We start from the raw sequence: 128,585 nt of genomic DNA, 5'->3' as shown, positions 1-128,585 counted from the left end.
CAGCAGGACGTATGCGGCGGTTACCTCGGGGGCCGCTCCTACAGTTCGTGCCGCTCCTGCTGGGCCGGCGCCTTTCCGCCTCATTACGAGGAAGCATGGGGTGAAGAGCTACGCCCACCCCAACATGACCATTGAGGCCTGCGTTAAGGCCATGGCCGAGGTTGTCGGCCCCTCGGCCATCGTCGCGGCCTCAAAAATGTACGGGAGGGCGGTGTTCTTCCTGAGGTCCGAGCGGGCGGTGTCCCTGGCCCTTAGTAAGGGGCTCACGGTGGGCGGGACCTTCCTGCCGGTGGACCCGCTGGAGGCCACCGCGCAGCGAGTCATTTTATCCAACGTCCCGCCTTTCCTGTCGGACGAGCTCCTCCTCCCCCACCTACGTCAACTGGGGGAGGTGAGGTCGGGGGTAACGCCGCTGCCGCTCGGACTCAGGGAGAACAGCCTCCGGCATGTTTACTCCTTCCGTCGCCAGGCATTCGTCAAGCTGGCACGGGAGGAGGTTACGGAGGGGGGCTTTAACGCCCTCCACGAGGGGACCCCTTACCGCGTCTTTTGGACGGCAGAGGGTGGGCGGTGCCATGCCTGTAAGGAGGTGGGGCACCTGAAGAGGAACTGCCCTGCCTCTCAGGCCGCCAAAACAGCTACGGCGGCCGGGGCTGGCGCCGCCACCGCTCCTCCCCCCAACCCCGCCCCCGCGTCGGGAGAGTCAACTGCGCGGGTGGAGGTTGGCGTCGAGGCCTCCGCCAGGGGGGAGGAGGGGAACCCTCGCCAGAGAAAGGCGCGGAGAAAGAGGAAGAATCTAGAGGCTGGTCCCCGGGACAGAGAAGATCTCAGTCAGCCCGAGGCCGTGACCGCGGCCAGTCAACATCTCGCGGTCGCGACAGAGCCCGGGCTGGCGGGTGAACAGGAGGGTGCGGAGGCGGGGGTCCCAGCAGACATGGAGTCCCCCCTCCCTCCGCGACCCTCCTGGAAGAAAAAGAGGCACCACTCCCCGGAAGCGAACGGGCTCCCTGCTAAGGGACGGCCCCCCGTGGAAGGGGAGTCGGTGCCGGTCGCGGATCCTGCGGCCCCGCCCGTGACATCCGAACAGCGGCGGGGGTCATCCACCTCTCGGGGGGAGGAGATCGTGCCCGTGCCTCCCGGGGGGGATGGAGAGACCCCGCCGATAGGGGGGGTCGCGGCTCCGCAGTTACCCGACACGACCCTGTTCACCGGGTCGGGCGTCCTGGGTGTCGGGGTGGGCGAGGCCGTTGCGGCCAAATTCGTCTGCCCCCGGCTCGACCTCTCCCAGGACCTGCTCGACCTGGTGGTGGGTTTTAATCAAAATATCTCACCGGCCGGGTCGGTCGGTGGCGACGTGGGTGGGGAGACCCCCTCCTCTCAGTCTCTGGGCTCGGAGCCGGGGGAGGTGGGAGAACTTGAGTACACGTTCTCCCCGGTTTCCCCGGGTTCCCCTTATATCCGGGTGCCGGTTTTTCACCGCTCGGAGGCTGGGGAGGGTCCCCGCCCGGCGCCGCCGTCTGACTCGGACCCCCCGGTGGAGCCCGGGGAGGACTCCTCTGCCGACGATCCTGGGGGTGGGATCGTGACAGAGGCGGGGCTGGCCGGCGCGGCCGTCTCGTTCTCCGCGCTTTGTGCGGGGAGCGGGTCGGCCGCGGGCGACGATGACCCGGAGGAGGACGGGGACTCGGTGGTGGGCACTGGGGAGGATTTGGAGTTCGCCGCCAGTGAGGTGGTGGACGCCCTCGTGCCCTGCACCGAGTCTCCCCTCATCCCCGTTGAGGAACTCCGGGATTTTGCGTCCGGTTGGAGCCGTCGTCGCGATGGCGTCCGGCTGGCCCTCGACCGTTGGTCGGAGCCGGCGCAGTTAATCCGCTCGGTCCTGGCCGCCGTCGCGTCCGTGGCCGCGGAAGGGGACGGCGGCGGGGTCGGGCTGCGTCGGCTCAGATCCCTCCTCACCGGGCTCTTGAGGGAGTGGCGGTCGACTAGCGGCCCCGCTCCCTCCGCGCATTAGGTTTAAGTAGGTTGCGCTGTGCTCTTGCCATGGAGATAACCATAGCCAGCCTCAACATCAACGGCGGCAGAGACGCCCGCCGTAGATTTGACAAGTTCTCGGTCCTTCGGGACGGGAAGTATGCGGTGTGCTTTCTGCAGGAAACCCACACCGTTCCGGGAGACGAGGCCACGTGGATCCTGGAATGGGGAGGGGGGGTCTACTTGAGTCACCTCGCCAGCGTTTCGAGCGGGGTGGCCATCTTGTTGGCCCCAACTTTTCAGCCGGAGATCTTGGGGGTCAAGGAGCCGGTGCCGGGCCGCTTGCTCCACGTAGCCCTTCGCCACGGGGACGTGCCGCTTCACCTGGTGAACGTGTACGCCCCCTGGTCCGAGGGCGAGCAAGTGAGCTTCTTTGAAGAAGTGTCTACTTACCTAAACTCCGTCGACGCCGGCGAGTGCATTATCCTCGGGGGGGATTTTAACCGTACCCTCGAGGCGAGGGACCGCTCCGGTCCCGCGCGTGCCCGAACGGCGACGGAGAAGTTGAGGGACCTGGTCGGGTCCTTCGACTTGGTGGACGTCTGGCGGAATCTCCATCCCGACTCCGGCCAGTTCACCTTTGTGAGGGCTGCAGGAGGGAGCACCAGAATCGACCGCCTGTACGTTTCGCGGGCGTACGCCTCCTGCGTCCCGTCGGCCTCCATCCGGCCGGTGTCGTGCTCGGACCACCACCTGGTGTGGATGGAGCTCGCTCTGCTCCGCGCCCGGTCGGGGTCCGCGTACTGGCACTTTAACAACCGGCTGCTGGAGGACGCGCGGTTCCGGGACTCGTTCCGTCTGTTCTGGAGCGACTGGAGAGGGAAGCGGGGAGGCTTCTCCTCCTTGAGGCTATGGTGGGACGTGGGCAAGGCTCACGTCTGCCTCTTCTGTCAAGAGTACGCGAGGGGGTCGACCAAGAGGCGGGAGTCCGAGGTCAGGCGGTTGGAGCAGGAGGTGCTTGGCCTGGAGTCCCGTCTCGGTCAGGCCGCCGAGGATCCGGCCCTGCGGCAGGTGTAATTAGAGAAGAAGGACGCTCTGAGGGACCTGCAACTGGTCGGGTCCCGAGGAGCGTACGTGAGGTCGCGGCTCCAGCTCCTGCGGGACCTGGACCGCGGCTCTCCCTTCTTCTACTCGCTGGAAAAGCGGCGGGGGGCTCGTAAGCAGCTCCTTACGCTGCTGGCCGACGACGGGTCCCTCGTCTCGGACCCGGAGGGAGTCAGGGCCCGGGCTCGATCTTTCTACGAGGCTCTGTTCTCTCCGGATCCGTCCAGCGAGGAGGCGCGCAGAGTTTTGTGGGAGGACTTGCCGAAGGTCGGCCCGGAGGACGCCGAGCGTCTGGACGCTCCGCTCAGTTTGGCGGAGCTGACCGGCGCCCTCCACCAGCTCTCCAGGGGCAAGTCCCCGGGGCTGGACGGGCTGACCGTGGAGTTCCTCAGGGCCTTCTGGGACGTCCTGGGGGGCGACTACGCGCGGGTCCTGGGGGAATGTCTGGCGACCGGGGAGATGCCCCTTTCGTGGCGCAGGGCGGTCGTGGTCCTGCTGCCTAAGAAGGGGGATCTCCGCAACCTTAAAAACTGGCGCCCGGTCTCCCTCCTCAGCACGGATTATAAGGTCTTTGCCAAGGCGATGTCTGCTCGCCTGGGCACCGTGCTGGCCCACATGATCCACCCCGACCAGTCCTACACGGTCCCGGGCCGGAAGATCCACGATAACATCCATCTGGTCCGGGACCTGATCCACCATTCCCAGAGGGCTGGTCTGTCGGTCGCCTTCCTTTCCTTAGATCAGGAGAAGGCGTTCGACAGGGTGGATCACGAGTATCTATTCGGGACTCTGCGCGCTTTCGGGTTCGGGTCGCATTTCGTCGCCCGGATCCGACTTCTGTACGCCGCCGCGGAGTGTCTGATTAAGGTTAACGGATCCTTGACGGCGCCCCTTCGCTTCGGGAGAGGAGTGCGTCAGGGGTGCCCCATGTCCGGCCAATTATACGCCGTCTGCGTGGAGCCTTTCCTGCGCCTCTTGCGCAAGAGGTTGTCGGGACTGGCTCTGCGCGAGCCGGACGTGGAGGTCGTCCTTTCGGCTTACGCCGACGACGTGCTCCTCGTGGTCACGGATCCCCTTGACTTGCGGAGGATGCGCGAGTGCCAAGAGGTCTACTCTGCGGCGTCTTCCGCAAGGATCAACTGGGAGAAATGTTCCGGACTCCTGGTGGGTCAGTGGCGGGTGGACTCCCTGCCGGAGGAGCTCAGGCCTTTCGCCTGGAGTACCACGCACCTCCGGTACCTGGGAGTCTACCTCGGCCCTGCCGAGGAAGCCTGGCCGGCGAACTGGGAAGAGCTGGAGGCCAAGGTCGCCGCTCGCCTGGCGCGCTGGACAGGACTGCTCCGAGTGTTATCCTACAGGGGTCGTGTGCTGGTCATAAACCAGCTGGTGGCCGCCATGTTGTGGTACCGGTTGGTCACTTTGACCCCCCCCCCTGAGTTTGTCGCCAAGATTCAGAAGAAGTTTGTCGACTTCTTCTGGGCCAGAGGGATACACTGGGTCGCTGCCGCGGTCCTGAGTCTCCCGCTTAGGGAGGGCGGTCAGGGGCTGGTGTGCGTCCGCACCCAGGTGGCAACTTTCCGCCTTCGGACGCTGCGGCGATACCTGTACGTTGAGCGTCCTCTTAGATGGCGTGCGCTGGCGACGTATTTTTTCCGCCAGCTGCACGGCCTGAACTACGACACGCAGCTCCTGTTCATCTCGCTGGTGGGCGGCCGCATGTCTTTGCAGGAGCTGCCTGTCTTTTACCAGGATCTGCTCAGGGTCTGGAACACGGTCGCCTCCGGTCGGAGCTCTCGCCCGTCAGGGGTAGCGGCCGTCCTGCAGGAGCCGCTGCTCGGGAATCCGTTCCTCCGCGATATCGGCTTCGGCCGCTCGCGGCTGTCGGTGCGGAGGGCCGTGGCCGGTCGGGTGACCAGAGTCAGGGACGTCCTGGATGGCGGTGGGTCGGGTTGGTTGGAGCCGTGGGCGCTCGCCGCACGGATGTCCTCGTGGCGTGCCGGGGACGCGGCCATCGCCATCCGGGCGTTGAAATCGGCGCTCGGCCCTGACTCCACTCGGGATGTGGAGGCGGCTCAGGCGTGCGGAGCCATCCCGTCCGACCTGACCCCCGTTCGGACGGAGTTCCTCCTCGGCGCCAAACCCCGGAACCTCCCTCGGGGGGCCGCGCCTCACAACTTGAGTCGTCTCTCGGAAATTCCCTCCGTGCCGTTTCACACCGCGCGGAGGGATTTCCTGTACGGGCTGCTCCTGCACACCATCCACTTCCTCGCCCTCGTCTCTCGGCCGGACACGCCCTGGCGTACCATCCTGCCGTCCGGCGGAGACGGGGGTCCCCATTGGGAGGCTCTCTATACAGGGGTCCTCCCGTGTTACTTTGGGGATCTGGGGTGGAGGGTGGCGCACGGAGCAGTCGCGTGCAACCGGCGGTTACGCCATTTCACGGACACCCAGGCCGCTTGTGATTTCTGCGGCCTGGAGGAGTCCGTGTTCCATCTGTACACTGGGTGTGCGAGACTGCAGCCCCTGTTCCATTATTTGAAGGGGCTGCTCCTCAAGTTCTGGCTGCATTTCAGTCCCACGCTCCTGATCTTTGGCCGCCCGGTGAGGAGGGGGGCGGGCAGGTCGGTGGACGTTCTCGTGGGCCTGCTCCTGGGCCTGTCCAAGGTGGCCATCCACAGGTCTAGGATGATCGTGGTCCGTGGGGGCCGTTGCTCGGCCTGTCTGCCTCTCTTCCGCGGAATGCTCCGCGCCCGGGTGGCCCTGGAGATGGAGCACGCGGTGTCTGCCGGTACGCTCGAGGCTTTCCGCGACCGGTGGGCACCGCAGGGGCTGGAGTGCATCCTGGACGTGGATAATAAAATTTTAATTTGAACACTTGGTTTTGGTTTATTTGGTTTTTAGTATTTAAGCACACCCCACACCCCCCCTTCTTATAAAAGGGGGGCCTAATACACAAAAAAACAAAAAAAAAGGAAAAAAAAAAAAAAAAAAAAAGTTCTGGAACTATTTTCTTCTGATCCAAGCTCTTGTATTTCTACGACTGGGACAGCCTGCATTGAAACCAGGAATGGACAGCACCAATGATGATTGACAATCCCTGATAGCCAATCAGGAATCTTCCATGAATCCAGGCACCAATTAACAAAGGACAGGGCTCTGGGGGAGAGATTGATATCCAGAGCCAATCAGAGCTTTGCAATACAGACCAGCAAGGCCTTGGAGGTGTTTGTGGCTGGACTGCCACTGAGTGGAGTGGAGAGCAGAGAGAGCAGAGAGAGCAGGCCCTTGCCTGGGTCCCTTGGGGAGAAGGAGAAGGAGAAAGAAGGAGAAACCACCATCAACAAGGAGGGAGGGAGAAGGAGAAAAAGAGCACCAACCAGTGGGAGGAAGAGGTGGTCGGTGCAGTGAGGTGTGTCGGCTGAAGGTAGGGGGAGGAAGAGGACTTCAGAGGACAGGGGTCCCCCCCAAGTGTCTGGCCCAGGACAGCTGGAGCTGCCTGGTTGAAGTTACTTTCCTTTTCAAATCTTTGGAGGACTGAGCCTGGGCAGCTCCAGCTGTCTCGGGGAAGACATCTCCTCCCCCTGCCCACTGGAAGACAGACAGAAGAAGATCCACCTTTTAAGGTGCAACCCCGCCCCTCTTCCACCCACTTCTGCAGCAGCCTACCCCTGCAGACTCCCTCCTTCCCATTCCACCATTAATCCCTCCCACCTTCTCTTGCTCTCCCGGATATTCTGGGGGAAAATAAAAGCAGCAAAGGGGCCCCTCTCCCAACCAAGCTCTGGGATTCGGGGAGAGAGGTTTCCTCAGGGCTTCTTTTAAAAAGGCCTAAATTCATCAGTAGGCCCGAGACTTGGGGTGGGTGTGGCTCTTTAGGTCATGGCTTCACCATCTTCGCCGGTGCCGGGACCCAGCAGGACGTATGCGGCGGTTACCTCGGGGGCCACTCCTACAGTTCGTGCCGCTCCTGCTGGGCCGGCGCCTTTCCGCCTCATTACGAGGAAGCATGGGGTGAAGAGCTACGCCCACCCCAACATGACCATTGAGGCCTGCGTAAAGGCCATGGCCGAGGTTGTCGGCCCCTCGGCCATCGTCGCGGCCTCAAAAATGTACGGGAGGGCGGTGTTCTTCCTGAGGTCCGAGCGGGCGGTGTCCCTGGCCCTTAGTAAGGGGCTCACGGTTGGCGGGACCTTCCTGCCGGTGGACCCGCTGGAGGCCACCGCGCAGCGAGTCATTTTATCCAACGTCCCGCCTTTCCTGTCGGACGAGCTCCTCCTCCCCCACCTACGTCAACTGGGGGAGGTGAGGTCGGGGGTAACGCCGCTGCCGCTCGGAATCAGGGAGAACAGCCTCCGGCATGTTTACTCCTTCCGTCGCCAGGCATTCGTCAAGCTGGCACGGGAGGAGGTTACGGAGGGGGGCTTTAACGCCCTCCACGAGGGGACCCCTTACCGCGTCTTTTGGACGGCAGAGGGTGGGCGGTGCCATGCCTGTAAGGAGGTGGGGCACCTGAAGAGGAACTGCCCTGCCTCTCAGGCCGCCAAAACAGCTACGGCGGCCGGGGCTGGCGCCGCCACCGCTCCTCCCCCCAACCCCGCGTCGGGAGAGTCAACTGCGCGGGTGGAGGTTGGCGTCGAGGCCTCCGCCAGGGGGGAGGAGGGGAACCCTCGCCAGAGAAAGGCGCGGAGAAAGAGGAAGAATCTAGAGGCTGGTCCCCGGGACAGAGAAGATCTCAGTCAGCCCGAGGCCGTGACCGCGGCCAGTCAACATCTCGCGGTCGCGACAGAGCCTGGGCTGGCGGGTGATCAGGAGGGAGCGGAGGCGGGGGTCCCAGCAGACATGGAGTCCCCCCTCCCTCCGCGACCCTCCTGGAAGAAAAAGAGGCACCACTCCCCGGAAGCGAACGGGCTCCCTGCTAAGGGACGGCCCCCCGTGGAAGGGGAGTCGGTGCCGGTCGCGGATCCTGCGGCCCCGCCCGTGACATCCGAACAGCGGCGGGGGTCATCCACCTCTCGGGGGGAGGAGATCGTGCCCGTGCCTCCCGGGGGGGATGGAGAGACCCCGCCGATAGGGGGGGTCGCGGCTCCGCAGTTACCCGACACTACCCTGTTCACCGGGTCGGGCGTCCTGGGTGTCGGGGTGGGCGAGGCCGTTGCGGCCAAATTCGTCTGCCCCCGGCTCGACCTCTCCCAGGACCTGCTCGACCTGGTGGTGGGTTTTAACCAGAATATCTCGCCGGCCGGGTCGGTCGGTGGCGACGTGGGTGGGGGACCCCCTCCTCTCAGTCTCTGGGCTCGGAGCCGGGGGAGGTGGGAGAACTGGAGTATACGTTCTCCCCGGTTTCCCCGGGTTCCCCTTATATCCGGGTGCCGGTCTTTCACCGCTCGGAGGCTGGGGAGGGTCCCCGGCCGGCGCCGCCCTCTGACCCGGAGCCCCCGGTAGAGCCCGGGGGGGACTCCTCTGCCGACGATCCGGGGGGTGGGATCGTGACAGAGGCGGGGCCGGCCGGCGCGGCCGTCTCGTTCTCCGCACCCTGTGCGGGGAGTGGGTCGGCCGCGAGCGACGATCATCCGGAGGAGGACGGGGACTCGGTGGTGGGCACTGGGGAGGATTTCGAGTTCGCCACCAGTGAGGTGGTGGACGCCCTCGTGCCCTGCACCGAGTCTCCCCTCATCCCCGTTGAGGAACTCCGGGATTTTGTGTCCGGTTGGAGCCGTCGTCGCGATGGCGTCCGGCTGGCCCTCGACCGTTGGTCGGAGCCGGCGCAGTTAATCCGCTCGGTCCGGGCCGCCGTCGCGTCCGTGGCCGCGGAGGAGGGCGGCGGCAGGGTCGGGCTGCGCCGGCTCAGATCCCTCCTCACCGGGCTCTTGAGGGAGTGGCGGTCGACTAGCGGCCCCGCTCCCTCCGCGCGTTAGGTTTAAGTAGGTTGCGCTGTGCTCTTGCCATGGAGATAACCATAGCCAGCCTCAACATCAACGGCGGCAGAGACGCCCGCCGTAGATTTGACAAGTTCTCGGTCCTTCGGGACGGGAAGTATGCGGTGTGCTTTCTGCAGGAAACCCACACCGTTCCGGGAGACGAGGCCCCGTGGATCCTGGAATGGGGAGGGGGGGTCTACTTGAGTCACCTCGCCAGCGTTTCGAGCGGGGTGGCCATCTTGTTGGCCCCGACTTTTCAGCCGGAGATCTTGGGGGTCAAGGAGCCGGTGCCGGGCCGCTTGCTCCACGTAGCCCTTCGCCACGGGGACGTGCCGCTTCACCTGGTGAACGTGTACGCCCCCTGGTCCGGAGCCGAGCAAGTGAGTTTCTTTGAAGAAGTGTCCACTTACCTGAACTCCGTCGAGTGCATTATCCTCGGGGAGGATTTTAACCGCACCCTCGAGGCGAGGGACCGCTCCGGTCCCGCGCGTTGCCGAACGGCGACGGGGAAGTTGAGGGACCTGGTCGGGTCCTTCGACTTGGTGGACGTCTGGCGGAATCTCCATCCCGACTCCGGCCAGTTCACCTTTGTGAGGGCTGCAGGAGGGAGCACCAGAATCGACCGCCTGTACGTTTCGCGGGCGTACGCCTCCTGCGTCCCGTCGGCCTCCATCCGGCCGGTGTCGTGCTCGGACCACCAACTGGTGTGGATGGAGCTCGCTCTGCTCCGCGCCCGGTCGGGGTCCGCGCACTGGCACTTTAACAACCGGCTGCTGGAGGACGCGCGGTTCCGGGACTCGTTCCGTCTGTTCTGGAGCGACTGGAGAGGGAAGCGGGGAGGCTTCTCCTCCTTGAGGCTATGGTGGGACGTGGGCAAGGCTCACGTCTGCCTCTTCTGTCAAGAGTACGCGAGGGGGTCGACCAAGAGGCGGGAGTCCGAGGTCAGGCGGTTGGAGCAGGAGGTGCTTGGCCTGGAGTCCCGTCTCGGTCAGGCCGCCGAGGATCCGGCCCTGCGGCAGGTGTAATTAGAGAAGAAGGACGCTCTGAGGGACCTGCAACTGGTCGGGTCCCGAGGAGCGTACGTGAGGTCGCGGCTCCAGCTCCTGCGGGACCTGGACCGCGGCTCTCCCTTCTTCTACTCGCTGGAAAAGCGGCGGGGGGCTCGTAAGCAGCTCCTTACGCTGCTGGCCGACGACGGGTCCCTCGTCTCGGACCCGGAGGGAGTCAGGGCCAGGGCTCGATCTTACTACGAGGCTCTGTTCTCTCCGGATCCGTCCAGCGAGGAGGCGCGCAGCGTTTTGTGGGAGGACCTGCCGAAGGTCGGCCCGGAGGACGCCGACAGTATGGACGCTCCGCTGAGTTTGGCGGAGCTGACCGGCGCCCTCCACCAGCTCTCCAGGGGCAAATCCCCGGGGCTGGATGGGCTGACCGTGGAGTTCCTCAGGGCCTTCTGGGACGTCCTGCGGGGCGACTACACGCGGGTCCTGGGGGAATGTCTGGCAACCGGGGAGATGCCCCTTTCGTGGCGCAGGGCGGTCATGGTCCTGCTGCCTAAGAAGGGGGATCTCCGCAACCTTAAAAACTGGCGCCCGGTCTCCCTCCTCAGCACGGATTATAAGGTCTTCGCCAGGGCGATGTCTGCTCGCCTGGGCACCGTGCTGGCCCACATGATCCACCCCGACCAGTCCTACACGGTCCCGGGCCGGAAGATCCAGGATAACATCCACCTGGTCCGGGACCTGATCCACCATTCCCAGAGGGCTGGTCTGTCGGTCGCCTTCCTTTCCTTAGATCAGGAGAAGGCGTTCGACAGGGTGGATCACGAGTATCTATTCGGGACTCTGCGCGCTTTCGGGTTCGGGTCGCATTTCGTCGCCCGGATCCGACTTCTGTACGCCGCCGCGGAGTGTCTGATTAAGGTTAACGGATCCTTGACGGCGCCCCTTCGCTTCGGGAGAGGAGTGCGTCAGGGGTGCCCCATGTTCGGCCAATTATACACCGTCTGCGTGGAGCCTTTCCTGCGCCTCTTGCGCAAGAGGTTGTCGGGACTGGATCTGCGCGAGCCGGACGTGGAGGTCGTCCTTTGGGCTTACGCCGACGACGTGCTCCTCGTGGTCACGGATCCCCTTGACTTGCGGAGGATGCGCGAGTGCCAAGAGGTCTACTCTGCCGCGTCTTCCGCAAGGATCAACTGGGAGAAATGTTCCGGACTCCTGGTGGGTCAGTGGCGGGTGGACTCCATGCCGGAGGAGCTCAGGGCTTTCGCCTGGAGTACCACGCACCTCCGGTACCTGGGAGTCTACCTCGGCCCTGCCGAGGAAGCCTGGCCGGCGAACTGGGTAGAGCTGGAGGCCAAAGTCACCGCTCGCCTGGCGCGCTGGACAGGACTGCTCCGAGTGTTATCCTACAGGGGTCGAGTGCTGGTCATAAACCAGCTGGTGGCCGCCATGTTGTGGTACCGGTTGGTCACTTTGACCCCCCCCCCTGATTTTGTCGCCAAGATTCAGAGGAAGTTCGTCGACTTCTGGGCCAAAGGGATGCACTGGGTCGCTGCCGCGGTCCTGAGTCTCCCGCTTAGGGAGGGCGGTCAGGGGCTGGTGTGCGTCCGCACCCAGGTGGCAACTTTCCGCCTTCGGATGCTGCAGCGATACCTGTACGCGGAGCGCCCTCTTAGATGGCGTGCGCTGGCGACGTATTTTTTCCGCCAGGTGCACGGCCTGAACTACGACACGCAGCTCCTGTTCGTCTCGCTGCTGGGCGGCCGCACGTCTTTGCAGGAGCTGCCTGTCTTGTACCAGGATCTGCTCAGGGTCTGGACCATGGTCGCCTCCAGCCGGAGCTCTCGCCCGTCGGGAGTAGCGGCCGTCCTGCAGGAGCCGCTGCTCGGGAATCCGTTCCTCCGCGATGTCGGCTTCAGCCGCTCGTGGCTGACGGAGCGGAGGGCTGTGGCCGGTCGGGTAACCAGAGTCAGGGACGTCCTGGATGGCGGGAGGTCGGGTTGGCTCGAGCCGTGGGCGCTCGCCGCTCGCATGTCCTCGTGGCGTGCCGGGGACGCGGCCGCCGCCATCCAGGCGTTGAAATCGGCGCTCGGCCCTGACTCCACTCGGGGTGTGGAGGCGGCTCAGGCGTGCGGAGCCATCCCGTCCGACCTGACCCCCGTTCGGACGGAATTCCTCCTCGGCGCCAAACCCCGGAACCTCCCTCGGAGGGCCGCGCCTCACAACTTGAGCCGTCTCTCGGAAATTCCCTCCGTGCCGTTTCACACCGCGCGGAGGGATTTCCTGTACGGGCTGCTCCTGCACACCATCCACTTCCTCGCCCTCGTCTCTCGCCCGGACACGCCCTGGCGTACCATCCTGCCGTCCGGCGGAGACGGGGGTCCCCAGTGGGAGGCTCTCTATACAGGGGTCCTCCCGTGTTACTTTGGGGATCTGGGGTGGAGGGTGTTGCACGGAGCAGTCCCGTGCAACAGGCGTTTACGCCATTTTACGGACACCCAGGCCGCTTGCATTTTCTGCGGCCTGGAGGAGTCCGTTTTTCATTTGTACACTGGGTGTGCGAGACTGCAGCCCCTGTTCCACTATTTGAAGGGGCTGCTCCTCAAGTTCTGGCTGCATTTCAGTCCCACGCTCCTGATCTTTGGCCGCCCGGTGAGGAGGGGGGCGGGCAGGTCGGTGGACGTTCTCGCGGGCCTGCTCCTGGGCCTGTCCAAGGTGGCCATCCACAGGTCTAGGATGATCGTGGTCCGTGGGGGCGGTCGCTCGGCCTGTCTGCCTCTATTCCGCGGAATGCTCCGCGCCCGGGTGGCCCTGGAGATGGAGCACGCGGTGTCTGCCGGTACGCTCGAGGCTTTCCGCGGCCGGTGGGCACCGCAGGGGCTGGAGTGCATCCTGGACGAGGAGAATAAAATTTTAATTTGAACACTTGGTTTTGGTTTATTTGGTTTTTAGTATTTAAGCACACCCCACACCCCCCCCTTCTTATAAAAGGGGGGCCTAATACACAAAAACAAAAAAAAAAGAGAAAACTTCCCAGTGAGAGGCCTGTGAGGAGAGTGCTAAAACAAAAAAAAAAGAAAAAAAAAAAATGTGGCAGCAGATTGCAGGTAATGTGATTCCTCAATTCTTGCTCCAATTTCACTGTGTCGTTTACTGCCCACTCTGAATTCATTCACGTCGGCTGAAACTCCAGCCACTGAGGAGATCCCTGAATGAAATCAGTGTATAAATTCTTGCCCACTGTTAAATATCACCCTGTGTGAAACAACTACTTTATATTGACCTGTTAATCTTAGCTTTATATTTAAAAAGAACTTTAACTTGTCACTGAGGGACTGCATCTTTCTTAAATGGGTCATTACTACTCTCTAACTCTGAGATTCAATTCTATTGACCTTGAACCTTTACCGACATTCCTCCAAACCAGTCTGTTCTTTTGTGCCTCAATTGATTTATCTTTTCCGTGCCTTCTCGTGGATATTCAGGCCTGTTGCCTCAACTTGTGGTCAATGAATGTTCAATGTGGAAGTTCCTGTTGAGACTTCTCTTGAAAAATGAAACAAGTGGAATAATAATTGGGATACAATGTATTAAAGGGGAACTCCACTTTTGGTTATTACTCCTGCCAATCCCCTTGATTCCACGGACACAGATGAGATTTAAGTGATGTTGTTTTGTGCTCCATATCAGGGTTAACTTGAAGCCCCTTAAGGTGAAAGCTCTATTCTACATGGGAAAGAATGCTCATCAATTCCGACAGTGCCAATCATTTCAGGGTTTCTGACTGCAGGCCTGAAGTCCCCTGTAATAGAAGGTGGACTGAGCAGAGGAACAGAGGCTGCTCGAGGCAACTTCAACCAATGGTGGAGCTGCTTCAATCATGTGTCATTGAGGAACAGCTGAAACCCCTCAAACTGCTGCTTAACAGGGCAGGAAAATGACCAGAAATAGCTTTTGTCCAATGAGACCAGCTCTTCATTCCTTAACCTGATGTCTTTCAGATGGCTGGAGATTTCCTGGTCTACACCACCCACCTGAACCACACCCCAAATGCTCATGGATCTGTCATTGTGAGAACGAATGGAGCCATCATTCCCATTGAGTGCCATTATTTTAGGTAAGAAACTTTACTCTGTGGCAAATAAGGTCTATAGCAGGTGCAGTTCTCTGAAGTTGTCCTGAAATTACTCTCCTGTCCTTCCAGGAAGGGCAATGTGAGCAGTGACCCTATCAAGCCCACCTGGATCCCATTCAGCTCGACCAAGTCTGGAGAAGGGCTTCTGTCATTCTCACTGCGTCTTATGAACGGTATGTGATGGGTGGATGGGGAGTGCTTTTCTGTGGTCTCCCACTCGGAGTTTCATCCACTGTCTCCAACCCTTGTCCTCTTGTACTTCAGATGACTGGCTTACAGAGCGCACCTCGACTGTCTACTACCTGGGTGACCTCATTCACATTGAGGCCTCTGTTTCAATGACCAACCACATGCCCTTGAAGCTCTACATTGACAGCTGTGCAGCTACATTGAGCCCAGACAAGGATTCCACCCCAAGATACAACATCATTGACTACCATGGGTAAGGAGCTCTCTGCTTTCTCCAGCTGGTTATGTCTCAATAGGTTCACTTTATTCACTTTGTCCCTTTTTTAATCTTTCTTCAGTTGCCTCCTGGACAGCAAAGCTGAGGACTCCTTTTCAACCTTTGTGTTGCCAAGAGGTGAACGTGAGCTGGACAAACTCCAGTTTGACCTGGATGCGTTCCGCTTCTTTGGAGATGACCGTTCCTTGGTAAGAGGAAGCCAAACATTGGGTTCCCCATGTTGGGAGGAGGTCACTAAATAACAACTTGTATTGAATGTGTCCCTCAGATTTTCATCACCTGTCACCTGAAAGTTGCTGCAGTGGATCAGAGAGATTCAATGAACAAAGCTTGTACTTTCCAGAATATGTAAGTTCCCTCTCTCGCTCAGGGATGTGTTGTATTAAAGGGTGATGGACAACCTGGTTGATAAACTGATTCTCTGGTTTAGCTGGACCCCATTAGAAGAATCTACCAATGATGTGTGTGCCTGTTGTCATCTGGGCAGCTGTAGTGCCACGAGGGAATTCCGACTTGATTCCAGAGGAAGGAGGGATCTTGCATCTGGACCTGGTAGGACATTGATCCCCTCTATGTTGGAGGTCACCCTTTACCCTCTCTAACTGGAATGTTTGATATTGCAGAGAGTGATGCTGAATTGAAGTGGGAGGGTGAAGCCTCACTTGGACCCCTGGTCATTCTGGATCCTGATGTGACAGAGCTGGCAACTGAGTCCCTTAATGAGGTTGAGCAAAGGATGCAGGAGAGGTCTCCGGGTGGTGAGTTGGTTGACTGCTAGTTTCCATTTTCTCCTCAGTATTTCCTTCACTAACCATTGGTTTCTTGTTGCTTTTTAGGTGTGGAGACTGAGGTGGTCCTGATCCTGGCCCTGACTGTGACCGCTGTCTCTCTGATCTCTGCTTCTTTGATCGCCTTGTTCCTGTACAGGAAACACAAGCAAACCCAATTCAACTAGTTATCAAATGACCAATAAAGCAGTGACTACTTGTATCTTCTAATGGCTGGTTGCTCATTTTTCATTATCTGGTTCCAATCAGCATGCAACGAGTGCTCAATTCTGTTAGTAACACTCCGCACTCCTCCACAGTTCCTCCTGTTAGTGAAATGGGTTTTAATGGGTCCATGTAAGTAGTGGCAGAATGGCTGGTAATAGTGTATCCAGGCCCTGTCCAGGGATGGCTGCAGCAATGGGTGAAAGCTTGCCAGGCCCTCATTGTGCAGGTCAATGAACTCTGAAGGGACAGTGGGACTGGCCTGAGGTACTGGTGCTGGCTGGTTGACGGCCCAATCATTCCCTTGGTGTCCCGTGGCCATTGATCGCTCGAATCCAAAACGGGCTCCAAACTCCAGTTAAACTTCCCCTTTTGGAGCTAATTGTCCAAACACCAATCGGATTGAAAGTCAGTGGACTTGGAACTCTCCTCCAAGATTGAATATCTCTGCCCCTGGTGTAAAGATTCTTGTTTAGTGGGGGTGGGGCTCCAGGTAGATTTCAAATGTTCAGTGTAATGGTTAATGTACACGGGGGGCAATGTTGTGCCCAGTGGGTACAGGCACAGTGAGAATGTGAGGGACGGGGAGCCCAGCGGTTGTGATTTAACTCTGTTGGATATGAATTTCACCTGTCATCTTGAGCACAGATTGAAGTTTCTTTATCCTCAGCTTCCCCTCACGACAGGCCCTCAGGATTGTATTGTAAGTCGTTAGTCCTATTTTCAAATTACATTGTTTATCATTCACTGTATTTGAGGGGTGGTCATTGGATCAGGAGTAGTCCATTTAGCCCCTCGAGCCTGGTCCACCATTCAATGAGATCATGGTTGATCTGTGACATAACTCCATATACCTGCCTTCGTCATATCCCTTACCTTGTTTTGCTCAACAAAATTTTAAGCTGAGGTAATAGATTTAACAATTGAGCTAGCATCAACTGCCCTTTGTGGAAGAGTGTTCCTAACTTCTCCCACTCTTTGCGTGTAGAAGTGTCTCATAACTTGACTCCTGAAAGTCCTGATTCTAATTTTTAGGTTCTGTCCCCTGGTCGCTAAACTGGCTGTGTTTTTATAACTTTACAGTGAATTGGGTCCAATCCATGTCTGGGACACCCTTGTGAAATCCTGAAATTTGTTCATAAAATGGTCTTCAGATTAATAAGAGAATGTTGAACTTTATTGAGCTGTGTTTTTCTTTTTGTTAAATCAGACATTCAGGGGGTCTATTAAACAGGATGGGAGCTGTTAGCAGTAAACACCCGCTTCAGACAACATTCTTTGGCAGGTGGAAACCACTTCTCCATTTAAATCAAATCATGGTAATATTTTACTTGAGCTATAATCACTGAAGTTTAGTGTTTAAACATAGCAGGAGATCCAGGCTTGTTCTGTTGAAGTAGAATAACAATGAGTTAGTGGGAACTTTTAATAATAGCAATTCATTTCTGCTCACTGTACACACTGAAGGTGATTTTTTTTTCCAGTGGAACCTGCAGTCAGACGGCCCCTCCTCACTTTCACTCTGAGCTTCCTCACACTATTGATAAATAGTATTCGGAAACTTTAAACTCAATAGATGACAATACATTCAAGTGTAGTGTAGGTCCATCCTACCCTCTTCTGACTGTTGTCTGATTTACATATAAGCATTTCAGGGAGACTTTACAAACTGGATATACTGACCAGGAGAACTACTGTGGGATATTTTTAAAATGTTGCAAAAAAAATACTATGTAGAAATGCTTCATGAATTCATTCTCAATGAAGCTTCGGATCTTACAGTACAGAAACAGGTGACTTTCCTCTCGCCTCTCATCCAATTTAATGTTCCTCTGTTCCAAGGTCCCGATACTATTATTCCCATTGAAAATAATTCATGGAGTTTGTGTCAACAACGCTTTCGGGCAGAACTCTACATTGTCCCCTCCCTCCCTGTCACGATATTTTTTTGAACCATAAACATGTATCTTTTGCCATGTTACATTTGACCCTAGGGGTTATAGAATCATCGAAATTTACAGCACAGAAGGAGGCTATTCGGCCCATTGTGTCTGTGCCAGCTGAAGAAGAGCTGTCCAGCCTAATCGCACTCTTGGTGTTGGTCCGCAGCCTTGTCGGTGACGGCACTTCAAGTGCACATCCAAGTACTTTTAAAAAGCGATGTGGGTTTCTGCCTCGACCACCCTTTCAGCCAGTAAGGTCCAAACCCACACCACCCTCTGGGTAAAAAAAATTATCCACAGATCCCCTCTAATCCTTCTACCAATTACTTGAAATATATGCCCCCTGGTTATTGGCCTCTCTGCTAAGGGAGAGAGGACCTCAATATCCTTTTTTTATTTGTTCATGGGATGTGGGCGTCGCTGGCCAGGGCAGCATTTATTGCCCATCCCCAATTGCCCTCATGAAGGTGGTGGTGAGCTGCCTTCTTGAAGTGATGCAGTCTGTGTGGCCCCCAATAATTTTATGCACCTCAATTAAATCCCCCCTCAGCCTCCTCTGTTCCAATGAAAACAACTCCAGCCGATCCAATCCTTCCTCACAGCTAAAATTCTCCAGTCCTGGAACATCCTTGTAAATCTCCTCTGGACCCTCTCTGGTCCAATCCCATCTTTCCTGTAATGTGGTGACCTGAACTGGACACGGGTTAAATTTATTAGTCCGCCTGTTCCCACAGGTCCCAGTCGAGTTTCTTCATTCCTTTCCTTGGTTCAATCCGTCATTCACCGATTGGGTTTATGACCGGTCACCACCTCCTGTGATTTCCCCAATTGGCTGCCCCTCTTCTCAGAGATTCTCTCGCTCCACAGACCACCTGCACTCTGTCGGTTCCACCAATCCGGGAAGCTTCACCTGTGATTGGATGAACTCGGTGACCCGGTCCCGTCATGGCGGCCGGATCTCCCACAATGCAGAGCGGCGGAGAAAAGGCCCCATCTGTGAGACAGGCCGCGCTGCACTCTGGGAGAATGTTCGCACATGCGCACATCACCCGCCGGATCAGCGGCCGCTTCCTGTTGTGTCGCGAGACAAACTTTCCGTTTTTTCGGTTGAGAACGAGCGGTTTTTATTGTGACGGAAACTGACGTCACTTTTCCTTTGAATCGCGCGGTTTGATTTAAATAAACGGCGCACATGCGCAGTGTGGCGCGTCCCTCTTAAAGGGCCCTGGACCGGCCGAGAGTCCCCGAGCCCGGGGACAGGATCGAGAGACGGGCAATGGGATTAGAGCGGAGGGCGGCCCCGGGGAGGGGGAACTTGCATTTCTCCAGCGCCTGTCACATCCTCAGGACGACCCAAAGCCTCGCAGCCAATGGGGAGCTTTGGAAATGAGGTCACTGTTGTAATGTGGGCAGCCATTTTGTGCACAGCAAGATCCCACAAACAGCAATGTGATAAATGACCAGATAATCTGTTTATAGGTGTTGGTTGAGGATTAAATATTGGCCAGGACACCGGAGAGAACTCCCCTGCTCTTCTTCGTTGCTGGAGGCGACGGGGCGGGGGGAGGGCGGGGGGCCGTTGCTGGGGGTGACGGGCGAGGCCTGTGAGCCGCTGCGGCCTTGGGCGGAGAATGGCGACACCCGCCGACTCCAGTCTCACCGCCGACTCCAGTCTTTCGAGTTCGAGGCACCGTTTAACAAAGAAGAGAAAACTTCCGCCAAAACCATGTGGATCCGCGCCTGGGCCCTGACCTTCTGCGGCTCTGCACACGCAGCCTTTGACTGCAGGCTCCTGACAGACATCAGGTATGGGCAGAGCAGCAATCAATAATCAATCACTCAACAAATCACAGCAATCAATCAATAACACCCAACTAATCAATAATCAATCACTAAACAAATCACAGCAATCAATCAATAACACCCAACTGATTCACAAGGATGGTACCAGAACTGAGAGGATCGAGTTATCAGGAAAGATTGAACAGGCCGGGGCTCTTGTCTCCAGAAAGGAGAAGGCTGAGGGGTGACCTGATCGAGGTCTTTTCAGATAATGAAAGGGTTTGATAGGGGAGACGTAGAGAAAATGTTTCTGCTTGTGGGGGAGACCAAAACAAGGGGTCATCAATATAAGATCGTCACTAATAAATGTAATTGGGAATTCGGGAGAAACCTCTTTCCCCAAAGAATTGTCAGAATGTGGAACGTGTTGCCATAAGGAGTAGTTGAGGCAAATAACATAGATGCATTTAAAGGGCAGCTAAAGAAACACATGAGGGAGAAAGGAACAGCAGGTTATGCTGATCGGGTTCGATGAAGAGGCTCGTGTGGAGCACAACCGCCGTCATAGACCAGTTGGGCCGAATGGCCTGTTTCTGTGCTGTACATTCCATGTAATTCTATGTAAATTAACGGCACACATGCGCAGTGTGACCGTCACGCAAACATGGCCGTCACGCGGTGGATGACGCCACAATCCTTTCTGTGGCATCATGGGTCCCGTGATTGGCGGATTCTCACCTGGGATTCAGGGTCAGAGGTTACAGACCGTCTCCATCCTCCACTCAGCGCTAAAGAGCCCAGTCGATGAACCCTGACTCAGGACCCTGACTCCGGAGATCGGCCCAAGGCCTCTTAAAGGGCCCTGCAGCGTCCTCGAATTTGAGAGATGGGAAATGGGATTAGAGGGAAGGGCGGCCCCGGATAGGGGGAGGGAGGATCTTGCATTTCTCCAGCGCCTTTCACATCCTCGTGTCCCAAATCTTCGCAGCCAATCGGGGGCTTTGGAAATAACGTCACTGTTGTAAAGTGGGCTACCATTTCTTGCACAACAAGATCCCACAAACAACAATGTGATAATGACCGGATAATCTGTTTTAGTGATGTTGGTTGAGGGATAAATATTGGCCAGGACACTGGGGAGAATTCCCCTGCATTTCTTCCAAATAGTGTCATGGGATCTTTTACAGCCACCTGAGAGGGCAAACGGGGCCTCGGTTTAATATTTCATCTGAAAAACGGCACCTCCGACAGTGTAGCACTCCCTCAGTACTGCACTGGAGTGTGAGCCTAGATTTTGTGCTCAGGTCTCTGGAGGGGAGCTTTAACCCACAACCTTTATGATTCTAGAGTTGAGAGAGTGCGACAAATGAGCCAAGGCCGACACCGAGTACTTCAGAAGGGTCGTTAATTCTTCCGTCCCGTAACATGATGTGACTTTCTTCCACAGGAGAATTCGTGCCTGAACTTCCAGGAGTTTTGAGGAAAACCGCACCGGATTTGAATCAATCTGTTGGAAAATACTTGAGGCCGACTGGAAATCTCTTTGGATGTTCACACGGCCGGGAGGCACCAAGACAATTCAATGAGACTGTGAAGGATGTCAAGTGAAATCAGGGACATGGCGAGCAACGGTGTGAAGGTAACTGGGGGATCCCCGGGGTAATGTCCAGTCTGTTCAGGTGGGCCGTTTAAAAGGAAATGGAAAAGTGCGGGGAGAAAGTTGTCTGGGGACCGGAAACAGAGGGTCCGGGTTAATGGGAGTTGCTGAGATTGGAGAATTGTAAACAATTTTACAACACCAAGTTATAGTCCAACGATTTTATTTTTAATTCCACAAGATTTCGGGGGCTTTCCCCTTCCTCAGGCGGTGTGGAAGTGATTGGAGAAGGGTTGGAAGTGGTTACCCCAGGGGTCAGTGCTGGGCCCACTTTTATTCTCCGTATTTATGGACTCTTTGGAATTACATAGAATTTACAGCACAGAAACAGGCCATTCGGCTCAACTGGTCTGTGCTGGTGTTTATGCTTCACACGAGCCTCCTCACACCTCTCTTCATCTATCCCTATCTGTATATCCTTCTGTTCCTTTCTCCCTCATGTACTTATCCAGCTTCCCCTTAAAAGCATCTATGCTATTTGCCTCAATTACTCCATGTGTTAGCAAGTTCCACATTCTAACCACTCTCTGGGTAAATAATTTCCTTTTGAATTCCTTACTGGATTTATTAGTGACTATTTTATTTTCATGGCCCCAAGTTCTGGTCTCCCCCACAAGTGGAAACTTCTTCTCCACCTCTACCCGATCAAACCCTTTCATAATCTTAAAAACCTCTATCAAGTCCCCCCCCTCCCCCAGCCTTCTCCTTTGTAGAGAAAAGAGCCCCAGTCTGTTCACTTTTTCCTGATAGGTTTAACCTCTCGGTTCTGGTATCATCCTAGTAAATCTTTTTTGCACCTTCTCCGGTGCCTCTGTATCATTTTTATATGAACCCAAGTGCCTTGTTTGCTTTTTTAATGCCTTATTAACCTGCTTTGCTACTTTTAATTATTTGTGTCCCTGTACCCCGAAATTCCTTTGCTCCTCTACCCCATTTAGACTCTTATTATCCAAGCAGTATGCGGCCTCCTTATTCTTCCGACCAAAATGTACCACCTCACACTTATCTACATTGAAATTCATTTGCCAATTACACGTCCATTTTGCAAATTTATTAATGGTTTCCTGTATTTTGTCGCAGTCCTCTTCAGTATTAACTGTACCTCCCAATTGGGTGTCGTCAGCAAATTTTGAAATTGTACTCCCGATTCCTGAGTCCAAATCATTTATGCAAATGGTGAACAACAGTGTTCCCAGCACCGATCCTTGTGGAACACCACTTCACACCTTTTACCAGTGTGAGTAACTACCTTTCATCCCTACTCTCTGTTTTCTGTTTTGTAGCCAGCTTGCTATCCATTCTGCTGCCTGTCCCCTGACTCCACAAGCTCTGACCTTGGTCATGAGTCCACATGCGATACCTTATCGAAGGCCTTTCAAGGTTTTCTTTTTCAGATATTTATTCACTTCCTTTTTAAATTCTGCTTCCCTCGGTGTTTCTGGTCGGACATTCCATTGTCCGAACAACCCTCTGCATCAAAAAGAAAACCAACCTCTCACTTCATTCTTTTGGTCTTAATTTGATGCCCTCCAGTTACCGACTCACAAACTGGTGGAAATAGATATCCCTCATTTACTTTATCAAAATCCCCTCATAATTTTGATCCCCACTCTCTGATCTTATTTAAACTTCTCTGCTCTCATGAAAAGTTATGTGAAGACTCTCATCCTTGGGATCATCTTAGTGAATCTCTTCTGCCCCTCTCCATGGCCGCGACATTCTTACTAAAGTAATGCACCAAAAACTGGACACAGTATTCTGACTGTGACCTAACCAATGATTTGTCCAGGTGTAGCATTAACTCTTTCCTTTTATACTCTATGCCCCTATTTATAAATCCTCTGATCCCATGGTTTTTTTTTGTAAAACAGCTTTATCAACTTGTCCTCCCACTTTTAAAGATTTGTGTATCTGAATCACTAAATCTCTCTGCTCCTCTACTCCTTTTACAGTTTTACAGTATAGTGTCTATTTCCTCTCCTTATTCTCCTCACCTCACATCTCTTCCCATTAAATTCTATCTCACATCTACCTGCCCAATCTTCTCACCTGTCTGCCTCCTCCTGAATTTGTTGACAATCATCTTCATGGTTAATCTCCCTCCTTATCTTTGTGGCAGCTGCAAATTTTGACATTGTGCCCCCTACACCCAGGTCCAGATCATTTCTATCCACAGATATTGAGAAAAGCAATGGTGCCAACACTGACCCCGGGGATCACCACGGTTTGAACCCTTCCAGTGCAAGAAACATCTGTTAACCACGACTCTCAATTTTCTGTCCTTTACCCATCCCCTCTCTCTCCCTCTCTCTCATTTCTCCTCTCCAACTTCTCATATTTCTATCCCTCAGTTCTCATACACAAACAGACTCTCTTCCCCTTTCCTCTCTTTCATACACACAGACTTTCTCTCCCTTGTCTCCCGTATCCTCTCTTTTCCTTTCTCACTCTTATATACACACACCATGGGGTCAATTTTAGGATGACCGATCGGGTGCGTTCGTGGCGGGGGGTTCCTAAAATTGGGGAATCCCGGAGCAGGTCCGGAGCCCGGCTCCAACCTGCCCCCTTCTAGTTTCCCCAATGACGCGAATCGGTGCGTGCGCAGCCCCCGCGTGCGGGCCTCCCACCGCCAATTAAAGCCGGCGGGATGACAGTTTAGATAGTTAGGGAGGTACTTGAGGTCGTTGACACACCTCATTGGGAAGAGATTTTAGCAGGGATGTGATTTTGGACTATCCTCAGCGTGTTTCCCATGCTGTGGGAAATACTCCCTGTTGTTGCAGATGTGTTTCAGTCAGCAGCCATTGAAAGATGCAGAGGATTCCTTGAGAGTTGGGGGGAATACCTCATTCATTGCAGCAGGGCACTCTGCCACCTCAGACAAAGTTTTGTCTGCCACACCGTTGTATCCACACTCATAATTATTACATCATACCCTAAACTCTGCTGTCCAAACACATTTGCCTACTTTGCGGACCCCCTCACACTCACAGCGTCAGGATGGTGGTGGGGGGTTCCATCGCTGCATTCATCACTCCATTGGAGGACGAGCAACATCACTAGCCTCGCCAGGCACGCCGTCCACCTCTGCCACATGGAGCTACACAACACAGTGCTGCGCAACAGGCACCTGCACAAAGTAGTCATGCAACTACACAGACACCCACTGTAGGGTGACCCAATGGGTGGCATCCAGGGTGTTTATGGAGAACCTGACGAAAGGGCCTGGTTGGACAAGCCAGTCAGGAATGGCCAAGATGTAGCAGTAGTGATGACAATATAATATGTAATGTGAGTTAATCAGAAATCAAATATAAGTAAAAACCATGACAAACCCTCAAACATCCTTGTGCATCCCTTTCATGCTCACGACACGTTTGCCTTATGCTTCCAACTACACATACATGATACATGCCCTGTAGCTGCAGCACAGGTAGTGGCAGGTGGGGCAAGACTGACCGTGAAAGAGATGCATGAGAGGGTGAGTATGAGACAGAGCCATGAGATTGTTTACGGATTGGGTTGAGTGGTAGTGGTGAGATAAATACTGGGGAAGTGAGGAAGTGCATGTAAGATGAGGATGAGGGTTCAGTGGGTGTGAGGAGTATTGTGATTGAGAAGTGTTGGCAGTGCAGAATGAGATGTGGGGTGGGGGCGGTGATTGGCAGACGGAGTGTAGGGGAATGAGTAAGAGTACTCACTTCGGCTGACCTGGTTAGGTCATTGAAGCGCCTCCTGCACTGTATGCGGGTGGGCGATATGTTGGTGGTGCTGGTCACCTCCTCTGCTACCTTGAGCTAGGCCTTCGTGGTGGCAGAGGCAGGCCACTTCCTCCCGTCCGCCGGGTGGAAGATCTCCCTCCTCCTCCTCACCCCATCCAGTAAGATCTGGAGTGAGGCATCGTTAAACCTGGGAGCAGCCTTCCCCCTGGGCCTATTTTCTGCGGCATCAGTCAGTGGAGGATTGCCCCTTTTAAATAGGGCTCCTCCAGCTGACAGCGTATGATGCGGGTCCGCAGTCCGCCCACTGTGCAGCTTTCCAGCATGAAACCCAGAAGCCAAGGTAATTGGCTTCAATTTACTTACGATCGCGTGCCAAACCCACATATTTCACTGGGCGGGTTACCCACGCGCCCAGTCGACCCCCCACTGCCAACCCTCCTCCCTCCTAATAGCGGGCCCCATATCTCCCTCCCACCCTACCTCTCAGACTGTCCCTCATCCACATCCAGACTCTCTGAGAGTCTGTCTCAAAGACTCACTCCCTCATACACAGACTCTCTGAGACTCACTCCCTCATACACAGACTCTCTGAGACTCACTATCTCACACTGTTGTACTCAGGTCCTCGGTCTCCTCCTTTATACACAGATTCTCTCTCCCATCTCTTGCACAGACACCTAGGGGGTTGATTTTAAACCCCAAGAATCGGCCGGTTGGGGACTGGTGGGAGTTGAAAATAGTTGTGTTTTTGGGTCGCCACCGCAAAATTTTCGGACTTTGCATCCCCAATGGGAAGCCTGTACTTTTACACGCTGACGCTCAACCCAGAAATAAAGCCGAGTTGCGGTCATGACCCAAAAAACTACTTTCAACTCCCACCCGCCCACAACCCACCCGTTCTTGGGGTTTAAAATCACCTCTTTCATACACCCTGACTTGTTGTCCCCTTCGCTCTGACACACAAGCTCTCTGTCCCTTCTTTCACTCATACACTCTCTCCCCTTCTCTCAGATTCTGCCTCCTCTTTTCTCTCTCACACACAGACTCTCTCCACCAATTCCATTATACACACAGACTCTCTCCACCAATTCCATTGTACACACAGACTCTCTCTCTCCACCAATTCCATTATACACACAGACTCTCTCTCCACCAATTCCATTATACACACAGACTCTCTCTCCACCAATTCCATTATACACACAGACTCTCTCTCCACCAATTCCATTATACACACAGACTCTCTCTCCACCAATTCCATTATACACACAGACTCTCTCTCCACCAATTCCATTATACACACAGACTCTCTCTCCACCAATTCCATTATACACACAGACTCTCTCTCCACCAATTCCATTATACACACAGACTCTCTCTCCACCAATTCCATTATACACACAGACTCTCCACCAATTCCATTATACACACAGACTCTCTCTCTCCACCAATTCCATTATACACACAGACTCTCTCTCTCCACCAATTCCATTATACACACAGACTCTCTCTCCACCAATTCCATTATACACACAGACTCTCTCTCCATCTTTTCTGTTATCTGTGCCCATCTCTCCCACAACCCCAGGACCCGATGGTTTCCATCCCAGTGTAGGTGAGGAAATTGTTGATGCTTCAAGATCTTCCAAAACTCTCTTGATTCAGGAATTGTTCCCTTGGATTGGAAAACTGCCAATATAACTCCATTGTTTAAGGGTAGGGGAAATAAACTAGGAAGTTACAGACCTATTAGTCCAACGTCAGTAGTGGGGAAGTTACTAGAATCTGTTGTTAGGGACAGAGTGACTGAGCATTTGAACAAATATGAGCTGATCGGAGAAAGCCAGCATGGATTTGTAAAGGGTAAGTCATGTTTAATGAACTGAGTTGAGTTTTTTGAAGAGGTAACAAAAGTGGTCGATAAAGGAGTATCTATTGATATTTAAATGGACTTCCAGAAGGCATTCGACAAGGTTCCACATAAGAGAAAGTTAACTAAAGTGAGAGCGCGTGGGATTGGTGGCAACTCATTGGCTTGGATCGGGAATTGGTCAGGAGGTAGGAAACAGAGTAGAGATAATGGGTATGTGCTCAAATTGTCAGGATGTGACTAGTGATGTCACACAGGGATCTGAACTGGGGCCTCAGCTTTTCATTGTATTTATAAATGACTTGGATGAAGGAATACAGAGCCGTATATCTAAGTTTGCTGACGGCACTAAGTTAGGTCGCACTAAATAGTGCAGATGGGAACAGAAAGTTGCAAAAGGACATTGATAGATTAAGTGAGTGGGAAAAACATTGGCAGATGGAATTCAACGTGGGAAAGTACAGGCTCATCAACTTTGACCCTAAGAAAGATAGATCAGAGTATTATCTAAATGGTGAGAAGCTAGGATCTGTGGATGGGCAGAGAGATATAGGGATCCAAGTGCGAAAATCAATAAAATTTAGTGGACAGGTATTAAAAATAATTTAAATGTTTGCCTTTATCTCAAGAGGGCTGGAATGCAAAGGGTTGGAAGTTATGTTATAGCTGTCGAGTGCCATGGTTAGACCCCATCTGGAGGACTGCATTCAGCTCTGGGCAGCGCACCTCAGGAAGGATGTATTGACCTTGGAGAGGGTGCAGCACAGATTCAGAATGATACCGGGTCTAAAAGGGTTAATATTGAGGACAGGTTATATAGATTAGGCCTGTATTCCCTTGAGTACAGAAGATTAAGGGGTGATCTAATTGAGGTGTTCACGATGATCAAAGGAGTTGATAGGGTAGATAGAGAGAAAGTATTTCCTCTGGTGGGGGGCGGGGCAGACGGGGAGTCCAGAACAAGGGGGCATAACCTTAAAATTAGAGGTAGGCCGTACAGGGCTGATGTCAGAAATGACTTCTTCACATCAAGGGCGGTGGAAATCTGGAACACTCTCCACCAAAAAGATGTTGAGATTGATAGATTTTTGTTCGGCAAAGGTATTAAAGGTTAGGGAACTAAGGCTGGTTGATGGAGTTAAGATACAGATCAGCTATGATCGAATTGAAAGGCTTGAGGGGCTGAATGGCCTACTCCTGTTACTATGTTCCATGTTTGAATCCCTCCAATCAGGTTTCCACTCCTGCCACAGCACTGAAACAGCCCTCAGCAAAGTCACAAATGACATCCTCTGTGACTGTGACCGTGGTGAACTATCCCTCCTCATCCTGCTCGACCTGTCTACAGCCTATGACACAGTTGGCCACACCATCCTCCTCCAATGCCTCTCTTCCGTTGTCCAGCTGGGTGGGACTGCCATCGTCTGGTTCCATACCTATCTATCCAGTCATAGCCAGGGAATCGCCTGCAATGGCTTCTCTTCCCGTTCTTGAACCGTTACCTCTGGAGTCCCCCAAGGATCTATCATTGGCCCCCTCCTGTTTCTCATCTTCATGCTGCCCATCGGTGACATCAACTGAAAACACAGTGTCAGATTCCCCATGTAGAACTGACGATGCCCAGCTGTTTCTCATTGAATCACAGAATCATACATTGGTTACAGCACAGAAGGAGGCTATTTGGCCCATCGAGCCCGTGCTGACTCTTTGTAAGAGCAATCCAGTTCGTCCCATTCTCCTGCTCTTTCCCCGCAGCCCTGCAAATTTTTCCCTTCAAGTATTTATCGAATTCCTTTTTTGAAAGCCACGATTGAAAGGGCTTCCAACACCCTTCCAGGCAGCGCATTCCAGGTCATAGCTGCTTAAGAAAGTTTTTCCTCATGTCGCCTTTGGTTCTTTTGCCAATCACCTTAAATCTGTGTCCTCTCTTCTGGACCCTTCCGCCATTGGGAATTGTTTCTCTTTATTTACTTTGTCGAAACCCTTCATGATTTTGAACACTTCTATCAAATCTCCTCTCCACCTTCTTTGTTCCAAGGAGAGCAAACCCAGCTTTTCCAGTCTATTGATGTAACTAAAGCCCCTCATCCCTGGAACCATTCAAGTAAATCTTCTCTGCACCCTCTCTAAGGCCTTTACAGCCTTCCTAAAGTTCAGTGGACAAAATGGGCTCGATTTTCGCACCCGTGATCGGGTGCATTTGTGGCGGGGGGGGGGGGGTGCTGCGGAAATCGGGGATTCCTGGGGCGGGTCTGGAGCCCGGCTCCAACCCACTTCCGGGTTCCCCAGTGACGCGCTGACATGCCCACGCAGCCCCCGCATGTGGGACTCCCGCCGGCAATTAAAGCCGGCGGGGTGCCATTTAAAGTACTTAAACAGGTACTTCAGGTCATTTACAGACCTGATTGACCTGATATTTTAGGAGGGATGGGATTTTGAAATTAACTGAGACTGTTTCCCGTACTGGGGGAAACACTCCCAGTTCAAATGGACGTGTTGCAGCCATCAGCCTGTGGCAGCTGCAAAGGTCCATTTGACAGGTGAGGGGGGAGACCCTCACTCATTGTAGGAGGCCACTCTGTCACTTTGGACAAAGTTTGGCCTCCACCACCCTCCTAACAATAAAATTCACCAACTTGCTCACTTACCCCGGTGTCCAGACACATTTACCGACCTTGCGGACCCCCTCAAATGTACATCTTCCAGCTGTGGGGCCGCCGTAGCTGCAGTCATGACCTCCTCGGAGGGCGAACAGCATCACCAGCCACGCCATCCACCTCTGACACGTGGAGCTCCACAACACAGTGCTGTGACACATCCACTTGCACAGCAGGAGGGAGGGCAACCGCAGAGAGAGATGCGTCGCAGAGAGCACTACCCTCGCCACGGGGTCCACAGACCGAGGCTCAGCTTCCTGGACCTCTCTGAGCAGCAGTGCACACGGAGGCTCAGAGTCACTCGACATCTGCAGCCTCCTTCATGCCGAGCTGCTCCCGGCTGGCCCGAGCACCATCTTCTTACCTGTCGCTGTCAAAGTCACCACTGCCCTCAACAACTTCTCCTCCGCATCTTTCCAGGGTGCCACCGGGGACATCGCCGACATCTCTCAGTCATCTGCACAAAAGAGCCCTGCAAATACACCTACACCCAATCTGCAGTGACACAATGGGTGGCATCAGTTGCGGGTCTTAGTGATCCTCAGGAAAGGGCATTATTGCACAAACCAGACAAGATTCGCAAAGACGTGGCAGTAATGGTGACAATATAATATAATATGTTATGTGAGTTGATCAGAAATTAAATATCGGTAAACACCATGACAAACCCTCAAACACCCTTGTGCTTCCCCTTCATGCTCACGACACGTTTGCCTTACGCTTCCTACTGCACATATGTGATGCATGCCCTGTGGCTGCAGCACAGGTAGTGGCAGGTTGAGTGAAGCTGACCGTGAAAGAGATGCACGAGAGGGTGAGTATGAGATAGAGCCATGATATTATATGAGGATTGGGTTGAGTGGTAGTGGCGGGATGAGTACTGGGAGGTGAGTAAGTGCAGGTAAGATGAGGATGAGGTTTGAGTGGGTGTGAGGGGTGATGTGACAGAGTAGTGTTGGCTGTGCAGAAGGAGATGTGGGGTGGGGGCGGTGATGTGGCAGACAGAGGGGAGGGGAATGAGTAAGTGTACTCACTTCGGCCGGCCTACTGAGGTCATTGGAGCGCCTCCTGCACTGTATGCAGGTGGGCGATATGTTGGTGGTGCTGGTGACCTCCTCTGCCACCTCGAGCCAGGCCTTCCTGGTGGCAGAAGCAGGCTGCTTCCTCCCGCCCGCCGTGGGGAAGATCTCTGTCCTCCCCCTCCTCCCCACCCCATCCATTGATACCTGGTGTGAAGCATCATTAAACTGGGAGCTGCCTTCCCCCTGGGCTGCTCCATTCTGTAATTTTTTCTATTTTCTGCAGCATCAGTCAGTGGAGGATTGCCCCTTTAAATAGAGCTCCTCCAGCTGACAGACCTTGCTGCGCATGCGCAGTCCGCCCGACGCGCAGCTTTGCAGTGGGAAACCTGTGAGCACAGGTAAGTGGCTCCAATTAGCCTGCGATTCCGTGCAGAGCACACTGATTTCACCGGGTGCGTTACCCACGCGCTCAGTCGACCCCCCGCTGAGAACCCGCCGCCCTCCTAATATCGAGCCCAATACTCCAGTTGTGGCCGAACCAGTGTTTCATAAAGGTTCAACTTAACTTTCTTGCTTTTGTGCTCTATGCCTCTATTTATATGTTAATGAGGAGTCCATGTTGGGCTGCTTGGACGCCATGAAACCCACCACCGTGAAACCGACAACTGGTGTTTACGCAGCGGGGTGGGGACACGTTCCCCATTACTTGATTTTTAAACCCCCCCCCCCAATCCCCAGACCCTCTTCCGCCGGTCGTGGGAGGGTGGGCGGGGGGTTTAATATCGAGGCCAATAGAACTGTATATCGGGCGGGGCCTGGAACGGGCGATAAAAACCAGACCGCTGGTTTTGAGCCACCGCTCAAGTAAAATCCTCCCCCCATGATGTTTATAATGAAGTAAAATCTAATAATTATAACCGTGTTCTGTTATAATTCAATGAAACAAAACTGGTCTCTGCTGCAACAGATGTTCGAGACACTTGTAAAACCTCCAAAAACCCGTCACATCTTCAGCAAAGGAGAGAAAAGGAGAAATAGTGAACCCCGCCTCTGACTAACGTCCCATCCTGTCTGACACTGTTCACTATCACACCGCCCCTCAACAATACAGCTTCACAGATGCTGCAGGCTGATCGGTGGAATGGAAGCTCATGGAATTGATGCAGATCTGAGGTTCTCTCAATCTTCTCTGAAGCAACAACTTCCAGCACCTTCTCCCAGCAATGCAGGTACCTGACCCACCTGTTCAGTCAATAGCTTTAATGTGACCAGGCTGTTATTTTAGTTTCACTGCGGTGCTCTGCGGACAGGAATGTCCCATTTTATTCTCACCTTTTGAACTCGTGCCAGTTTATCTCTGAGATTCTTGAGAGTTTCGGAGCGGCACCGAAGTCACAAAGGGCCACGGAGGTTCCAGGTAGGAAGCCTGTTCTCCTCAGAGTTTGCTGATCCGGGACACGGTCCTGACAGCGAAATATTAAGGATCGGAGGGCTCTCGTTTTAGGGAGGAGGGTGAGCGAGGATTGGAGCTGCGGGTTTGCCATCCAGTTACTCTGGCAGGAAACAGTGGGTGAGAGGCCCTAATGGGAGCTGCATTGGACGGGATTCCCTCAGGCTTAAATATTCAGACAACGCTCACTGACCGGCTCCTACAGGAAGAATGACCGCTCGGGCCAGCGACCAGAAACATCACCGATGTCAATAAAACAGTGTTCAGATCTGATTGAAGTGAGGGTAAAGGAGGGTTTTTTTGCGGGAGTAGGGGGGAGATATTTTAGGCACATCGTGGATTTTTCTATCCGCATATGTATTTGTTTTCTTTAGTGTGTGTCTATGGTAACTCAACCTGGCACTATATTTCGAGCAGTGCTAGCTCTCAGTGAGCCAAAGCATACTGTTGTCCTCCTGTAACCTTCCATGGCCTTTTCATTTCTGCACTCCCAGGATCAGTAGCACTAGCCTTTGGTGACTGATGTGAACCTTATCCTGTTCAACATCATGTTTTGAACGTTACTTATGTACAGAACCAGGAACCTGCCGCTATCGGTGGTTCACATAACTGTTGTGGTCTGCAGTGACTTCCTGATTTGACGACATGGTCATGGTCTAGAACAGAGGTTTCCTGAGCATCAGGAGAACAAAGGGAAGTTGCAACATCGTTACTGAGAAGGTTTTATTTTTTTCCTTACCAGCTGCTGATTATTTCACGACTGTTTCATTAAAATTCATATTTTGCAAATAAGAATTGATCAAAGATACTGTTACGGCCCTGGAAAGGGATGGTGTGTTTGAGGTTTCGAGGACAGAATCTATTTGGCGAGAGATAAGGAAAAACAGAGGAGTTGTTACACTGCTGGGTGTTTACTGTGGACCACCAAATAGTGGGAAGGAGATGGAGCAAATTTCAGATAGATGTTAACGCAATAGAGTAGTGACAATGGGGGAATTCAATTATCCGAACATAGACTCGGGAAGAAACAGTGTAAAGGGCAAAGAGGGGAAGGAATTCCTGAAATGTGTAAAAGATAACTTTCTTGTATGTTTCCAGTGCAATGAGGAAGGAAGCAGTGCTGGATCTAGTTCTGGGGAATAAAGTGGGGCAAGTGGAGCAAGTTTCAGTGGGAGAGCATTTGGGAAATTGTCATCACAATATTATTAGGTTTAGAGTAGCTGTGGAAAAGGACAAGGAAAAACGAATGGTGAAAATACTCAAGTGGAAGAGGGTGAATTTCAGTGAGTTGAAAATGGATCTGGCCCAGGTGGATTGGAAACAAAGATTGGCAGATAAAACAGTAAATGAGCAATGGGAAATCTTCAAAGGTGAGATAGTTCGGGTACAGAATGGATGCATTTCAATGAGGGGGGAAGGAAGGGCATCCAAAACCAGAGCTCCCTGGGTGACTAAAGAAATAGAAGTTAAAAGGAAACAGAAAAAGGAGGCTTATGATAAATGTCAGTTTCACAATACAGTAGAGAATGAAGCTGAATACAAAGAGAGCAGAGGAGAACTGGAAAAGGAAATAAGAGGGGCAAAGATAATATTTGAGGAAAGATTAGTGGGAAACAAACACATAAAGAGCAAATGTATAGTCAAAGGAAAGGTCGGGTTGATTAAGGACCAAAAATTAAATTGTCGTGTGGAGTCAGAGGGAATGACTGATGTTCTAAATAAATACTTTGCATCTGGATTCACCAAAGAAGAGGATGGTGCCAATGTTACAGTGAAGGAGGAGGGCTAGAAGAATTAGATCGGATAAAAATAGATAAAGAGGAGGTACTTAAAAGTTTGGCAGCGCCCAAGGTAGAAAAGTCACCCGGTCCGGATGGAATGCATCCTAGGTTGCTGAAGGAAGTAAGGGTGGAAATAGCAGAGGCTCTGGCCACAATCTGTCAATCCTTCTTGGATATGGGAATGGTACCAGAAAGACTGGAGGGTTGTAAATGTTACACCCCTTTTCAAAAAAGGGGAGAGAGGTAAACCCGCTAGCTACAGACCAGTCAGCCTAAAGTCCGTGGTGGTGAGACGTTTAGAGACAATAACCCGAGACAAAGTTAACTGTCACTTGGAAGAACATGGGTTACAGTTCCATTCGCAACCCTTCAGATAATGAAGCAGTCCGTGCCCGCATGCAACAAGACCTGGACAACATCTAGGATTGGGCTGATAAGTGGCAAGTAACATTCGCGCCAGACAAGTGCCAGGCAATGACCATCTCCAACAAGAAAGAGTCTAACCAACTCCTCTTGACATTCAACGGCATTACCATCGCCGAATCCCCCACCATCAACATCCTGGGGGTCACCATTGACCAGAAACTTAACTGGACCAGCCACATAAATAATGTGGTTACAACAGCAGGTCAGAGGCTGGGTATTCTGAGGCGAGTGACTCATTTCCTGACTCCCCAAAACCTTTCCACCATCTACAAGGCACAGGTCAGGGGTGTGATGGAATACTCTCCACTTGCCTGGATAAGTGCAGCTCCAACAACACTCAAGAAGCTCGACACCATCCAGGACAAAGCACCCAGCTTTATTGGCACCCCATCCACCACCCAAAACATTCACTCCCTTCACCACCGGCGCACCTTGGCTGCAGTGTGTAGCATCCACAGAATGCACTGCAGCAACTCGCCAAGGCTTCTTCGACAGCACCTCCCAAACCCGCGACCTCTACCACCTAGAAGGACAAGGGCAGCAGGCACATGGGAACAACACCACCTGCACGTTCCCTTCCAAGTCACACACCATCTCGACTTGGAAATATATCGCCGTTCCTTCATCGTCGCTGGGTCAAAATCCTGGAACTCGCTACCTAACAGCACTGTGGGAGAACCTTCACCACACGGACTACATCGGTTCAAGAAGGCGGCTCACCACCACCTTCTCAAGGGCAATTGGGGATGGGTAATAAATGCCAGCCTTGCCAGCGACGCCCACATCCCATGAACAAATAAAAAAATAATGACAGCCAACACGGATGTGTTAAAGGAAAATCGTGCCTGACTAACTTCATTGAATTCTTTGAGGAAATAACAGATATTTGATGAAGGTTGTGCAGTTGATGAGGTACATATGAACTTTGAAAAGGCATTTGATAAAGTGCCACATAATAGACTTGTTCGCAAAATTCAAGCCCGTGGGATTAAAGGGGCACTGGCAGCATGGATACAAAATTGGCCGAGAGACACAAGCAAAGAGCAATAGTGAACAATGTTTTTCAAACTGGAGGGCAGTCTATGATGTTCTCCCTCAGAGGTCAGTATTAGGACCACTGCTCTTTTGGTATACATAGAATCATAGAATGGTTACAGCATGGAAGGAGGCCATTTGGCCCGTCGAGTCCATGCTGGCTCTATGCAAGAGCAATCCAGCTAGTCCCACTCCCCTGCCCTATCACGGTAGCCTTGCAATTTTTTTCCCTTCAAGTACTTATCCAATCCCCTTTTGAAAGCCACGATTGAATCTGCCTCCACCGCCCCCTCAGGTAGTGCATTCCAGATCATAACCACTCACTGTGTAAAAAGTTTTTTCTCATGGTTCTCTTGCCATTAATGACCTGGACGGGTAAAGGGGGCATAATTTCAAAGTTTGCGGATGACACAAAACTTGGAAATGTAGCAAACAGTGAGGAGGATAGTAAGAGACTCAGGAGGACATAGACTGACCGGTGTAAGAGGCAGACACAAGGCAGATGAATTTGAACTCAGAGTAGTGTGAAGTGATGCATTTTGGAAGGAAAAAGGAGAGGCAGCATAAAGTAAATTTTAAAGGGTTTGCAGGAACAGAGAGACCTGGGGGTTCACTTCCACAAATCTTTGAAGGTGGCAGGACAAGTCGATAAGGCTGTTAACAAAGCATAAAAAATCCTTTGATTTATTAATAAAGGGAAAAGGTACAAAAACAAGGATGTTCTGGTAAACATTTATAAATCACTGGTTAGACCTCAGCTGGAGTATTGTGTCCAACTCTGGGCGCCACATTTCAGAAAGGATGTCACAGCCTTGGTGAGAGTGCAGAGAAGATTTACCCGAATGTTTACAGGGATGAGGGAATTCAGTTATGTCGAGAGGCTGGAGAAGCTGGGATTGTTCTCCTGAGAACACAGAAGGTTAAGGTGAGATTTAATAGAGGTGTTCAAAAGTTTTGGTAGGGTAGATAAGGAGAAACGGTTTCCATTGGCAGAAGGGAAGGTAACCAGAGGACACTGAAGATAATTGGCAAAAATAGTGCCAGTGGGGAATAAGGAGACATTTTTTTAATCAGTGAGATGTTATGATCTGGAATGCACTGCCTGAAAGGGTGGTGGAAGCAGATTCAATAGTATCTTTCAAAAGGGAATTGGATATATATTTAAAAGGGAAAAAATGCAGGGCTACAGGGAAAGAGCAGGAGAGTGGGACTAATTGGTAGCTCTTTCAGAGAACTGGCACAGGCAAAATGGGCTGAATGGCCTCCTTCTGTGCTGTATCATACTATGATTCTAAGAACAATAATGTTGCTACCCGCTTATCATCCAGTAAATGTACTGTCTGACGTGATACTGAAAAATATAGGTTACAGGGTGAACCACACAGGATAGAAAGGGAACGAGACAAATAATCAGGTGCCATAGACAGATGAAAAGGTTTACTAGATAGGGGAGAATGTGAACTGGACACGAGAAAAGCTCAACTGACAGGTGAGGAAGAGAAGTGAGTAGATGAAGGAAACAGATGAGAAGGCAAACTAGACAGGTGACACGGTGACCCAGACGGGTGAAACGGTGACCCAGACGGGTGAGACAATGAACAAGACAATTGAGAGATTAAATATTCAGGTGAGACGGTGACCTGGACAGGTAACATGGTGACCCAGGCAGGTGAGACATTAACGATTTAGGTGAGAGGGTGAACCAGACAAGTGAGAGATGATTGATTCAGGTGTGACGGTGAATGAGGCAGGGGATAGATTAATGATTCAGGTGATAAGGTGACCCAGATAGGTGAGAAGATGAAAGAGACCAGATAAACGTTAAACTAAACTAACCAGGTGCGAAGGTGAACGAAACATTTGATTTTGAGACCCACACATATGAGAAGGTGAATCATACACATGAGAAGAAAAACTTGGCCGGTGAGAAAGTGAGCTCGAAAAGTGGGAAAGTGAATCAGATGTAATAGATGTTGAACCAGATTAACTAAGAAGATGAACTTTGACTGGTGACTAGGTGAATTACACAGCTGAGACGGTGAACTAGACAATGCAGCAAGTGAACACGATGGTGATTGGAACATGCTCTTTCGGAGTGTTGCTTGGTGGATCGCACGTCTCCAACTCTCTCAGTCCTCAGCTCTCATCATGGCGGAGATGAGCCCTATATTCTGGGATCTGAGGTCAGCTGTAACGATCAAAGAGCCAGGTGCTTCTGAGACTTTTAGGCAACATTTCCAGGTCTTCGGACGACAGGCTGTGAGTATCCTGGATGTGCCGCGTGCCGTCAAGCCTGACCACATGCCCAAACTGCGACTAACGTCCTATGTCACACCACTGAATATAGTAGATGAAGCATTGACGCCACTGGTTCACTGTATATCAATGTTTGCCTGGTGTGCTTGCGAGACAGTTCAAGTCTCTGATGTATACAGGAGAATTGGAATGATGCAAGTTTAATACAAGCCAAGCTTTGTTGGAAGCGGAAGATCTGATGACCATATCTTCTTGTTCATGTCCATCACCTGGCGCATCAGAGTAATCCTGCATCGCATTTCTGGGGTGATTGAACATGACTCGTGGGAATTCCTTCACCCAATCCACAGTCTTAGCTGAAATCTTTAGATTAGGTCGATGCTGGAGAAAGTGGCTGAGTGACTGGATGTGAGTCTACCGGTTAACTTGTCAACCCAAGGGGCCAATTAGAAAGTCAACTGGATGAGTGAGAAGTTGAACAAGACAAGTAAGAAAGTGAACTAGCCAGGTAAGAAGGTGAACTAGACAAGAGATAAGATTGAATAGGCTGGTGAAATGATGAGCTAAGCAGGTGAGAATGTGAATTAACAGGTGAGTATGTGAACTGTTCAGGTGAGTAGATAAACCAGACAGTAAAAAGGTGAATTAGCAGGTGAGAAGGTGAAGAAGACGAGTGCGATGGTGAACAGGGCAGTTGGTCTACACGCGAGATAGTGAATTAGTAAAGTGAGAAGGTGAAACAGATGAGGGAGGAGGAGGCCTATACAAGTGAGAAGGTGAATTTGTAAGTCCGGAATCTGAACTGAACAGGTGATGAGGTGAATTTGATAGGTTGGCAGGAGAACGAGAAGGTGAGTTACTCATACAAGTGCGAATGTGAGATACACAGATGAGAAGATGGAAGTACACAAGAGAAAAGGTATGTGGGAAGGTGACATAGAGAAGTGAAAAGGTGAACTGGTTGGATGAAAAGGTGAGGCATAAATGTTCAGAAGGTGAACTAGACAAAAGTGAGTATGGACTTCACAGGTGAGAGGATGACCTGGACATCTCTGAAGGGCAACTAATACACGAGAGAAGGTGAGCTGGACATAAGCTGAACTGGGAAAGTGACAATGTTCCTTGGCGTGTGAAAAGCAGAACTGGATAAATGAGGTGGTGCAGTAGACAGATGTGAAGATAAGCCAGATGAGTGAGGATGTGATGTGCACAGCTGGGAAGATGAACCAGACAAGGGAGAGCGTGAACTTGGCAGTTGAGAAATTGCAATAGAAAGGTAATGGGTCAGAATTTACGGTCAGAATTTACTGTCAGAATAATGGTGAGGTTAATGACTCTCACTGTTGTTTATGTGCAAATCGCACAGCAACTGCAGGTGAGGGGCAGATGCTTGGATCAAAATCATAGAATGATACAGCACAGAAGAAGGCCATTCGGCCCATCATGCCTGTGCCGACTCTTTGAAAGAGCTGTCCAATTGGTCCCTCTCCCCTGCTCTTTCCCTATAGCGCTGCAAAATTTTCCCCTTCAAGTGTTTATCCAATTCCATTTTTTAAGTTACTATTGAAATTACTTCCACCACCTTTTCAGGCAGTGCATTCCAGATCATAAAAACTCGCTGCGTAAAAACATTTTTCCTCAACTCACCTCTGGCTCTTTTGCCAATTACTTTAAATCTGCGTCCTCTGGTTACCGACCCTTTGACCACTGGACACAGTTCCTCCTTCTTTACTCTATCAAAACACCTCATGATTTTGAACACCTCTATCAAATCTCCCCTTAACCTTCCCCGCTCTAAGGAGAACAATCCCAACTTCTCTTGGCAAACTCTTCCTTAACATATGGGGTGGCAGGGGATTAAAGAGTCCGCATCAGTGGATATTCCTTAGAATATTATTTTAGGAACAGTACCGAAAACAAATTGCTGATCCGACTGGAGAGCGACCCTCGAGTGTTAAACACGAAAATCCGGAAGTTGCTGTCCGAGATGCAGCACGAAACAACATCTCGCTGTCTGACTGTCAGTTACATTGAACAGCGTGAAGTTCCTGTATTTGTGTGGGTGATAGGAACTAAACTCACCACAGAAAGTTAGGGCTTGTCCATTTCAGTCTAAGTACCGATTTTAATGGTGTGATAAATCTTAATTACTGCCAATCTACCTCTCTGGCACTGAAAATTAACTTTTACCAGTGTGGAGTCTCATTCTTTCAGCTGTTAATTGTTGGAGATTTTTTTTTTAATTAAATTTTTGTTTTGCTTTTTTCTTTCTGTCTCTTTTTTTCTCTCTCTTAGTCCAATCTTTCATTTCCCTCTTTATTTCACTTTCTGTAACTGATTTGACATTGAATTCACTATTCTAACTTACATTTCCTGGTTCGGACTCTGCACTGTTCATTAACGATGCTTTAATCCGATTGATTAAGGAGATACACAGTTGCTTGTCCTGTTCACAGAGGTCCCACGTGCCCTGCAGAGGGCGCCGCGCTGTTTGGCTCTCTCACTTACAGCAACTTGCTGTACAAAAGCTCATGGAAACGGAACGGGCACAGGCAAGTCTAATGAACGATGGACGCCGTTTGTTCGCTGGCTACAGTGAATTGTGGCCCATTACGGTGAACTGGGAAGGGGAGAATGTGACCGAGGCACATGAGGATAAGCAGAGAGGACAGAAGGTGAACTACGCCGGGTGACGTGGGTTAAAATCACCCCTTTTCAACTTACGCCCGAGTGGCAAGTTGACAATGTACCCCAATATCTCGAAGTCTGGGGGGTCATTTTAAATTTCAGCGATGATGTAAAATGGGCGGGAGTATAATGGGCGGTGGATCTGATATCACCCGTTTTACACCATCGCTAAAAGTTAAAATTACCCCCTGGGCTTTTTCCAAACAGATCAAGCCCAGTATCCCCAGCATTCCCGAAAATCATAAACTCCTCACACCCAAATACTTCAACTGTCCTTCATCAAACACCGTCTCTCAATACGGGACAAAACATTTCCTGATTACCAAATCCATGGCCTTTAAATGATAAGTTCAGTGCTCACTTCCTCCTTCACACAAATAGTTTGTGATACGCGTCACCAACAAATTATTTCTGATGCTAATTATTTTAGTTGCTCTTGAAAGTTTCCTAAACTCCTTTGATTTAAATGATCAGCCCAGAGCCGTGTACGTTCCAGTATTTGTTGTATTTTTTCATTCGTCAAACCATTTCTAATTTTAGATACCAAGAAACCTGCCTCCTGGAAAGTGCTGGCAATAGTCCTTCTGGTCATCTGTTCTGCTCTAAAAGCAGCACTTGTTTCACAAATAATAACTGGTCAGTAAAATTAATTTTATTATTTTTCTCTTCATCACTCATTCCTAATTCATCCTGGTTCACACTGTTGGCCCAACGGGGGAGGAGGGATCATTAGAGCTGTCTCTATCCCATCAAAATAATCCCAGGAAATGTACAGCACAGGTTAGATACAGAGTAAAGCTCCCTCTACACTAACCCATCAAATATTCTCAGGGCAGGTACATTGCGGGTTAGATACAGAGTAAAGCTGTCTCTACACTGTCCCATCAAACACTTCTAGCTCAGCTGCAGCACGAATTACAGAGTAAAGCTCCCTCTACACTGCTCCATCAAACACTCCCAGGGCACTACACCACATGTTCGATCCAAACAGTTTCCCTGTGAAATGCGTCCCAGACTGATACACTTCAGATTTAATATGGAATAAATTTCCTCAACAATCGTTCCTTATCAGGTAGAGCACGGGTTAGATGCAGATTATCATCTTCATTACAGTGTCCTGTAAAGCAGGTTAGAAGCAATGTAAAGTCTCGAGATACAGTTTTTCCCCACAACATTTTCCAACTGTTGCTATCGTATTATTGAAGTCCACAAATGCCTCTCAATATTTGCAATGTTATATAATTTCAAAGGATTTCAGAAACAGTGAAGCTTTGGAGCAGAAATTGCTCGGAGCGGCGAACCAACAGCGCTCGCCGCTCCATAGATTTATACGAACCCTCTAACTTACCGCCGTCTTTTCTTCGGGCACTTCCTCGAATAGGAAGTGGAGAAGAGTCCAGCGTCAGTTCAAGCGAAGCTCCGACCCTGGGAGAAGCAAGAGGGTCGATCTCTCCCCTCGCCCTGTCAGATCACAGCACTTTTGTCAAGTCGCGTGACTCTCTCTGCAGACTTAGGAACTTAGGAACAGGAGTAGGCCATTCAGCCCCTCGTGCCTGCTCCGCCATTTGATAAGATCATGGTTGATCTGTGATCTCACTCCATATACCTGCCTTTGGCCCATACCCCTTAATACCTTTGGTTTCCAAAAAGCTATCTATCTCACATTTAAATTTAGCAATTGAGCTAGTATCAATTGCCGTTTGCGGAAGAGAGTTCCAAACTTCTACAACCCTTTGTGTGTAGAAATGTTTTCTAATCTCGCTCCTGAAAGGTCTGGCTCTAATTTTTAGACTGTGCCCCCTACTCCTAGAATCCCCAACCAGCGGAAATAGTTTCTCTCTATCCACCCTATCTGTTCCCCTTAATATCTTATAAACTTCGATCAGATCACCCCTTAACCTTCAAAACTCCAGAGAATACAACCCCAATTTGTGTAATCTCTCCTCGTAACTTAACCCTTGAAGTCCGGGTATCATTCTAGTAAACCTACGCTGCACTCCCTCCAAGGCCAATATGTCCTTCCGAAGGTGCGGTGCCCAGAACTGCTCACAGTACTCCAGGTGCGGTCTAACCAGGGTTTTGTATAGCTGCAGCATAACTTCTGCCCCCTTGTACTCTAGTCCTCAAGATATAAAGGCCAGCATTCCATTAGCCTTACTGATTATTTTCTGCACCTGTTCATGACACTTCAATGATCTATGTACCTGAACCCCTAAGTCCCTTTGGACATCCACTGTTTTTAACTTTTTACCATTTAGAAAGTACCCTGTTCAATCCTTTTTTGATCCAAAGTGGATGACCTCACATTTGTCTACATTGAATTCCATTTGCCACAGTTTTGCCCATTCACCTAATCTATCAATATCGCTTTGTAATTTTACGTTTTCATCTACACTGCTTACAATGCCACCAATCTTTGTGTCATCGGCAAACTTAGATATGATACTTTCTATGCCTTCATCTAAGTCGTTAATAAATATTGTGAATAATTGAGGCCCCAAGACAGATCCCTGCGGGACTCCACTCGTCACATCCTGCCAATGTGAGTACCTTCCAATTATCCCTACTCTCTGTCACCTTTCGCTCAGCCTAAGTCCGTACCTTTCCCTCGATTCCATGGGCTTCTATCTTAGCTAACAATCTCTTATGTGGGACCTTATCAAATGCCTTCTGGAAGTCCATATAAATAACATCCATTGACATTCCCCTGTCCACTACTTTAGTCACCTCTTCAAAAAATTCAATCAGGTTTGTCAGGCACGACCTACCTTTCACAAATCCATGCTGGCTCTCTCTGATTAACTGAAAATTCTCGAGGTGTTCAGTCATCCTATCCTTAATTATAGACTCCAGCATTTTCCCCACAACAGATGTTTGGCTAACTGGTCTATAATTCCCCGGTTTCTCTCTCTCTCCTTTCTTAAAAAGCGGAGTGACATGTGCAATTTTCCAATCTAGAGGGACAGTTCCTGAATCTAGAGAACTTTGAAAGATTGTAGTTAGGGCATCCGCAATGTGCTCACCTACTTCCTTTAAAACCCTGGGATGGAAACCATCTGGTCCTGGGGATTTGTCACTCTTTTGTGCTGTTATTTTCCTCATTACTGTTGCTTTACTTATGTTAATTTTATCGAGTCCCTGTCCCCGATTCAATATTAGTTTTCTTGGGATTTCCGGCATGCTATCCTCTTTTTCGACTGTAAATACTGACGTAAAGTAATTGTTCAACATGTCCGCCATTTCCCCATTGTCAATGACAATATCCCCACTTTTAGTTTTTAAGGGGCCAACACTGCTCCTGACCACCCTCTTTTTCCTAATATAACTACAAAAGCTCTTCGTATTGGTTTTGATATCCCTTGCGAGTTTCTTTTCATAACCCTTACTATCTGTTTTGTGACCCTTTGTTGATCTTTGTATCTTTCCCATTCGCCAGGATCTGTGCCATTTTTGCCTTTTTGTCTGCCCTTTCCTTATGTCTTATACTGTCCATGGCTGTTTTTTTTGGCAAGTAGAGTTCTTGCCCCTCAGGGGTATAAACTGATTCTGTATCACGTTAAATGTTTCTTTAAACATTTCCCACTGATCGTCAGTCGTTTTACCCATTAACAGATTTGCTGTTTACTGTGGACAGTCTCTGTCTCATCCCATTGAAGTCGGCCTTGCCCAAGTCTAGAATCTTAGCAGCTGATTCACTTTTTTCCCTTTCAAACACTACATTGAACTCGATCATGTTATGATCACTATTGGATAGATGTTCACGCACAGTTAAGCTGTTAACTGAATCTGGTTCATTACTCATTACTAAATCTAGTATGGCTTGCCCCCTTGTTGCCTCTAGGACATACTGCTGTCGAAAACTATCCTGGACTCACTCAAGAAATTCACTACCTTTCTGACAGTTGCTAGTCTGCTTTTCCCAATCAATGTGAATGTTAAAGTCCCCCATTAAGACCACTATGCCTTTCTTACACGCTTGTCTAATCTCTGCATTTATACAATCTAGCACTTCAGAGCTGCTGCCAGGGCTCCTATATACAACTCCCACTATAGTCTTAGATCCTTTCCTATTTCTCAGTTCAACCCATAAGGTCTCTGTTGGCTGCTTACCTCTCGTTATATCCCCCTTTATCATTGAAGTGATTTCATCTCCAGTCATTGAGGCTACTCCTCCCCCTCTTCCATTTTCCCTATCTCTCCTGTAGACCTTTTTACCCGGTATATTTAGATCCCAATCCTGACCATCCTGCAGCCATGTCTCAGTAATAGCTATCATGTCATACCCTCCAATTTGAATTTGAACCAGTAGTTCATTTAATTTATTCCTTATACTCCGTGCATTTGTATATAGAATTCTTAGTTGGGCTACACCCAAGCCTGACCTTCAGCTTTGATGCTGGGTTAATCACCTTACACCTTCTAGTTTTAATTTTATCTGTTGTGCCTAAAGTACACTTTCTTTCCGCTGCTCTACGCTTTTCCCCTTCACTTGTTCTTGAACAAATGTTTTTTAACTATTTGTATTATAAATTTCCCCTGGGTATTCCCCTCTCTTGCTGCTCTCAACTTTATTCCCTTCTGACTCCCCGCTCAGGTTCCCATCCCCCTGCCACTCTAGTTTAAACCTTCCCCAACAGCACTAGCAAACACCCCCGCGAGGACATTTGTCCCGGTCCTGCTCGGGTGTAACCCGTCCCGCTTGTACAGGTCCCATCTTCCCCAGAACCGGTCCCAATGTCCCAGGAATCTAAATCCCTCCCTCCTACACTATCCCTGCAGCCACGCATTCATCCTGTCTATTCTCCTGTTCCTATACTCACTAGCATGTGGCACTGGTAGTAATCCTGAGATCACTACCTTTGAAGTCCTGCTTTTTAATTTATCTCCTAACTCCTTAAATTCACCTTGCAGGACCTTATCCCTTTTTTTACCTATGTCGTTGGTACCAATATGGACCACGACGACTGGCTGTTCACCCTCCCTCTCCAGAATGCCCTGCAGCCGCTCAGTGACATCCTTGACCCTAGCACCAGGGAGGTAACATACCATCCTGGAGTCACATTTGCGGCAGCAGAAACGTTTATCTATTCCCCTTACAATTGAATCCCCTATCACAATAGCCCTGCCACTCTTCTTCCTCCCCTCCTGTGCAGCAGAGCCACCCGTGGTGCCCCAAACTTGGCTCTTGCTGCTTTCCCCTGATAAGCCATCTCCCCCAACAGTATCCAAAGCAGAATATCTGTTTGAGAGGGAGATGGCCCCAGGGGATTCCTGCTCTACCTTCCAACTTGAAAACCAGGAAGTGAAAGGTGCAACATTAAAATCATTGTAGAATTGTTATAATCAGCGACAAAAGAGAGCGTAAGAAACAATTTAATTAAATAAGAGACAGAAGGGAAAAGTAAAAACAATAAAGTTTTTTTTTTAGTGACCAAAAACTATGAAAATAAGGACTAATGAGACTCCACATTTTTAAAAGTTAATTTTTAGTTGTTTGGCAGTCATTAAGACTTACTGCACTGTTAAAACTTAGTTTAGATCTGGTATTTTTAAGCGTACCTGTTTTGTAGCGATATTAGTTTATTTCCAGCTGGGCAGATAATCAAGTTGGCGCATTTTCAATGATTTCTCTGATTGCAGCGGGCGATATACCTTTAATTCAAAGCTGTCTTATCGCCGGCGAACCAGTAGGAGTAAGTTCTGGATTTTCACGCTTCACTGTGCATCTGTGAACACTGAAACTTGCTCCTCCATTTCACCACTAACAACGGAGAGTGCTACTGAGCTCACAATAATTTTACAAGCAATTTCTGCCCCAATATATCACCAAGCTTGTTTTATAGTTTATCTTAGGTTCCGTGTTTATTTCACGTTAATTGTGAGTTATTTTTGACATTGTAAAGAGTTTCTCATTATTTTAAGGCTATTTCGTTAACAAGGAACTTGAGAAAGTGAACGGCAATTTTATACACCTCCAGGAAAAATACATGCAACTTTGGATGAGGTTTTGTGATCAGAATCGTGCTCCAGGTATGTATAATAATTATTCATATTTTAGGAATCTATTCATCCTTCCACCTATTGACGTAACCAGCCACTCATCCATGTCCCCACCGATTCATTCCCTTATCCATACATATACACCCATTTGGTTATTAACTTGTTTTTTTGTCTGTCTGGCTGTCTATCTATTATCCATCTATGTATCTATCAATCTATGTATGTATGTATGTATGTATATATGGTCCTGCTAAGAGAATGTCAGAAGTTGGGAACTAAATTAAAAAGCAGAACCTCAAGGATGGTTACCCCGGGATTACTACACGAGCCATGAGTTAATTGGCATAGAGATAGACAGATCAGGAAGGTGAATGTGTGGCTGAAAGACTGGGGTGGGAAGGAGGGGTTCCATTTCATGGGACACTGGCACCAGTACTGGGACAAGAAGGAGCTGTACCGTTGGGATGGGCTCCACCTGAACCGGAATGAGACAGTGTCCTAGCGGAAAGGATACATAGGGCTATCAATAGGACTTTAAACTCGTAGGACGGGAGGAGGGATCTGGGGAAGAGAACATAAGTCTGAAGGAAAAAGAAATAGGAAATGAGAGAAAAGGTCAGACCAAGTTAAGGAATATCAGTAACAAACGGTCAGGGAACAAATACAGTTACAGAACATGAGTGCAAAATGACTTAGAAACAAAGGGATGGGAACAATTACTGAAAACAAATTAAATTGCCTGTACAGCAATGTGTACAGTGTCCGAAATAAAACGGGGGAATTGGAGTCAATAATTCATAGCGAGGAGCCAGATGTGAAAGGGATAACTCAAACATGGTTACAAACGGAACAGGAATGGCAGTTAAATATTGCAGGGTATAATGTATTTAGAAAGGAGAGAGAAGGAAGGTGGGAGGGTTTGGGGTAGCCATACTAATTAGAGACAACATAATGGAAATAGAAAAAAGGGACATAAGTAACTTTAGGATAGAAACTAGATCCTTATGGATTGAGACAAAGGATAAGAAGGGATCGATCACGTTAATAGGGGTATTCTACAGACCACCTAATAGTGGAAGGGAAGTGGAGGAAGAAATATGTACGCAAATCTATGAAATGAATAAAAAGCATCGAATAATAATGATGGGAGATTTCAACTACCCCTAAATAAACTGGCAAGAAGAGAGGCAGGGAAAGGAGAAAGGGGAATAGAGTTTTTACAGTGTGTACAGGACTCCTTTCTTATCCAGTATGTGAGAAGCCCAACAAGAGAGGAATCGCTGCTGGATCTACTAATGGGAAATGAACTAGAACAGATAAGGAAAGTAAGAATTGGGGAACATCTTACAATGTTCACAACACACAAATGTTACACCCTCGTTCAAAAAAGGGTGTAAATATATACCCGGCTAAGACAGGCCAGTCATTTTAACCTCGGTGGTAGGGAACATTTAGAGACGATAATCCGGGACAAAATTGATAGTCACTTGGACAAGTGTGGATTAATTAAGGAAAGCCAACACGGATTTGCTAAAGGCAAATCGTGTTTAACCAACTTGATTTGAGTTTTTTGATGAGGTAACAGAGAGGGTTGATGAGGGCAATGCGATTGATGTTGTGTATATGGACTTTCAAAAGGCATTTGATAAAGTGTCAGATAATAGGCTTGTCAGCAAAATTGATACCCATGGAATAAAAGAGGCAGTGGCAGCATGGATACGAAATTGGCTAAGTGACAGGAAATGGAGAATAATGGTGAACAGTTTTCGGACTGGAGGAAGATGTACAGTGTTGTTCCCCAGGGGTCGGTTCTAGGACCACTGCTTTTGTTGATATATTAATGACCTGGACTTGGGTGTACAGGACACAATTTCAAAATTTACGCTTGGCACAAAACTTGTAAGTGTAGTAAACAGTGAGGAGGAGAGTAATAGACTTCAAGAGGACATAGACAGGCTGGTGGGATGGACGGAAACAAGACAGGTGAAATTTAATGCAGTGAAGTGCGAAGTGATACATTTTGTCAGGAAGAACAAGGAGAGGCAATATAAACTAAATGGTACAATTCTAAAGGGGGTGCAGGAACAGGGATACTTGGGGGTATATGTGAACAAATCTTTGAAGGTGGCAGGACAGGTTGAGAAAGCAGTTAAAAATGCATACGGGATCCTGAGCTTATGAACAGAGGCAAAGAGTATAAAAGCAACGGAGTTAAGTTGAAACTTTATTAAATACTGGTTCGGCCACAACTGAAGTATTGTGTACAATTCTGGGCACCGCCCTTTAGGAACGATGTGAAGGCCTTAGAGAGGGTGCAGAAAAGATTTACCAGAATGGTTCCAGGGATGAGGGACTTCAGTTACGTGGATAGACTGGAGAAGCTGGGGTTGTTCTCCTTAGAACAGAGACGGTTGAGAGGAGATTTGATAGAAGTGTTCAAAATCATGAAGTGTTTAGATAAAGTAAATAGAGAGAAACTGTTCCCATTGGCAGAAGGGTCAAGAGCCAGAGCCAGAGATTTAAGGTGATTGGCAAAAGAACCAAAGGCGACATGAGGAAATTTATTTTTACTCAGCGAATAGTTATGATCCGGAATGCACTGCCAGAAAGGGTAGTGGAAGCAAATTCAATTGTGGTTTTCAAAAAGGAATTGGACAAATACTTGAAGGGAAATAATTTGCAGGGCTGCGGGGAAAGAGCGGGGGAATCGGACTAACTGGATTGCTCTTACAAAGATCCAGCACTGGCTCGATGGGCCAAATGGCCTCCTTTTGTGCTGTAATGATTCTATGGTTCTATCTTGGCAATAATGATCATAACATAATAAAGTTTAAAGTAATGATTGAGAAAGACATAATAAGACAAAGGCCAAAGTAATTGACTGGAAAAAAAGCGAGTTTTGAGGGGATGGGAGTGGAACTACGGAAGGTAAACTGGAAAAAAATTAGACAGACAAAGAAATGGGACAGCAGTGGGTAATAATCAAAACGGTGATCAATAGAGTTCAGGAGAAATATATACCTCTGAAAATCAAAACGGTGATCAATAGAGTTCAGGAGAAATATATACCTCTGAAAAGCAAGAACAAACTCGCCAGTAATGAAACACCATGGATGAATAAAGAAATAAGGGTAAAATTGAAACTAAAGAAACATGCATACACAAATGACATAGACAATGAAGGAGAGGATGACAAAAGGGAATACGAAGAGGTTAGGAAATAAGTAAAACAAAACAATTAGGAAAGCAAAGAGGAACTGCGAGATTAATTTATCAAAAAATATAAAAACAAATAGTAAAGTATTCTACAGGCACATAAATAACAAAAGGAAAAACAGAATAGGGATAGGGCCACTAAGGGATGCACAAGATAAACTCACAGGTAATGACAGCAAAATGACAGAAATATTGAGTAGTTACATTGCCTCCGTATTTACCAGGGAAACTAACAAGGTGGACAGGACATTAGAAGAAGTCGAAAAAGATATTTAAACACTTCAGATAGAAAGGGGTGAGTTAATTGATAAACTAATTAAACTTAGGGAGGATAAGACCCCTGGTCTGGATGGATTGCATCGGCGAATATTAAAAGATGTTAGGGAGGAGATAGCAGAGGCACTGTTACATATATATAAATTCACTAGAAAAAGGAGTAGTGCCAGAGGACTGGGAGACAGTTAATGTTATTCCTATATTTAAAAAGGTAAATGGAATAAGTCCAGGCAACTATAGACCAGTTAGCTTAACGCTGGTGGTAGGAAAGATAATGGAATCTTTACTTGAAGATGTAATAGAAAGACATCTGGAGAATGAAAATATAATAAAGAATAGTCAGCACGGATTTCAGAAGGGAAAGTCATGCTTGACCAACCTTATTGAATTCTTCGAAGAAGTAACAGAAAGAGTAGACAAAGGTAATTTAGTGGATGTAATATATTTGGATTTCCAAAAGGCCTTTGATAAGGTGCCACATTGTAGACTCATGGCTAAGGTCAGAGCAGGTAGAGCCACGGGACAGGTAGCAGAATGAATAGCAAGTTGGTACGAAACAGAAAACAGAGCAGCAGTTAAGGGTAGCTACTCAGACTGGCAAAAGGTTGGAAGTGGTGTTCCACAGGGATTCGGGAATTGGAAGTACAATCTCAAAATTTGCGGATGAACCAAATTGGGGGGTGTAGTTAATACAAAGGAAAAATGCATCAAAATGTAAGAGAACATTAATAAACGTGCAGAATTGGCATGTAATTAGCAAATGAATTTCAATATTGGTAAGTGTGAGGTGATGCATTTTGGTAGGAAGAATAAGGAGGCCACATACTGCTTGCATAATCAGAGTCTAAATGGGATAGAGGAGCAAAGGGATCACGGGGTACAGATACACAAATCATTAAAAGTAACAACGCAGGTTAATAAGGCTTTAAAAAAGGCAAATCAAGCACTAGGGTTCATTTCTATCTGCCCATCTATTTCTCTCTCTATCTATCGCTCTATATAATCCAATTGTTTCTCTATCTCTAGTGAAATATGCCAACAAAACCTGTTGTCTTACAGAGTGTGATGAGATATTTTGTCCAAAGGAATGGAAGTTTTTTAACGGAAGTTGTTACTTTTTTTCAACTGAACGACGAAATTGGACTGCAAGTGCCAAGTATTGCAGTGGGAATAAATCCCATCTTGTGGTGATCACTAGTCAAGAGGAACAGGTGAGAGTTCATCGTACCGTGAGAATATAATATCACTTTAATTAGACCAATGATTATGGGGTAGATATTTCGATCCTGTACTCGTCAGCCTGCGATGTTTGATTTCATTAAATAAATGGATGAAGAACTGTGTGCACAGGAGCAAAGAAGTGGAATTTCCCCACTGGGTAGATTTTGTCTTCACCATCTGAGTGGTATCGGGCGGTGTCTATAACGGGTGCTCAGGACTGGCGGCAGGTCAAATATCATCCCGTAGACTCCCTCGGCATGGTGAGGAATTAATTCGGCTTAGCAGTAGTGTTTTCATTTCCATCGTCTTCAATGGCGGGGTGTGAAACGAGCGTGGCGTGAAACGGGCGGCCGATTCACTATCACTCGGTTTGTGCCACCGCGCAAGAGGAATTTATCCCCCGGTATTTTCACACTGCCAATGATTTTGCGCTCTCACTTCCTGTAGGGTCGTACAAAACAAAGTTAAGAGTTCCAGTGTTACACACGGTTGATTCTCACACTCACACTTATGCACTCTCACACACACACACACACTCACACTCAAGCAGTCTCACTCACACACTCAAGCACTCAGTCACACACACACGCTCATACACTCAGACAGACATTGGTACGCTCTCTCACACACGTGCTCACACACAAACTTATTTTCTAACTAACTAATAAGAGGATCCTAGCAGGAGCCTATTGCCTTATAAAGAGAAGACCATTCTGTTGTGTAGTCTATCTGCCACTGTCTCTATTTCTACCTCCTTCTCTATCTCTGTCTCTCTGCGTTGTAGCCTTTCTTTTGTCTTCTATTGTGTCAATATATTTACAGTTATTCATCTCTTCTTCCTCTTACCTCGATGACCCGTACATTCTTCTTCCCTCCGCTCTATCAATCTGCACTGGGTTTAAATCAAGGGTCATCATCTCCTTGTGGTCATGCTCATTATCCGCAAGATCTAAAACCGTGGACTCCTCAGGTCTCTCCGAATTTTCGGTTCCAGCCTTAGCTCAGAGTTAGCACTATCGCCTCGAAGTTGAAAGTTCATTGGTTTAAGTCCCACTCTAGAGACGTGAACACGGAATCCAGTCTGATACTCCTGTACAGTACTGAGGGAGTGCTACACTGTCGGAGGTAACGTCTTTCAGATGAAATGTTAAACCAGAGGAGAACATAAGAGGGGCAAAGAGAGTGTATGAGAATAGATTAGCGGACAACATAAAATGGAACCCAAAAGTCTTTTGTAAACATATAAATACTAAAAGGGCAGTCAAAGGAAAGGTAGGGCCGATTAGGGTACAAAAAGTAGATCATCGTTTGGAGGCAGAGGGCATGGCTGAGGTACTAAATGAGTACTTTCCATCTGTCTTCACTAAAGAGGAGGATGCTGCCAATGTCACAGTAAAGAAGGAGATAGTAGGGAAATTGGATAGGATAAAAATAGATAAAGAGGAGATGCTGAAAAGGTTGGCAGCACTGAAAGTAGAAAAGTCACCTGGTCTGGATGGGATGCATCCTCGGATGCTGAGGGATGTAAGGGTGGAAATAGCTGAGGCTCTAGCCACAATCTTTCAATCCTCCTTGGATAGGGGAGTGGTGCTGGAGGATTGCAAATGTTACACGCCTGTTCAAAAAAGGGGAGAGGGATAAACCCGGTATCTACAGGCCTGTCAGCCTAATGACGGTGGTGGGGAAACTTTTAGAGACAATAATCTGAGACAAAATTAATTGTCACTTGGAAAAATATGGGTTAATAAATGACAGACTGCCCGGATTTGTTAAACTCAAATACTGTTTGACTAACTCGATTGAGTTCTTTGATGAAGTACCGGAGAGGGTTGATGAGGGTAGTGTGGTTGATGTGGTGTATCTGGACTTTCAAAAGGTGTTTGATAAAGTACCGCATAATAGACTTGTTAGCAAAATTGAAGTCCATGGGATTAAAGGGGCAGTGGCAGCTTGGATGCAAAATTGGCTAAGAGACAAAAGTAGAGAGTATTGGTGAATGGTTGTTTTCCAGACTGGAGTGAAGTACACAGCCATGTCCCCCAGGGGTCGTTATCAGAACCACTGCTCTTTTTGATCTATATTAATGACCTGGACTCGTGTATACAGGATATAATTTCAACGTTTGCAGATGACATGAAACTCGAAAATGTAGTAAATAGTGACGATGATAGTAAAAGGCTTCAGGAGGACAGAGAGAGACTGGTGAAATGGGTGGACACATGGCAGAGACAATTTAAAGCAGAGAAGTGTGAAGTGATACATTTTGGTGGGAAGAATGAGAAGAGACAATATAAACTAAATGGTACAATTTTGGAGGGGGTGCAGGAACAGAGAGACCTGGGGATCTTTTGAAGATGGCAGGACAAGTTAAGAAGGCTGTTAAAAAAGCATATGGGATCCTGGATTTTATAAACAGAGGCATAGAATACAAAAGCATGGAAGTTCTGTTAAACCTTTATAAATCACTAGTTAGGTCCCAGCTGGCGTATTATGTTCAATTCTGAGTACCACACTTTAGAAAGGATATCAAGGCCTTAGAGAGGGTGAAGAGGATATTTACTAGAATGGTACCAGGAATGCGGGAATTCAGTTGCATGGAGAGACTAGAAAACATAGGAACAGGTGTAGGCCATTCAACCACTGGAGCCTGTTCCGCCATTCAATGAGATCATGGCTGATCTGTATCCTAACTCCATCCACCCGCCTTGGCTCCATAATCCCTTAATACTCTTGGCTAGCAAAAATCTATCGATCTCAGATTTAAAATTATTAATTGAACTAGCATCTACTGCTTTCTGTGGGAGAGAGTTCCTCACTTCTCCAACCTTTCTGTGAAGAAGTGTTTCCTAAAGTCTCCTGAATGGCCTGGCTCTGATTTTAATGATAGGCCCCTTTGTCCTAGACTCCCCTACAAGCAAAAAAGGTTTCTCTCTATCGACCCTATCGATTCCTTTCATTTCCTAAAACCCTCAATCACATCACCCTTTAACCTTCTATACAAGCTAATACAAGCCTAATGTATGTAATCTCTCCTCATAATTTAACCCTTGGAGCCCTGGTAACATTCTGGTGAATCTGCGCTGCACTCCTTCCAAGGCCAATATATCCTTTCTAAGGTGCGGTGCCCAGAACTGTACACAGTGCCCCAGATGTGGTCCAACCAGGGCTTTTATAGCTGTAACGTAACTTCCTCCCCTTTATATTCCAGCCCTCCAGCTTTAAAGGTTGACATTCCATTAGCCTTTATGATTATATTTTGTACCTGACCACTACATTATAGTGATCTATGTACATGGGCCCCCAAATCTATTTGAACCTCCACTGTTCCTGGATTTTCACCATTTAAAAAATACTCAGATCGATGTTTTCTTGTTCCGAAATGGATGACCTCACATTTTCCTGCATTGAAATCCATCTGCCGCAGTTATGCCCATTCACTTAATCAATCAATGTCTCTGTAATTTTAAGCTCCCTTCTACACTACTTACTATGCCACCCATCTTTGTTTCATTGGCAAACTTGGATATATGGCTCTCTAACTTGTATTCTAAGTTATTAATAAATGTAGTGAATAGTTAAGACCCCAGCAGAGATCCCTGGGATACCACTAGTCATTTTCTTCCAATTCGAGTACACATTACAAGACTCTCTGGGGGACAAATTGGACAGTGGCCGTTTTTGGGCCAGGATAGCATGATGTGCTGTTACCCCGCGCCCAATGGTTCCTGCGCAGGCAGGATGCAAGTTTCCTGGCGCGGTGGACTCAATTGCAATCAGCGTTCCATTCCGGGCCTTGCTCATGGAATCAGTGCAATTCACACTTTCCACCACCGGGGGAGCTCAATCTCTTAAAGGCAGACTGTCTGTTAGAAAGCTCTTCAATGCAGCTGGTACCTCTTATTTGCTGAAAATAACGTCTGAACGGAGATCAGGCATCGCACACGTAAAGCACAGATGCAGGTCCCGTCCCTATGTTTACACACTGAGTTATGTTAACACATTGAATAAAGGATGTGCACCACTAAATCCCACATCCTCCAATCTGCATGCCAGACCTCACCAATCTGCTGATCTGAGTTTGTACGAGGCCTGCGAGATGGTGTGCACCAAAGTTCTCTGCTGATGCACCAAGGGCGTTGGTGCAAGAGCTGGACAAAAAGAGGGGCATCCTATATCTGCAGTGGGGGGAGGGAGGGGGGCAATAGTCCCTCTAGACATACACCCAAACGGCAGTGGGAGGCAGTAGGGGACGAAGTCAGTGCCAGGCGCACAGCATCATGAACATGGATGCAGTGCAGGAAGAAGTTCAGTGCTTTGACATGATTGGTCAAGGTGAGTGAGGTCAACTTTAAGTAGTGTCTCCTACCAACTGCACAATGTACCACACACCCATCACCCACACACCAACAAACTCTTTCCATCAGTACTCAACTCTTCCAACCAGATGCTTCCTCTCACCCTCACACATTACCACTGTTTCAAGCCGCCCACCCACAACTCACAAGCCACAAGCTGGCAGCTATTCAACCATAACAGGCACATCACCCAGACAACACGCATTCTTGCAGGAGAAGGTGGCGCATATCAAGAGGCAGCAAGTGGCAGTGGCATTTAGCCCCTCGAGCCTGTTCCGCCATTCAATAAGATCATGGTGGACCTGTGATCTAACTCCATATACCCGCCTTAGCTCCATCCCTTAATACGCTTGGTTCACAGAAATCTATCAGTTTCAGATTTAACTTTCACTCGTGAGCTAGCATCACCATCTGCAGAAGAATGTTCCAAATGTCTCTCACCCTTTGTGTGTAGAAGCATTTTCTAACTTCACTCCTGCACGTCCTGGCTCTAAATGTTAGGCTATGTCCCCGCGTCCTCGTATTCAAGTCTAGGAGACCTCTAAAAACAGTTTAAAATGTCTCGGCAGCCAGAAGCAAAAATCTAGCCACAAACCTGTAAATCCTGCAAGGTCTCTTTTAAATAGCGCCGATGGGGGGTCCTCCAGGAACTCTACGATACGTTTAGATGGTCGGGGTTAAGACTGTGCGTTGAGTTGAGCGTTAAGTCACAAAATGGTGTCTATCACTTTAAATCAGCGTTGCACACTGATTTCATCCATTTTCTCCCTACTTTACATGATTTCAGTGTTCGCCATCTGCGCCTGTGCAAACTCCTATACCAAGATGACATCTGGTGCATGTCATGCTGGAAACGTGCGTGCGCATCCAAGACGCCATCTTGGATGTCGGAGAGGCCGTGTTGCGCTGAAACAATGGGCGCTACACGACCCAATTTAGAGCCCTCTCTCTTCTACCGCCGAACCAATCCCCTAACCAGGTCAATAATTCGCCTTCAATTCCATGAGCTTTACTTTTTGCTTCCAGTCTCTTGTGAGGAACTTCATCAAATGCCTTCTGGAAGTCCATATAACCTACATCCATAGATATTCCTGAAAAAATGTAATTAGGTTAATTAGACATGACCAATCCTTTACAAAGCCATGTTGCCTCTCTCTAATCAGCTCAAATTTCTCTCAGTGTTCACTCAATTTGTCCTTAATTATAGATTCCAATAGCCTCCCCACAACAGATGTTAGACTATCAGGCCAATTCTGGTTTCTCTCTCTCACCTTTCTTAAATAATAGAGTTATGTTTGCAATGTTCCAATCCAATTCCTGAATGGAGAGAACTTTAGAAGATTATGGCTTAAGAACATAAGAACATAAGAAATTGGAGCAGGAGTAGGCCAATCGGCCCCTCGAGCCTGCTCCGCCATTTAATAAGATCATGGCTGATCTGATCCCAACCACAAATCTAAAGAACACAAGAAGTCGGAGCAGGACCCGGCCACATAGCCCCTGGGCCCTCTCCGCCACCCACAGGGCATTGACCGATCCGAACTCAGCTTCATGTCCAATTTCCTGCCCGCTCCCCATAACCCCTAATTCCCTTTACTTCGAGGAAACTGTCTATTTCTGTTTTAAATTTATCTAATGATGTAGCTTCCACAGCTTCCTGGGGCAGCATATTCCACAGACCTACCACCCTCTGAGTGAAGAAGTTTCTCCTCATCTCAGTTTTGAAAGAGCAGCCCCTTATTCTAAGATTATGCCCCCTAGTTCTAGTTTCACCCATCTTTGGGAACATCCTTACTGCATCCACCCGATCAAGACCCCTCACAATCTTATATGTTTCAATAAGATCGCCTCTCATTCTTCTGAACTCCAATGAGTAGAGTCCCAATCTACTCAACCTCTCCTCATATGTGCGCCCCCTCATCCCCGGGATTAACCGAGTGAACCTTCTTTGTACTGCCTCGAGAGCAAGTATGTCTTTTCTTAAGTATGGAGACCAAAACTGTATGCAGTATTCCAGGTGCGGTCTCACCAATACCTTATATAACTGCAGCAATACCTCCCTGTTTTTATATTCTATCCCCCTAGCAATAAAAGCCAACATTCCGTTGGCTTTCTTGATCACCTGCTGCACCTGCATACCAACTTTTTGATTTTCTTGCACTAGGACCCCCAGATCCCTTTGTACTGCAGTACTTTCCAGTCTCTCGCCATTAAGAAAATAACTTGCTCTCTGATTTTTCCTGCCAAAGTGCATAACCTCACATTTTCCAATATTATATTGCATCTGCCAAATCTCCGCCCACTCACCCAGCCTGTCTATATCCCCTTGCAGGTTTTTTATGTCCTCCTCACTCTCTACTTTCCCTCCCATCTTTGTATCATCTGCAAATTTTGATATGTTGCACTCGGTCCCCTCCTCCAAATCGTTAATATAGATTGTAAAGAGTTGGGGACCCAGCACCGACCCCTGTGGAACACCACTGGTTACTGGTTGCCAGTCCGAAAATGAACCATTTATCCCAACTCTCTGCTTCCTGTTTGATAACCAATCCTCCACCCATGCCAGAATATTACCCCCAATCCCGTGATTTTTTATCTTAAGTAATAATCTTTCATGTGGCACCTTGTCGAATGCCTTCTGGAAGTCTAAATACACTACGTCCACTGGTTCCCCTTTATCCACCCTATACGTTATATCCTCGAAGAACTCAAGCAAATTTGTCAGACATGACTTCCCCTTCATGAAGCCATGCTGACTTTGTCCTATTAAATTATGCTTATCTAAATGTTCCGTTACTGTCTCCTTAATAATAGACTCCAAAATTTTACCCACCACAGATGTTAAGCTAACTGGCCTATAATTTCCAGCCTTCTGCCTACTACCCTTTTTAAATAACGGTGTTACATTAGCAGTTTTCCAATCTGCCGGGACCTCTCCTGAGTCCAGGGAATTTTGGAAAACTATCACCAAAGCATCCACAATCCCTACTGCCACTTCCCTCAAGACCCTAGGATGGAAGCCATCAGGTCCAGGGGATTTATCCGCCTTGAGTCCCATTATTTTACTGAGTACCATCTCCTGAGTGATTTTAATCGTATTTAGCTCCTCCCCCCCGAGAGTCCCCTGTTTGTCCAGTGTTGGGATATTCTTAGTGTCCTCTACTGTAAAGACTGAAACAAAATATTTGTTCAGCATTTTTGCCATCTCCATGTTTCCCACCATTAATTTCCCGGTCTCATCCTCTAAGGGACCTATGTTTGCCTTAGCCACCCTTTTTCTTTTTATATAACTATAGAAACTCTTGCTATCTGTTTTTATATTTTTTGCTAGTTTCTTTTCATAATCTAACTTCCCTTTCTTAATCAATCCTTTAGTTACTTTTTGCTGTCTTTTGAAGAATTCCCAATCTTCTATCCTCCCACTAAGTTTGGCGACCTTATATGTCCTTGTTTTTAGTCGGATACTATCCTTGATTTCTTTACTTAGCCACGGGTGGCTGTCATTTCTTTTACACCCTTTTTTCCTCAGTGGAATATATTTATTTTGAAAGTTGTAAAATAACTCCCTAAATGAACACCACTGCTCATGTACCGTCTTACCCTTTAATCTATTTTCCCAGTCCACTTTAATCAATTCCGCTCTCATACCATCATAGTCTCCTTTATTCAAGCTCAGTACGCTTGTTTGAGAATCAACCTTCTCACCCTCTAATTGGATATGGAATTCAACCATGTTGTGGTCGCTCGTTCCAAGGGGATCCTTAACTAGGACATTATTAATTAATCCTGACTCATTACACAGGACCAGGTCCAAGGTTGCCTGCCCCCTTGTAGGATCAGTTACATACTGCTCAAGAAATCCATCCCTGATGCACTCAATGAACTCGTCCTCAAGGCTGCTCTGCCCAATTTGATTTGTCCAGTTAATATGATAATTAAAATCCCCCATAATTATGGCTGTTCCCTTATTACATGCCCCGACTATCTCCTGATTAATACTTCTTCCAGCAGAGTTGCAACTATTAGGAGGCCTATATACTACGCCCACTAATGTTTTTTTTCCCTTATTATTCCTTATCTCCACCCAAACTGTTTCATTATCTTGATGCTTTGTCCCAATATCATTTCTCTGTATTACAGTGATTCCTTCCTTTATTAACATAGCCACCCCACCTCCCCTTCCTTCCTGCCTGTCCTTCCTGATTGTTAAATACCCTGGCATATTTAATTCCCAGTCGTTGTCACCCTGCAGCCATGTTTCTGTAATGGCCACAAGATCATACCCATACGTAGTTATTTGTGCCGTTAACTCGTCCATTTTATTACGAATGCTACGTGCATTCAGATAAAGAACTTTCAAATCTGTTTTGTGACGCTTAGTTCCTGCTTTTTCCTTTTTTAACACTTTACCTATTACTCCATACCTTCTGTCCCTTCCTGTTACGCTTTCCTCTCTCTCCCTGCTCAGGTTCCCAACCCCCTGCCACTTTAGTTTAAACCCTCCCCAACAGCACTAGCAAACACTCCTCCTAGGACAGCGGTCCCGGCCCTGCCCAGGTGCAGACCGTCCGGTTTGTACTGGTCCCACCTCCCCCAGAACCGTTTCCAGTGTCCCAGGAATTTGAATCCCTCCCCCTTGCACCATTCCTCTAGCCACGTATTCATTTGAAATATCCTCCTATTTCTACTCTGACTAGCACGTGGCACTGGCAGCAATCCTGAGATTACTACCTTTGAGGTCCTATTTTTTAATTTACCTCCTAACTCCCTATATTCTGCTTTTAGGACCTCATCCCCTTTTTTACCTATATCGTTGGTGCCTATGTGCACCACGACAGCTGGCTGTTCGCCCTCCCCCTCCAAAATGTTCTGTAGCCGCTCCGAGACATCCTTGATCCTTGCACCAGGGAGGCAACACACCATCCTGGAGTCTCGGTTGCGGCCGCAGAAACGCCTGTCTATTCCCCTTACAATTGAGTCCCCTATCACTATAGCTCTGCCACTCTTTTTCCTCCCAGCCTGTGCAGCAGAGCTACCCGTGGTGCCAGGAAGTTGGCTGCTGCTGCCTTCCCCTGATAAGTCATCCCCCCCAACAGCATCCAAAGTGGCATATCTGTTTGAGAGGGGGATGGCCACAGGGGACCCCTGCACTACCTGCCTGCATCTCTTACTCTTCCTGGTGGTCACCCATTCACTTCCTGCCTGTATACCCTTTACCTGCGGTGTGACCAACTCGCTAAACGTGCTATCCACGAGTTTCTCTGCATCGCGGATGCTCCACAGTGAGTCCACCCGCAATCTGCAATTTCCTAACCTACTTCCTTTAAAACCCTGGGGTGGAAACCATCAGGTCCTGGGGATTTGTCAGTCTTTAGTGTAGTGTTGTGTAGATGGGAGCTTTATTTGCTGATACTATTTTCTTGCTTATGTTAACTTTGGTAAGTTCCAGACTTTGACTTATTTTTAGTTTCCCTGGAATGTCAGATATATTATCCTCTTCCTCTACTGTGAAGACTGATACAAAGTGCAGGATATTAAGTGGGAAAAACGGGTGGGCTGGGGGCGGGGGGGCATTGAAAATTGTAACAATTTCAGACCCACCTCCAACTCGCCCATTTCTGGTTTTCACGGGGCCGGGACAAGGGGCGGGACGAGGGGCGGGGAACCAACCCATTCCCAGGAGGCGGGTTGGTCACTAAAACCTTCCAAGGAGGCTGCGGGCCTCCATTTTGAAAGGTTCTGCGATTTCAACCTCTGGGGGCCAGGATTCCCAGGCCTTCTCCTTCACGCCATGTGAGAGGAGGAGGAGAACACCCGAAACTGCAGGTAAGTTCCTTTATCGCACAGTTTGTGCGCACGGAGAAGCAGGAGTGCTTCCCCCAAACCCAACAGGCCGACCTACTGCGACCCCCTCCCCCCGACGATCGCGACTCCCCCACCATGCTGCCCCCCCATCCACACAATCTAAGATTTATCTGTTCACTTACCTCTTCCTTGCTCTTCTCCCGTCCGATTGAGTCCAGCCTGTCAATCAGTCTCGTCTGAGAGACGGGAAAAAGACAAAAAAAAAAATGTCCTGACGTCAAAATCATAAGGACATCTTGGAAACCCGTATTTCCGGGTTTCCCGTTCGCAATTCGACCAACCCAGCGCCTCCACCCACCTTCCCGGCTCGGAGCTAAAATTATGCCAAAAGTAATTATTCAACAATTCTGCCGTTTCTATTTTTTCATTTGCAACATTACCCACATCTGTTTCGGAAGGACCCACGTTACCATTGACGACCCCTTTTCTTCCAATATAATTGTAAAAACTTTTTGTGTTAATCTTGATATCCCTCCCAAGTTTCTTTTATTATTCTTTTTTTGCAGCTCTCACTATCTTTTTTTGTCTTCCTTTGCTGTTCTTGCTGTCTCTCCCAGGCCCCTGGATCTATGAGATTCTTTGCACTTTTATATGCTCCTTCCTTTCGTTTTATGTTATCTCTCACTTCTTTTGTCCACCATGGCTGTTTTATTTGGGAAGTAGAGCTCTTGCCCTTTAGGCTTATACACTGGTCCTGTATTAAGCGAAATTATTTTTTGATCACCTCCCACTGTTCATCAGTAGTTTTACCCGATAACAGTTTTGACCAGTTTGCCGTCGTCAGTCTCTGTCTCATCCCGTTAACATTCCCAAAATCTAGAATCTAAGTAACTGTGTGACGTTTCTCCTTTTCAAATCTAACATGGAACTCGATGATATTGTGATCACTGTCAGATAAATGTTCCCTTCCTGTTGGATTATTAACTAAGTCTGGCTCATTACTCATCACTAAATCTAGTATGGCCTGCCCTCTTCTTCTTGTCCTGCTCAATTGGTTCTAGAACACATTGTTCCAGAAAGCTATCTTGAATGCACTCAAGAAATTCACTACCTTTCTGACTTGAGCTCGTCTGCTCTTCTCAATCCATTTGAACATTAAAGTCTCCCATGAAAATAACTCAGTTTTTGCTACAAGCTTCTCTAATCTCTGAATTAATACATACTACCACTTCATTGTCGCATCAGGAGGTCTGTAGACAACTCCCATTTATAGTTTTAAGTCCTCTCTTATTCCTCAATTCTTTTTGAGACTGGGACTGTTCTCCTTCGAGCAGAGAAAGTTAAGGGGAGATTTATTAGAGGTGTTGAAAACCATGAAGGGTTTTACTAAATAAGTGAGTAACTGTTTCCAGTGGCAGAAGTGTCGGTAACCAGATGACACAGATTTAAGGTAATTGGTTAAAGAGCCAGAGGGGAGATGAGGAGAAATTGTTTTAAACAGCGAGTTGTTATGATCTAGAATGCACTGCCTGAAAGGATGGTGGATGCAGATTCAATAATAACTTTCAAAAAGGAATTGGATAAATTGTTGAAGGGGAAAAAATTGCAGGGCGATGGGGAAAGGGCAGGGGAATAGGACTAATCGGATAGCTCTTTCAAAGGCACAATGGGCCGAATGGCCTCCTTCTGTGTTGCATCATTCTATGATTCTATGAAACAATGAAACCAAGGGCTCGATTTTCGCACTCGCAGTCGGGTGCGTTGGTGGCGGGGAGGGGGCTGCGAAAATCGGGGATTCCCGGGGCGGGAGCCCGGCTCCAACCCGCCCACTTCCGGGTTCCCCACTGACGCGCTCACATGCACGCAGCCCCCGCATGTGGGACTCCCGCCAGCAATTAAAGCCGGCAGGGTGCCACTTAAAGTAATTGAACAGGTACTTCAGGTCGTTTACAGTCCTGATTGACCAGTTATTTTAGCAGGGATGGGATTTTGCAACTGACTGGGACTCTTTCCCGTACTGGGGGAAACACTCCCAGTTCAAATGGACGTGTTGCAGCCATCAGCCTGTGGCAGCTGCAAAGGTCTATTTGACAGGTCGGGGGCGGGGGGAGTCCCTCACTCATTGCAGGAGGCCACTCTGTCACTTTGGACAAAGTTTGGCCTCCACCACCACCCTCCTAACAATAAAATTCACCAACTTGCACACTTAACCCGGTGTCCAGACACATGTACCTAACTTGCGGACCCCTCAGATGTACATCTTCCGGATGGGGGCCGCCATAGCTGCAGTCATGACCTCCTCGGAGGACGAACAGCATCACCAGCCTCGCCGTCCACCTCTGACACGTGGAGCTCCACAACACAGTGCTGTGACACAGCCACCTGCACAGCAGGAGGGATGGCAACCGCAGAGAGAGATGTGTCGCAGAGGGCACTACCCTCACCACAGGGTCCACAGACAGAGGCTCAGCTTCCTGGACCTCTCTGAGCAGCAGTGCACACGGAGGCTCAGAGTCACTAGACATGTAGTCGTGGACATCTGCAGCCTCCTTCATGCCGAGCTGCTCCTGGCTGGCCCGAGCACCATCTTCTTACCTGTCGCTGTCAAAGTCACCACTGCCCTCAACAACTTCTCCTCCGCATCCTTCCAGGGTGCCACCGGGGACATCGCCGACGTCTCTCAGTCGTCTGCACAAAAGAGCCCTGCAAATACACCTACACCCACTCTGCAGTGACACGATGGATGGCATCAGTTGTGGGTCTTAGTGATCCTCAGGAAAGGGCATTATTGCACAAACCAGACAAGATTCGCAAAGACATGGCACTGGTGGTGCCAATATAATATGTGATGTGAGTTGATCAGAAATTAAATATAAGTAAAAACCATGACAAACCCTCAAACACCATTGTACATCCCCTTCATGCTCACGACACGTTTGCCTTACGCTTTCTACTGCACATATGTGATGCATGCCCTGTGGTTGCAGCACAGGTAGTGGCAGGTTGAGTGAGGCTGACTGTGAAAGAGATGCATGAGAGGGTAAGTCTGAGATAGAGCCATGAGATTGTATGAGGATTGGGTTGAGTGGTAGTGGCTGGATGAGTACTGGCGAGGTGAGTAAGTGCAGGTAAGATGAGGATGAGGTTTGAGTGGGTGTGAGGGGTGATGTGACAGAGTAGTGTTGGCAGTGCAGAAGGAGATGTGGGGTGGGGGCAGTGATGTGGCAGATGGAGTGTAGGGGAATGAGTAAGTGTACTCACTTTGGCTGACCTACTTAGGTCATTGCAACGCCTCCTGCACTGTATGCAGGTGGGCGATATGTTGGTGGTGCTGGTGACCTCCTCTGCTACCTTGTGCCAGGCCTTCTTGGTGGCAGAAGCAGGCCGCTTCCTCCCGCCCGCCGGGGGGATGATCTCTGTCCTCCCCTTCTTCCTCACCCCATCTAATGATACCTGGAGTGAGGCATCATTAAACTGGGAGCAGCCTTCCCCCTGGGCTGCTCCATGCTGTAATTATTCCGATTTCTTGCAGCATCAGTCAGTGGAGGACTGCCCCTTCAAACAGAGCTCCTCCAGCTGACAGACCTTACTGCGCATGCGCAGTCCGCCGATGTGGAGAACAGGTCAGTGGATCCAATCAGTCTGCGATTGCGCGCGGAGCAGACTGATTTCACCGGGTGCGTTCCCCACGCGTCCAATCGACCCCCCGCCGCCATGGTAATATCGGGCCCCAAGTCTCCATCTGCCCTCTCAGGTGGGTGTAAAAGATCCCATGGCACTATTCGAAGAAGAGCAGGGGAGATCTTCCAGCATCCTGACTATTACTTATTCTCAACCAACATCACTAAACCAGTTGATCTGGTCGTTATCTAATTACTGTGGTGACTTGCTGTTCTCAAACTGGCTGCTGAGTTTCCCCTCATTTCAAAAGTCACTGACCTTCAAATATATTAATTGGCTGTGAAACGCTTTGGTGCGTCCTGAGGTCGTGAAAGGCGCTGTATAAATGCAAGGTCGTTCTTTGGTTTCTTTTTTTCTCTTCCTCCCACAATCAACATACTTTAAAACACGAGTTAAACGTCACACACTCACTGTTATTTAATTGCCTTGTCTCCTTCCTTACTGTCTACAACCATTGAGCAGTGTTACACAATAAGCATTGGCCCTGCTCCTAGTTTTTCAATTAAAAATAGTAATAATAATCTTACAAGCTGTGTAATATTTTCACATTCCCTGAAGGATTTTGTTAAGGGCGGAGATGATCCACACTGGATTGGATTGACGGACGAGGAAAAGGAAGGCACCTGGCAATGGGTGGATGGTGCAGGCCCGCTCTCTGAACCTGAGTGAGTACTGAGAGGTGTGAGTGAATGGAGGGGACGCAGAACAATATTCCCGGGAAACTGGGTGGTGAGACCTCGGCTCAGTGATCTTCGGAGCTTGACCTCAAATCCAATCAGATTCCCGGAATAAAATCCCGTGTGTTTGTCGGTTCCAGTGTTCACTGTGTGATTAGTCTGCACAGTCTGACTGTACAAGGAACAGTCTGGGCTTCATTTTAACTTCAGGCGATAGTGTAAAACGGGCGATATCGGATCGGCCGCCCGTTCTACACCTCCCACCATTTTCCTTTCCAATTGTCTTTGTGAAAATGTTAAAATTCGCCCCTGGGCCGGGGGTGGGGCCTGAGAAACCATTCTGGGCTGAATGTTCACTTTTACCGTCGGGATAAAACGGGCGGGAGCGAATCGGCCGGTGGTTTTACATTCTGTACGATTTTAATCTCCACTCACTTCGATGGGAACGACTATCGAGCGGAATGTCAGCGGGCGGCGGATCTCCTGTCACCCGTTTACCGTCGGGCGGGAAGAATGAAAATGAACCGCACGGCGTGTAGTTCCCGACTGAATTACCAACTGCAGTAGGAAATGATAAAAGGATATTTAAAATAAATGATTCAATCTGGGGATGTGGGCATCGCTGGCGAGGTGGGTATTTATTGCCCGCCCCAGTTACCCTGAGAAGGTGGTGGTCATTATACTTCGAATGGTAGCGGTTTGATACAACTGAGTAACTTGCGAGGCCACTTCAGAGTCAAGCAGGACGGTGTGGGACTGGAGTCACATATAGGCCGGACCGGGTAAGGGCGGCAGGTTTCCTTCCCTAAAGGACATTAGTGAACCAGTTGTGTTGTTACCACAATCCGACAGCTTCACGGTCACTTTCACCAATACCAGCCTTTCATTAACAGATCTTTTTTCACTGAAATCAAATTCTCAAACTGCCATGGTGGGATTTGAACTTACGTTCTCTGGATTATTAGTCTGGGATTCGGGATTATTAATCCAGTTACATAACCTTTACGCTACAAGCACTCCACTAACGTCACCTATAACCCCTACATAACCGTACCCCATAACCGCTACACCACAGTACCCCATAACCCCTACACTACCACCAATCCACTGCCGGCCCTCCAACACCCCCACCGCTGTCCCCTATAACCCCTACACTACTGTAACCTATATCCTAGAACTCCAACACGACCACACCCTGTAACCTGTAATCCCTGCATTACCGTAACCTATAACCCCTACACTACCGTTCCCTATAACCTATAACCCCTGCACTACCATAGTCTATTACATATAACCCCTACACTACCGTTCCCTATAACCCTTGTTACAGGGCACTACCACCTCGGAGCCTTTTTGTCCCACAAACAGTCGTCCTAGAATAAGCCGCACTTAAAGCACTTTTTATAGTTAACAGAACACTAAACAAAACTACACAGTACATTCGATTCAGCAGGACCGAGAAAACTCTCCAATTCCCAGCCTCGACCAGTTCCCCTGCTTCTGTTGAACCTCGCCCTTCGATGCTCACCTGGCTGGGGGGAGGTCTCCAACCACTGCAGTAGCAATTAGCTCTTACATAGAATGTAAATCACAGAAGCAGGCCATTCGGCCCAACAGATCCATGCCTGTGTTTATGCTCCACACGAGCCTCCTCCCTACTTCATCGAACCCTATCAGCATATCCTTCTATTCCTTTATCCCTCATGTGTTTCTCTAGCTTCCCCTTAAATGCATCGATGCTATTCACCTCAACTACTCCTTGTGGCAGCAAGATCCACATTCTACAACTCTCTGGGTAAAGAAGTTTCTCCTGAATTCCCTATTGGATTTATTAGTGACTACCTTATATTAATGGCCCCTAATTTGGTCTTCCCCACAAGGATGAGGGACCCTCCCCAGGGATGAGGGACTTAAATTACGTGGATAGACTGGAGAAGCTGGGATTGCTCTCCGTGGAACAGAGAAGGTTGAGAGGAGATTTGATAGAGGTATTCAAAATCATGAAGGGTCCAGATAGAGAGAAACTGCTCCCATTGGTGGAAGGGTCAAGAACCAGAGGGGTTAGATTTAAGGTGATTGGCAAAAGAACGAAAGGTGACATGAGGAAAAACTTTTCTACACAGCGAAAGGTTAGGATCTGGTTTGCACCCGAGGGGGTGGTGGAGGCAGATTCAATCATGGCCTTCGAAAAGGAACTGGATAAGTACTCGAAAGGAAAAAAAAATAGGGCTACGGGGAAAGGGCGGGGGAGTGGGACTACCTAGATTGCTCATGCATAGAGCTGGCACGGCCTCGATGGGCTGAATGACCTCCTTCCGTGCTGTAATCTTTCTATGATTCTAAGTGGAAACATTTTCTCTTTGTCTAACCTATCAAATCCTTCCATTATCTTAAAGACCTCTATCGGGTCACCCCCCACCCCCCCACCGCCAGTCTTCTCTTTTTTAGAGAAAAGAGCCCCAGCCTGCCCAGTTTTTCCTGATAGGTATAACCTCACAGTTGTGGTATTATCCTAGTAAATCTTTTTTGCACTTTCTCCAGTGCCTCTATCTTCCTAAAGGTGCGGTTCTTAAAGGGGAATACCCTTCCCCTTAAAGGCGAGATATTAAAAGGGCAATACCTTTCCTCTGGTGTCAGGGCCCTCATTTGCCTGCAGCTGAAATACTGGCCCTCAATCACCTTGTTACATCCCCCTCCAGCCACCCCTCTCCCCAGCATAGACCCACCTGCTCCAGCAGCCTGCACCACGAGGCAGTACATCGGGAGCGGGCAGCGGCATTCCCATGAACCACTCCTGCCCGGTGTTCCACCTCAACCAGTAGGGCTGGAGCGACAAAAACCACCGAGAAACACAGGAATTCTTCTCCTTGTTAGTCCGCATCCACCTGAGGGCCGCGTGATCGGTCACCAGGAGAATCTGGCGCCTCAGCAGGTGGTACCTTCGAGTTTCCACCGCCCATTTAATTGACAGGCACTCCTTCTCTACCGTCGCCCATCGTTGCTCCCTCGGCAACAGTTTTCTGCTCCGGTAAAGCATGGGATGTTCCTCTCCCTCAATTATTTGAGAAAGTACAACTCCGAAACCCACCTCTGAAGCATCGGTCTACAGAATGAACTTTAGGCTAAAGTCTGGGACCATGAGCACAGGATCATTACACAGGGCTTGGCTCAGGTCCCTGAAAGCTCTAGGGTTCCTCTGTACCTTTTGCTTTGGTCCGGTTGGTAAGGGGGCGACTCAGGAGCAAAGCCAGGAATAAGTCGTCGGAAATAACCGCGATACCCAGAAAGGCTCCGACTTGATTCCCATTCACTGTCGGGGCCAGGCTTTTATAGCTTCAACTTTGCTCACCTGAGGCTTCACCTCACCCCTTACAGTGGAACTTAAGTACTTGGTATCTGACAACCCAATGTGGCACTTCTCTGGGTTTGCTGTGATCCCAAATATCCTTATTCTGCCTCTACTTTACGTAAATGGGAACCCCAGTCTGTATTATAGATGATTTCTTCATCCACGTGTGTTGCCGCATACCGGGTATGAGTCCTCAATACTTGCTCCATGACTCTTTGGAACCAAACAATGGGGCTACTCCATTCACCATGTGATTCTTCAATCATACCTCGCTCCAACATCCTCTTCATCTCCGGACTAACTTCCCTCTGTTTGGCTGCTGGGACTCTGTACGGTCTTACCTTTATTGTCAACCCAGGGGCGTCACCAGTTCACGGCAGATCACCCTCGTCCTCCTGGGTTGAGAGGTGAATACATCGTGGTTCTGATCTACTCTGTGCAGAGCCTGTCTACTGAACTGTCTGAAGATCAGTATAGAGAGGTGAACTGTTCATTGTACCCTGGGGTCATAGAAACATAGAAAATAGGAGCAAGAGTCGGCCATTCGGCCCTTCGTGCCTGCTCTGCCATTCAAAATGATCATGGCTGATCGTCTAACTCAGTACCCTGCTCCCGCTTTTTCCCCATATCCCTTGATCCCTTTCGCATTAAGAAATATATCTCTCTTCTTGAATACATCTAATGACTTGGCCTCCACTGCTTTCTGTGGTAGAGAATTCCACAGGTTCACCACCCTCTGAGTGAAGAAATTTCTCCTCATCTCAGTTCTAAATGGCAATCCCAGTATCCTGAGACTGTGACCCCTGGTTCTGGACTCCCCAGCCATCGGGAACATCCTCCCTGCATCTTACCTGGCTAGTCCTGTTAGAATTTTATATGTTTCGATGAGATCACCTCTCATTCTTCTAAACTCGAGTGAATATAGGCCTAGTCGACCCAATCTCAACTCATACGTCAGTCCTGATCCAGGAATCAGTCTGGTAAACCTTTGTTGCACTCCCTCCATGGCAAGGACATCCTTCCTCAGATAAGGAGACCAAAACTGCACACAATACTCCAGATGTGGTCTCACCAAGGCCCTGTATAACTGCAGTAAGACATCCCTGCTCCTGTACTCAAATCCTCTTGCAATGAAGGCGAACATACCATTCGTCTTCCTAACTGCTTGCTGCACCTGAATGCTCGCTTTCAGCGACTGGTGTACAAGGACACCCAGGTCTCGTTGCACCTCCCCTTTTCCCAATCTCTCACCATTCAGATAATAATCTGCCTTTCTGTCTTAACAACCAAAGTGGATAACCTCACATTTATCCACATTATAATGCATCTGTCATGTTCTTGCCCACTCACCCAACTTGTCTAAATCACATTGGAGCCTCTTTGCATCCTCCTCGCAGCTCACATTCCACCCCAGCTTTGTGTCGTCTGCAAACTTGGAAATGTTACATTTCGTTCCCTCATTCGAATCATTGATATATATTGTGAATAGCTGGGGCCCAAGCACTGATCCCTGCAGTACCCCACTAGTCATTGCCTGCCACCCGGAAAAAGACCCGTTAATCCCTACTCTCTGTTTCCTGTCTGTCAACCAATTCTCAATCCATGCCAGTATATTCCCCCAATCCCATGTGCTTTAATTTTGCACACTAACTTCTTGTGTGGGACCTTATCAAAAGCCTTCTGAAAATCCAAGTACATCACATCCACTGGTTCTCCCCTATCTATTCTACTAGTTACATCCTCAAAAAACTCCAGTAGATTTGTCAAGCATGATTTCCCTTTCATAAACCCATGCTGACTTTGTCCAATCCCGTTAATGCCTTCCAAGTGTTCTATTATCCCATATTTTATAATAGACTCTAGCATTTTCCCCACTACTGATGTTAGGCTAACTGGTCTCAAATTCCCTGTTTTCTCTCCCTCCTTTTTTAAATAGTGGGGTTACATTTGCCACCCTCCAATCTGTAGGAACTGTTCCAGAGCCTGTAGAATTTTGGAAGATGATCACCAATGCATCCACTATTTCCAGGGCCACTTCTTTTAGTACTCTGGGATGTAAATTATCAGGCCCTGGGGATTTGTTGGCCTTTAGCCCCATTAATTTCCCTGGCACTATTTTTTTTACTAACACTGGTTTCCTTCAGTTCCTCCCTCTCACTAGACCCTTCGTTCCCTAACATTTCTGGGAGGTTATTTGTGTCCTCCTTTGTGAAGACAGAACCAAAGTGTGTGTTTAATTGTTCTGCCATTTCTTTGTTCCCCATTATAATTTCCCATTTCTGACTTTAAGGGACCTACATTTGTCTTCACTAATCTTTTTCTCTTGACATATTTATCGAAGCTTTTACAGTCAGTTTTTATCTCTTTGTCCTCCTTTGTTGAATTCTAAACTGCTCCCAATCCTCAGGCTTGCCGCTTTTTCTGGCAATTTTATATGTCTCCTCTTTGGATCTAATACTATCCCTAATTTCTTTTGTAAGCCACGGTTGAGCCACTTTTCCCATTTTATTTTTGTGCCAGACAGGAATGAATAATTGTTGTAATTCCTGCACATGTTCTTTAAATATTAGCCATTGCCTATCCACCATCATCCCTTTTAGTAAAGTTCCCCAATCTATCATAGCCAACTCGCACCTCATACTTTTGTAATTTCCTTTATTCAGGACCCTAGTTGCGGATTCAACGACTTCACTCTCCATTTTAATGAGGAATTCTATCATGTTATGGTCGCTCTTCCCTAAGGGACCCCGCACAACAAGATTGTTAATTAATCCTTTCTCATTGCACAATACCCAGTCTCGGATCGCCTGTTCTCTAGTTGGTTCCTCAACGTATTGGTCTAGAAAACCATCATGTACACACTCCAGGAATTCATCCCCACAGTATTATTGCTAATTTGGTTTGACCAATCTACATGTAAATTAAAGTCACCCATGATTATAGTTGTACCCTTCTTGCATGCGTCTCTAATTTCCTGTTTAATGCCTTCCCTACATCTCCACTATTGTTTGGGGGCTTACAGACAACCCCCACCAACGTTTTCTGCCCCTTGGTGTTTCTTAGCTCCACCCATACAGATTCCACATCATGAATTTCCGAGCCAATATCCTTCCTCACTATTGCATTGATTTCCTCCTTTACTAACAGCACTACCCCACCTCCTTTCCCTTTTTGCCTGTCCTTCCTAAATATTGAATACCCCTTGATGTTGAGTCCCCATCCTTGGTCACCCTGCAGCCATGTCTCCGTAATCGCAACTATATCATAACCGTTAATATCTATCTGCACTGCTAATTCATCTACCTTGTTGCGAATGCTCCACCCATTAAGACACGATGCCTTTAGACTTGTCTTTTTAAGATTGCTAGTCATCTTAGTTTTATTTTGCACTATGACCCAATTTGTTTCTCGCCCTTATTTTCTCTGTCTTCCACTATTGCTTCTTCCCTTTCTGTCTTTTGTTTCTATCCTTGTTTCCCCCTCCTCTGTCTCACTGCTCAGGTTCCCATCCCCCTGCCATTCTAGTTTAAACCTTCCCCAACAGCACTAGCAAACACCCCCACGCGGACATCGGTCCCGTTCCTGCTCGGGTGTAACCCGTCCCACTTGTACAGGTCCCAATGTCCCAGGAATCTAAATCCCTCCCTCCTACACCATCCCTGCAGCCACGTATTCATCTAGTCTATTCTCCTGTTCCTATACTCACTAGCACGTGGCACTGGTAGTAATCCTGAGATCACTACCTTTGAGATCCTGCTTTTTAATTTATCTCCGAACTCCTTAAGTTCACCTTGCAGGACCTCATCCCTTTTTTTACCTATGTCGTTGGTACCGATATGGACCACGACTAATGGCTGTTCACCCTCCCCTCCAGAATGCCCTGCAGCTGCTCCGTGACATCCTTGACCCTCGCACCAGGAAGGCAAAATACCATCCTGGAGTCACGTTTGCGGCCGCAGAAGCACCAAGCTGTTCCCCTTACAATTGAATCCCCTATCACTATAGCCCTGCCACTCTTATTCCTCCCCTCGTGTGCAGCAGAGCCACCCGTGGTGCCACGAACTTGGCTCTTGCTGCTTTCTCCTGATAAGCCATCTCCCCCAACAGTATCCAAAGCGGCATATCTGTTTGAGAGGGGAGATGGCCCCAGGGGACTCCTGCTCTAACTGCCTAGTCCTTTTACTCTGCCTGGCAGTCACCCATTTTCTTTCTGACTGTGTAATCTTTACCTGTGGTCTGACCACCTCACTGAACGTGCTATCCACGATAATCTCAGCATCGCAGATGCTCCACAGTGAGTCCACCCGCAGCTCCAGCTCCGAAATGCGGTTAGCCGGTAGCTGCAGCTGGACACACTTCCTGCACACATGGTCGCCAGGGACACCGGTAGTGTCCATGAATTCCCACATAGTGTAGGAGGAGCATATCACAGGTGCCAGCTCTGCTGCCATGACTTGACTTAGAGTTACTCTGCGTTAACCTCTCGGACTCTCATCCCGCTCTCGGGACTTTCCTTTTACACTGCGCTCACCTCTCGGACTCCCATCCCGCCCTTGGACTCCCCTCCCGCCCTCAGACTCCACGCGTTTCCTCCACTACCTCTTCACATGACGGACTGGATCAGTTAACTGCTGCCGTTGAAAGTCTGAATTACACACATCCAGTCCCTCAGAATTTATCCCTTCCTCTGCTGGGAGGTTGGCCTGAGGGGCTTCTCTCTCCCCACTCGTACCAGGCCCTGGTTCCCCTCTGGGGCCAGAGAAGCCGAGGCGTCGGGGTCTTTGAAACATAGAAAATAGGAGCAGGAGTAGGCCATTCGCCCCTTCGAGCCTGCTCCGCCATTCAATATGATCATGGCTGATCTCAATACCATATTAAAGCTCTCTCCCCAGATCCCTTGATGCCTTTTGTGTCTCGAAATCTATCTAGCTGCTTCTTAAATATATTCAGTGACACAGTCTTCTGTAGTCGACAATTCCACAGGTTCACCACCCTCTGACTGAAGAAAGTTCTCCTCATCTCAGTCCTAAATGTCCTACCCCGTATCCTGAGACTGTGACCCCTTGTTCTAGACCCTCCAGCCAGGGGAGTCATCCACCCAGTCTGTCTAGCCCTGTCAGAATTTAATATGTTTCAATGAGATCCCCTCTCATTCTTCTAAACTCGAGTGAATACAGGCCTAGTCGACCCAATCTCTCCTCATACGACAGTCTTGCCGTCCCAGGAATCAATCTGGTGAACCTTCGCTGCGGTCCCTCTATGGCAAGTATATCCTTTTTTAGGTAAGGAGGCCAAAATTGCACACAATACTCCAGGTGTCGTCTCACCAAGGCCCTGTATAACTGCAGTAAGACATCCTTGCTCCTGTACTCAAATCATCTTGCAATGAAGGCCAACATACCATTTGCCTTCCGAACTGCTTGCTGCAGCTGCATGTTTGCTTTGAGTGACTGGTGTACAAGGACACCCAGGTTCCTTTGTACATTAACATTTCCCAATCTATCACCATTTAAATAATACTCTGCCTTTCTGTTTTTCCTTCCGAAGTGGATAACTTCACATTTATCCACATTATACTGCATCTGCCATGTATTTGCCCACTCTCTCAACTTGTCTCAATCGCCTTGAAGCCTCTTTGCATCCACCTCACAACTAACAATTCCACCTTGTTTTGTGTCATCGGCAAACTTGGAAATATTACATTTGGTTCCCTCATCCAAATCATTGATGTATGTTGTGAACAGCCGGGGCCCAAGCACTGATCCCTGCGGTACCCCACTTGTCACTGCCTGCCACCCTGAAAAAGACCCATTTATTCCTACTCTCCGTTTCCTGTCTGTTAACCAATTTTCAATCCACGTCTGCACATTACCCCAAATCCCATGTGCTTTAATTTTGCACACTAACCTCTTATGTGGGACTTTAACAAAGGCCATCTGAAAATCCAAATACACCACATCCACTGGTTCTCCCTTATCTATTCTACCAGTTACATCCTCAAAAAACTCCAGTAGGTTTGTCAAACACGATTTCCCTTTCATAAATTCATGTTGACTTTGTCTAATCCCGTTGATATTTTCGAAGTGTCCTGTTATCACATCCTTTATAATAGACCCTCGCATTTTCCCTACTACTGATGTTCGGCAAACCAGTCTGTAGTTCCCTGTTTTCTCTCTCCTTTTTTAAATAGCCTTGGTCCCCGACTAAAACTCTAGGATTCTCTGCCCTACTCCCCTGTGCTTCATCTCTCTTCTGTTCCCTTTTCGATTTTGTGGGTTTCTCGGATGCCTGATACAACTCCGGATCGGAGAAGGGAAGACTCGGGAGAGGCTCCCAACCTGCCCCCTTTCCTGTCGGCCGTCTATATCACCTCCCGTCCTTCGTATCAGGGTATCCTGGTTCGGGCAGCGTGTCGCTTCACGGCCCCACTCCCCCCGCTGGTATCGCGCGGCCCCGCTCCCCCCCCCCCCCCCCCGCCTGTATCGCGCGGCCCCGCTCCCCCCAGAGTTTTATCCGCCCGTGATCCAGTCCCATTCTTTGGACTCAGGGGGTCGCCCAGGGTTTTGTGGCCTGGAGAACGTCGGGGATTTGACCAGTTCCTCTGCTGCGAATTGTCTTTCAACCAACGCGATCAAATCTTGGGCATTGGCCGGGTCCCCTTGACCCACCCACTTCCTGATCTGGGGTGAAGAGCCCGTGGGTTGTGGTCCATCATCAAACAACTCCACCATCCTGGCAGGCGAGTCGCTGTCAGGTTGAAGCCACCGTCTGACCATATGAATCAAGTGATACATGTGAGAGTGGGGGGGCCTTGCCCTCCTGGTAGGAACAGGCCTTGAACCTCTGAGTCACACAGTTAAGGTGACGCCAGCCCTCCCGAGGATCTCCGACTTCAGCTCTGGGTATTGGCCTCCACCTGCGGCTCCAGGTCAAAGTTGGCCCTCGGAGCACCACCCACTAAGAAGGGGGCCACATGCCAACCCATTGGTCTTGGGCCGACCTCTCCCACTCGGCACACCTTTCAAAGGCCAAGAGGTTCATCGTCGGGAGTCAGTTTCTGCAGCATGAGACTGGCTCTAGTAGGTTGGATGGGGAACTCCTGACCCTCCATCTGGCCCCGCTGCTGCCTCAATTCAGCGAGCTCTACCCCACTCTGGGCAGCCTGGTTCAATAATAGTTGGGTGATCTCCTGCTGGGCCTCAAGGATCTGAGTGGTCCTCTCATTTATGTCTCGGTCGGCTCTTCCAGACCTCGTGTGGCCCGCACCAGCTCTCTAAACATTTCCTCCATTATGATTTGGTCTCTTTATTTCTCTATTGGAGACACCGATCCCACTTCTGACACCACATGTTACACGGCACTATCGTCTCAGAGCTTCCTTTGTCCTACAAACAGTGGTCCAAGAACAATCCGTACTTTAAACACTTCTCATAGTTTACAGAACACAAAACTACACAGTACAATCAATTCAGCAGGACCGAGAAAACTCTCCAACTCCCAGCCTCGTCCAGTTCCCCTGCTTCTGTTGAACCTCACCCTTTGATGCTCACCTGTCTGGGGCGAGGTCTCTACTCACTCCAGGAGAAATTACCTCTTAAAGGCGAGGTTCTTAAAGGGGACAATACCCTTCCTGCTAAAGGTGAGGTTCTTAAAGGGGCAATACCCTTCCTCAGGTATCAGGGCCCTCATCATCCTGCAGCTGATATATCGGCCCTTAATCACCTTGTTACATGTTTGCATTACCGCGCCCGACGGCCCCGACCCGACCCGCGCTATGGCCCCGCGCCCGACCACGCCCGATGGCCCCGCGCCCTACGGCCCCACGTCTTACCCATGCCCGATGGCCCCGCGCCCTGCGGCCCCACACCCTACCGCAGCCTACGGCCCCGCACCCTACCGCGCCCTACAAATCATATACTCCATAGCCTATAACCTTTAACCACTGAACTATCCTATAACCACTGTACTAGTGGACTCTATAACTCCAATACTCCGTAACCTATAATCCCTACACTAATGTACCAGAAAACCCTTAACTACCGAATCCCATCTCCTTTAATTACTAAACCACCATATCTTACCACCACTGAACTACTCTTTAACAATTACAGTACTGTAGAATATAATCCCGACACTACCGTACCCGATGAACACTACAGTACCGTACCCAATAACATTGCATTACCGTACTCTAAAACCCCATTATCGCACCATACAACCTTTAACCAATAAACTACCGCACCCTATAGTCCCTGAACTACCATACCGAATAACCTTCAATCACTTAACTACTGTATCTTATAAACGCTACACGACCGAACCCTATAACCCCTGCACTCCGTACCCTATAACCCCTGCACTCCGTACCCTAAACACCTACACTCGGTACCCTATAACCCCTGCACTCCGTACCCTATAACCCCTGCACTCCGTACACTATAACCCCTGCACTCCGTACACTATAACCCATACACCACCGTACCCTATAACCACTAAACTACCGAACCCTATAACTCCTAAACTGCAGGACCTTTTCACCCCACACTACTGCACCCTATTCTACCTACACTGACACACCCTCGACGTCATACACTACCGTTCACTATAATTCCGACACTCCATAACCTATAACCTATAACCCCGACACTACTGTACTCTATAACCCCTACACTACTGTACCCGATAAGCCCGATACTTCTGCCGGTAATTCCCTCCGTGGCTCTCCTGATTGGCCGCCAGCAACATCGGTAGAAGATCAGCAGAAACTCACAGATATTCGGTAATTTCTCGGACCTGCTCCCAATTCACTACCGCCCGTTTTGTGCCACTGTCGATGGTGAATTCACCTCCCAATGAGCTTTGACAGGCTCTGCCCGTAGGACCCAGCAGAGCAGATCCTTCCCTCTCCTGCACAGATGGCCCTCAGATATGTGGGGCTGAATTTCCTCCGGACTCTCCCACTCTGCTGCTGTAACTTTGCCTGATGTCCATTTAGACACGTGAATGGGGTTTCCGCCGAAATCCCACCAAAGTTACGGCAGCGCAGTCGGAGAACCTCAAACATTCACCTCATTGGTTTGCAGCCGAGGCCACTGGGCAGCGATTGGGATTGGGTCAGGGGTCTGAATCCACCCTGTGCTCAGGGATGACTGTGGATAAATCCATCACCCACCACCAACCTTTCCAATCAGCTGACTCCAGACAAGCCAGCACTGGAACCCAGGGCCTTCTGTTCCTGTGCAGCACATTAGACCCTGGAAAGGGGACTGAGCCCCTGAGACACCTATAGTGCCGAGTGATTGAGGTTATGAGGAGGTCAATTTCTATAACTGAGGAACTGGATTACAATCAGAGAAACAAAATATTCACTTCCATTTAACTAAAAGGAACATTTCCGTCATAGTTATTTGTGTGGATTTTTGATTGGTCTGTACAGATTTTGGCGCAGCCATCAACCAAATAACTACAAGAGCGCACACTGTAAGGATGAGAACTGCGCCATCACCTCTTCCACGGGCTGGAACGACGATTGCTGCGCCAAGCGTTGGAAATGGATTTGTGAACGAAAATCAACCGCTCTTGTGCAGCGTTAGTTTTGCGGACGTTGCTGTGAAGATCAGACAAATAGAAGAACAGCGGAAGTGCCCGACTCGCCTGATGATTTCTGTCCTTTTTTGCATTAAAACCCGAGAATGCCGGAAATGTACAGCAGGTCAATCAGAGAGCTGAATGTTCCTGGAGAGCCCCTTCCACAATATCCTGAGTCGGGCACTTTCTCCTGCAGGCACTGACTGATCAGCTCCACATTCCCATGACTTTCTATTAAAGATTGCACAATTTAAAAACTTTCCTTTTGATCAGTTATTTTAGTCGCTAAACACTTTTGGGTTTATTGAACCAGATTGGCCCAAATCAGAGCCCTTCCCTCTCTCTCTCTCCCTCCGTTTGCAGGTCTCTCTGCATCACTCACGATGCTCAGTTATCCCCTCTCCACCTCCCTCTGGTGGTGTCTTTCTGCAACATTCACTGCATCACCGACACACATTCACGATCGGCAGCATTAATAAAACAGCTTCTGGATTAAATATTCTCTCGTAGTTTCGATCGATAAAGAAGACACCAGCAGGGAGATAGAGAGAAGTGTGTCTGAGTACAGTGAGTGAAACGGAGAGACACCGCACAGGAGTTGCAAATCCACCCTCTCGCCACCATAAGATCACAAGACCAGAAGAGATGGGAGCAGGAGTCGGCCATTTGGCCCTTCGAGCCTGCTCCACCATTTAATGAGATCATGGCTGGTCTGATTTTTACCTCAACTCCACTTTTCCGCCTTTTCCCCATATCCTTTGACTCCCTCGCCACTCTGCAATCACATTAACTGAACTTTGCTCTGGCCCAGTGTCACCGCGCTGAAATCACGTCTTTCTCCGGCAGATGATTTTAACATCAGGGTTGCTGGTTTACGAGTGAAAAGTGATCCCGCTTCACTCTAGGGGCATTGGACAAATGTGTAGATGCCGTGTAGTCGGTGCTGGGACCACTGCTTTTCTTGATATATATTAATGACTTGGACTTGGGGGTACAGGGTATAATTTCAAAATTTGCAGATGACACAAAACCTGGAAGGGTAGTAACCAGTGAGGAGGATAGTGATAGACTTCAAGAGGATATAGACAGGCTGGTGGCATGGGCGGACACGTGGCTGATGAAATTTAACGCAGAAAAATGCGACGTGATTCATTTCGGTAGGAAGAACGAGGAGAGGCAAAATAAACACAAGGGCACAACTCTAAAAGGGGTACAGGAACGGAGAGATCTGGGGGTATATGTGCACAAATCGTTAAAGGTGACAAGGCAGGTTGAGAAAGCCGATAAAAAAGCATACTGGATCCTAGGCTTTATAAATAGAGGCATAGAGTAAAAAATTTTGGAAGTTATGATGAACCTTTATAAAACACTGGTTTGGCCACAACTGGAGCATTGTGTCCAGTTCTGGGCACCACACTTTAGGAAAGATCTGATGGCCTGAGAGAGGGTGCAGAAGAGATTTCCGACAATGATTCCAGGGATGAGGGACTTTAGTTACGTGGACAGACTGGAGAAGCTGGTGCTGTTCTCCTTGGAACAGAGACGGTTGCGAGGAGATTTGACGGAGTTATTCAAAATCATGAATGGTTTAGACAGAGTAGATACAGAGAAACTGTTGCCATTGGCAGAAGGGTCAAGCACCAGAAGACATAGATTTAAGGTGATTGGCAAAAGAACCAATGGTGACATGAGGAAAAACTTTCTTACACAGCGAGTGATTAGGATCTGGAATGCACTGCCCGAGGGGGCGGTGGAGGCAGATTCAATCATGGCCTTCAAAAGGGAACTGGATAAGGACTTGAAAGGAAAAGAATTGCAGGGCTACCGGAATAGGGCGGGTGAGTGGGACCAGCTGGATTGCTGTTGCATGGAGCCGGCGCGGACTCGATGGGCCGAATGGTCTCCTTCCGTGCTGTAGCCTTTCTATGATTCTAGGATTCTAGAGGGCCAAGTAAAGGATCAGGACAGATAATGCCGAGAACAAATTAAAAAGAAGCACAAGTTGATGAAACCAGCGCTGGTGAAATTGCTGGGTGGATATTTAAAGGATGGGCCGTGGGAGGGGCTGGACCGCCATTCTGACACAGTTTTGAGGCGCTGCTTATTTTGACCTCTTCTCCAAAAATCCTTCGTCACAAAGCAGTCAGGCGTTGCCTATTGTTGCGGTTCGGGACCAGTAACTATGGCTGAGGTGTGGCGCCGTGATCGTATCGTGGTTAATACTCTGCGTTGTGGTCGCAGCAACCTCGGTTCAAATTCGAATCACGGCATAACTTTCTCGCCTCTTTTATTCTCTGCCACACATACCAATAAAATGCAGCAATATATCAATCTTAAATATATATAAGAAATATTTTTTATTGGTGGCGAAAATCTATCCATTCCGTCAAATCCCAGCAATCTCACATGCCTGTACTTGATGTTCCACAGTTCAAACCCGCCTCTTCTCCCAGCATTTTCTTCCTTCCACAGTCAATAGGCCGCCTTTACTTTCCTCCTTCCATTTCACGGACACTTTCCTGCTCCATTGCCGACTCTAACATTCACTTTCACGATCTCACGCCTTTAAGTTTGTTCTGCTCCGACCGCTGTTTCTATTGGGCACATGTCCCATTCGCACCAATATTCATTTGTGCCTTGAAATCAGTCGATACATTTCGATCTGCGTGACCGCTCGACAGACAAACAGGTCTGGCCGCCCGATTGCTCACGAACTTTACTTGGGGAATCTTGTGATCCAGGGGATGGTAACTGAAGAACTGGTTTTTGTTTTGATGCTTGTTGGCTCTTTTCTCTCAGCAGTTGAGTTGCGTGAGTGACGGGCAGCGCTGCAGAGCTGCGAATGGCGGTTGAAAGAAAAAAAAGGAGCGATTACAGGCCATGAGCGAAAGGTCTTTCAAATTCTCGTGGCGCAGGACGCTGTGTGCGGAAACGGCAGATTTTAAAGCGCGTGTGCAGGAAAGTAAAGTGTGATCTTGTGTGTGAGAAGAGCACAAGAAAGTTGTGCTTGAAGCTGCGCCCTTGAGGAAAGTTGCAGGTTGTCAGGAAAACTGCGATAGTGAAAACTCAAAAATAAACCCAGAAACTGCTGGCAACACTCAGCAGGTCAGGTAGTATCTGTGGAGAGATACTCAAGTATTTATCCAATTCTCCTTTTAAAGTTACGATTGAATCGAGCTCCACCATCCTTTAAGGCAGTGCGTTCCAGATCATAACAATTCGCTGTGTAAAAAAATCTCCTTATTTTCCTTCTAGTTATTTTGCCAATTATCTTAAATCTGCGTCCGTTGGTTGCCGACCCTCCCGCCAGTGGGTGAAGTTTCTCCTTATTTACTCGATCAAAACCCCTCTTAATTTTGAGCACGTGGATTACTTCTACCCTTAACCTTCATTGCTCGAAGCAGAACAATCCCAGGTTCTCGAGTCTCTCCACACAACTAAACCCCATCCCTGGTATAATTCTGGTAAATCTCCTCTCCATCCTCTCCAAGACCTTGACATCCTTAATAAATTATAGTGCCCAGAATTGGACACAATACTTCAGATGAGGCCTGAACAATGATTTATAAACGTTTAACATAACTTCCTTGTTTTTGTACTCTATTTCTCCATTATTAAGCCAAGGAACCGGATGCTGTTTTAACGGCTTCACCAAATTGTGCTGCCACATTCAAAGATGTTGATGAAAATTACCAGGAACACGTTGAGTCAGCTCACTCGGCTCAGGCCTTGGACTGAGCCTCGGCTTTTCTTGCTCCGTGTCTCAGGAGCACACCTCATGAGATCAGCTCACTCAGTACAGGCTGGAGATTGAACATGTGCCCACCCTGCTCCGTGTGGGACTCAGTACCACACCAGTTGAGATCAGCTCACTCCGCACAGGCCGGGATGGCGGAGAGAGACAGAGACACGTGTTGTGATCTGTAACTTTTTATAAACACTTCAGCTTATTTCACTCCGTGTCCAACACCGTGCGATCTCCCCTGGTGTGTCAGCTTTCTGTGTTTATACAGACTGTAATGCATTGAATTGTCTCTTGGATCACACGGGGTGGTAGACGGGGTTCTGTGTGCGGAGGGTTCGGGGGGTGAGCTCTGATTCCCGCCCTCTTCTGGATTGAAGGGAGAAAAGAATGAATGAGAGAGAGAAGCGATGTGGGAGAAGGGATGACGGAAGAATTTGTCCATGAACCTGCTTAAAATGGCCCAAAAACAAGATAATATTAAGATATCATCAGCAGAACATTAATACAAGCTGTAAAACAAAAGCAAAATACTGCAGATGCTGGAAATCTGAAGTGAAAACAGAAAATGCTGGAAATACTCAGCAGGTCAGGCAGCATCTGTGGAGAGAGTTCTGATGAAAGGTCATCGACCTGAAAGGATGTTTCTCTCTCCACAGATGCTGCCTGACCTGCTGAGTGTTTCCCGCATTTTCTGTTTTTATTATTAATATAACCTGAGCTCTGTCGAGCGTTTGTTGTTCGATTCACTGATAAAGCTGGGAATTGAGGGGAAGCTGGTTCATGGCGAACCCCAGCTCTGAATCCCCCCGGCAGAGAGTTCAAGGAATGTTTAATATAAATGAGATTCAACGACAGTCTCAGAAAATCTCTCCTTGATGGTCGGTCTCATTCTCCCGGTGAGGAATGAGCGGGAGGGGCAATTCCACCCGGGGTTATATTTTATTCCAAGAGGCTGAGGCAAAACTTAGGTTTCCAGTCGGGCCGAAGTCGCTTCGTTGGGAGAGCGTTAGACTGAAGATCTGAAATGGTTCCTGGTTCGATCCCGGGTCTCGGCAGTTTTTGGTTATTTTGTTTCTTCTTTGGGTCGATTCTCCGACATTTATTTGCACTGACATTTTTACCCGACACTGAACGGTTGGGGATGGAATAGAGAGACATCAAGGATGTCTGTATTTAGCTTTTATTTCTCTATTTCCTTCTGCCTTTCTCTCTGGTTTTTGTCTCTCTCGGTGCTCGATAAACATTTGATTTGATGCATTTGTCCTAAACTGATGCCTTTTCCACATCTCAGGGCGGTCAGACACGCTCTGTCTGTCTGTTACTGATTGTGACCATTAACGGGAACAGGCCGCGAGTTAAACATTTATCAGCAAACCGCCAGAGAGATAACACAGCGGGAATAAAACACATTGCCTCACATTGTTAGACACCGAGTGACACAGATTGTAATGTGTGTCAGTAAACAGACCCGGAAAACAGAGTCCGAGAAAGGAAAGAAATAGAGAGATAGAAAAGAGTGATAAAAAGAAAGAAAACCCTTTCTCCACCCCAACAACAACAACTTGCATTTATATCGCGCCTTTAACGGAGTAAAACGTCCCAAGGCGCTTCACAGGAGCGATTATCAAACAAAATGTGACACGGAGCCACAAAAGGAGATATTGGGACAGGTGAGGTCGGTTTTCAGCGTCTGAAGGGAGGAGAGAGAGGTCGAGAGGCGGGAGGTTTCGGGAGGGAAATCCAGAGCTTTGGGCCCAGTCCGTTGAAGGCACGGCCGCCACGGTAGCGTAGTGGTTATGTTACTGGGCGAGGAATCCAGAGGCCTGGACTAAAATCCAGAGTCACGAGTTCAAATCCCACCACGGCGGCTGGCGAATTTAAATTCAATTAATTAAATAAAAATCTGGAATTAAAATACTAGCATCAGTAATGATAGCCATGAAACTACCGGATTGTCGTAAAAACCCATCTGGTTCACGAATGTCCGTTCGGGAAGGAAACCTGCCGTCCTCACCCGGTCTGGCCGAGATGTGACTCCAGACCCAATGTGGTTGATTCTTAATTGCCCTCTGAGTGATGGGCAATAAATGCCAGCCTTGCCAGCAACACCCACATCCCGTGAACAAATAAAAAAAAAATGGTGGAGCAATGAAAATCGTGGATGCACAAGAGGCCTGAATTGGAGGAGCTCAGAGATCTCGGAGGGTTGTCAGGGTGGAGGAGGTGACAGAGATCGGGAGGGGCGAGGTCATGGAGGGAATTGAACACGAGGATGAGAATTTCAAATTTGAGATGTTGGTGGACTGGGAGCCAATGTCGGTCAGCGAGCAGAGGGGTTCTCCTCCTGAACGGTGGTTTGAATGTTTGGGGGGCGGGGCTGTGATAAATATCTCGATTTAATATAATGATCCCACTTTTCAACTACCCCGAATTATTGCAATGCTGACCTGGAACAATCGAGAACATACCGCAAAACAGGACATTAAGATCAATGGTTACTTGAGCGAGGAGTTTAAAAGATTCTTCGACGAAGGAGAAGGCTCAAGAAACGGACTGTGAACATTTCATGATGGTCTATTTATTTGTGGCCAGAGAGAGGGATGGAGTCGGTGACTCGGGAACGGAGTTTGTGCCAATATTTAGTTGGAGGAATGTTTTTCTCATCCATTACTGGATGTTGAAAAAGCAGTGTGAGAAATCAGAGACAGTGGAGGGTTCGAGACAGGTGGTGAGGTCGAGGTGGGTGTTGTCAGCGTACATGTAGAACCTGAAATTATGCTTTCGGATGATATCGCAAGAGGCAGCATGTGGATGAGAAATAGGTGGGGGTCAAGGATAGATCCTTAGGGAACGCCAGAGGTAATGGTGCAGGAACAGGAAGAGAAGCCATTCCATTTGATTCCCTGGCTACGATTGGAGAGATAGGAATGGAACCAGACGAGCTCAGTTCCACCCAGCTGGAAGACGGAGGAGAGACACTGGAGGAGGATGGTGTGGTCAACCATGTCAAAGGCTGCAGACAGGTCGAGAAGGATGAGGAGGGATAGTTCACCACGGTCACAGTCACAGAGGATGTAAATTGTGACTTTGATAAGGGCCGTTTCAGTATTGTGGCAGGGGCGGAAAACTGATTGGAGGGATTCAAACATGCAATTGCGGTTGAAATGGGCATGGGTTTGGGAGGCGACAACACGTTCAAGGACTTTGGAGAGGAAAGGGAGGTTGGAGATGGGCATTATCGACCTGGATCTGCACTTTCATGGAATATATATTTGAAACGCGAGGTCTCTCTGTTCATTCACAGGGTCTGTGCCGTTCTATTGAGTGTGCACTTCCAGTCCTGGTTTTTCCTCCTAAAATATATTATCTCATAATTTCCACATTAAATTCAACTTATCAACTGTCTGCACCTTCTATTAACTTGTCTATCGTAGAATTACATAGAATTTACAGCACAGAAACGGTCCATTCTGCCTAAATGTTCCATGACTGTGTTCATGCTCCACATTCCCACCCTTCTTCACCGCACCCTATCAACATATCCTCTATTCCTTTCTCCCTCATGTGTTTGTCTAGCTTTCCCTAAATGCATCTATACTAGTATCATCAACTATTCCTTGTGGTACCGAGTTCCACATTTTAAGAACATAAGAAATAGGAACAGGAGGAGGCCATGCGGCCCCTCGAGCCTGCTCCACCATTCACTCAGATCATGGCTGATCTTCGATCTCAACTCCACTTTCCCGCCCGATCCACATGTCCCTTGATTCCCTTACAGTCCAAAAATCTATCGATCTCAGACTTGAATACACTCAATATCCACAGCCCTCTGGGATAGAGAATTCCAAAGATTCACAACCCTCTGAATGAAGAAAGTCGTCCTCACCTCAGTCCTAAATGGTTGACCCTTTACCCTGAGACTAAGAACCCTAGTTGTGGATTCCACAGCCGGGGGAAACAGCCTCTCATCATCTACCCTGTCGATCCGTCTCGGAATTTTTCATGTTTCAATGAGATCACCTCTCATTCTTCTGAACTCCAGCGAGTATAGGCCCATTCTACGCAATCTCCACTCATAGGACAACCCTCTCATCCCAGGAATTAATCTAGTGAACCTTCATTGCACCGCAACTAAGGCATGTATGTCCTTTCTTAGATAAGGAAACCAAAGCTGCACACAATGCCCCAGGTGTGGTCTCACCAAAGCCCTGTATAATTGCAACAAGACTTCCTTACTCTTGTACTCCAACCCCCTTGCAATAAAGGCCAACATACCATTTGCCTTCCTAATTGCTTGCTGTACCTGCATGTTAACTTCTTGTATTTCATGTACAAGACAGCAAAATGAACATCAACATGGAAACATGGATAATTTATGGCACAGATGGAGGCCATTCAGGCCATCATGTCTCTACAGGTCGTAGAAGAGCCACCCCGCCTAATCCCACTTTCCAGCAATTGGTCCGTAGCCCTTTAGGTTACGGCAATTCAAGTGCATATCCAAGTCCTTTTTAAATGTGATGATGGTTTCTGCCTCTACCACCCTTTCAGGAAGTGAGTTCCAGAACCCCACCACCCTCTGAGTGAATTTTGTTTTCCTCATCTCATCTCTAATCCTCCGACCAATCCCCTGCTAAATGGGCCCTCTGCTAAGGGAAATAGGTCCTTCCTGTCCATTCTATCCAGGCCCCTCATAATTTTATACACCTCAATTAAACCACACCTCAGGCTCCTCTGTTCCAAAGAAAACAACCCCAGCCTGTCCAAACTTTCCCCATAGCTAAAATTCTCCAGTCCTGACAACATCCTCATAAATCTCCTTTGTACCCTCTCAAGTGCAATCACATCTTTGCTGTAATGTGGTGACCACAACTGTGCACAGCACTCAAGCTGTGGCCTAACTAGTGTTTTATACAGTTCTAGCATAACTTCCCTGCTCTAATATTGTATGCCTCGGCTAATAAAGGAAAGTATTCCGTATGACTCCTTAACCAACTTATCTACCTGTCCTGCTACCTTCAGGGATCAGTGGACACGCACTCCAAGGTCTCTCTCTCCCTCTACACCTCTCAGTATTCTCCCATTTATTGTGTATTCCCTTGCCTTGTTTGACCTCCCCAAATGCATTACCTCACACGTTTCTGGATTGAATTCCATTTGCCACTTGTCTGCCCACCTGACCAGTCCACTGATATCTTTCTGCATTCTACTGCTTTCGTCCTCACTATTAACCACACGGCCAATGTTTGTATCATCTGCCAACTTCTTAATCATGCCCGCTACATTTAAGTCTAAATCATTAATATATACCACGAAAAGCAAGGGACCTCGTACTGAACCCCGTGAACCCCAATGGAAACAGCCTTCCAGTCACAATCCGTCAACCATGACCCTTTGCTTCCTGCCACTCAGCGAATTTTGAATCCAATTTGTCACTTTCCCCTGGATCCCATGGGCTTTTATTTTTTTGACCAGTCTGCCATGTGGGACCTTGTCAAAAGCCTTGCGAAAATCCATGTGCACTACATCAAACGCATGACCCTCATCAACCCTCCTTGTCACCTCCACAAAAAATTCAATTAAGTCAGTCAGACAAAACCTTCGCTTAACAAATCCATGTTGACTGTCCTTGATTAATCCGTGCCTTTCTAAATGAAGGTTCATGCTGTCCCTCAGAATTGATTCCAATAATTTGCCCACCACCGAGGTTAGACTGACTGGCCTGTATTTACTGGGTCTGTCCTTTTCTCCATTTTTAAAGAACGGCCAACTTTAGCAGTCCTCCAATCCTCCGACACCATGCCTGTAGCCAGGGACGATTGGAAAATGATGGTCAGAACCTCCCTTATTTCCTCCCTTGCTTCTTTAAACAGCCTGGGATACATTTCATCCGAGCCTGGCAATTTATCTACTTTCAAAGATGCTAAACCCCTTAATACTTCCTCTCTCATTATGTTTATCCCATCCAATATTTCACATTCCTCCTCCTTAACTACAATCTCTGCATCGTCCCCCTCTTTTGCGAAGACAGACGCAAATTATTCATTGCGAACCATTCCCACGTCTTCCACCTCCACGAATAGGTTATCTTGTTGGCCTCTAATAGGCCCTACTCTTTCCTTAGTTATCCTCTTGCTCTTTATGTATTTATAAAATATTTTGGGTTTTCCTCAATTTTACTTGCCAGTATTTTTAATGCCCTCTCTTTGCTTTCCTAATTTCCTTTTTAATTTCACCAACATTTAATTATTTCTCACCATTTAAAACATAATCTGTTCTTTTATTCTTCCCATCAAAGTGAATAACCTCACATTTCCACACATTGTACTCCATTTGCCGCCTTCTTGCCCACTCACTTAACCTGTCTATCTCCCTTTGCAGACACGTTGTGTCCTCCTCACAGTTTACTTTCCCATCTTGCTTTGTATCGTCAGCAAACTTGGACACATTGCACTCGGTCCCTCCATCCAAGTCGTTAATACAGATTGAAAATAGCTGACACCCAAAAACGGCCGGCATTGCTCTCTGTTCAGTTAAGAGGAACTTCCCTGCTTGGAAATTCGTCCCAGCCTTGTTGAGGTGCAACACGTCCATCTTGTGCAGGTCTTTAATATTAATCAATACACAATGAGGCCCTGGGAAAGCGAATATCTCTCCACAGATGTTGCCTGATCTGTTGAGTGTTGCCAGTAGTTTCTGGGTTTATTTTCGAGCTTTCACTATAGCAGTTTTCCTGACAATCTGCAACTTGCCTCAAGGGCGCAGCTTCAAGAACAACTTTCTTGGGCTCTTCTCACACACAAGATCGCACTTTACTTTCCGACACACGCGCTTTAAAATCTGCCGTTTCCACACACAGCGTCCTGCGCCACGAGAATTTGAAAGACCTTTCGCTCATGGCCTGTAATCGCTCCTTTTTCATCACAGGCGCTCTTTACATTTATCCTCTACTCGATTCAATCACAAATTTCAACAGAACTATAAAGATCAAGGCGGAACACTTCCGATCTTACTGCACCGCCCCAACTTGCCAAATGTGCACCTTTCAACCTCCATTCGCAGCTCTGTCGCGCTGACCGTCATTCACGCAACTCAACTGCTGAGAGAAAAGATCCAACAAGCATCAAAACAAAAACCAGTTCTTCAGTTACCATCCCCTGGATCACAAGATTCCACAAGTAAATTTCGTGAACATCCGGCGGCTGTCTTTCCAGAGACCAGCCCTGCTTTCGTCGTGTTTTTCTGTCGAGAGGTCACGCAGATCGAAACGTATCGACTGGTTTCAAGGCACAAATGAACATTGGTGTGAATGGGACATGTGCCCAATAGAAACAGCGGTCGGAGCAGAACAAACTTAAAGGCGTGAGATCGTGAAAGTGAATGTTAGAGTCGGCAATGGAGCAGGAAAGTGTCCATGAAATGGAAGGAGGAAAGTAAAGGCGGCCTATTGACTGTGGAAGGAAGAGAAAGCTGGGAGAAGAGGCGGGTTTGAACTGTGGAACATCAAGTACAGGCATGTGAGAGTGCTGGGATTTGATGGAATATTAGATTTGCTTTCACGTATCAAAGATGACTGCATTCTATTCGCATGAGAGGCAGAAGACAAAAGACGCAGCGCACAACACAGAGTACGAACCACTATACGATCACGGCACCACATCCCACCTGTGCAAACGTTGTCTGTACTATTTACCTTTAACGTAGCAAAACGTCCCAAGGCGCTTCACAGGAGCGTATTTAAACAAAATTTGACACCGAGCCACAGAAGGAGATATCAGAAACAAAATACTGCAGATGCTGGAAATCTGAAATAAAAACAGAAAATGCTGTAAATACTCAACAAGTCAGGCAGTGTCTGTGGAGAGAGAAACAGAGTTAACGTTTCAGGTCGATGACCCTTCGTCAGAAATGGAAAAGGTTGAAGATTAAACAGTTTTTAAGCAAGTACAGCGTCAGGAAAAGGGATGGGGGAGGAAGGGGAGGGGAGGAAAGAACAAAAGGGAAGCTCTCTGATAGGGTGGAGGGCAGGAGTGATTAAATAACAAAAGGGATGATGGTGCAAGGCAAGGAGGGTGGTGATGGGACAAATAAAGAAACAAAAGATGGGTCAAGAGGAGCTGTAAATGGCAACATTAGAACCACAATCAGCACTTGATCTCCGAAAAAATGTGAGCAGTGTTTATGATCTGAAGTTATTGAAATCAATGTTGAGTTCAGAAGGTTGTAAAGAGCCTGATCGAAAGATGAGGTGCTGTTTCTCGAGCTTATGTTGAGCTTCATTGGAACGGAGTCGGAGGCCGAGGACAGAGAGGTCAGAGTGGGATTGGGACGGGGAATTAAAATGGCAACAGACCGGAAGCTCAGGGACACGCTTGTGGACTGAGCGGAGGTGTTCAGCAAAACGATTACAAATAAATCGCTGTTTCACCTGGAAGGAATGTTTGGGGCCCTGGAAGGTGGGAAAGGAGGAGGTGAAAGGGCAGGTGTTGCATCTCCTGCGCTCGAGTCGGAAGGTACCGTGGGGAGGAGAGCGGGTGTTTGGGGTGATGGAAGAGTGGACCAGGGTGTTGTGGAGGGAGCGGTCCATTATGAAGGATGAAAGGGGAGGGGCGGGGAAGATGTTTTTGGTGGTGGCATCGCGCTTTTACGTGGAGGAAATGGCGGAGGATCATACATTGAATGTGGAGGCTGGTGAGGTGGAAGGTAAGGACAAGGGGGACCCATTCATGGTTCTGGGAGGGAGGGAGGGGAAGGGGTAAGGGCAGAAGTGGAGTCAATAGGACCGACACAGTCGAGGGCCCAGTCAACTGCAGTGGAGGGGAATCCTCGATTGAGGAAAAAGGAAGACATATCGGAAGCATTTGTGTGGATGGTGGCATCATCAGAACAGACACGACGGAGATGGAGAAACTGGGAGAACAGAATAGAGTCCTTACAGGAAGCGGGGTGGGATGAAGTGTAATCAAGGTAGCTGTTGGGGTCGGTGGCCTTATAACAGACATTGGTTGACAGACCATCCCCGGAAATGGAGATAGAGAAGTCGAGGAAGGGAATGGAAGGTTCAGAGATGGACCGTGTGAAGGCGAGGGGAGGGTGGAAATTGGAAGCGAACTTGATTGGGGCGAGAGCAGGAAGTGACATCGATGTACCAGAAAAAGAGGTGAGGGGAACAGAGTAGTACTGGAACAAAGAATCTTCCACGTATCCCCCAGAAAAGGTCAGGCATAGCTCGGACCCACATGAGTTCCCATAGTGACATCTTTCATTTGGAGAAAGTGAGTGGAGTCAAAGGAGAAGTTGTCCAAAGTAAGAACAAGTTCAGCCAGACGGAGGAGAGTGGTGGAGGATGGGGATAGGTTGGGCCTTCGTTCATGGAATCGGCGGAGGGCCCGCAGGCCGTCCTGTTGTTGGGGGTGGGGGTGGGGGGGGGGGTGGTGGTGGAGGTGTAGACGGACTGGAAGTCCATGGTGAAAAGGAGATGGTTAGTGCCGGGGAACTGGAAATTGTTCAAGTGACGCATGGAGTTGTAAGATTCGTGGATATAGGTCGGAATAGACTGGACGAGGGGAGAGAAAGTAGAGTTAAACTCGGAAGAAATAATTATCCGGGGGCACGAACAGGCTGAGACGATGGATCTCCTGGGTCAGTTCTGCATGTGGATCTTGGAAGGAGTTAGAAGCGGGGTTGGGGGACAATGAGGTGGAGGCCTTGGGGAGGAAGATCTCCAGAGGAGATGAGGTCATTGACGGCCTGGGAAACCATGGCTTGATGTTCGGTGGTGGGATCACGCTCCAAAGGAAGGTAGGAGGAGGTATCGGAGAGTTGGCGTTCAGCCGCCGCTAGGTAGAGGTCTGTTCGCCTCACAACAACAAGAGCGCCGCCATTGTCAGCAGGTTTAATGACAATGTCAGGGTTGGACCTGAGAGAACGGAGTGCTGCGAGTTCAGAGGGAGGGAGGTTAGAGTGAGTGAGGGGAGTAAAGAAATTGAGACGGCCGATGTCACGCTGGCAGTTCCCAATGGAAAGATCAAGAGAGGGTAAGAGGATAGAGGGAGGGGTCCAGGTGGAATGAGAAATCTGAAGATGGGAGACAGGGTCCGCTGTGCGGGGGGAAGACTCCTGGACAAAGAAATGGGCGCGGAGGTGAAGGCGACGGAAGAAGAGCTCAGCATCGTGTCGAGCTCGAAACCCGTTGAGGTGGGGGCGTAAGGGGATGAAACTGAAGCCTTTGCTGAGGACTGACGTTCGGGGTCAGAGAGGGTATGGTCAGAGGGAATGGTGAAAACACGACAAAGAGATTGGAGGGAGGGGTGGGGTCAGAGGAAAGTGAAGGGGAAGAAGGATCGGGAGGGGTGTTGGTATCTAAGAGTTGTTGAAACTTGCGGTCCTTGACACCTAAGAGGAAGAAAAAAGTTTTTTGTTGAAGCTCCGGATGAGGCGAAGGATGAAATGGAACTGCGGACCAGGACAGCTCTGAAGTAGAGAGAGTCGGTGCTGCTGAAGAGAGAGTGTTTGATCAGGTTTCTACTAAAACTCACTTTCACAGACACATCTCCTTCCTCAGCAACTGTGTCCGGCTCCGACTTATTCCACGTGGATTCCAACTTAAATTCCACCCTTCATGTTTCGGATCCGCCCATGATTCCAGATATCTCCATGATATTCAGCGTTCCTCCAACCACTGCTCCCGCCGCTTCCTGAGATCCACGCTCAACGCCACGCACGGTCACATGCTCACTCTCGACCTCTCTCTCCACGCATGGTTTTTATCCCATCCGCGCCATTATTGCATTTACCGTTTGATGTGTTGGTTCCTTCATTATATTCATCCAGAAGTCCTGGGTTTCAGTCCAATCCGAAGCCACTGTGGATGAATTTTGCATTGCTCACTGAACTCTGCTCAAATCAGTAAAGTCCTGATTGGCGGCCGGAGGTGCTGCGAGTGTAAGATGTGAATAACGTGAAGTATCAATCAAAGTGCACAATTTCTGTTTAATCTTCAACCTTTTCTAGTTCTGACGACGGATCATCGACCTGAAACGTTAACTCTGTTTCTCTCTCCACAGATGCTGCCTGACTTGCTGATTATTTACAACATTTTCTGTTTTTTTTTTCAAATTTCCAGCATCGGCAGTATTTTGCTTCGAATATCTCCTTCTGTGGTTGTGTCAAATTTTGTTTGAAAACGTGACTGTGAAGCCCCTTGGGATCTTTTGCTACCTTAAAGGAGCTTTATAAATACTACAGGCCGAGCAGTTCCAGCTGTGGTGTGGTGCCGTGATCGTATAGTGGTTAGTACTCTGCGTTGTGGCCGCAGCAACCTCGGTTCGAATCCGAGTCACGGCATAGTTTTTGTCTTCTGCCTCTCTTGCTCATCGAATGCAGTAATATTTCAACCTTTAATACATGAAATAAAACCAAATATTCCATCAAATCCCAGCACTCTCACATGCCTGTACTTCATGTGCCGCAGTTCAAACCCGCCTGTTCTCCCAGCTTTTTCTTCCTTCCACAGTCAATAGGCCGCCTTTACTTTCCTCCTTCCATTTCATGGACACTTTCCTGCTCCATTGCCGACTCTAACATTCACTTTCACGATCTCACGCCTTTAAGTTTGTTCTGCTCCGACCGCTGTTTCTATTGGGCACATGTCCCATTCGCACCAATGTTCATTTGTGCCTTGAAATCAGTCGACACATTTCGATCTGCGTGACCGCTCGACAGACAAACACGACGAAAGCAGGGCTGTTCTGAGGAAAGACAGCCGCCCGAATGTTCACGAAATTCACTTGGGTGATCTTATGATCCAGGGGATGGTAACTGAAGAACTGGTTTTTGTTTTGATGCTTGTTGGCTCTTTTCTCTAAAAAGTTGAGTTGCGTGAGCGACGGGCAGCGCTGCAGAGCTGCGAATGGCGGTTGAAAGGTTCACATTTGGCAAGTTGGGGCGGTGCAGGAAGATCGGAAGTGTTCCGCCTTGATCTTAATAGTTCTGTTGAAGCGTGAGATTGAAGCGAGTCGAGGATAAATGTAAAGAGCGCCTGTGGGGAAAAAGGAGCGAGTACAGGCCATGAGCAGAAGGTCTTTCAAATTCTCGTGGCGCAGGACGCTGTGTGTGGAAACGGCAGATTTTAAAGCGCGTGTGTCGGAAAGTAAAGTGCGATCTTTTGTGTGAGAAGAGCACAAGAAAGTTGTTCTTGAAGCTGCGACCTTGAGGCAAGTTGCAGGTTGTCAGGAAAACTGCTCCAGTGAAAGCACAAAAATAAACCCTGAAACTGCTGTCAACACTCAGCAGGTCAGGTAGTATCTGTGGAGAGATACTCGCTTTCCCAGGGCCTCATTGTGCATTGATTAATATTAAACACCTGCACAAGATGGACGTGTTGCACCTCAACAAGGCTGGGACCAATTTCCAGGCAGGGAAGTTCCTCTTGACTGAACAGAGAGCAATGCCGGCCGTTTTTGGGCGTCAGCTATTTTCAATCTGTATTAACGACTTAAATGAAGGGACCGAGTGCAATGTGTCCAAGTTTGCTGACGATACAAAGATAGATAGGAAAGTAAGCTGTGAGGAGGACACAAAGTGTCTGCAAAGGGATATAGACAGGTTAAGTGAGTGGGCAAGAAGGTGGCAGATGGAGTATAATGTGTGGAAAAGTGAGGTTATTCACTTTGATGGGAAGAATAAAAGATCAGAATATGTTTTAAATGGTGAGAAATCATTAAACGTTGGTGAAATTAAAAAGGAAAATAGGAAAGCAAAGAGAGGGCATGGAAAAATAGGCCTCTTGCGCATCCACGATTTTCATCGCTCCACCATTGGCGGCCGTGCCTTCAACCGACTGGGCCCAAAGCTCTGGATTTCCCTCCATAAACCTCCCCGCCTCTCCACCTCTCTCTCCTCCCTTAAGACACTTAAAACCGACCTCACCTGTCCCAATATCTCCTTATGTGGCTCCGTCTCACATTTTGTTTGATAATCGCTCCTGTGAAGCGCCTTGGGACGTTTTACTCCGTTAAAGGCGCGATATAAATGCAAGTTGTTGTTGTTGTTGGGGTGGAGAAAGGGTTTTCTTTCTTTTTATGACTCTTTTCTATCTCTCTATTTCTTTCCTTTCTCGGATTCTGTTTTCCGGGTCTGTTTACTGACACACATTACAATCTGTGTCACTCGGTGTCTAACAATGTGAGGCAATGTGTTTTATTCCCGCTGTGTTATCTCTCTGGCGGTTTGCTGATAAATGTTTAACTCGCGGCCTGTTCCCGTTCATGGTCACAAGCAGTAACAGACAGACAGAGCGTGTCTGACCGCCCTGAGATGTGGAAAAGGCATCAGTTTAGGACAAATGCATCAAATCAAATGTTCATCGGGCACCGAGAGAGACAAAAATCAGAGAGAAAGGCAGAAGGAAATAGAGAAATAAAAGCTGAATACAGACATCCTTGATGTCTCTCTATTCCATCCCCAACCGTTCAGTGTCGGGTAAAAATGTCAGTGCAAATAAATGTTCGAGAATCGGCCAAAAGAAGAAGAAACAAAACAACCCAAAACTGCTGAAACCCGGGATCGAACCAGGGCCCTTTACAATCTGTTGAACGCTCGCCCAATTGAGTTGTTTCAGCCCCACTGTAAACTGCACTTTGGGTCATTCTCTTGGAATAAAATATAACCCCGGGTGGAATTGCCCCTCCCGCTCATTCCTCATTTCGGGAGAATGAGACCGACCATCAAGGAGAGATTTTCTGAGACTGTCGGTGAATCTCATTTATATTAAACATTCCTTGAACTCTCTGCCGGGTGGATTCAGAGCTGGGGTTCGCCATGAACCAGCTTCCCCTCAATTCCCAGCTTTATCAGTGAATCGACCAACAAACGCTTGAGAGAGCTCAGGTTATATTAATAATAAAAACAGAAAATGCGGGAAACACTCAGCAGGTCAGGCAGCATCAGTGGAGAGAGAAACAACCTTTCAGGCCGATGACATTTCATCAGAACTCTCTCCACAGATGCTGCCTGACCTGCTGAGTATTTCCAGCATTTTCTGTTTTTATTTCAGATTTCCAGCATCTGCAGTATTTTGCTTTTGTTTTACAGCTTGTATTAATGTTCTGCTGATGATATCTTAATATTATCTTATTTTTGGCCACTTTAATTAATTCACAGACAAATTCTTCCATCATCCCTTCTCCCACATCGCTTCTCTCTCTCATTCATTCTTTTCTCCTTTCAATCCAGAAGAGGGCGGGAATCAGAGCTCACCCCCCGAACCCTCCGCACACAGACCCTCGTCTACCACTCTGTATAAACACTGAAACCTGACACACCAGGGGAGATCGCACGGTGTTGCACACGGAGTGAAATAAACTGAAGTGTTTATAAAAAGTTACAGATCACAACACGTGTCTCTGTCTCTCTCCGCTATCCCGGCCTGTGCTGTGTTATTCTTTCTCACCCAATGTGTTACTGGTGATTTTGTGGAAGTGCATGACGGGATACTTGACCATATTAACTCTTTATTAACTCACATGATAGGATTAGCCACAAACACAAAGTAAGCACAATTGTGTGATTGCGTTTGAGCCATGGTATGTTGATAATTAAGCCTAGCACAGCCTGGCCTTCATTAAGATAAGGACAGAATAGAATAATAATAGAGTTGATGAATGGCCATGATGCCTTGAGACTGGCTCCAGCCTTCCTGATAACAAGGAACAGGAATGCAGAGAGAAAGAAAATAGCTGACATCTGCTCAGGCCGACGTGATGGCTGTGAATGTTCGGGGGCTGGCTCACCACTTGATTAACCAACTACCTGAGCCAATAAAGAATGTACGTGTACGCCCATATTCTGTAACAGGTGGGCGTTGCATAATGAATTGTATAAACATGAGCTGTTTCATTGACTCGGCGAAGTTGCACCCTCAACCATTGTTTGAGGTGCACTTCCACTTGTATACAAGTTGGGGTTCAATAAAGTTTCTCCTTGTACTACTTGTTTGTGTGTTAATGCATTTGTATAGTGTTAAGTTTCGACAGTTTTCATCAACATCTTTGACTGTGGCAGCACAAGTTGGTGAAGCCGTTAAAACAGCATCCGGTTCCTTGGCTTAATAATAGAGAAATAGAGCACAAAAGCAAGGAAGTTATGTTAAACGTTTATAAATCATTGTTCAGGCCTCATCTGAAGTATTGTGTCCAATTCTGGGCACTATAATTTATTAAGGAGGTCAAGGTCTTGGAGAGGATGGAGAGGAGATTTCCCAGAATTATACCAGGGATGGGGTTTAGTTGTGTGGAGAGACTCGAGAACCTGGGATTGTTCTGCTTCGAGCAATGAAGGTTAAGGGTAGAAGTAATCCACGTGTTCAAAATTAAGAGGGGTTTTGATCGAGTAAATAAGGAGAAACTTCACCCACTGGCGGGAGGGTCGGCAACCAACGGACGCAGATTTAAGATAATTGGCAAAAGAACCAGAAGGGAAATAAGGAGATTTTTTTTTACACAGCGAATTTTTATGATCTGGAACGCACTGCCTTAAAGGATGGTGGAGCTCGATTCAATCGTAACTTTAAAAGGAGAATTGGATAAATACTTGAGTATCTCCCCACAGATACTACCTGACCTGCTGAGTGTTGCCAGCAGTTTCTGGGTTTATTTTTGAGCTTTCACTATCGCAGTTTTCCTGACAACCTGCAACTTGCCTCAAGGGCGCAGCTTCAAGCACAACTTTCTTGTGTTCTTCTCACACACAAGATCGCACTTTACTTTCCAACACACGCGCTTTAAAATCTGCCGTTTCCGCACACAGCGTCCTGCGCCACGAGAATTTGAAAGACCTTCCGCTCATGGCCTGTAATCGCTCCTTTTTCCCCACAGGCGCTCTTTACATTTATCCTCTACTCGATTCAATCGCATGTTTCAACAGAACTATTAAGATCAAGGCGGAACACTTCCGATCTTACTGCACCGCCCCAACTTGCCAAATGTGAACCTTTCAACCACCATTCGCAGCTCTGTCGCGCTGCCCGTCACTCACGCAACTCAACTGCTGAGAGAAAAGAGCCAACAAGCATCAAAACAAAAACCAGTTCTTCAGTTACCATCCCCTGGATCACAAGATTCCCCAAGTAAATTTCGTGAACAATCGGGCGGCTGTCTTTCCAGAGACCAGCCCTGCTTTCGTCGTGTTTGTCTGTCGAGCGGTCACGCAGATCGAAATGTATCGACTGATTTCAAGGCACAAATGAACATTGGTGCGAATGGGACATGTGCCCAATAGAAACAGCGGTCGGAGCAGAACAAACTTAAAGGAGTGAGATCGTGAAAGTGAATGTTAGAGTCGGCAATGGAGCAGGAAAGTGTCCATGAAATGGAAGGAGGAAAGGAAAGGCGGCCTCTTGACTGTGGAAGGAAGAAAAAGCTGGGAGAAGAGGCGGGTTTGAACTGTGGAACATCAAGTACAGGCATGTGAGAGAGGTGGGATTTGACGGAATTGAAAGGTTTCACCAAAACATTTTCCTTTCATGTTCTAAAGATTGATTTCTTGCTGCATCCTCTCAGCACATGTGGGAAAGGAAAAAATCGGTAAATGAAACTCTGTGGAGACTCGGATTCGCACCGATGTTACTGCGACCACAACGCAGAGTGTCAACCACAAAACGATCACGACGATGTACATCAGGTGTGGCAGTTGTGCCCCAACAACATTAATGGCACGCATGACACTGCTGAGAAAAGAAAGATTTTGGTGATGAGGGTAAAATAATTAACAGCTCAAATTATGGCAGCGGTGGGATTCGAACCCACGCCCCTGCAGAGACTGGAGCCTAAACCCAGCGCCTTAGACCGCTCGGCCACGCTACCATTTCACAAGGGTGTTGTCCAGAATCTCGGAACTGGTGATTGAAAAGCGGCTTTCCGACTCTGACCTTTGAGTCCAAGATTTTTGCCTTGAAAGAATCAAATAAAAGGGCTTTCTTTGCACTGTTCTTGCGACCAGGTGGCTGAGTGGTTGAGGTGATGGACTGCTAATCCATTGAGCTTTGCCAGCATGGCTTTGTATCCCAGCCGCGCCATTATTGCCTTTTTTTAATCGTTCATGGGATGTGGGCGTCGCTGGCGAGGCCACCATTTATTGCCCATCCCGAATTGCCCTTGAGAAGGTGGTGGTGAGCCGCCTTCTTGAACCGTTGCAGTCCATGTGGTGAAGGTTCTCCCACAGTGCTGTTAGGTAGGGAGTTCCAGGATTTTGACCCAGCGACGATGAAGAAACGGTGATATATTTCCAAGTTGGGATGGTGTGTGACTTGGAGGGGAACGTGCAGGTGGTGTTATTCCATGTGCCTGCTGCCCTTGTCCTTCTATATGTTAGAGGTCGTGGGTTTGGGAGGTGCTGTCGAAGAAGCCTTGGCGAGTTGCTGCAGTGCATCCTGTGGATGGTACACACTGCAGCCACAGTGCGCCGGTGGTGAAGGGAGTGAATGTTTCGGTTGGTGGATGGGGTGCCAATCAAGTGGGCGACTTTGTCCTGGATGGTGTCGAGCTTCTTGAGTGTTGTTGGAGCTGCACTCATCCAGGCAAGTGGAGAGTATTTCATCACACTCCTGACTTGTGCCTTGTCGATGGTGGAAAGGCTTTGGGGAGTCCGGAGGTGGGTCACTCACCACAGAATTTCCCAGCTTCTGGCCTAATCGTGTAGCCACAGTATTTATATGGCTGGTCCAGTTAAGTTTCTGGTCAATGGCGACACCCAGGATGTTGATGGTGGGGGATTCGGCGATGGTAGTGCCGTTGAATGTCAAGGGGAGGTGGTCAGACTCTCTCTTGTTGGAGATTGTCATTGCCTGGCAATTGTCTGGCATGAATGTTACTTGCTACTTATGAGCCCAAGCCTGGATATTGTCCAGGTCTTGCTGCATGTGGGCACGGACTGCTTCTTATCTGTGGGTTTGCGAATGGAACTGAACACTGCGCAATCATCAGCAAACATCCCCATTTCTGACCTTATGATGGGGGAAAGGTCATTGATGAAACAGCTGAAGATGGTTGGGCCAAAGACACTGCCCTGAGGAACTCCTGCAGCAATGTCCTGGGGCTGAGATGATTGGCCTCCAACAACCACTACCATCTTCTTTTGTGCTCCGTCTGACTCCAGCCACTGGAGAGTTTTCCACTGGAGCGGCAGCTGAACGGATGGTCTCAATCTTTGTGAGAAAATAGTCCAGGAGCTCCTCGCAATTTTAGTGGTGAGGGTGGAGGAGGCAGGTGGTGCAAGAAGTCGGTTTGTGGTCGAGAAGAGACACCGGGGGTATCTTTGGATTCCTGGATAATCCTGGAATAATGAGCAGTTTTCTGTCTCTCTCTGTTTAGGGCTGGTGAATTCGCCCGGGTCTGTTCACAGCGCGATTCTGCGTTTTATTTCTTCCTCATTATTGTGGTTCTGACATCGAGGTGAGGATTTTAAAATCTGCTCGGAGATCAGTGAAATTAAATCGGAGAAAGTGAAAAAGTCCGAGTCAGTTTTTCACCGTATTTTCTTCATCCAATATTGCTGATAAATGAAAGTGAAGCTTCTAAAGGCAGACCTTCCCGTCGGGGAATTGACCCCGGTCTCCAGGGTGTTAGACACTGATACTCACCATGATACTAACGAGGAACTGGTGCCGGAAGGGGATGTCCGTTCACCACAGATGCTTCACGTTTCAGTAAATCTGTTTGAACTATTCTTTTGATGACAGTTTGTTTAACTTTCCACGGACCACTGTTGAAAGAAGAATTACCGACCACTTTTCCGTCTCATGTTGGATCATGATGTGGGGAGTGCGGGAGAGAGTGAGACAGAGAAAGACCGACTCAAGAAAACATAGAAAATATGAGGCACATACACAGACAGATGGACACAGACACGCATACACATGGAGTGACTCAGAAATATGGAGAGACAGAACATGGATAATTTGGCTGATTTTTGTTCTATTTCTGTCGTAGATTTCGTGAAATCTCACAGATCAATGAGCATAAAACTCGAGGTGTTCAATGCTGTGGAATTTTAATTCACTTCAGAATTATTAATTCCACAAGAAACCTGTTGAATTTTGAAACGCAGAGATGAACACGTTGATAAATGACGGGATCTGAAGTCTCTCAGATTCGAACCTGTGCGAGGGAAATGAATGAAATTTTAATCTGTCACCTTAACCACGAGTCAGTTAAAATCACAATCGCTCTGCATCCAGTCTCCAAACAGTCTCTGTTCAATAATATTCTGAAAGCGACAATCAGCTGTTTATTTTTCTCTGTAGTTTTTTTTAGGAAGAAGCTCGGCGAAGACATAAAATTAAAAGTTGGCGTCTTATAAATGCTCACCACGATAATAGAGAGAAAGAACGAAAGAAAGACAGAGTCAGTTGTTCGTTGTCTAACAAAGAGAAGGAAATGTAAAAGGTTCTTTCAACAGTGGCCCGTGGAAAATTAAACAAACTGTCATCAAATAAATCGTTGAAGAAATTCACTGACACATGAAGCATTTTTAACACCATCTGGGGTGAGTGTAGAATCAATGCAGTAATTCATCGTTAGTCTAGTGGTGAGTATCCCCCCCTGTCACGCCGGAGACCGGGGTCCAATTCCCCGACGAGGACGTTAAATTTTCGCCGCCTGTCAAAGTTTTTATCTGCAACATTGGATGTGGAAAATGCAGTGTGAAACTGACTCGGAGATTCCCACTTTCCTCAATTTCAATGAACTGATAGTCCAGCGGTTTTAAAATCTGCTCTCCGCGTCACTCTTCACCTCGATCTAAGACTTGCTTCTGTGATGGTGGGGATATCGGGAGGAGGCCGAGATGGATCATCCACTCGGCACTTCTGGCTGAAGATGGTTGCTCACAGTTCAGCCTTGTCTTTTGCACTCACGTGCTGGGCTTTACCATCATTGAGGATGGGGATGTTCACAGAGCCTCCTCCCGTTAGTTGTTTAATTGACCACCACCATTCACAACTGGGTGTGGCAGGACTGCAGAAGATCCGTTGGTTGTGGGATCGCTTAGCTCTGTCTGCAGCATGCTGCTTCTGCTGTTTGGCAAGTCGTCCTGTGTTACTTTCAGGTTATTGGAGGGTGTATGTTTGTGTGTACATGCGGTGTGTCTGTGTGTGAGTGTGTATGTAGCTATGGATGTGTGTGTTTGTGTATTTGTGAATATGTCTACCCGTTTCTGAGTGTCTCTCTCTTTCTTTCTTTCTGTCACTTTTTCCCTGTTCCCCACATAATTTTTCTCTGGACCTTGACTAACAAAGAGATAGAAAATAAGTCTTCTTTCAACAGTGGTGCGTGGAACGTTGAACAAACTGTCATCAAAGAAGTCGTTAAAATAGATTCACTGAAACATGCATCCTTTTCATTGCTGTATGTGAGATCTTCCGAGTCGGTTTTCTCATCTGCGCCTGTTCCGAGACCTGTCTCTCTCTGTATCTCCGTCTTTTTTCTTTCTGAATGTCTCTCTCTCTCTGTCGATTGGTCTCTCCCTGTCTCGGGCTGGTGACTCAGACCCGGTCTGTCCACAGTGCGATTCTGCATTTTATTTTTTGTCGATCATTGTGGTTCTGACATCGAGCTGAAGCGTGAGGCAGAGAGCAGATTTTAAAATCACTGTGGAATCAAATTGTGGAAGTGGGAAAGGCCGAGTTAGTTTTTCTTTGTATTTTCAACATCCAACATAAATTAAAGTGAAGCTCCTCGTTGGGGAATTGAACCCCGGTCGCCCGCGTGACAGGCGGGGATACTCACCACTATACTAACGAGGAATTGATGCTGGTTGTGATCGTACATTCACCACAGATGCTTCATGTTTTACTGACTCTTTTTGAACTACTATTTGTTGACAGTTTGTTTAATTTTCCATGGGCCACTGTTGAAAGACGGAGATGCAGAGAGAGACAGGTCTCGGAACAGGCGCAGATGAGAAAGCAGACTCGGAAGATCTTCTCTTTGTTCGATTATGTCCAGAGTAAAATTATGTGGGGAGCGCGGGAGATAGTGGGAGAGAAAGAAGGAGAAACAGATGCATTCAGGAAAACATGGAAAATGTGAGACACACACAGACACACGCATGCATCGACAGACAGATACAGACACACACAGAAAGACACACCTACACAAAGAAACACACACATACATATGAACATACAGTAACTTAGACATACGGAGAGACAGACCATAGGTAATTTGGACGATTTTTAAAATTCTTTCATGGGATGTGGGCATTGCTGGCAAGGCCAGCAGGTATTGCTCATCCCTAATTGCCCTTGAGAAGGTGGTGGTGAGCCTCCTTCTTCAACCGCTGCAGTCTGTGTGGTGAAGGTTCACCCACAGTGCTGTCAGATGGGGAGTTCCAGGATTTTGACGCAGCGACGATGAACTTCCAAGTCAGGATGGTGTGTGAATTGAAAGGGATGTGCAGGTGGTGTTGTTCCCGTGCACCTGCTGCCCTTTTCCTTCTCGGTGGTCGATGTCGCGGGTACTTTTGTGCTCGGTATGACTCCAGAAACTGGAGAGTTTTCCACTGGAGCGGAAGCTGAACAGATGGTCTCAATCTTAGTGACAGAATAGTCCATGAGCTCCTCGCAATTTTTGTGGTGAGGGTGGAGGAGGCAGGGTGGGGGGGGGGTCCAATAAGTCGTTTTGTCTCGAGAAGAGATACCGGGGATATCTTTGCATTCCAGGATGATCCGGGAATAATGAGCAGTTTTCTGTCTCTCTCTGTTCAGGGCTGGTGAATTAGCCCGGGTCTGTTCACAGAGCGATTCTGCGTTTTATTTCTTCCTCATTATTGTGGTTCTGACATCGAGGTGAAGAGTGAGGCAGAGAACAGATTTTAAAATCTGCTGGAATATCAGTGAAATTAAATCGTGGAAAGTGGAAAAGTCCGAGTCAGTTTTTCACTGTATTTTCCTCATCCGATGTTGCAGATAAATGAAAGTGAAGCTTCTAAAGGCAGACCTTCCCGTCGGGGAATTGACCCCAGTCTCCAGGGTGATAGACACTGATACTCACCATGATACTAACGAGGAACTGGAGCCGGAAGGGGATGTGCGTTCACCACAGATGCTTCACGTTTCAGTGAATCTGTTTGAACTGTTCATTTGATGACAGTTTGTTTAACTTTCCACGGACCACTGTTGAAAGAAAAATTACCGACCACTTTTGCATCACATGTTGGATCATGATGTGGGTAACGCGGGAGAGAGTGAGACAGAAAGAGACAGATCTTCTCAGGAAAATATAGAAAATATGAGGCACATACACAGACAGACACACAGAAACAGACACACATACACATGGAGTGACTCAGAAATACTGAGAGTCAGAATATGGATAATTTGGCTGATTTTTGTCGTAGATTTCGTAAAATCTTGCAGATTAATTAAAATTAGCATAAAACTCGAGGTGTTAAAAGCCGTGGAATTTTAATTCACTCTGTTTGTGTGTGTGTGTTTATGTAGCGATGAATGTGTGTGTTTGTGTATGTGTGAATATGACTATGTCTGTCTCACTTGTTATACGGGTTTCTGAGTGTCTCTCTTTCTTTCTTTCTGTCACTTTTTCCCTGCTCACCACATCATTTTCCTCTGGACCTTGACTAACAAAGAGATAGAAAGTAAGTCTTCCTTCAACAGTGGCACGCGGAAAGTTGAACAAATTGTCATCAAAGAAGTAGTTAAAATAGATTCACTGAAACGTGCATCCTTTTCATTGCTGTATGTGAGATCTTTCATGTCTGCGCCTGTTCCGAGACCTGTCTCTCTCTGTTTCGGGCTGGTGACAGCGCGATTCTGCGTTTTATTTCTTGCCCATCATTGTGGTTCTCACATCGAGCTGAAGCGTGAGGCAGAGAGCAGATATTTAAAATCGCTGTGAAATCAAATTGGAGAAGTGGGAAAGGCCGAGTCAGTTTTTTATTGTATTTTCAACATCCAATATTTCAGATAAATGAAAGTGAAGCTTCGAAAGCAGCAATAACCTCCTCGTCGGGGAATTGAACCCCGGTCTCCCGCGTGACAGGCGGGGATACTCACCACTATACTAACGAGGAAGTGGTGCAGGCTTTTAACGTACATTCACCACAGATGCTTCACATTTCAGTGAATCTGGTTCGATCAAGGGTTCGATCAAGATGAAATCTCCCTCGACACAGTCACAGAGGATGTAATTTGTGAATTTGACAAGGGTCGTTTCAGTACTGTGGCAGGAGTGGAAGCCTGATTGGAGGGATTCAAACATGGTGTTGTGGGAAAGATGGACACGGATTTAGGAGGCATTGAAGGACTTTGGAGAGGAAAGGGAGGTGGGAGATGGGGCGGTCTTTTGAAAGGACAGAGGGTCAAGGGTGAGAAGGAGGGTGATGACGGCAGATTTGATGAGGAGGGGGCAGTACCTGAGGAGAGGGGACCGTTAACAATGTCAGCAAACATGGTGCCAGGAAAGGAGGTTGTGTATTCAGAAGTTTGGAGGGAATAGGGTCGAGGGAGCAGGAGGTGGGTCTCATGGTCAAGATGAGCTCAGAGAGGGCATGAGGGGAGATAGGAGAGAAACTTGGTGGGCTAGGGGAAGGGAGGGGAACGGCAGAGGCAGTTGAATGGATGGTCTCAATCTTAGTGACAAAGAAGTCCATGAGCTCCTCGCACTTGTTGTTGGAGGTGAGGGTGGAGAGGGGATGGGAGAGGGGTTTAAGAAGATGGTTTGTAGTGAAGAGAATCCTGGGGTTATCTTTACATTCCAGGATGATCCTGGAATAGTGAGCAGTTTTGTCAGAGGAGACAGGACCCGATAGTGCTTTATGTGGTCCAGCCAGATCTGGCGATGAATGGCCAAAGAATAGACAGTTGGAAATTTGAAACTGCCGTTGTAAGTGACTTGGGGGAGAGTTTTTTCCAGGGATGAACACAGAAGGAAGTGGGTTAGTCCCACTCCCCGGCTCTTTCCCCACAGCCCTGTGAATTTTTTCCGGTCAAGTATTTATCCAATTCCCTTTCGAAAGTTACTATTGAACCTGCTTCCACCTCCCTTTCAGGCAGTGCATTCCCGATCATAAAAACTCGCTGCGTAAAAAAATCTCTCCTGATTCCTCCCGCCCGTGGCTTTTTTTCCCATTTATTTTTAATCTGTGTCCTCTGGTTATTAACCCTCCCATCACTGGAAACAGTTTCTCCTTATTTCGTCTGTCAAAACCTTTCATAATCGCCCCTTAACCTTCTGGGTGTTGTCTCAGTGCCCTTGCTGTTGATTCCTCCTTCCATTCCCATGTGGTCTGGTGGTTAGGATTCCTGGTTTTCCTGCAGGTGGCGTGGGTTCAACTCCCGGTGTAGGAATAACAGCCTTTTAATCCCAGCCTCCCAATTTGCCTGCAGTCCGAGCTATGGCTGCTGCTTCCTCCCTCGCTTCTGTGTCAGTCCCACAATCACACTGAGAAATGAGGCAGACCACAGCTCTTAAAGGGACAGTGCACCAAAAACACAGTCCCACAAGCTGAAGGGAAGCAAGCAACAATCTCCCGACAGGTCACTCAGCAGCTCATGGCCAAGTATTTGTCTACAATCCTTTTATTATTTACTGTAAAGCCCGAGTCTCAGTGAAACACACACAGAACATTCTGGAAACACTGGGAGCTGGAACCCACACCCTTCTAAACGCCAGCCTGACTCCTTGGTGTTACTCTCACACCCGGCTAGTCATGAACCAGATTGTGCCACTCCCAGACTAACTGATGACCACAGCCTCAGCCCTGGATCCCAGTCTGCACCATAACCGCAGCCTGTTTTGCTAACAAGTCTATTATGTGATACTTTATCCTCCCGTAATCTCTCCCTGCATAGAAACTCCCCGACCCATAGAAAGTGGGGTGGGATTCCTGAGTTCATTCTGTGATGTGCATTGGCGGAGTGGTACTGCATGGATTGATCTTCCATAGAGCCGGTAATCACTCGATGGGCTGAATGGCCTCCTTCCGTGCTGTAACCTTGCTATGATTCTATGAATCCATATGGGTGGAGAGGGTTACAAGGAAGTGATCAGAGATGGCCTTATCCATGATTGAGACGATGGGAGTAGAGAGGCCACGTGAGATGGCAAGGTCGAGGGGGTGGCCATGAATATGGGTCGGGGAGTTTCTATGCAGTGAGAGATTAAGGGAGGATAAAGTATAACATAATAGACTTGTCAGCAAAATTGAAGCCCATGGGATTAAAGGGACAATGGCAGCGTGGATACAAAATTGGCTAAGGAGCAGTAAACAGAGAGTAGTGGTGAACGGTTGTTTTTCAGACTGGAGGCAAGTATACAGTGGTGTCCCCCAGGGCTCGGTATTAGAACCACTGCTCTTTTTGATATATATTAATGACCGGGACTTGGGTGTACAGGGTATAATTTCAAAGTTTGCAGATGACAGGAAACTCAGAAATGTAATAAACAATGTTGAGGATAGTAACAGACTTCAGGAGGACATGGACAGACTTGTGAAATGGGTAGAAACATGGCAGATGAAATTTAATACAGAGAATTGTGAAACGATACATTTTGGTAGGAAGAATGAGGAGATGTAATGTAAACTAAATGGAACAATTTTAAATGGAGTGGACGAATCGAGAGACCTGGGGGTGTCGTTACACAAATCTTTGAATGTGGCAGGACAAATTGAGAAGGCTGTTAAAAAAAGCAAGTGGGGCCCTTGGCTTTATTAATTGAGACACAGAATACAAAGGAAGGAATTGATACAAAATCTTGATAAAACACTGGTTAGGCCTCAGCTGGAGTATTGTGTTCAATGCTGGGCACCAAACATTAGGAAGGTTGTCAAGGCCTTAGAGAAGATGCAGAGGAGATTTACTAGAATGGTGCCAGGAATGAGGGACTTCAGTTCTGTGGAGAGACTGGAGAAACTGGGGCTATTCTCCTTAGAACAGAGAACATAAAGTGGAGATTTGATAGAGGTGTTCAAAATTGTGAAGGGTTTTCAAAGAGTAAAGAAGGAGAAACTTTCCAGTTGCAGAAGGGCAGTTCCAGGTCAGATCGGGAGCAAAGCTCCCTCCAAACTGTGACATCAAACACTCCCAGGGAAGGTACAGCACGGGTTATATGCAGATGTAGCTCCCTCTACACTGTCAAATCAAACACTCACACGGCAGGTGCAACACGCGTTAGATACACAGTAATGCTTCCTCTACATTGTGCAGTTCAGATCTCGCCTCAGATTTCAGATAAAAGGTTGGTTTCCTGGACACTCTGCTGGTGTCTCTCTGCATCTCTGTACCCAGTTACACCGCTCTCTACCTCCCTCTGCTGGTGTCTCTCTGTATCTCTGTACTCAGTTGCACCGCTCTCTCCCTCCGTCTTTTTTCTTTTCTTTTTTTCTTATTTTTCTAAAGAAACTTATGAAATAGGACAATGGAAGTGATTGAATGAAAGGAGGATTCTGAAGACATTGAGTTTTTTTTCTGAAAGACATCCAATCGTATCACAACAGCGACTCATTGAATTGGAGTCAGGTGACTGCAGTGTATAAAAGGTGTTGGTTGGTGGGTAAAGGAATAGTTGAGTTGTTTGGTATCATGGGGGATTTTGTAGTGAGAGCTTTGTTCTCGGTGCTGGTGCTGGTGCTGGTGTTAGTTGGAGTTGTTTGTTGCTCTGATATTTGGGAACAGTTTAGAGGCCAGAGATTTCCATGGAGAAGAGTAAAACCCACCCCTGTGCCCCAGAGAGTCCCTCTCCCTGTGCCTCCCTTTGGTTCCCATTTCAGTGTGTCTGAGGGGAGAAGTCTGTCTCCACTGCAGACTGTGATGGTGCAGTGTGGAGAGCAGAACCTGCTGGTGAGGGTCGACATGGATTTATTTGGAACCAGGCACCTGATTAAAGCTACTGACCTGACCCTAGGGACAGCAGGTTGTCGGCCAACTGGGATCTACTCTCAGAACCACACTGTCCTCTTTGACTATGGGCTCCATGAATGTGGCAGCAGATTGCAGGTAATGTGATTCCTCAATTCTTGCTCCAATTTCACTGTGTCGTTTACTGCCCACTCTGAATTCATTAACGTCGGCTGAAACTCCAGCCACTGAGGAGATCCCTGAATGAAATCTGTGTATAAATTCTTGCCCACTGTTAAATATCACCCTGTGTGAAACAACTACTTTATATTGACCTGTTAATCTCAGCTTTATATTTAAAAAGAACTTCAACTTGTCACTGAGGGACTGCATCTTTCTTAAATGGGTCATTACTACTCTCTAGCTCTGAGATTCAATTCTATTGACCTTGAACCTTTACCGACATTCTTCCAAACCAGTCTGTTCTTTTGTGCCTCAATTGATTTATCTTTTCCTTGCCTTCTCGTGGATATTCAGGCCTGTTGCCTCAACTTGTGGTCAATGAATGTTCAATGTGGAAGTTCCTGTTGAGACTTCTCTTGAAAAATGAAACAAGTGGAATAATAATTGGGATACAATGTATTAAAGGGGAACTCCACTTTTGGTTATTTCTCCTGCCAATCCCCTTGATTCCACGGACACAGATGAGATTTAAGTGATGTTTTGTGCTCCATATCAGGGTTAACTTGAAGCCCCTTAAGGTGAAAGCTCTATTCTACATGGGAAAGAATGCTCATCAAATCTGGCAGTGCCAATCATTTCAGGGTTTCTGACTGCAGGCCTGAAGTCCCCTATAATAGAAAGTGGACTGAGCAGAGTAACAGAGGCTGCTCGAGGCAACTTCAACCAATGGTGGAGCTGCTTCAATCATGTGTCATTGAGGAACAGCTGAAACCCCTCAAACTGCTGCTTAACAGGGCAGGAAAATGACCAGAAATAGCTTTTGTCCAATGAGACCAGCTCTTCATTCCTTAACCTGATGTCTTTCAGATGGCTGGAGATTTCCTGGTCTATACCACCCATCTGAACCACACCCCAAATGCTCGTGGATCTGTCATTGTGAGAACGAATGGAGCTATCATTCCCATTGAGTGCCATTATTTTAGGTAAGAAACTTTACTCTGTGGCAAATAAGGTCTACAGCAGGTGCAGTTCTCTGAAGTTGTCCTGAAATTACACGCCTGTCCTTCCAGCAAGAGCAATGTGAGCAGTGACCCTATCAAGCCCACCTGGATCCCATTCAGCTCGACCAAGTCTGGAGAAGGGCTTCTGTCATTCTCACTGCGTCTTATGAACGGTATGTGATGGGTGGATGGGGAGTGCTTTTCTGTGGTCTCCCACTGGGAGTTTCACCCACTGTCTCCAACCCTTGTCCTCTTGTACTTCAGATGACTGGCTTACAGAGCGCACCTCGACTGTCTACTACCTGGGTGACCTCATTCACATTGAGGCCTCTGTTTCAATGACCAACCACATGCCCTTGAAGCTCTACATTGACAGCTGTGCAGCTACATTGAGCCCAGACAAGGATTCCACCCCAAGATACAACATCATTGACTACCATGGGTAAGGAGCTCTCTGCTTTCTCCAGCTGGTTATGTCTCAATGGGTTCACTAAATTCACTTTGTCCCTTTTTTAATCTATCTTCAGTTGCCTCCTGGACAGCAAAGCTGAGGACTCCTTTTCAACCTTTGTGTTGCCAAGAGGTGAACGTGAGCTGGACAAACTCCAGTTTGACCTGGATGCGTTCCGCTTCTTTGGAGATGACCGTTCCTTGGTAAGAGGAAGCCAAACATTGGGTTCCCCATGTTGGGAGGAGGTCACTAAATAACAACTTGTATTGAATGTGTCCCTCAGATTTTCATCACCTGTCACCTGAAAGTTGCTGCAGTGGATCGGAGAGATTCCATGAACAAAGCTTGTACTTTCCAGAATATGTAAGTTCCCTCTCTTGCTCAGGGATGTGTTGTATTAAAGGGTGATGGACAACCTGGTTGATAAACGGATTCTCTGGTTTAGCTGGACCCCATTGGAAGAATCCAACAATGACGTGTGTGCCTGTTGTCATCTGGGTAACTGCAGTGCCACGAGGGAATTCCGACTTGATTCCAGAGGAAGGAGGGATCTTGTATCTGGACCTGGTAGGACATTGATCCTCTATATGTTGGAGGTCACCCTTTACCCTCTCTAACTGGAATGTTTGATATTGCAGAGAGTGATGCTGAATTGAAGTGGGAGGGTGAGGCCTTACTTGGACCCCTAGTCATTCTGGATCCTGATGTGACAGACCTGGCAATTGAGCCCCTTAATGAGGTTGAGCAAAGGATGCAGCAGAGGTCTCCGGTTGGTGAGTTGGCTGACTGCTGGTTTCCATTTTCCCCTCAGTATTTCCTTCACTCACTCTGACCTTTGGTTTCTTGTTCTATTTTTTAGGTGTGGAGTCTGAGGTGGTCCTGGCCCTGACTGTGACCGCTGTCTCTCTGATCTCTGCTTCTTTGATCGCCTTGTTCCTGTACAGGAAACACAAGCAAACCCAGTTCAACTAGTTATCAAATGACCAATAAAGCAGTGACTACTGGTATCTTCTAATGGCTGGTTGCTCATTTTTCATTATCTGGCTCCAATCAGCATGCAATGAGTGCTCAATACTGTTAGTAACACTCCACACTCCTCCACAGTTCCTCCTGTTCGTGAAATTGGTTTTAATGGGTCCATGTAAGTCGTGGCAGACTGGCTGGTAATAGTGTATCCAGACCCTGTCCAGGGATGGCTGCAGCAATGGGTGAAGGCTTGCCAGGCCCTCATTGTGCAGGTAAATGTGCTCTGAAGGAACAGTGGGACTGGCCTGAGGGACTGGTGCTGGCTGGTTGACGGCCCAATCTCTCCCTTGGTGCTCCGCATCCATTGATCACTCGAATCCCCACACGTGCTCCAAACTCCAGTTAAACTCTCCCTTTTGGAGCTAATTGTCCAAACACCAATCGGATTGAGAGTCGGTGGACTTGGAACTCTCTTCCAAGATTGAAGATCCCTGCCCCTGATGTAAAGATTCTTGTTTAGTGGGGGTGGGGCTCCAGGTAGATTTCAAATGCTCAGTGTAAAGGTTAATGTACACAGGGGGAAATGATGTGCCTATTGGGTACAGGCACAGTGAGAGGGCGAGGGATGGGGAGCCCAGAGGTTGTGACTTAACTCTGTTGGATTTGAATTTCACCTGTCTTGTGAGCAGACAAAAGTTTCTCATCTTCACCTTCCCCTCACGACAGGCCCTGAAGATTTTATTGCAATTTGAAAATAGGATGAACTATTTACATTATTATCATTCACTGTATTTGAAGAGTGATCATAGGAACAGGAGAAGGTCATTTCGCCCCTCGATCCTGGTCCACCATTCAAAGAGATCATGGTTGATCCATGACATAACTCCATATACCTGCCTTCGTCATATCCCTTACCTTTTGGGTCACAATTTTAATCTGAGATAATAGATTTAACAATTGAGCTAGCATCAACTGCCATTTGTGGAAGAGTGTTCCTAACTTCTCCCACTCTTTGCGTGTCGAAGTGTCTCTTCACTTCACTCCTGAAAGTCCTAATTCTAACTTTAAGGTTATGTCCCCTGGTCGCTAAACTGGCTGTGGTTTTCATAACTTTACACTGAATTGGGTACAATCCATGTCTGGGCCACCCTTGCCTTATGAAATACTGAAATTTGTTCATAAAATGTTCTTCCGATTAATGAGAATGTTTAACTTTACAAAGCTGGGTTTCTTTTTGGTAAATCAGACATTCAGGGGGTCTATTAAACAGGATGGGAGCTGTTAGCAGTAAACACCCTCGCTTCAGACAACATTCTTTGGCAGGTGGAAACCACGCCTCCATTTAAATCAAATCATAGTATTATTTTACTTAAGCTATAACCACTGAAGTTTAGTGTTTAAACATAGCAGGAGATCCAGGCTTGTTCTGTTAAAGTAGAATAACAAGTTAGTGGGAACTTTTAACAATAGCAATTCATTTCTGCTCACTGTACACACTGAAGGTGAATTTTCTTCCAGTGGAAACTGCAGTCAGACGGCCCCTCCTCACTTTCACTCTGAGCTTCCTCACACTATTGACAAATAGTGTTCGGAAACTTTAAACCCAATAGATGACAATACATTCAAGTGTAGTGTAGGTCCATCCTACCCTCTTCTGACTGTTTGATTTACATGTAAATATTTCAGGGAGATTTTACAAACTGGATATACTGGGCAAGAGATCTACTTTGGGCTATTTTACAATGTTGCAAAAAATACGATGTAGAAATGCTTCATGAATTCATTCTCAATGAAGCTTAGGATCTTACAGGACAGAAACAGGTGACTATCCTCTTGCTCCTCGTCCACTTTAATGTTCCTCTGTTCCAAGGTCCCTGTACACGACCCAAAGCTGGGGTGAAATGTGAGCTGTGAGGAGGATACAAAGAGGTTCCAATATGATTTATATAAGTTGGGTGAGTGGGCAAAAACATGGCAGATGCAGTATAACGTGGTTAAATGTGAAGTTATTCACTTTGATTGTAAAATCAGATTATTATCTGAATGGTGATAGATTGGGAAAAGGGGAGGTGCAACGAAACCTGGGTGTCTTTGCACACCAGTCGCTGAAAGCGAGCATTCAGGTGCAGCAAGCAGTTCGGAAGGCGAATGGTATGTTGGCCTTCATTGCAAGAGGATTTGAGTATAGGAGCAGGGATGTTTTACTGCAGTTATACAGGGCCTTGGTGAGACCACATCTGGAGTATTGTGTGCAGTTTTAGTCTCCTTATCTGAGGAATGAAGTCCTTGCCAGGAGGAAGTGCAACAAAGGTTTCCTGGACTGATTCCTGGGATGGCAGGACTGACTTATGAGGAGAGATTGGGTTGACTAGACCTGTATTCACTCGAGTTTAGAATAATGAGAGGTGATCTCAGTGAAACATATAAAATTCGAACAGGACTGGACAGACCAGATGCAGGGAGGATGTTCGCCATGGCTGAGGAGCCCAAAACCAGGGGTCACAGTCTCAGGACAAATCCAATCCAGCCAATTACTGCCCCATTAGTCTACTCTCAATCATCAGCAAAGTGATGGAAGGTGTCGTCGACAGTGCTATCAAGCGGTACTTACTCACCAATAACCTGCTCATCAATGCTCAGTTAGGGTTCCGCCAGGACCACTCGGCTCCAGACCTCATTGCAGCCTTGGTCCAAACATGGACAAAAGAGCTGAATTCCTGAGGTGAGGTGAGAATAACTGCACTTGACATCAAGGCAACATTTGACCAAGTGTGGCACCAAGGAGCCCTAGTAAAATTGAAGTCAATGGGAATCGGGGAAAACGCTCCAGTGGCTGGAGTCATACCGAGAACAAAAGAAGATGGTAGTGGTTGTTGTAGACAAATCATTTCAGCCCCAGGACATTGCTGCAGGAGTTCCTCAGGGCAGTGTCCTCGGCCCAACCATTTTCAGCTGCTTCATCAATGACCTTCCCTCTATCATAAGGTCAGAAATGGGGATGTTCGCTGATGATTGCACAGTGTTCAGTTCCATTCGCAACCCCTCAAATAATGAAGCAGTCCGAGCCCGCAGGCAGCAAGACCTGGACAACATCCAGTCTAGGGCTGATAAGTGGCAAGTAACACTCGTGCCAGACAAGTGCCAGGCAATGACCATCACCAATAAGAGAGAGTCTAACCACCTCCCCTTGCCATTCAACGTCATTACCATCACCGAAGCCCCACCATCAACATCCTGGGGGTCACCATTGACCAGAAACTTAACTGGACCAGCCATACAAATACTGTGGCTACAAGAGCAGGTCAGAGGCTGGGTATTCTGCGGCGAGTGACTCACGTTCTGACTCCCAAAACCTTTCCACCATCTACAAGGCACAAATCAGGAGTGTGATGGAATACCCTCCACTTGCCTGGATGAGTGCAGCTCCAAAAACACTCAAGAAGCTCGACACCATCCAGGACAAAGCAGCCCGCTTGATTGGCACCCCATCCACCACCCTGAACATTCACTCCCTTCACCAGCGGTGCACAGTGGCTGCAGTGTGTACCATCCACAGGATGCACTGCAGCAACCCGCCAAGGCTTCTTTGACAGCACCTCCCAAACCCGAGACCTCTACCACCTAGAAGGACAAGGGCAGCAGGCACATGGGAACAACACCACCTGCACGTTCCCTTCCAAGTCACACACCATCCCGACTTGGAAATATATCGACGTTCCTTCATTGTCGCTGGGTCAAAATCCTGGAACTCCCTTCCTAACAGCACTGTGGGAGAACCTTCACCACACGGACTGCAGCGGTTCAAGAAGGCAGCTCACCACCACCTTCTCAAGGGCAATTAGGGATGGGCAATAAATGCCGGCCTCGCCAGCGACGCCCACATCCGATGACCGAACAAAAAAAAACTGACCTTGACCATTTCCATTGTAAGGCAAGACAGCTATGGACAATGACTCAGGAAAAGCAGCAGGGATGGTGATAAGAACACAATGCGGGCAGGCAGCTCGATGTATGAGGAGCAATCAGTGGTCACTTGGCCTCTGTGACAAATCATTTTGCAGAGGGTTTTGTGACAAGATGAGTTAAGCTGACCACTTAAATTCTATTTTTAAAAAATTTTCTTTCGGAGGATTTTGTGACCGGATGGGTCAAGCTGGCAACATTATATTTTGTGGTCAAATAACCTCATAAATCTAGAAGAGTTTTATGAATAAGAACGCCGTATATGTTGTGAGGCTCCTACCACGGAGCTTTAAAAACCCAACATCTTTTGAGCTCAGGGGAGAGGACGGTGCAGAGCAATTAGCGAAGTTCACCCAGCTGTCAGAAGACTACAACCTCTGTCCAGAGATCGACCAAGCTGTAAAAAGACTTCGAAACTGTCAGAAGACTTGAGAGGATTACACCGCCAACTTAATTACAAACTCTGCCCAGAGACCAAACGGTGTGATATTGTTTTAATATCTGTATGATAAGTGACTTCACTCTATTATTACTGTCTTATAATATTGGATACTTTCACATGTTTGATTTGACTATTAAAAGAGAAGACATTGATTACCATTTGGCGTCACATCCGAATCTGTTCGAATGACTGAGCACTAATTTATAAAATTATGTCTCCTCGTTCTTCATTCCGCCATCAGAGGAAATTGATTCTCAATCTAATCTATCAAATAATTTTAACATTTTAAACACCTCAATTAGATCGCCCCTCAAACTTCTATATCAACGCAATACAAGCCACGTTTATGCAACCTGCCCTCATAACTTAACCCTCTCAGCCCGGGTATCATTATGGTGAATCTGCATTGCACCACCTCCAAGGCCAACACATCCTTCCGAGGATGTGGTGCCCAAAACTGAATGCAGTACTCCAGATGGGGTCTGACCAAAGCTCCATGCAGCCTGTGAAAGTAGCTGGGAGGGGAATAGAAATGGTGGTGAGGATACGCGTTGGTGGCGGGGCTGAACACGATGGCTTCAGTCTTCGCAATGTTAAACTGAAGGAAATTGGGGCTCATCCAAGATTGGATGTCGGACAAGTATCCTGACCACACACAGGTAGTGGAGGTAGAGTTAATGCACATGGCTCGGGCTGAATTGGGCACGTTGCACACTGAATGTAACCGTGCTGAACTGGACCTGTCCACATCATACGCAGAGATGTGGGTTAAAGTGGGTGTACGACCAGGATCGAGAAATTGGCTGCGTTTTCCGGTTGCAGAAGGAGAGTGTCTCTGATCAGTTATACCTTGTGCTGAGATCTGTTAATTCAGCATTAAGAGGTGTTTAAACCCGGGGTCTTCCTCGTGTACAAGGCTCACCCTCACCAATGGTAACTACCTGTCAAGCTTTTCATTATCTTTTCTGAAGAAATGTAATCGGGATCATACTGTGGTTTCTCGGTATTTCACTTTAGAGCTGTGTCAGATCCAATTTCATCAAAACAAAAACACGAGCCTGGCAACGGCTGCACTAATCTGTTTGTATCAATTACTGTAATTAATATAAAAGACCAAAGCACCGAATTGTCTCCCTGGAGGCTGACATCAGGTATAACTGTGTCAACCCTTGAATGTAGAGCAGAGCTTCTGATAGAAATGCACGGTTCACCTAAAGGACTGTTATTTGCCATTTATTATCCCATCCTTGCAGCTATCAGTGTTCCAGGTAAAGCATTGTAGTTAGTTATTAGTTATGGAAATCGTTGTTTAACTGTATCACTGCTCTAGTTCACTGGTATCGTTTCTCCCTTTTAATTGTATCGTTTCTCCCCTTTAATGATATAATTTCTCCACTTTACCGGTATAATTTCTTCTCTTTAACAGTATAATTTCTCTCCTTTAACTGTATAATTTCTCCCCTTTACCAATATTTCTCCCCTATAATAGTGCAATCTCTCCCCTTTAAATGTATAAATTCGCCGCTTTTACTATCACTTCTCCCCTGTGACTGTGTAATTTCTCCCCTTCAACAGTATAAATATCTGCCTTTTATGTGTCACCTTTAATTATATCATTTCTGCTCTTTACCGGTGTAATTTATCCCTTTAATGATATCATTTCTCCCCTTCAATGGTATAATTTCTCTCCTTAAACGGTATCATTTCTCTGCTTTAACTGTATCGTTTCTCCCCTTTAACTGTGCGCTTCTCGGCTTTACCAGTACCACTACCTGATGTGTTATTGGCCCTGTTACTGGAGGAGTGCAGAGATCTCGGAGGATTGTAGGGCTGGAGGAGGCTACAGAGATTGGGAGGAGCGAGGCTGAGTATTTGAGTACAAGGATAAGAATTTTAAAATTGAGGTGTTGTCGGAAAGGGAGCCAATGTAGATCATCGAACTCAAGGTTGATGGGTGAACAGGACTTGTTGCGAGTTATGATACCAGCTGCAAAATTTTGGATGCGCTCAAGTTTACGGAGGGTGCAAGGCAGGAGGCCAGCCAGGAGAGCATTGGAATAGTCGAGTTTAGAGGTCACAACAGCATGGATGAAGGTTTCAGCAGCAGATGAGCTGAGGCAGGGGCAGAGACCAGTAGTTACGGAGGTGGAAGGTGGTGACCTTGGTGGTGGAGAGGATATGGGTCCGAAACTGCACTCAGAGTCAAATAGGACGCCAAGATTGTGAACAGTCTGGTTCGGCCTCAGAAAATGGCCAAGAACAGGGATGGAGTCGATGGCGAGGGAAGGGAGTTTGTGGCTGAAAGGAAGACAATGTTTTCATCTGTTATCACGGTGTACATGTAGGTCTATTGTGTTATTGTAAGTGAATTGTCACACTGTTCTCACCGTGTAGATGTAGTTCTATTGTGTTATGAACATTATTACTGTGGGTGAATTATCCCACTGTTATTCCGGTGTATATGTAGTTATGTTGTGTTTATTGGTGCTGCACTGTGGAAGGTGTACTCTGTTATATCAGAGAATATATTGTATTGCTGCCGTTGTGTTGTGAATGGTATTATCACGTTATTATAAGATATGTAGGAAATTATTTTGTTCCTTGCTGCAGACTGACTGGTGGTGGGGTTCGGTTCTACAGACGCTCTCAACCCTCGGGTACCGAGACCATTCCTTTTTACTCAGTGTATTTCCACTCTAATTGTGAAGTTGCCCCTGAAGATATATCGGAGCCTCTACAGATGAATAAGAAGTGGAACCGCTGGCGATCCGCTAAACAGCAACATCAGGGTGAAAATTCTCTGCGTTTGATGCCAGCATTCCAGGCACCAATACAGGATGGTTCACTGATAGTTACGGTTTCATTAATTAAAGCAAATTAAATCAAAAATATGTAATACTGATTGGATGTATTAATAATTCAACCAATTACAGACGTAACTGTATAATCGTGAAGCTACTGGTTGAATTTAATCTCTGGATTTATTCATTACTGACTGGGTTTATTAAATGATTCATTTACTTGTCTTCGTTTTGATAATTATTTACAGCACGGAATAATTTCAACAAGTTCTTTATCGATTGAGATTATTCAGTGATTAAATAATTCCCGACTGAATTTAATAACTGACTTGATTGAAGGGACATTATTGGGCAGCCAATTATTGACAAAAATATAAACAATGTAACAAGTGTCCGTTTTATGAATGAATCTGGATTTGCTCCAAACTTAGACCGCGCTGTGTTTGTGCTTCCAACAGTGAATAATTTGACAGCTTGGATTGTAGGTAATTGGTAGAAGGGCTAGACTGGAGCTGAGGAGAAATTATTTTCACCCAGAGGGTGGTGGGAGTCTGGAACTCAGTGCCTGAAAGGGTGGGAGAGGCAGAAACCCTCAACTCATTTAAAAAGTCCTTGGATGTGTACTTGAAGTGCTGTAACCTACAGGGCTACAGACCGAGTGCTGGAAAGGGGGATAAAGCTGGATAGCTCTTTTTCAGTCGTCACGGACATGATGGGCCGAATGGCCTCCTTCTGTGCAGTAACTTTCTCTGATTCTATGAATTCATCGGATGAGAGCGATTTGGGCTCCGACAGGACATGGTCGGTTTTAAATGCAAGTTTTTTGTACTTTATTGGTTGTTTCCAGTTTCATTGTCAATTCTTTTATTATTTATTCTCTTAAAAAATCTTCTGTAACACGTTTATTTTCCTGTCACCTAATCTTCGCATTTATTATGAACCATTTTACTGATTCTTTAAGATTTGTTTCTTTTCTTGTCTATTTGACGTTCCCGCATTGGTTTTAATGGGTTTCTTGTTCCCATTATGTTTTATTATATCATTTACATTCTGAAGTCTTTGGCCTGTCTGATTTCAATGCGGATGATTATTTTAGCACAGATACAGGTGTCCAGAGGGTAAAGATCGGTTTTCAACTCAGGATCAAGTGTCAAAGCTATAAGTTTCACACAGAATCCTGTCAATTGGATTATTTTGCTGGGAGTCGGATCATTAACGCTCCTGTTCTCTCTCACACACGTACACATGCTCTGTCTCTCTCCTTCTCTCTTACAGCTAACTTGGCGGTGATTGTGATCCTGTCCCGAGGAAGGTGCGGTCTCTCCAGATGTATCACTTCCTACCTGGTGTCCATGGCGGTGACGGATCTCCTGGTCATTATCACGGCTGTGATATTAAACCGCATTGTTGGTATTTATTTCCCATTCAGTTTCCTGTCCATCACTCCGGTCTGTTCTCTCAGTTTTGTGTTAATTTATGCAATCAGAGACAGTTCTGTCTGGGTCACGGTCGTGTTCACCTTTGATCGATTTGTAGCCATTTGCTGCCAGAAGCTGAAAACAAAATATTGCACCGAGAAAACGGCGGCTGTGGTTATCGGAACGGTCTGTGTCCTGAGCTGTTTAAAAAATACATTCTGGTATTTTATATATGAACCTTTGTATACAATTAACAACATACCCTGGTTCTGCAACATCAAGTTAATATTTTACACCTCACCCGCATGGGCTGCATTTGACTGGATTCACCGCATTTTAACCCCTTGTCTCCCATTCATTGTGATTTTATTGCTCAATGCTCAGACCGTCAGACACATTTTAGCGGCCATTAGAATCCGCAGAAGACTCCAGGTCCGCAGCAACGTTGAGAATCAGAGTGACCCAGAGATGGAGAACCGGAGGAAATCCATCGTTTTGCTCTTCTGTATCTCGGGCAGTCTCATCCTGTTATGGTTGTTGTTTCTTATAACTTTCCTCTATGTGCGAATTGCGAACGTTCGTTATTTCTCAGGTTCCAATTTCGATGATTCAAATTTTATTCTGGAGGAAAGCGGATTTATGCTTCAGCTTTTGAGTTCCTGCCTAAACCCGTTTATTTATGCAGGGACCCAGAGTAAATTCAGAGACGAGTTAAAGAATGTGGTGAAATATCCACTGACTCTAATTGTTAAATTATTTAAATAATGAAAATAGTAAAATCCAGTCAATTGTTCCTTATAATCCATCCTGTACACCTCTCGTTCCTCTCACACACTGCCTGCCCTCTCAGATACACAGTCACTCACTCTGAGATCCTTTCCCACTGTAAATTTACGAAAGTATAAGGAAAACTACATCATTGCACAATTCAGTGTTGTTTCCTGTTCTGTTAGTTTCCAGTTCTCTTGTCGGTGCTGACTCAGGCCTGGTGCATTCCCACCAGCCCCGAGGGCCCTCGAGTATCTCCACATTCATGTGGGAGACAGAGTCCGAGCTCTGATCTGTTGTTGGATATCAAGTTTAACTGTTTAATGAAGGGACCTCAATATCCCCCCTGGGAATGGTTTGGATTTTGAGGATAGTATACTCTCTGAAATGGCAACACACACTGTGCCCACCCATTGTTCTCCACTCACTGGGCACCGCCCCACAGCCACACTCGTGTGTCCATAAACATAAGAATTGCTGGATGGGAAAAGACCAAGGTCCATCCAGCTCGCCTTCCACTATCCGGTTAGTCACATGATACAACGACAATGGGGTTGTTGTCTAATCGTTGCAATCAATCCCGATCAATTAATCCACAACAGACCCTGACACCAGGCCAGGAATCGTCCAGTGGTCGAGAGCTTTGGGAACCATAGGCCCAAAGGCACCTGTTCCTCCCAAACATGTGACACTTACCACATGTCATGTCTCAAATTACTCAGATACTGAAATGCGAAATATTATTTTCTGTAAGATTCTATCTCATTTTCATTTGAATGATTCAATACGAACTGCTTCCACCACCTCCCTGGGGAATCTATTCCATAGAGTGACCACTTGCTCACTGAAATATTCTTTGTGGAGCTTAGTTTTGAATTTACCTGGCTTCAAGTGCAGGCCGTCTCCTCTGGTTCTACTCTTCTGGACATGGTGAAATATTTTGTCACGGTCTACATTATCTAGTCACTTTAGAAACCTAAAAATAGCAATAGTATCACCTCTAAACATTCCCGTTTCCAGTGAGAAAATGCCCAATTTACACAATCGCTCCATATGATTCAATCCCTCCACCCGCTCGATCATTCTGATTGCTCTCTTCTCTATCCTCTCAATAGCTGCATTATCCTTTTTGTACTGTGGCGACCAGAACTGTACACAGCATTGTAGGTGCGGTTGCACCTATAATTTTACAGTAGCAGGATTCCCGAACTACTTCAGCTCATATTGACCTTTAAATGCATCTCAGCATCTGATTTGCTTTACTCACTGCCGCCGAGCATTGATGCGACAGCTTCAATTTATTATCAATCTACTCCCACAGATCATTTTCATTGCCATGGACATTATTTTCTTTCCAGTTAAGTAATGGATTCCCCCAGTGATCTCCGCTTGGCCCCCTCCTATTCTTCATTTACATGCTGCCTTTCGCAGACATCATCCTAAAACACGACGTCAGATTCTACATGTATGCTGACGACACACAGCTCCACCTCACCATCACCTCTCTCCACCCCTCCACTGCCTCTGAGTTGTCATATTGCTTGTCCGCCATCGAGCAGTGGATGAGGAGAAAATTCCTCCAATTAATTATTGGGAAGACCAAATCCATTGTCTTCAGTCCCTGTCACAAACTCCGTTTCCTCCCCACCAAATCCATCTCTCTCCGTGGCCACTCTCTGAGGATGAACGAGACTGTTAGCAACCCGGGCGTCCTATTTGACCCTAAGCTGAACTTCTGACCACATATCTTCTCCATCACCAAGAGCGACTGTTTCCACCTCCTGTAAAATTGTCCATCTCCGCCCCTGCCTCAGCTCATCTGCTGCTGAAATCCTCATCCATGCCTTGGTTATATCTGGGCTCCACTATTCCAATGCTATCATTGCTGTCCTTCCAGCTTCCACCCTCCGTAATTTTGAGCTCATCCAAAACTCTGCTGCCCATATCCTTACTCGCACCAACTCCCATTCACTCATCACCCCGGTGCTCACTGTCCTCCATCGGCTCCTGGTCGGGGAACACCTCGAATTAAAAATTCTCACCCTTATGTTCAAATCCCTCCATGGCCTCGCCCCTTCCTATCTTTAGCCCTACAGCCCACCAAGAACTCTGCGTTCCTCCAACTCTGGTCTCGTGTGCATCCCGATTTCCATTGCACCACAATTGGTGGCCGTGGCTTCAGTTGTCTCGGCCCTAATCTCTGGAACTCCCTCCCTAAACCTCTCCACTTCTCTCTCCTCCCATCTAACACGCTCCGTAAAACCTATCTCTTTGACCAAATTTTTGGTCACCTGTCCTAATATCTCATTATGTAGCTCGGTGTCAAATTTTGTCTGATAACCATCACATGAAGCATTTTATTGTGTTAAAGGTGATCTATAAATGGACGTTGTTTTTATTGTTGTTGCAATAGTTCATTCCTGGTTTTTTTTGTCCCCGTGTGAAGCACTTTGCATTCCTCTACATTAAATTTCATCTGCTACCTGTCTGTCCGATGCCCAAGTATTTAAATCCTCCTGTAGCTTATCCTGTTCAGTTTTGCAGTCTACCATCTTCATCAGCTTTGCATCATCTGTAAATTTACGCTTAGTTCCAGATCACTTATGAAGATATTAAACAAAAGAGGTCCAAAACAGATCACTGTGGAACCCCACTGGTAACATTCTCGCACGCTGATGACAATCCCTCACCACTGCCCTCTGGATTCTATCGGTGAACAAATTGCACACCCACTGAAAAACATTTCCACTCATTTCCGCATTCTTTGTTTTCAGTACCAGACTTTCGAGAGGAACTGTATCAAAGGCCTTCCTGAAATCCATGTACACCACATCCACTACCTTACCAATATCACACTCCTTTGCCACACATTCAAAGAAAACTAGTGAGCTAGATTGGCAAGACTTCCCCTTTCATGAACGCAAATTGTCTATCTTTTAAGGTTATATTTCTATTCACAAGCTCCTTGAACTTACCTTTAATAAGCATTTCCATAACTTTACCCACAATGGACGTTAAACTCACTGGTCAGTAGTTTCCTTGGTGAATTTTGCTGCCTTTTTAACAATAGGAGTAACATCTGCCTTTCTCCAGTCCCCATCATATTGGAAATTAGCAAATGTAACTCCTCTGTTCAAGAAAGAATGGCGACAGAAAGCAGGAAACTACAGGCCAGTTAGCTTAACATCTATCTTAGGGAAAATGTTAGAATTTGTTATTAAGGAGGTTGTAGCAGGGCACTTAGACAATCTCAATGCAATCAGGCAGAGTTAATACGGCTTTGTGAAAGGGAAATCGTGTTTGACTAATTAATTAGAGTTCTTTGAGGAAGGAACAAGCAACGTGGATAAAGGGGATCCTGTGGATGTGGTGTACTTTGATTTCCAGAAGGCTTTTGACAAGGTGCCACATCAAAGGCTACCACACAAAATAAGAGCTCATGGTGTAGGGGTAATATATTAGTATGGATAAAGGATTGGTTAGCTAACAGGAAACAGAGAGTAGGCATAAATGGGTCATTTTCAGGTTGGCAAGGTGTAACGAGTGGAGTGCCACAGGGATAAGTGCTTGGAACTCAACTATTTACAATCTATATCAATGACTTGGATGAAGGGACCGAATGTATGATTGCTAAATTTTCTGATGACACAAAGGCAGATAGGAAAGTAAGTTGTGAAGAGGACATAAGGGGTCTGCAAAAGGATACAGATAGGTTAAGTAAGTGGTCAAAAATTTGACAGATGGAGTCCAATGTGGGAGAATGTGAACTTGCCCACTTGGCAGGAGGAATTCAAAAGCAGTATATTATTTAAATGGAGAGAGATTGCAGAACTCTGAGGTACAGAGGGATCTGGGTGTCCTAGTACATGAATCACAAAAAGTTGGATTGCAGGTACAGCAAGTGATTGGGAAGGTAAATGGAATGTTGCTATTTATTGCAAGGGGACTGGAATATAAAAATAGAGATGTTTTGCGACAGTTGTACAGAGCATTGGTGAGAACACATCTGGAATGCTGTATGCAATTTTGGTCTCCTTATTTAAGAAAGGACAATAATTGCTTTGGAGGCGGTTCAAAGAAAGTGCACTCGATTGATTCCTGGGATGACGGAGTTATTTTATGAGGAAAGGTTGGACAAGTTGGGCCTGTTGGAGTTGGCGCTTAGAAGAATGAGAGGTGATCTCTGGGGACTAGAAGGGGTAGATGCTGAGGTGATGTCTCCCCTTGTGGGAGAGTCTAGAACGAGGGCCCTCAGTTTAAGAATAAGGAGTCTCCATTTAAGACGGAGATGAGGACACATTTTTTTCTCTCACAGGATCGTAAATCTGTGGCACTCCCTTCCCCAAAGAGCGGTGGGGGCAGGATCATTGAATATTTTTAAGGCTGAGTAAGATAGATTCCTGCTTAACAAGGGAGTCAAAGGATCTGGTAGGTAGACGGGAAAGTAAGGTTGAGATCACAATCAGATCGCCATGAGCTTATCAAATGGCAGAGCAGGCTCGAGGGTCCGAATGGCCTACTCGTATGTTCGTAAAGGATGGTGGAGCTAGATTCAATCGTAACTTTAAAAGGATAATTCGATAAATACTTGAAAAGGAAAAAAATTGCAGAGTTTATGGGTAAAGAGCACGGGAATGGGAGTAATTGGGTACCTCCTTCAAAGAGCTGGCATTGGCACGATGGGTCGAATGGCCTCCTTCCATGCTGTGAGATTCTAGGATTGTTTATCTTCCATATATTTGTTTCTCTAAGAAGAACAATGACAGGCTGTCTGAGCAAAGCAGATGGTCAAAAGGCCCAAACGCACGAGGCACCAAAGAATCAGGCGTAGATTTCAGCACAAGGATGTTTTTTCTGCTCCAGTCATCAGCACAGCACAGACCTCTGAAACACAACCAGTCACTCCTTACAATATCACAGAGCCAGAAGCAGACCAGCTCTCAGTTTGCTTAAGAGTGAGTGCTGAACTCATCACATGGTGTCTGCACTAAACTGGCAATTAGAATCTCCTGATCACTTGGCTGTTTGTTAATACGGGAAAAAAAATCAGATTTTAACTGACCTGCCCTTTTCAATCCATCGATTGATCATTCACAGAGGCCCAAAAGAGACCTCTTAGAGTGTCTGAATCAGCTGTACTAATGATGATCTCTTAGTTCTTAGCGATGAACGTGATGAAAACATATGTCGCTCATTGATTTTGGTGTCAGAGGGTTAGATATTTATCTCACGGTGGGGGAGAGATGAATAAGATGAAATAAAGCGAGTGTCTGTGGTAATGTTTGAATGACCGACACCAATCCGTAATTTGTACAATGCTGAATGTGTCAATTCAAAATGTGGATTTCCAATGGATATTCTGCAATGTTAACACAAATCCGTTTGTTCCACAGGAGGTGGTCGGGGTTCTGGTCACAGGAAATGTTTGAATTCAGAAAAGTTATTCTCTTGAATTTCTATATACTTCAGTTCCCAGAACGAATAATTTCAGACTCTCTGGTACATTTTCTGCTTGGCGAGCTGGCATATGACTGGCCTCGCAGATTGACCGCTCGTTATTAAATTCACTTCAACTGCTCCGACCAGCAGTCGGTCCACACACTGATGGGCATCTGCATCCATTTCGAGCTGGCCTCGGGGGCCAGGGTGAGCCAAAGTAAGAGTGAGGCCATGTTCTTTGGCAGTTGGGAGACCCGGTCCTTTGTCCCCTTCACTGTCAGATCCGACTACCTGAAGGTTTTGGGGATCTGGTTCAAGGGGCCCCTGGCCGGTCGAAAGAACTGGGAGGAGCGGATCACTAAGGCCAAACAGAAGCTTGATATGTGGGTGGGGCGATCCCTCTCCATAACCGGCAGGAACCTGGTGATAAGGTGTGAGGTACTCACCGTGTTGCTCCACATGACCCAGCACTGGCCCGTTCCCCAAATCTCCGCCGTCACAGTCACCCGAGATATCCTCCACTTTCCCTGGAGGTCCAAGGTAGAATGTGTCCGCAGGGTCACCATGTACAAGCTTCCAGACAAATGGGGAAAGAGCGTCTACAATGCTGCTCTGATCCTGACAGCCACCTTTGTGTGTGGCTGCCTCAGGATGTGTGTAGAGCCCCAGTACACAGATACCAAGTGTCATTACGTGCTGAGTTTCTACCTGGCCAACACACTGAGAAGGCTGGGTCTGGCTGTGCTGGCCGAGCAGGTGCAGGATGTCCCATCGAGCTGGACCGCTCCCCCCCCACTATCTGTCCCAGGTGTAGAAGTTCCTGAGGAGTAACCCCTTCGAACACAAGGCCGTCAGACCGTGGTCAACGTGAAACGTCCTGAGAACCCTTTCTTAAATAAGGAGACCAAAACTGCAATTCCAGTTGTGGTCTCACCAAAGCCCTGTACAATTGCAACAAAATCCTTACTCATGTATTCCAAACACTTGAAATAAAGACCAACATTTCATTTGCCTTCCTAATTGCTTGCTGTACCTACATGTTAACTTCTTGTGTTTCTTATACCAGGACACTCAAGTCTCTCTGAACACGAACATTTAATAGTTGCTCATCATTTTAAAAATATTCTGTTTTTCTATTCTTTCTACTAAAGTGAATAACCTCAAATTTCCCCACATTATACTCCATCTTCCACCTTCTTGCCCATTCACTTAACCTGTCTATAAACTTTGCAGACTCTTTGTGTCCTCCTCACAGATGCTTTGCATCGTCAGAGATCTTCAATACATTACACTAATATAGATTGTAAATAGCTGAGGCCCAGTAACGGTCGGTATTGCTCGCTGATAAGACAAGGGTAACATCCCTGAGGGGACATTGGTCCCAGCACCGTTGAGGTGCAACCCGTCCATCTTGTACAGGTCTTTAGTATCAATAAAAGTGAACAATGACGCCCTGGTAATGATGTTTCCTGACCTGCTGAGTGTTGCCAGCAGTTTCTGGGTTTATTTTTGAGCTTTCACGATCGCAGTTTTCCTGACAACCTGCAACTTGCCTCAAGGGCGCAGCTTCAAGCACAACTTTCTTGTGCTGTTCTCACACACAAGATCACACTTTACTTTCCGACACACGCGCTTTAAAATCTGCCGTTTCCACACACAGCGCCCTGCACCACGAGAATTTGAAAGACCTTCCGCTCATGGCCTGTAATCGCTCCTTTTTTTCCCCACAGACGCTCTTTACATTTATCCTCTACTCGATTCAATCACAGGTTTCAACAGAACTATTAAGATCAAGGCGGAACACTTCCGATCTTACTGCACCGCCCCAACTTGCCAAATGTGAACCTTTCAACCGCCATTCGCAGCTCTGTAGCGCTGCCCGTCACTCACGCAACTCAACTGCTGAGAGAAAAGAGCCAACAAGCATCAAAACAAAAACCAGTTCTTCAGTTACCATCCCCTGGATCACAAGATTCCCCAAGTAAATTTCGTGAACAATCGGGCGGCTGTCTTTCCAGAGACCAGCCCTGCTTTCGTCGTGTTTGTCTGTCGAGCGGTCACGCAGATCGAAATGTGTCGACTGGTTTCAAGGGACAAATGAACATTGGTGCGAATGGGACATGTGCCCAATAGAAACAGCGGTCGGAGCAGAACAAACTTAAAGGTGTGAGATCGTGAAAGTGAATGTTAGAGTCGGCAATGGAGCAGGAAAGTGTCCATGAAATGGAAGGAGGAAAGTAAAGGCGGCCTATTGACTGTGGAAGGAAGAAAAAGCTGGGAGAAGAGGCGGGTTTGAACTGTGGAAGATCAAGTACAGGCATGTGAGAGTGCTGGGATTTGACGGATAAAATAGGTTTTCACCACCAACAAAAAATGTTTTCTTTCATGTATTAAATATTGATATATTGCTGCATTCCAGTCACACGCGCGGGAGAGAACAAAAGTAGCAGCGCACACTATGCCGTGACTCGGATTCGAACCGAGGTTGCTGCGGCCACAACGCAGAGTAC

General features: G+C 47.6%; 4 protein-coding genes and 4 non-coding genes across 10 annotated transcripts in view; 5 read left to right on the top strand and 3 right to left on the bottom strand.

Moving 5' to 3' along the window:
* Positions 1-14,864: 14,864 nt before the first annotated feature.
* On the top strand, positions 14,865-15,547 carry LOC137302253 (zona pellucida sperm-binding protein 3-like). The gene is made up of 4 exons (XM_067971903.1): positions 14,865-14,940; positions 15,023-15,144; positions 15,216-15,350; positions 15,429-15,547. Exons 1-4 carry the CDS (start codon positions 14,912-14,914, stop codon positions 15,545-15,547), a joined length of 405 nt encoding a protein of 134 aa, XP_067828004.1. The 5' UTR covers positions 14,865-14,911.
* A 5,344-nt stretch (positions 15,548-20,891) lies between these two features.
* LOC137302085 (CD209 antigen-like protein E) lies at positions 20,892-78,305 on the top strand. 3 transcript variants are annotated; one of them, XM_067971770.1, is made up of 7 exons: positions 20,892-20,948; positions 31,208-31,469; positions 40,417-40,512; positions 45,799-45,906; positions 50,428-50,579; positions 64,989-65,095; positions 77,893-78,305. In XM_067971770.1, exons 2-7 carry the CDS (start codon positions 31,382-31,384, stop codon positions 78,047-78,049), a joined length of 708 nt encoding a protein of 235 aa, XP_067827871.1. In that variant the 5' UTR covers positions 20,892-20,948; positions 31,208-31,381; the 3' UTR covers positions 78,050-78,305. The 3 variants fall into 3 exon arrangements, with proteins under 3 accessions (XP_067827871.1, XP_067827870.1, XP_067827872.1); XM_067971769.1 differs by having other exon boundaries at positions 50,395-50,579; XM_067971771.1 differs by lacking the exon at positions 40,417-40,512 and having other exon boundaries at positions 50,395-50,579.
* Positions 78,306-93,063: 14,758 nt separating this feature from the next.
* On the top strand, positions 93,064-93,135 carry trnah-gug (transfer RNA histidin (anticodon GUG)). The gene has a single exon. It is a non-coding gene; the product is annotated as a tRNA-His (tRNA).
* A 5,434-nt stretch (positions 93,136-98,569) lies between these two features.
* trnal-uag (transfer RNA leucine (anticodon UAG)) lies at positions 98,570-98,651 on the bottom strand. The gene has a single exon. It is a non-coding gene; the product is annotated as a tRNA-Leu (tRNA).
* Positions 98,652-104,805: 6,154 nt separating this feature from the next.
* Positions 104,806-104,877, bottom strand: trnad-guc (transfer RNA aspartic acid (anticodon GUC)). Its single transcript has one exon. It is a non-coding gene; the product is annotated as a tRNA-Asp (tRNA).
* A 3,518-nt stretch (positions 104,878-108,395) lies between these two features.
* On the top strand, positions 108,396-110,273 carry LOC137302252 (zona pellucida sperm-binding protein 3-like). Its single transcript, XM_067971902.1, has 4 exons — positions 108,396-108,802; positions 109,694-109,809; positions 109,897-110,000; positions 110,092-110,273. The coding sequence occupies exons 1-4, from the start codon at positions 108,617-108,619 to the stop codon at positions 110,271-110,273; spliced, it is 588 nt and encodes a 195-aa protein (XP_067828003.1). The 5' UTR covers positions 108,396-108,616.
* A 6,574-nt stretch (positions 110,274-116,847) lies between these two features.
* Positions 116,848-120,633, top strand: LOC137302251 (probable G-protein coupled receptor 139). The gene is made up of 2 exons (XM_067971901.1): positions 116,848-116,917; positions 119,726-120,633. Exons 1-2 carry the CDS (start codon positions 116,848-116,850, stop codon positions 120,631-120,633), a joined length of 978 nt encoding a protein of 325 aa, XP_067828002.1.
* Positions 120,634-128,534: 7,901 nt separating this feature from the next.
* Positions 128,535-128,585, bottom strand: part of trnah-gug (transfer RNA histidin (anticodon GUG)) — a 72-nt gene continuing 21 nt past the window's right edge. Inside the window, exon 1 of the tRNA in view lies at positions 128,535-128,585. This exon is cut by the window's right edge and continues 21 nt beyond it. This is a non-coding gene — a tRNA (tRNA-His).

The sequence above is a fragment of the Heptranchias perlo genome, chromosome 35 (genome assembly GCF_035084215.1).
Source record: "Heptranchias perlo isolate sHepPer1 chromosome 35, sHepPer1.hap1, whole genome shotgun sequence".
In the NCBI taxonomy this organism is placed as follows: domain Eukaryota; kingdom Metazoa; phylum Chordata; class Chondrichthyes; order Hexanchiformes; family Hexanchidae; genus Heptranchias; species Heptranchias perlo.
The sequence above is the reverse complement of the archived record's forward strand: the minus strand, read 5'-3'. Positions and strand labels throughout refer to the sequence as shown.

Excerpts from the sequence above, each read along its gene's own strand:
- LOC137302252 (XM_067971902.1), top strand. The coding sequence starts at position 108,617 with ATGGTGCAGTGTGGAGAGCAGAACCTGCTGGTGAGGGTCGACATGGAT. Across the intron at positions 108,803-109,693 it reads AATGTGGCAGCAGATTGCAG|ATGGCTGGAGATTTCCTGGT; the intron begins GTAATGTGATTC and ends GATGTCTTTCAG. Across the intron at positions 110,001-110,091 it reads CTCACTGCGTCTTATGAACG|ATGACTGGCTTACAGAGCGC; the intron begins GTATGTGATGGG and ends CTTGTACTTCAG.
- LOC137302251 (XM_067971901.1), top strand. The coding sequence starts at position 116,848 with ATGCACGGTTCACCTAAAGGACTGTTATTTGCCATTTATTATCCCATC. Across the intron at positions 116,918-119,725 it reads TGCAGCTATCAGTGTTCCAG|CTAACTTGGCGGTGATTGTG; the intron begins GTAAAGCATTGT and ends TCTCTCTTACAG.
- LOC137302253 (XM_067971903.1), top strand. The coding sequence starts at position 14,912 with ATGAACAAAGCTTGTACTTTCCAGAATAT. Across the intron at positions 14,941-15,022 it reads GCTTGTACTTTCCAGAATAT|CTGGACCCCATTAGAAGAAT; the intron begins GTAAGTTCCCTC and ends TCTCTGGTTTAG. Across the intron at positions 15,145-15,215 it reads GGATCTTGCATCTGGACCTG|AGAGTGATGCTGAATTGAAG; the intron begins GTAGGACATTGA and ends TTGATATTGCAG.
- LOC137302085 (XM_067971769.1), top strand. The coding sequence starts at position 31,382 with ATGGAAGCTCATGGAATTGATGCAGATCTGAGGTTCTCTCAATCTTCT. Across the intron at positions 40,513-45,798 it reads TGTTTCACAAATAATAACTG|GCTATTTCGTTAACAAGGAA; the intron begins GTCAGTAAAATT and ends CATTATTTTAAG. Across the intron at positions 50,580-64,988 it reads TCACTAGTCAAGAGGAACAG|GATTTTGTTAAGGGCGGAGA; the intron begins GTGAGAGTTCAT and ends CATTCCCTGAAG.